The sequence below is a fragment of the Nesoenas mayeri genome (assembly GCF_963082525.1).
Source record: "Nesoenas mayeri genome assembly, chromosome: 4".
In the NCBI taxonomy this organism is placed as follows: Eukaryota; Metazoa; Chordata; class Aves; order Columbiformes; family Columbidae; genus Nesoenas; species Nesoenas mayeri.
Window position 1 is genome coordinate 40,555,328 of NC_137540.1, and position 144,179 is coordinate 40,699,506.

Consider the following 144,179-nt stretch of genomic DNA (forward strand, 5'->3'; position numbering starts at 1 on the left):
AAACGCCTCCTCCCCATCCCTCCCTTCTTCCCAGGATTAAATTTACTCCTATTTTCTCTACATCCTCCACCCCAGTGGCACATGGGAATGGGTGTTGTGGTCAGTTCTTCACATGTTGCTTCTGCTGCTCCTTCCTCCTCAGAGGGAGGACACCTCACAGTCCACAGAAGCCACCCCTGTAGCTCCCCTGCTACCAAAACCTTACCATCAAATGCAGTACAGACTCCAGGCTTATCTGGATGAACAATGACCTGAGAGAACATCTTCCCTCCTGCCCTAAAGACAGCATGAAAGAGAGCTTTACCTTGTAGGTCAGAAAAAGTCGGAAAAGGTTAGAATTGCCAGAAACTGAAGCGACCTTTGTGAGGAAATTAAAACAAACAAAAAGATTCTTTAGATAAATAAGAAGAGAACAAGATCTGTTTGAATGAGGTAACCTGCACTGGTCCCAAACAGGATTTTGTATTTTGATTCATCTTTAAATAGTGATGTAGAAAAAACTGCCAAAGCCAGATAGCTGATGGTTATGAACATGTGGCAATGGGAATCACATCCTTAAGGATGGTAACAAAGCTCAGAATGTAGCATACTCCAAACAGATTATGGGTGGGAATTAGATAAGTGTTTTCAAGAGTTTTGACATTTTGGGTCTGGAAGCAAGTAAATGGGGTGAGGAGTACAGGAAAATGAAAAAAAAAAAAGAAAAAAAAAAAAAAGAAGGGAAGTAGAAAAACAGCAGAAGGTACCATTTAAGTTCATCAAAGATATAATCTCCCTAAACTAACATAACCTTTGATAAGATAACTTCTAATTCTGGTAACATGATTAGGTATTTTCTGATCTTCCCAACTAATGCTGTTCAAGCATAAAGCATATGCCTCTTGAGCTGACTGTGGTCATTGTGGTTTGTGTTTTGTATTGAACACTTGAAACTTGCCTTGCAGTACTGGAGTGTTTTATGGCTTGTTTTACACTGGGGAGAGCAAAAATTGTTGTTCTGTGGACTCCTAAACTTACTTTTGCTGGGTCACTTTTATTCTGGGGATGAGACCTGATGCCCAGAGGAAGTTCCCCTCCAGGGAACATCCCTTACCTTTCATAGGGTGCTACATAAACACTTTGTCTCTAATCAAAGACATGATCTATGTAAAGATTTACAAATATCTGGCACTGTCTTTCCTACTGTCACCTAATGCCTCCTAAATGTGATTCTTGGACTACTAATGGAATGCAAAACAATAATAAACGGCTTCTTGCTTGCCTGCTGAACCGACCTGCCTTCCAGTGCTCTCATTTGTGGGACTGAATGCAGATCTCAGGTCCTGAAAATATAGGAGCTGCACTGCTGCTGCTCTTAAAGCAAGAACTAATTGTTGAGGCCCAGAGAGGTATTAAAGGCTGTATTATGAATGCATTATAAACACTGGTTATTAATGGAAGTCACTCCGCTGACTACAATGAGAAATTCTTTTTCTCCAAGGAGCTCAGAGAAAATCTGCTTTCCAAAGGCAGAATTTACCTCTTGTTTCAGGTGACATTGTGGAGAAAAGCCATCAGCTCTGAACTACTACTACTTTGACTGACAGTTCAAACAGAGGACAGAAGACTGGCCAACAAAAGCTTTCACAACATTTTAAATAAGGGCTGGGTTGTCTCCCATATATTTTTTCTTTTTCTTCTTGCTTGCTTAGGCTGATTCATGTGGTAAGTCTTCTAAAACACCTGCCTTCTCTGACAGTACCTTTTTACCATTTTCAGGTAGACTGAAGCAGGCCAGTCAGTAGCAAAACAATCCCTTGTTTGGTCTGTTTGCCTCGATGCTTTCGCAAGAAAATCTGTTGACTATGCTATCAGATAGTAATAAAATTACTTGCTCTGCATCATTAAACAGAAAATAGACGGATTTTAAATGACTAGAGCATATCATTCTGTAAATGTGGATACTTTCCTTACTTATAAATCTTTAAAGTGTATTGATGAAAGGCTTAAAAGCCTTATGGACATAATATTGTTAGTGTAAATGTCATACATCATCTTGATAAGTAGAAGAAACCATTGGATGATAATTTGGCCTATTTCCATTTTTAAAATGACTCTGTATTGACACCATAATCATGCTAAATGTGCTGGTAGACTTAGATTCTTCTTTGCAGATGTGGTCTGAATCACTGTTTTCACTGTGACACTGGCTATACCATAATCTTCTCTCAGAAAGATATTCTCTTAAAGCTTGTGGTAAATCTAATTGCCATTTTACATTTTTGGCTAGAAAGAGTTTTGAATTAAAAACATAATTGCTGTCAAGTTTTCAGTCCAGGAGTTTGATTTGTTTCCATTAAAAAAAAAATTGCACTGATTCCAGTGATTTCATACAGGGAAAGCCCTGGGGATGCAGGAGTTACTGCTCAGTCTGTCCTGAAATTATGGCAATCCAGAAATTATCTGCATGTCAATACGGAAGCGCCACATAGAGAAAGGGTGGTCACCTTCTGTATGCGATTAGCAGTCAGCTTCTTCCCAAATGTTACCCCGAATTATATCTTTTGCTATGGTAGAGAGAGATGTACTTTGTCTCCCTCCAGAAACTTGGACAGTAAATATCTTTGTGGAGAGATTAACCCTCCCTATTGCTGATGATTCGTACATGTCCTAATCCTAAGAACTCCTGTGTGTTCTACTGCACTCCCTGCCACAGCATTTCAGCTCTAGGAAAAGATCTCATACCTCTTCTAAACCACTTTGTGCTCTGCTGCTTAAGCCATCTTTTTGTTGTTTTCAAAATTCTGCAAGAGTCACTTCAGGAGGCTGCTTTGTGGATGGCACTGGGTGTAGAAGGAGTATCTCTGGCAAGACAGTTCAGGCGTGACTCTCCAGCGCTCTCCACCTGCAGCACCTTCACACACAGACACTAACTCATGACTTTTTAGTGGCTTTTTGTGGCACACACTTCCCAGTGCCTCTTACAGAGGAAGATTAGATTAGATCAGATTAGAAGTAGTTCAGCACAGCTCTGACTAGACAAACAAATAACACTGATGCATGGAGGAGAAGCAGTGGAAGAGCTGGTGGGACTTTTCAAGGAGGCTTTGCAAAGATTTGAAAATGTGTAAAGCATGTTTGCAACGTCCTGAATTCTAATCTGTGTGGTAGTTGCATAATGGATGGAAAGAGTTTTATCTTTTCTCTTTGATGTGAAATGCTCCAAAAATACATCTGATTTTATTAGCCTGGCAGATTCCAAAGTCAAGGCTAGTGGAGAGTACTGCAGTTTCAGGAAAGCATGCTTGAAAGTATGATGAACATTTACTTTAGAGGATATTTTACCATAGGCTTTGTCACATTTCTTTGTCACTCTTCTACTGATTGATCTGGAGAACACAATTTACAGATTTTTTTAACAATGATGTTTAAATGCAGGGATATCTTTATCTAGATAGTTCTCAACATCTGAGGACTTACATTAAAAATTGTTTTCTATTTAGGAGAAGGTATGGCTTAGATGGTAGTTTTGACCTTGAGGCAAAGCCTATTGGTTGGGTGGTATTGGTGTCTATTGTGCTCACACATAGATAAAATTATTTTAGTAGTCTTCTCGTAAATATGAATTAGCTTTTTTTCTGTGAATTCCTCTTTGCCATTGACAGATTCTTGAAAGGTGGTTAGAGCTTATTTTTGCTTTACAAAAATTTCAGTTTGATAGGGTGATATATTCAGAAACAAAAGATAAAATTGCATTGTACAAAGTATTTTCATTCCAAATGTAATTTTAATTTCAGAAGATAAAATTGTCTGGCACTTTTGCAAAACAAAATGATTACTAATATATGGAATATTTTCCATCTTCATATACTCCTTACAGGTTTAAGTAAATAGAATTTGTTCATGTTTGACATATCACGTGCATAATGCCATAGAGTTCGAAGTCCTATTTTACACTTCAGCACTGGGAATCAGGATTTCCCAGCACAACGCAGTCACAAAAAATGAATTAGCACTGACGCAGAGCTCGTGACCTCCTTGGCGCCAAGGGGCTACATTTAGCCAATTTCCTGCAAGGATGTAGTTCAAGGAAAGTTTCTCACCAATGCCTAATGTAATTTATATGATCACATTTTCTTTTAACTTTTATAGGAGTGCCTTTAAAAAAAAAATCCATTTTCAATAGTTACTTAACCACCATTCCCTTGTTGAAAATAAGATTTCATTCCATTGCCTTTGTATATGCCCTGTTTGACTGTTAAGTCCCACGTTTTGTTATTTCAGCAGACTTCAAACGTGTAATAAATAAATTTCCACTGGGTTGGCGCTTCCTTTTTGCTTCCTGATGTAGGGATTGATTGTTCTTTGCAAGTCTCTTGGGATTTTATGAGCTTTCTCAGAATGACTGATGACCACAAATGTAACCATCATAATTTTCAGAAACCATTCACACAGAAAAGCCAATAGAGTCAATTTTTAGAACAATAGGAACTGCTGCATATTGTATGAGATCAAATGCCTTCTCAGGTGTAACAGGAGATACAAACAATGATGGAATTGACTCAAAACATTGTTAGTCATGGGATTAGAGTCAGCTGTAGGGAAGGTTGTTAATATGAAAAACTGTATAAGGGAATATTCTTAGAATAGGTATTTCTCACAAGAGTTGTTTCTACATATGCATAAAAATAACATGGTTGCTTAGGTTACAATTTAGAAGATTGGCAAGTACTATAGAGATGAAACAATATTAAAACTACTTGCCAAAACCAGCTTAGGGTAAAAACACAGCAAGATTTTAGTAATAAATTTAAATTAGATAAACAATATTATTGAAAAATTTAATAGCTCAGACAGGGAGAGGAAAAAAAAAAAAAAAGAAAATAGAGCATTAAAAATGGTTAATTGAGAAAGCAAAAGTTCAGGGTGGCTAAAGAAATAAATAGAGATGTACAGCTGTCCGGTGCCATTTTAGATGTCCAAGTGAATCCACAGCTCCTGTAGTACGTCCTGAACTGACATGTCAGATATACTTGGGTGTCTAAAATGGTATGAAATACCTATGTTTAGTCTCAGAAATCACCTTAAATTCCACCAAGTATTCAATAATATTAGCGTATACATATATAACAGATTTGACTGGTAATAAAATAATGTCTCTTATTTAATAAAATGGGATTAATAAAATCAGTTCTTCTTGATAGTTCGACAGAATTGCTAATGATCTGAGATTTAATGTATTCTTCTTTCTTAAGTACATTTTGCTACAGCTGGGTATAATTTCTGTGCTATTCTGTAAAATATATGGGAAGGTGTTTGTGTCCAATGAAGAAACTTTGAAAGGAAAGAAGTGATAATCACTAAGCTAAATAGATTTTCTAACAAAAAAAGACAAACTTAAAGATATTCAGATTTCATATTCTGTTAAGCTATGGTTCATCATTTGTCTTTGCTAGTGAGATATTTTCTCCAAAAATATAGATGTGAGCTATGATTCTGGTACTTTATCTACAAACAGGTTTAAGTTTTACATGAGAAAATTCCTCAAGGTATCCATCAAAAACACAGCATATGTTGTTCTTTGAAAATGTAAATGAAGTGGGGATGAAGTGACTTTAAAAACATCTTGTTTGGAGAAGAGATATGACTTAATTAAAGGCTGATAATTACTGGGAAAAGAGGATAAAGAAATAGAAGAATAGAAGCTATAAATGAATAAAAGGGAGCAATATTAAGATGTTTAAGGTATAAATATTTCTTATGTGGCTCTTTAAAAGGCTCACACATTCAATATAGGATTATTTCTGATGTAAATCGTAGGAATAACTAGAGAAGGGAAGGTTTTTATAGTATAACACTGCTTTGAGTTTTGCTGAGATTTATGTACAAAATAGAACCTTCTACCCTGGAGGAACCCTAGATGGAGATAATGGGACAAAACTCCTGACTCTGGAGTAACCTCTCAGTTGAGCTAGCCACCTGAGTTTTCTTTCCTGGTTCAGCTACAAGGGTGCTATGAGACCCTGTGTCAAAAGTCTTGTTAAAATTAATGTAAATGACACTCGTTGCTCTCCCATTGTCCCCAGAGTCTGTCATGTGATGACAGAGAAAACTTAGTCAGGCACACTTTAGCTTTGATAAAGCCATTCAGGTCACCTAAGAAGCATAGACCGGTGTGTGGTTCATAATGAGTTTTTATTTTCAGATTACATGGAAAAAAGTTTTGTACTTAAGTCTGATAGATTGGCCTCTCTTCCTGTGGTCCCATTAAGACAATCTAGGTTAGGGGGAAATGTCATTATTCATAAAACATAAAAAAGACAACCTGACTTTTCCTGATAATACCAAAAATTGTCTGTAGAGTTGGTGGATTGAGTATTTTGGAGTGGAACAGTAATGTCACATAACTAAGTTTTTTGATATTTCCCATGGATTTTTTTTATATACTTCACCCAATTAGAAATCTTTTCTGGAGCCACTTGGCACTTATCTAGGTTGGACTGTTATTGCTCTATCAGATCTTATTGGCAGATTTTTTTAAGAAGCCAGAGTTTGCCAATACTATGAAGCAGAAAATGAGACCGCACAGTTACTTCTTATTCCAAATATAGGGTTAAACTGGATTAAATAATAAACACAGTAATTGTTGGAAAATACGTTGTTCTGTAATGGTGGTTGATGCATAATTATCATTCCTAGGCTTACTATTAATAAATATTTCTAGAAAGCATTTTAAGTGTTGCAGAAGTAAGTGTCAAATATGCAGTTAATTTATACTTAAAGAAAAAAAAAAGCTTTTGTATGACAAACACACAATATTTAATAGACTTGTTTTTAGTCTTAAATAAAAGGATTCTTAAAATTACTTTATATGTTCTATATGGATTAGAAACTAAGTGGTCATTCTACAGGTACAGGATGCATACTGTATTTTCCATGTCAAGCAGCGTAACTCCTGTTAGAAGGAGCAATATAATAAGTTTGTAATCTCTGCTTATTAATTCCTAATTTATATTTGAATCAGTTATTGTTGGAGTGGTGCATATAAGACCCTTGGTAGTCTTGGGTTTTAAGGTAAGTTCTCCTGTCCTTAACATAGCATGTGATCCGGTGGTGGCAGAAGCTGCATTTGAAAAATCAAGACATAGACTTCCTTTCTTAAAAAAAACGCTGTTGGCACAGTCATTCACTCGGGAATAAGTGGTTACTTGACTGCTGTGCAAATATTATACTAATCAACAGAGTAAAACATCACGTAGTTTTCCTACATTCCTACCACATAATAAAATGTTGAGGGCTTTGATCCAAAGTAATTGTGTTTCCTGTTTTCATCCTCCAGTTGTAGAGTGTTACCATGTTGTGTGGAAAGGGGGCTGGAATTACATATCCTGTATAAGCAGCTACTATATAAGTTTGTACTTGGGAAATAAATGAGCTCAGAAATATTTGTACAGACTGCCATTTGTTGAAAAGAACTGAAACTACTTATTAATTTGTCAGGGTATCTATGTCCTATACAATCAAGATAATTCAGACATTTCAATGAAAATTTTATGCCCAACAGTGTATCTTTGAGTCTTCAGTTGTAATTAATATGCAAGTAGTACCTAAAATGAAATTAGAAAGGTAAAACTACATTCAATAGAGCAACTTTTCTCATCCAGCTACATCAATTTAGAAATTCATAATTGAGAGAAAAGAACTGAGAGTTTGATGTCTGCTGCTCTATAATTCATTCAAAGTGAGAGAAGGCATATGTAGAGTAGCATGGAAGATTGGTATTTTCGTTATCACAACTTTCCAAAGAGAAGGTGAGCTGAAATAGACGAGATGCTAAATATCAGTCCTGGAATGCAAATACCTGAAGTTCTGAATCACTGAGCTCAATTTTGAGATGGTGCTGCTTTATTAGGAGAAAAACTATGGGATGCTACGTTCAGGTCTTCGTCATGACAACTTACTAGTATGAGAGACAGAAGGAGTAAACAAGAGGCTGTGTGCCATGACATTGACTGTGGTATGATCATGGGGCAAAGAGCAATCCGTGGCAGTTCGGGGAGTTTTGGGGAGAATATCTAGCACAGGGAATCAGCCAGTGACTAAAGAGACAATGGTGGGACATATAGTTCTCTTACTGGCAGGGAAATAAATAGGTGTCCCCTAGATCATTCATAATATGTACTGGGAGGAGATACTGGATCATGGGAAAAAAGGGGACACACTTGAAAAGTTTTGGGAATTGCTGCAATATCAGAGCAAGACCAATAATCTCAAAGACCTTTCTTTGCTCAGGGTAAAGTCTTGTCATCTTTATTGTAAGGAAATTATTATATTAATTATTATAGTTGAAGATACTTTCTATTTCTGGTAATCGTTTTTTTTTTTCTTCCTATCCGTAATTGTATTTTATCTAACATAATAGGAAGTGGTTCGAAACAACAGTTTTTCCTCAGATTTCCCTTCATTTTGAAACTCAAATCTCTGATATTTTTTAACCCTATTTATATGCACATACATATACATATACATGTGCGTATATACACATATATATTTTTACACTCCATTTATATATACATATACACACACATTTATACATATAACATAACAATAGAGGTATATTATACAAGCTTCCTGGTTATCTAAATACATATCTGGTCTCTTCCTTGGTTACCTAAATATGCACCTGTAAGAATTCATCTGGTATTGTTCAAGATACTTAGAAAACCTGTTATATTCCATACCTTAAGCAAAATATTAATTTTCCTTTTATTTATTTAAACAGTAAGAACAAAAAATATAGCCTACTTTTTGGAGACCACTCAAAATGATACAGTTTTTTAGCCATGGATAAAGAGAAGAAGTAAGCATCATTTTGTTTTACTTGAATGCTGGTACGTAAATTTCTCCTATGAGGCATTTCCCATTTAAAGCATATCAGAATTTAAGACCTACTTATGTGTGCAGGTTCACTGAAATAATTGATTTCAACCAAAACCAGTGGAGGGGGGGGAAAAAAAGCGCCTTCCTGAGCTACTATTCTGGCACTCCTGTGAGAAGAGGAAAAGATGGCTTTACTACTGGTCTGGGACAGTTACACATTATTCTTCTCACTGTCTTTCTGTTTGTCTTTCATTGACAACTACTCTCTCTTTCTCAAGAACTGGACTGTGATATGGATTTTGTTGGATGTGGGTATCTTCTTGCAACCAGTTGGAATTGTGTCTGGTGTTTGAGTTAGGCACTGAAGGTAAACTAGCTATAAAGTTCTGTAACGAAGGAAGAACTTTGTTTCTTAGTAATGTGTGTATAGATGTGGGGTTTTGAGATTCCATTTGGAAGGGTGCACGAACCTAATTAAGCCAGCAAGGAGATAGTTGCTCTGCTCCTGTGATGATATTGGTGTTCCTCACTGAAAGAATAACTGTGGGAAAAGAATAGAAATGGGTCAGAAATGTTGGCCAGAGGCTGTACTGTTAATATCGTAGGGGATCAGACTTAAGTAAATTGTGTACAATATATGCGCTATATATGATATACTTGTATCACTAGTGCTGGACACCAGATCTTGTTACCCAGTTGTGCATCAGTTCAGGCATTTTTAATCCCCATGAAGGTTTGCAGTGAAATTGAGGTTATGTTTTTTTCACTTTTTGCCATAGGAATTAGTCTGCTTATGGACTGTTTAGAAAACAGCATAATGCTGGTCTGAAAAGGCTTGTGCAAGAACAAAAAGCCACTTCTATTGTTTTTATTTTTTGATGCAACTGTCATTAAATGTTTCTATTTGTTTTCATTTGATGAAAAATTATGGATTATGTGAATAGCACTGGAACCATGATTTTACTGAGTAATATGAAAGCCTTGCAGTGTACTCTGTCTTAGTTGCAGTTAAGTATCTCTAGAGAATATGTTTAACATTGTTTTTCTATGTTTTATTTTGGCATGAGAAGGAGATTAGATTTCTAGTAGAGATGAATAATAACTGGCATAATCTAAAAGTAAACCGGGATTTATTAGAATTCTAACTAAAGAAAAAAATGGCATTTGCGGTATTATATTTTTTTAGTGCATTGAGGGCATATTTGATATTGTCACACACAGTGTGACTCAGTAGCTGGAAGGATCCAGCTGAATAACTTTTTCTGCTTATTAAAATGTTTTCTAAATGACAGTTTAAACTGATGATTGTTTTCTTTGGTGTAAAGTCAAAATAAAATATATACAGTGCAAGTAATAAATAAGCAAGATGTCACATCCTTGAAAGGGAAAAACATACTTTCAGGGCTTTAAAGGCAGGATGGATCAGCTCTCATCAATTCCAGACTATCAGTTTTAACTTCGAAAGACAATTATATTTCTCCTCATTTCAGCTAAGATAAATTTGGACATGTGCTAAGTATCAATGCACGTGTGAATTTTCAAGATAGGCAAGCAGAACATGTTATCCAATTGCTGCAATATTTTATTTATTTTTTTTTTTTAAACTGCAAAATAATATCAAATTAAATGGCTTTCTAATTTAGCTGATAGCTTCACCATAAACAATGCAAAGAAGAATTATAATAGATTCGTGGGCCGTGTGTAGAACTCTCATATCTTAACAAACTCAATTGAAGTATTTTTCAAGCCCACTAAGTGAATTGCTACCTCCTGTGACTCTCCCCACTTCCCTGAGAATCCTGTATTTTCTTTAGTATTCAAAGTGTGTGGTGGGAAGTAAAAAGATGAGAATGGATTTTCAACCTTTTTCTCACACTTAGAGGAACAAGTTAAACACTAAACACCTCAAAAAACCCCACCAGAATGACTGGTGTCAATGACATGGTATTGTTGATAAGCACCATGAATATGACTGTGTTTCACTCATATCAAACACTAAAATAAAATGTGCTCTTTGTTTGTATGAGCATGTATATATCCTTCTGAAATTTATTTCAAGAAAGCTTCTTTTATAATATTAGTGGTAGATACAGTGCTTACCATGCAAATTGGTCAAAATGTCCATGAAGTGACAGCTGTAGTTACCTATTTGGTAAATGTTAAGTGTTTTGAGGTAGAATGATACTATATTCATGAGTATATGTAGTTCTTCCCTCCTTGAGCAACCAACAATGGTAGAACCACATGTGAGGAACAGGAGTGCTGGATGACATTTACCAGGCCTTGTGACTGAAGACTGATCACAGTCTTACAGTGATGCCAGTAAAACGAATACTACCCTTTAAATCAGAAGAATCAGTGATGTCAGCAACAAGCTGTCTCCTGCAGATGTAATGGTTTTGACTTGCCTTTAGTTAACCTCTTCTTCATGTTCTTCTCAGAGGCCAAAAAATGGTTTATTTATTTAGTAATTTATTCATTTTTGCTTTCCTGAGTATCAATTTTTCTTCCTGGGAGTTTGAGATGCCCCCTAATACAGATGATCTTGAGTCTAAGCTAAAAGCAGGTCCAAAAAGCTGTCTTGTGTCTAAGTCACAGAAGAAGCCAGGACCTGGGCAGCACTGGTGGTTGCAGCTGCATCCCCAGCCTGAAAGCACTCAGAGAGATCATGTTGGTTTAGGAACCAGCACCCGCAGTGTTCTGCAGGACTCTGGCTCAGGAATAACTGAGCTGGGACTGTGGGCTGTAACAGGTGAAGTTTTATTAACCTGCTGGTTATTGCTGCTTTTTGTTATATCATTGTTAGAATTACTAAAATAAAAATAGTAACTTTGGAAGTATTTTTCAAAATAAACTACAGTTAAAGAATATATGATATACTTCCTATATGTTTTAAAGATCAATGACAAGTAACTAATAAAGCAAAATATTAATTGGTAGATCTTCAGTAGCTAAACACTTGTCTGTATTTTTTTCATAGTTTGGAAATGAAGGTAAATATTAGTACTACATCTTCCTCTAATGGATGTAACTGACTTGGTTTAGCCTCAGAAAAATATTTCAGTATTTGCTTTTTAAGCTTGCCTTAATTTTATTTGAGTTTCATTCCAGATAAGCTTCCAGGCAGTGTGGCTGCTCATATGCTTATGTAGTGTTCAGGGTGTAGAGATTTTTTTGGTTTGGCGGGGTTTTTTTTTTGGTTTTGTTTTTTTGTTTGGGTGTTTTTTTTTTTTTTGGGGGGGGGTTGGGGTGGAGGTGTGGGGGTGGGTGTTATTTGGGGTTTTTGTGTGTGTTTGTGAAAGAAATACAAATCCAAGTTATTTTAGTGCTTCAGTAACAGGTTATTTGCTGTATTTTAAAATAATTAGATCTTAAATGGTTTATTAAAAACTGACTGGAGTAGCTGAAACCAATGTAGTATCCACCTTGACGTTAAACCATGGACTAAGTGGAGCCTAAGTGTTCTGTGACTCAGTACTTCTCTGCATCCAAATTACTGGACAGAGTGCAGGCTGGTGAAAAGCACATTTATTTTATGAAGGCAACCTGAGCTTACAAATACTATCTGTCCTTAAAAATGGCTTTATCCTTCTGGGAAGGATCCTGTGACCACATTTCCTCTGTCATACCCACAGAGGTGGGTATGTCTGTGCTAAGCATAAGCACAGGCCTCAGATTTTTTTTGTGGTATGTTTGAAAAGTCTCCTTACCTGCCCTTGAGTCATGGCTTTTTTTCCACACAGTGTGAATGAGATGAACATAAACTCAATTGCAAGGCTTAATTTAGTTCCAAAATGCCACACTGGACTTCACTGAGGACTGCATGAGTACAGTGTTAGACTGAAGAGACAGCATCCAGCAGGATTAAAGCCTATGTCTTTTACAAGGGAGGGTGATATTATAAATTGTCTTTTATGTTTCGGGTGTAATTTTCTAGGATGATTTCTGCATCTGTTATTTTTATTTGCAAGTTTGTTTTGAGAGGCTCTGAACTGCTTGGGCAGATGGGTTTTGCACACCTGGAATGCAAAACTTCTTTTTAACACTTGTTCTTTCGTATACTTATAGTTAGGACTATCACTAGACAAGTAAAAACAGATTAATCCTCATGTTGGCATGATTATTTTACGTAGAGAGAGGAAAGATGTCTTAATGGTAATAGAGAGGAAAGCAATGCCATTTTTAGTGAGAGATTTGATCTAAAAGCGAAAGGAAAAGGTTAGAGGTAACAGTGATATGTGAGAAAGGCTGAAAGGGAAATATAGATATTCTTATGCAGAGACTGAGATACGGTCCAGAAATCTAAGAGAAGTTGTTTAAGTTGAGAGAAGGGGCAAAGGGGAAGAGTTCAATGACCACATACAACTGATTATAAAATGCAGAAAATGGATAAAGAGGTTGCTGATACTCAGTTGAAAGGTCAGTGTCTGTCAGGAAGGGATTCAATAACCTTACTCAGGAAAAACATCTGAATATACAAGATGTGGTTTTAATGACAATGTTTTGCTGAAAAAAAAAAAAGGAATAAATGGTAATATACAATTTTCAGAGATGTCCATAGTGGTTTGCCAACAAGTAGCAATGGTTACACAAAAGAGTAAAGCATTGTTTTTAAGATTTTTTGTTTTTTCCAGAATGTGCTGTTTTATAATTCAATATATTCTCAAGCTGAAGTAAGGACCATGCTTCATATCTTCTGACTATAGATGAAATACACATTTTTATAATGATAAACTACTGAAATTTTAGAAAGTGTGGTAAAGTTGGTGATCCTCTTAATGCTTGCTACTGTTCAGATTCTGTTACAACATTTGGACATAAAAATATAAATTAAATAAGTCCAGATATGTCTTTCTGTAAAAATATTTTGATCTGTCTAGACCTTTTAAGAACTCTAGTGTAATCTGGAGTCTTAAACCTGCATTAAACTGGCCTTATTTTATTAGTTCTTCACATTTACTACATTAAAAAAATGAAATACCTGGTCCATTTGATCTCAGTATTTCATCACTCAATCAGAAGTTTGTTTTGTGTTCTTTCCCAGAAGTTTTATCTGAAATGGGAAAAGAAAACAAAAGGATACTATCAAAGAAATTATCAACTATTATTTTCATTTTTACAATAAAAATCCTATAATATTAAAAATTATTACTATAGCATATTGGCTAAATTACAGAAGATCTGCAAATTCCAAGTTGATCACCTTTATACTTTTCTACTTGAGGACAACCTTTTATACCCCTAAATAATGCAAAATTAAATTAATAAAATTAAATAATATTTAAAGAATATATTATTTAAAATATTTTAAAAAATATACTCCTCAGGCAGGCTAATCTGTTGATCTGCTTACTTGGCTGCATAATTTTTTCCATTCCTACCTTTTAGCATAGATGTGATAGTTACCCTCCATAAAATCAGAGAGACACGGATGTTACAACTCAAGGACATCTGGAGTTGTCACTGAGATCAGAAGACTGAAAATTAGAATATTGAAAGCAGTCCTAATACTAAGCCTTTCAAGATGATATGGTACATATACAAAATTTCATGCTGATGTTTCAAATAGAACTAAGATAATTGATTTACTGTCTTGTTCAACATGAATTAAACAAACAAGTCAGCAGACTAACAACACATAGTATAAATAGTATGTCCTTCTGTTAATAAATTTAGAAAGGGGCTGTTCCGCATAATTTATAGTTTCCATACAGTACAATATTAAAAGTGTATAGAAACTGTTGTAAATTCCTGATAAAATGCAAGTATGTCTGTTTATTATTAAATGTGATTTACAGAAGTTACACACTCTCCCCCTCCCCTGTAATTTGTGGAAGGTATATGTTTTTTACACAAATAACCACATAAACTTTTTATTCAGCGTCAATGCAGAATGACTTATGTATTGCCTTATCAACTACATTTTAGGTCATCTTCTAAGCTGCACAGTCTCTCTGTTATATATTTTCAGAATTCTAAATTAAGATTCGAAAGGAAGATGAAAATTGCAAGGAAAATATAAACAAATAACATTTCAAAACTGAAAATGGTATAAGTCTAACAGCTATTTTATATAAGAGATGCAAAGAAGACCTGCTATGCAGATTATGCCACCACTCTGTATTTCTCCACCAATAAACACCTGCTTAAATATAGATGATTTTGTGACAGAACTGAGATAAATAGAATCACACTTTATCATGCAGAATGAGTAATCTGTAGCCTGTACTACTGATAATAATTGTGATATTTATTGTATTGTGTATAATGCATTGAAAAACAATAATAATAAAAAAAGCTATTTTAATGTAAAGCAGAATTGGAGAGCCTGATTACCAGAAAATGCTATCAAGTGCTTCCATATAACATTCTACTCATCTGCAAACCCTTGAGAATGGTTCACCAGTTACTTGCTCAGACAAAAATTTGATTTGTGGTAAGTTTTAGAAGTCAGGTCTTTGCTTTCTTTAAATCTTACTTTTACTTATTGATTGACATCCTTTGTGTCCAGAGCTCTCCATATTTGGAAAGTTAAGAAACTGAGAAAAAGTAATTCTTATTGAATGCTGGTGTTTGTAATAAAGTGGGAACTTCCTGTTCAGTGCTCTCATTTTCAAACTCCCTTTCACTTCTCTGATGGCTTTTATGATTTTGGATTGTAGCATTGCTCAGTAGAAATTCAAATATCTGCTTAGCCATAATGTTTTTATTAGCTCAGTTTTCATGAATTCCTTTCAAATAGTTCAGACATGTGAAGTGAGAGTTCCTCAGTTTAGCTGATTTTTATTTGAACAGTACTGTAACGTGCACTTTTTATAATCTACATAGAATTACTTGTTGGAATGCAGTTTTGCTCTGTCTTCACTTGTACTCTCCTCCTTTTTAACCACAAGCACATATTTTATCTGTTAGATACTGGCTCACTTGGACTCTCTTCCTGGTTTCAGATTTGGTTTGTCCTTCCCTTGCTTCTTCTCTTCTATAGAAATTAAAAAACTTATTTTGTGAGCTTCATCTACAGTTTGTTTTCTCAAGTCTTCATTAAAAAGTTTGCTCTTTAACTGATTTCTTAAGCTATTTTATGTTTCTTTCAAGCAGCTGGCACATAGAAGTGGATGCCTGCATCTTTAGTAATACTCAAGGAAGTTTTGACTATTAACCTCTTGATATTAGATTGACACTGCCAGTTTTGACACTCGATTTGCATAACTACCAATCCAACCCAGGGGAACTGTGTGGCTGTATTTCAATGTTATGTTGTCATCCAGATTTCTACTTGCATTTGATTGCTGAGGCGATATAGTAGTAAGGAGATTCCACAGTATTTATATGCCTAAACTTCATTCTGTTTTCCTATTTAGATAATGAATAGCTGGCCTCTTAGGAAGAGCGTTGAGGACACTAAACATACAGTGGAAAGTGTGAACTCTCGAACTGTCTCTCATCCTGCCTTACTTCTTAGACTGACCCAACCCACAATAAGGAACTGAGTAATTAAAAGCAACTTTCATTCAGTTTAGGAACTCTGATATCTAAATATGCAAGAATCTAGAAAAGCAACGCACCCCTCCCCCTAGAAAAACTTTCTAGGGAATAGTAGGAAAAAGCACTATTTCACGAATAACTCCTTTAAGACAGTTGCTTAGAAACCAGCACTTCAGACTAACAACCTCTAAAATTATTTTTTGCACATCTGCCCCCTCCTGTTGCAAAAATCTTGCTTTGCTGCTTTGCTTGTTTCACTTCTGCACACAATAAAGTTTCTATAATTTAACAACATCCTTCCAATTTCTGAAATATTTTAATTTTAATTAGATTGTTCTATGCACATTCCTCTTCCCATGCAAGCTAAAAATCTTACCTCTTTTTAGAGTTCGAGATGTTCCATTTTGCATTCTCTTTAGTAAAGAGAAGTCCTGACAAATTTTATGTAGAGATTATGTCAATCCACAACAGACTGGTGGAAGTCCTTTCATGTCCCCCTTGGTATACACATTGTATTTTTTTCCTTCAAATCATTTTTGCACATACATACATTGTTGATCAAGATACCTGATTGACTATATGAAAAAGCAAAGTGCATCAAAGCATTCCTAATTATTTAGTTGTAAATTTTACAATATAACCTGTAGTAGTAAATAAAAAGCATAGCTGGCATTTCCTCTTTCATAATAATAACCTTCAATAGACATTATTTTATATTATTCTTTAGGAATATTAGAAAGAAATGAAAAGGCAAATATATTGGAATGTAAGTAGTTGTTGCTGTCCTTTAAACTCAGTCCTTATCCTGGGACAACATACAGGATCTCCAACGTTTTCATTAGGTATTAATTGGTCTTGCTTTTCTAGTTTCATTCTAGAGAGAGAAATATCACTGGGTATCACAAAGTATAACTATTTCAAATGACATATAGAACAGGTATAAGGAAATGTCTGTAGTCTTCCTTTCATAAAAATGCTTCCTTTTAACCGCTTTCCCTCTTTTTAAGAACTGTGGTAATAAAGCTGCTGAATTGTAGTTCCTTTCTATAGGCAGATGATTAAACGTTCCCACAATTATATAATACAATTTCAAATTTATTTTAAACATACTTTGCATGATATAAAAATATTGATCACAGTGAGCTTTAACAATTGTTACTGCTATAAACAGAAAGGCTGCACAATGGTTTTAGTGGAAATAAATTATATAGTCATTATCTCTTAAAAAAAAATCACAAGAAGTAGAACCTAGGCTGTTTGGTCATTGGCAGAAAATAAGTCCTTATTGAGTTCTTTACAAAACATGAACCCCAGTTATTTTCTACATCTGCTTTCCACATCTTGAGAAAAGCAAAATGTGTCTGTCTCTGAAAGCCCCACAGGGTCTCTGGTGAACATTTAATTCCAAATATTAGCAAAGTTTCAGTTCTTTTGTTCTAATGGAAAAATGTACACCAAAATAGCCAGTAGTGCCCTCTTCACTAATTCATATGTGGTCTTTTCCAATATGTGGGTACACAGCGGCACACTTCTTCACTAAAATAAAATCCAGCATCACAGCGTTTTGTTCGGACTGTACATGGCGGTCTGTAACAGCTAAAGAAAGGAAAAAAAAGTTGGCATTAATATAACATGATCATTTATATTAACAAAGTGTAGAAATCTGTGTGCATTGAGACTGCCATTTCTCAATGGAATATTTAATTCCTACAATTATATATCTTTTAACTTCTGTTTATGTTGTTGCAACTACTTTTAATTGGACTATTCTTCACAAAAGACAATGAAAGAATAATGAATGCTATTGAAGAGAAATTATTCTACTGCAATTCTTGAATAGATGTAACATATTGCCTAGTTGTAATCACAGATTTGTCTTTAGTACTTTTTTATATTTGCTTTCGAAAATACAGTAATACTGTTCTCTATTTAAATCTGCTTGTTATGACCTGCTGCATGCTGACAGCTTGAGGTGGCAATTCAGAATTGGGTGATGATCAACTTCACTGTCTTCTAACCCAGGACTCTTTCTCACATTATTCACTAACGCAATAAACCTGAGAGAGGTTTGTTTATGTATGTTATATGGTGACTGATATTGAAAATGAGAACATACTTTGTTCAAGTTGCAAACCCCTCTAGCCACTCTCTGAGGGCAGTGGGGATACACCTACACTTGATAGTGCATCTATCTATGCAACAGATTACAGCCTGCATGTTTATGATAATTCTTAAAGGAAAAAGAACAGAAATAGTCCCTATTTGACTAAAACAAATTTAACAGAAATAGAGCATTAAACCACAAGCCACATCTACCTAAAAAGCAGGAGCATTTTTCTTCACAGATTTGTTGACTGAAAAATAGAAGTTATACAAAGATAGTATCTGTGGTTGTCCCTGAACTCTTCCTCTTTCTATTTAATTTTTCTATTAAAACAAGAACTTGACCTAAAATAACCTTACAATAACAATGCTAAATACTTTCTAGTGTATAATGGAAACAAAGTACAAGTCTGGGTGTTTTTTTTCAGATGCTGGCAATGAGTCAAAAAGCAAAAGTATATGTTTCAAATTTCAACACAGTTATACTTAAAACTCGTATTTAAATAGTGTGCCTGTTCGTGAAACACTGATATTATGATCTATTACTGTAATTCATACTTCAGTTCAAAGAAACTACTGTACACTATATTAAGGCTAGGTCACTATCGTTTTCTCTAGGCAATTCTTGCTTTAGGCTTGTGGCTACTTTTATTATTGTCGTAGATGAGTTAATATATTGTGTGCTTGTTTCAGATGCCAAGTTACCACTTCGCAATAATTTGTTTCTGATATGAGGTCTGGATTACAGTTACATTAATTCAAACCAGCTAGTTCAACCAACGAACCTGATTATGAGGAAAACAATAAGGAATGAGGAAGACTGCAAATATGACATTTATTAACCAGTCAGATCTTGTTCAATGTTTTCAATGTTGTTAATCATAGATTATTTCACTGATGTGGTCTCTGTAATTAAGAGAGTAACATTATTTTGTACCATTTAATATAGGAATTTGAGATCAGTATAAGAGCTCATGAGGAACTCTCAAAGCCCTGCTGATCTTTTGCCCAATAAAGTTTGGAAACAGTGGTAAAAGGCAATAAAAAAATCACAATGCCATTTAAGAAAGCAAGCAAGTGAACTTTACTGTCTTGCACATTTGCCAGAAAATCTAATACTCTCAGTAAACAGGCAACCAGCAGGTCTGTTCTGGGAAAAAGGCAGAGATGCAGTGGATGAATACCTGGACTCACTTGCTTTTTTGCTTGTCTCTGCCCTGAAAGTTAGACTGTTTCATGTACTGAATGACCATAAAATGAAATAAGAGAAAGGAGAAAAAAAAACAAAACCAAAATGCCAAACACCTTCACCTACCTATGACATGTTGCACAAAATGAAATGCAGTCATGTAATCATTAAATATGAGGAGTTCACTCTGCTTAGGATTTGTGCCTCCTATTGAACTTCAACTTAATTTGCAGGCCACAGCACTATAAAGCTTCTCTCCTATGTGAGTTTGTGTCTATCAGCAGTCAAGATCAGGTTACTGCAGTCTTATCATTATTTGGGTCATTTTCAAAGAGCAAGAAAGCCCCTCTCCTCCTCTAAAATGCTTTGCAGCTGAGGTGCATAGTTATCTGCCTCTGACAAAACTGACCAAAATAAATTCTTGAGGTAACAGCACTGGGTGAATAGCAGCAGAGTCATTGTAACTATATAAATGCAGTTTCCTAAGGAAACTCTGCTGAACAATAGACCAGGTCTTTCAAAAGATTTGGGCTGAAAGTTGTTTATGGAGTGCTTTCACATGAGAGGTATCTGTTCTAATGAGGCCAATCTGAGCATGCTGGAGCTAAGATAGATGTTCAGTCAATACACGTAGTGTTGGGTGAGTCAGTGGCAACTTTCTCTTGATGGGCAGTAATTGTGATTATTTTGCCACTGAATGCCCAGGTTTATCATTTTGGGCAGTCTAATAAACAACTCCACAGATGAAACTGAAGTGAAAATGCTACTTTTAGTGGTGGTATTAGTATGACTACCTTAAAAGGCAGTATGGTCTACAGTGTGGGGGTTTTGTACAGTGTCGGGTTTTTCGTGTGTGTTATTTGTTTTGGTTTGTGTTTTTGTTTGTTTTCTTGTTGTGCTGTTATGTGTTTTTTTTTCCCCGTTTTTTTTGTTGTTGTTGTTGTTTGTTTGTTTGGGTATAAGATGAGAGGCTGAGGCATTTTTGGTACAGTGCATAAAAATGTTGGTGCTTCAAAACCAGAATGTACAGGGACTACTTCTCTGCACAGGGAGCTGTCTAGGACTTGGCTACAAGATTCTACCCACGTCTCAGTCTCAGGCATCTTGCACAAAGTTATAGAACGGTACCTCCATTGATATGGTCTCATAACAGCAAGGGATTTTTCTTTCAAAGACAAATGGGATGTTGCAGGGCTTTTATTCCTTTCAAAAAAGCTTGTGGTGGACAAAGCCAAAACATGAGAAACCTTTGCTTCTCCCTTCTTAAGAAGGAGGATAGATTGCATCTTCTATTTTCCTTGACAGTGTTAACATCTGCAGAGCTATTGGCTGTAGAGTAATACCACATAAAATCTTCCTTTCTCTACACAAACTACTTAGAAAACAGCAACATCTAAAAGCATCCTAAATCAGATTGTCCTTGGAAGTGAGAAAGAGATTCAAACACTTTATTATGTTAAATCACAACAACACAGAGAAAAGCTGGGCTCTATTCCCTCCTTCAAATACGAAGTCTTTAAATCTGATATTTCTTATGGCATTTATTAGCTTTTTAAATGCCTGACTTTCCCAAATTGTGAATGTTCCTTTAAAATACATATGGCTTATATGTGTAGCACTACTAGAAGTGCACACTAGAGTAGTGCTAAGGCTTTGTAATATGCTAAAGCCCATGTCATCAGGTTGGTTTCTTTTCCTCTGCAAACATAAAATTGAAACAAAACCTGAATGACAGAGAAGAAATTATTTGTTACATTTCTAAATCAATTATTGTGTTCCACCTAGAAGGGCAAACGTAGGAAAACAGGTAATACCAGTTATTAATAATATTTTCCCCTATTTTAAAGACTTCAGCACAGGTCTCATTCCTATTAATTAGCCATTTTTAAAATTCAAGATGAACTAATGTATATGTACCTGACAATATATTTATGCCAACTAATTACATGTTATAATAAAAAAAAAAAAATCTAAGGTTTGCTTTTGATAAGCAACAAATCACAACAGACATTTAAGTGTTCCAATTTTCTCTTTTCCATTTTCAGTACCTGAACATTTCTGGAATTTTTATTTGTCATTACTACAACAGAAATAATTGCCATATATTAATAACTAATAGATCTTCCTGCTCAAATCGGTATTGTTTTTGTTTCACTGGAGGAAAACTTTCTTCACAAAATACACAAAGCAGAAATAATATTGTTTGTTTCTCAGAACCTGAAGTCATTCATATTTTTATATATAGACTTTGACTGCTATGGGTGTGTAGTAGTTGTAGAAGAAAAAGCTCCTGTGATATATATAGAAGTTACAGAGGTTTTTCGTGACCAAATCCCATTTTAAGTTATGAATGTGGGCGGTCTGTTTTACAGTTGTGTATGTCTATTTTTCACAGAAATCATCCAGAGCTATAAGACTTTTTATACACTCATAAATCTTTAGTATCAATCGAGTGGGATGAATTATTAGTAAAAGTTTAGGAAGCGAAAATGATTGATGATATCTCCCAAACTAATCCCTAAAATCTAATTAGGAACATTTGAGTTGTTTGAATTGCAATATTGAGTTTTTGGGAAAAAGGGCATGGGATTTTAAATAGCATTAAAAAACCAAAGAGCTTGAACTTACAGCTCATTTTCAGCTAAAGAAAAAAAAAATCACATGAAGTATTAGTACAAGAAACTAAACATGCTTTAAAATACTTATTCTGCCTAGCAGCTTTGACTTAGAGATGATAAAAGTCATAGAAGATACAACTGAATTGAAAAGAGGCTTACTGTTTACTTAAGACTACAAAGCAATTCAACAAGACAGATAATGACACAAATTCAAAATTTTATACCTTAAATACAATGAAAGGGCTAAAGATACTAGTTTTTACCTGCATGTCTGGTGATGGAACCTTTTTCCTTTTAAGAAGCATTTATTGGGAGATTCTATACATTCACAGACACATTTTGCAGGATTTAGTGGCTGATGTTTAGGACAGGTCTTTTTACATACACACTGGCACTTGTCTTCATCAAATTCCTTGTTGGGTCCACAGGAAGCGGGGAGAAGTTTGTTTTTGCACATGCACTGACATGATGATCTGTCTAATTCTTTGTGAGGACCACAGCTTGAAGGCCGCACACCTCCTCTGCAGACACATTGACACGTTTCTTCATCCAGCTCTTTGTTTGGTCCGCAAATATGGAATCCTTCAGATGTGTCTAGAAATACAGCAGAGATGTGGCACAACTATCTGAGTTTTGTGTCAACACATCCCATATTTTTAAGGGAAGAAATGGTACTGAATTCATACATTTTGAGGTGTTTTAAGAACAAACATATGGCAAAAGACACGCAACAACTAGCAATAAAAATTCAACTATTTACTTTTCACGTTTTTTAATTTCTCCTTTATGTAAATCAAAACATGGAACTACATTTAACCATTTAAGCAAGACTGCTTACCAGAATCCCCAAGGTGAGAAGAAAAACCAAAATCATGCTGTGCCAAGCATCTGCAAATTTGATTATTCCAGATATGGTTTTTTGGACAGGTCTTGTTTGCCACATGACACCTGTGGAATGCAATATACTGTTGATTTACTACCATAAGAACCCAAGGGAAAAAAAAAAATCAGGTGCTGATTGTGTTTGCTTCCCTCCAGTACCTTACAAAGAGCTTTAGCTCATTCATAATCTTATTTTTAACTCCTATCAAGTCTATTACTAATTAAGGTTCTGCCCACTACAGGAACCTTCAAACCATTTGTTGAAGACACCTTCTCACATTTCAAGATCTAGCTCTAACTTCTAAAAACTGATATTTTTACTTTCCTAATGCTGCTTGGAAACAGATCTAACCCTTGAATGTAAGCCTTATATAGAAAATAGACAGTTATGAAAAGTATTTCCGTGACAAACATCGCATAGATGGTAACAAGCATAATCTTCTATGGGTTTTTTTTTTTGCAATACAAAAATGTTTTCACACGTATAGACATCAAAAAACAGCTGCTAACAGTTTCTGAATTAATGCATAGACCAACCTCTAATTCCTAAAGCAAAATTAGATGATTAGATTCATTTCCCCTTTATGTGAAAGTTACGTGACATTAACTGACTTTTTCTCATCAGCCACTCAAATCCTGGACAGTTTTCTTGAATCTAAAGATTCGGTCTTCAGCAGCCATATCTCTTCACTTTAGATATGAAAGACAATAAACAATCATTTGGTGCTCTTTAGCAGCTAGTTTTGCCGTCAAGGCAGCGGTACCAGAGAAAGCAAAAAATCCTAACAGCAGCTCCTGTCTTTTTAAAGAATGACTGAACTTAGCTAGCAAGTGCACCACAGATAGATTATGTATGTGTTTTACCTCACCTTCCTTGCTTGTAATTTCTGTCACCACAGGTGGCATTATAACTTTTAACAAGTCATGCCTAACTTCATGCATCCAGGCTGTGTCATTTATGCATTGTTTCTGTAGTATTTCTAAAATCTTCTGATAAGGCAGCACATACATTACACATTTTAAACACTTTTCATTCCCCTGAGCACCATTACTCAGGCATTCAAAAATGCAGGTGCTAGGACATTTTTCTGTGATTAGCATTCAAGTATACCACTCCCCTTCACCACATTACATGACTCTTTGCTTGTAAAGACTGTTGTAGTCTAACATCACCCTGCATTGTCTCATGTTTTCTCAGGCTGGTGTTTCCTGTTTTCATTCAACTAATGATCTCACTCTTGCTCCCTCACTTGCACATATGTCCTCTTACCTGGCTCTTGATTCTGCTTGAGAAATGGTACAGGATAATTTACAGATATTATATTCTGTTAGAAACAAAACCAAGCAAAACCAACAACAATGAACTGCAAACAAACAAAAAAATAGAGGCACTCACACCTGGAGAAGCCTGGCTCTAGCTGAGAGTGTTTAAAACTAACTACAGATGGAAGTCAGGGTGACAACAAGAAGAAAACACCGCACGCACCCGTAAGACAATACAGGTACAAAATCCAAGTTATCAAAAACCAGCAAATGGAAGTGGAACTGCTTGTTTCCAAATTCTAGTCTGGTTGCAGGGACAGAAAATTATGGGGGAGTGTGGCTGAAATTTTGAAATGACTTATTGTAACATTTTAGGAAAGTTCAGGAAGGCTAGGAAAAATATCAGAGGCAAAATCACTTTGCAAAAAAAATTCACTACCTCTTTCTAAATCATTGTCAACTCAAATCAAAACTAGCATGTTAACTTATTACCTGTCAGTGTTAAGACAGATAATGCATAAAATGGGGCAACATTTAATGTGTTCAACATCAAAATCACATCTAAAATATGCTTATTGGGTCTGTAAATGCTTACCTACCAACCACAGGACAAATAAGGTCATCACAGAGACTTTGATCTGAATTATGCATATTGAAGGCCCCCTCTATTCCCCAACACCCCAACTGCTAAACTTCTAAAATAGAGTGACAATTTTCTAACTCAGTTGCACATCTTTATGACATTCTGTATAAACAGAGAAGAGTAAAACTTAAAATGCCATTAATCCAGGAGGTATTCTGAAAAACTGGTTAACGTGAACTGACATGCCTCAGCTCCACAAGTACGTAGAGGTAGCTACTACTTTTTAGAAGGAATAAAAGGAAAAATGTGTGAGAACAAGCAAAGGCCTAGACTTTAATTCTCAAGATAAAGTTGTGCAGAAAATATATTTTTATATAAAAAAAGATCAACTATTTGTATTCTATCTTACATGTCGTTTCTCTCTCTTAAGATGTGCCTGTGTATAGTGGCACCATCCAGCCTTGAATTCTTATTAGATCCTGAGTGTTACTACTGTAAAACCAGAGATTATGCTCCAAGGCTTTGCTTTTGAGTAATACATAAGAAAGTCGTTATTATATTTCTGTTAAAATTAACATGTACATATATACATGTACACTTGCAGATCTGCTGCTGTGACAGGAAAGTATATTTCCAAGTTTTTGGCTTCACAATACTTTCATTAGCATTCAAACCTATGAATAAAATGTTATGGAAAAATAAGTAGAAAAGAAAGTGAGAACTTTAGTACCAATTAAAAAACCCCAGTGGGATTCTGAAAAGCATTCAGGCACCCACCCAGAACATGCAAATAGCTTTACTTTCCTTTCTAGAACCTAGAAGCACTCAGCTTGTTTGGTGTTTCTGTTTTTTTCTGCTTTCTTGTCAAAAGCCATAGATTTAAAACTGAAAGACAGTACTTAACAGTAAAGAAGGCCTGTATATATTCTGATTTAGTACTAGTCTGTCTTGCCTTTGCTGAGGCACGACTCCTTTCTCAGAGGACAGCAGGACACTCCAGCTGGGAGTGCTGGTCAAAGCCTTTTCTCTGTACACTCACTTCCCTCTAACTGCAGGTACCTGCTTCCTGGCTAGAATAAAGTATTGCAATGGTAATTACAACTGCTCTTAATCTGGAAGCACTAAGAAAGTACCAACAGTCAGCATAATTTTACTTCATTATTGACTATTGGGTTCTGATTTTTTATGTTCTGTTAATTATTCAATTAAACTATTAATAGATTTATTTCCTAATATTTTTCTAATCTACTGTTCATGATCCATGTTTTGATAAGCAAATTCAATAATTTGAATTCAAATAGAATATATTCTGTGTTTAGCTAGAACATGTCAGAAAACATTGAGACTTTTTCTCTGTGCTTTCATTCAGTTAAAGACCTGGTTTGCATCTCTGGGTATTTTGCATTATTCACTTACCTCATTAAAAATGCTTACAATGAATTCTAGTTCAGCTTCTAGTAATTGCTTCTTCCATAAAGTAACTGTTAGTCTGTTAGATATTTTTGACCTACTGAATATTTTTACATCATGAAATCATCTCTCAGTTCTCTAAAATGAAGTGAAGGAGTTCTTCAAGTGGCTCCAGTGCCAGATTTCTTCTGTTACTTATTTCATTCAAAATCACCAAACAAACCAACATGCTAATTCTGTGGACTGTCAATTCACCTTTTATTTCCCCCTCCCATTCTGTTTTATTTTCACTTCTAGCATACAAAAATGTTCAAAAAGATGGAGATTCCCTAAAAACAGGCCTTTTAAAAAACAGCTTTTAAAATAGGAAAAAAAGAGTTTGAGAGAGAAATGTTGTCTACTCCTTACTTGCAAAAGTATTTTTATAACTTTTATGATTACCTTTAAAAAAATAAAAGTATTATTTTATTGATATTTTCTGTAAGTCTCAATTGCATTGTTGCTCTTTCCATGAAACAAACCCCACAAATAACATTATTCTTCATGTTTAAATGACCTAGCCCCAGTTTAGGCACTGTGTAAAAAGGTACTATATTAATTAGTTTAGTAACATATTTACCATGCAAAACATATTAGCTCCTTTGCAAAATGATTGTGAAAGCTTCCAGCAACATTTTAGATATAACTATATAGGCTTGCTCATAACGTGAAAGGAAAGAAAAGTCTCATACTCACTGAGTTTGTGTTGCTGGCAAAGAACGTCTTATGATAGAATGAACTTGTCTGTAGACATCCAGCTTTGACATGCATCGGCAGGACGTGTGATTGGCAAAACTGACAGTTACAGGCTTGGGGCCATGAGAGAGAGGCACCGTGATCTCAAACAACTGTAAAAAGGAAAGCAAAGCAAATAACTTTTTTTTGTAGATCAGTAACAGTACAACAAAAATAATGTAAGGACATACCAAAAAAAAGCCATAAGGAATTTAGGGTTTTGTTCTCTACCACCATTCAGTGTCATGTTCAATTATATCACTAGATATCATCATGTGCAAAATTAATACAATAGCTATGTCATGACAACACTTTTAGTTTTAAAACCTGTTACGTGCCTGTTTCCTTATTATAACATTTAAACTAATGTTCAAAAGGAAAATGTACAAAGAACACATTTTTTCTAGAGGAAATGACTTAAAATTGGCAGCCTTTTAAAAAAAATTAGAAGGTGCTTCAAAAAGTTGGAAAACAAGAATAATTTAAAAAAGAGGCAAGCTGCAACCTAGCACATCAGTTGCACAATTACAAAAGCTTGTGTAAAACAGCAATATATTGGATGTCGATCAAAAGATTTTTGGATGACCAAGTTTTGAGCTACAGCATACTGTATTTCTGGCTTTCCAGTATTTGTATCAATGTAAACTATATGGTTACCCTAATGGAATGCATCTTCAACTATTATATTTTTTCCAGGATATTAATAAACATTCACACAATGTATGTGAATGAATAAAATCCCAATTTTAGTGGGAAATGTAGTTCAACTGGTGGAAGAGGACAACTTCAGTGATAACTTGTGCAAAAGCTGAACATGTATAACAGACGATCAGGAAGACATCCTTCAGTGTTCAATTCAGGATACGTACTTTAACAAATTAATAAGGTTTCACTATAAGACTCAAATCCCAATAGTCTCCTGAAAAGGTAGGACAAATACTTGAGGTCAAAGTCTTAAAAACTATTTTTGGTAGTATTTTTAATAGGATAAGAGAGGGCTGTTGTCTTTTAGGTGTTTAGTTGCTTTTGCAAATAAATGTAAGAATATTTCTGCATCTTCTGGGGACTTTACTACCTCTAAAAACATGATCAATGGTTATTATTTCTGGTTTCAGTTGATGAGACTGCATAACCAGATTTGTAGCTGAAATCTATTTGCAATGCTTTTTTATAATGAATAACTTTACAGTATGACATACATGCAGCAAGCAAATGCAATGAAAGTACCGGTAATTTTAATTTATTCAAAATATGAAGCACATCTACAGGATGTCCTGAAAATGGGATCTTGCCCTGAAGCATGTGAATGAGCCTGGGCACTGAGAAGCAGGTGGGTGCAGCAGTTTGGGGTGTATTCACCAAGTACTCCTAAGATAAAAGGGCACTTGTGCAGCCAACAATAAAGCTCATACTATTGATATATCTAAATTACACAACTTAAATTTCAACTGTATAAAGCATCATCAACTCTGTTTTCTCAAAACAAAGTTTGACATCATTTAGTGACTAGAGCTTTAAAAATGTTTAACATTGAGATTGTCATCATTCCAGAGCTGAGACGGTAAAAGTGTTATATTTGCATTTTAATCTGTTATGAAAGATTACAATGTTATTATTTTTGCTGCAAAAAGTAGCACATCCTTTATATTAGTTTGTTCCTTCCCCTCATCACAGTGTAAAAATGTAAACTGGTGTATATTTACTTCTGTAGAAGGAAAAACGAAACAGAAAATAACTTCCTGCATCTTTCAAATACTGACAAAATACCTAGACATCCACGGAGCTATCATGGAAAGAGTTTCTGTTTTTAGAGAGACGTCTTGCCAAATCATATTAACATTTTGATTCTTGCTCCAACTGCGAAATAAATAACACTTCTTGAAATTTTGATCTTGAGTCATTAATAAGGGCATGAGTCCACATCGAGTTTCAAGTTTGGTACAAATAAAATGAATGTCTAATTATCACCAGACATGCCGCCAGGGTTTTTAACTAAGTTCAAAACCAACTTCTAGAAAGAAATTTTCTAATCAGCTTTTTATTACACTTATAATCCTTTTTGGCTTCCAAACCAGTATTGGCTCCTTTACCCTTATCTATTATAATAAGTTCCTTTAAATTAATCACAAAAGGCATTCTTACCAAGATGCTTCATCCAAAAAAGAGCAATAACTGTAACACAGAGCTATCATTTTCATACTGACATGTTATATGAATATAGTTTTATGTATTTACTAATTTCTTTTAAAAATACCCACCTAATTGAATGCCATCGTTTTGTTATAACACACAAACTAGGAAATTGGCAAGGAGGAAGGTGGTGGTGTAGATAAGGAGACAGAAAGGACTGTGTACAAAATAGCTTTCAGTTCTGTATCCAGTACAAATTTGAGAAAATATATGCTGAGTTCTTTGGTTATCTGTTTTTTAAATACTGATGTTTAAACAGATGGCGAAACTCACCTACATATGCAAGATTTGTATCTTTTTTAAACAAGTTGTGCTTTCAGAAGGAGAGCCCAGCTGCTGAGACCTCTGAAAATTCTAAGCCACCTAAAAGAGGACCCTGTCAGCCCAACTGTCCTCCTGTTTGCCTTCAGGACTACACTGAGAGAAATTTCACTAAAACATCTGAAACACCTGACATGTACCAATCGTGAGCAGAAACAATGGTGAACATGAGTTATCTTAATCTACATTTACCCTTCCATTTAAACTGCAAAACGTATCAGTTTAGAGGTGACTATTGCAAACAACTATTCCCATCAGCACTTCAGTGGTTCAATGCAAAAAAAAAAGCCTAGTTAAATAATGTAGACTAGCTTCCTTGACCTCATTGATTTACCTTCAGTTTGTTCAACTAAATTCACTTAACAGCAATATATTTTACATCACCCAATAGTACATACTGGTTATACGTAAAGTAAAAGAAAACCAAAGCAAACTATTTATGTTGGAGATCATATTATATTATGTTATATTATACTAAGTATTACATTTCTAGTCCTCACTTTTGGAAAGTGCTTAAAATGATTCATGAAGTAGCATGTTAAAAAAGAACATAAACCAAATCTATTTCCCTTAATGGAAATGATGGAAGTGAAATACTGGGGTTGGAATTATTGATTTATTCTTCCTACACTTTTTATTTGTCTGCACATGTGTTATGGTTTAACTCCAGCCAGTAACCAAGCACCACACAGCTGCTCGCTCTCCTCCCACAACGGAATGGGGGAGGGAATAGAAAAAAGAACTAATGGGTTGAGATAAAGACAGTTTAATAGGACAGAATAACAATAAAAGAATATACAGAATGAGTGATGCACAATGCAATTGCTGACCACCCACTTATTAATCCCCAGCCCATCCCTGAGCAGCAATCCCTGCTGGCCAGCCTCCCCCAGGTTTATATACTGAGTATAACATTATATGGTATGGACTATCCCTTTAGCCAGGTTGGGTCAGCTGTCACAGCTGTGTCCCCTTACAGCCTCTTGGTACTCTGCACATTCTTGTTGGAAGGCTGGTATGAGAAGCTGAAAAGTCCTTGACTGCTGAGCAACAACTAAAACGTCAGTGTGTTATCAACATTATTCTTATTCTAAATCCAAAACACTGCACCATACGAGCTACTAGGAAGAAAATTAACTCTATCCCAGCCAAAACCAGGACAACATGCTATTAGGATACCACGTTCTCATGCATACTGAAAAAGCAGATATTTATTCGTCTCTTCTGAGAATAAAATTATATCAAGAAGAGACTTAACAAGAAATAAATTATTGAAAAGTAGTCTGTTACAGAAAACGTATTTAATACTCAGAATATTCCTGGTTTAAATAATCTCTAGTATTTTGAAATAAATAAGTCTAAATAAGATCTACATTCTGCTCTCAGCTATGATAGCAGCATCTCTAAATCAAATTAAGCTATTTCGGTGTACGTGAATAAACTCTCAATATACACAAGCTGGGTTTGAATTTTCATCTTAATAAATCATTCCAGTTTAGGTAAGATATGACCTTCTGCAGTACTTTCTGGTTTTGTTACCATCTCTACTTAATTTCTTGCCTATCTTCTTCATCCAATAGAACAATAAGCTCAACATCTGTTGTCACTACAGGGCATGTTTGGCAAGATGGAAGAGACAAACGTCAATATCTACAAAGGATATTTCTATGAGAAATGCATCATAACATGCATGAGACTGGTTCTTGACACCCTTCTTTTCTGGCAACATTGCTGGTACCCATACTGCCCATGTGGGTACCTCTACTTAGAGATCAGATGGCTTACATTTCTGCCTGATCCCTCATTTAGGAAAGGATTGGTTTTACTGTATTGTTAGAGGCCCAGATATTTTCTCCCTCCCAACTTCAAAATATAGTAAAAATTGGACTAATTCATGCTACAGGCAATAGGGAAAAGATATTTCCTTCAGGTCTGTTCAAGGGCCAATGCATAAAGACAGACATTCAGGACCAAAGACTGCAAAGAATGAGCTTCAGTGCCCAGAAGAACATGAGATCCAACAGCAGTATGTATTAGGGTCATTTTTTCAGTGCAGAGCCTTTATCACTCACAGTTTTGAGAAAGATGTTAGTAATTATAGTAAATTAAATAGCAAATTAAAGTACATGAAATGAGCATTGCTAGAGTTTAAGACAAATACTCAAAAGTTAAAAGAAAAAAATAGACTCAATTTGTCCATGATGTCCTGTACATTTGTGCTACCAACACTGCCTTGAAGTCTGGAAACCAGCAGAAAGCAAAAGTCAATGCCGTATGCAATATCATAACTAAACAGTATTATATATAACTAAACAAAACAACAAAAAAAGACAACAAAATAACAGCTAAAGCTTTGTCCTAACCTCTTTCACATGATCTAATGTCATAAACATGTCAGTAACACACTATCAGTCTCAGTGTATAACACATACTAATGAGAGCTCTATGTAACTGAAGAGCAGCTGAAAAACAGATATAATGTATTTCACAAGAACTTAACATGTGCCATTCAACCAGTGTGAGGCTGTTCTGCCACAGAAACCCAGCTTGCAGGTCTTCCATTTTCACTATGTCTAGCATTTCTCTTCAAAGCATTGTGTTCAGCCATGTCTCTCATTCTGTTCTCAGAAAAAGCAGAACCACCACTATTAGGTAGGTTTTAAAGTAAAAAAACTGAAAAGTAAAAACAACACATCAAGCTGAACCAGGTATCTGGCAAAGAAAATTTCAACCCCTATTATTAAATAATCACAAAGGCAGAGAATGACCACAGAGTTTAAAATGGAGTATGTTGGGTAATCTTAATATTAGGCTCCTCAAACTAGAGTTGCTTACCAACAAGATTATGTGTGACTACAAATGTTTTTCCCCATTTTTCTGTGTCATGAAACAATTCAAGAATCTTGTACAGTAAATGGCTTAAATGGAAATTTTGTGCTAAACCCATGACAGTCATTGGCACTATATGGAATTCAAACAAACGAACAAAAAATGTTTTGCTTGCAGGACATTTTTTTTTAAATTATTTTTTAAGGATATGTATTTTCATTCTCACTGACCATTATAAAGATGACTTTGTATCTGACTTTCAACATACACAAACTTGAAACATTCATCTTCAAAAATGAAAGAAGGTGATTTTTCTTCATATATTTAGATTACACAATCTGTAATAAGGTGTACTTCAGGCTTAATACTTAACCTTTGTTCCACCGCACCAGACAGAGTTAAAAGGCAGCATATTCTCCAGACCGCAATGGCAGCTTCTTGTGCTTGTTTTTTCTGCCTCCCAGCACAGATAGCTATACAATTGAATAACTTTTCAGACTAATACAAAGGTAAGTGAATAATTAGTTCACTTTTACAATCATGTGTGCAACTACAAAAAATTTGTTTCCTGTATTTTCATTCTTTCACAGGTCAGTTTTTTATATGCTTGAAGATCAGTGCATATGCTCTGTACTGTACCTCTCAGGTGAGAAACACAATAAGAGGGCACTGGCCAAAGGTGTTCCTGAATTGCTCTACCCAACCAGACTTGGCCATTGGTACACCATAACCTGCAATTACCACAATGCCAAGTGCAACATTCTTTCTTCTTCCCAACCTTGTTATTTCTTTAGCCATCCTTGCAAAAGCTTCCAGGCCAGAGCTGCCTGGTCCTGCAGACCACCCTGCAGTCAGCTCTTTTCAGTTCCCACCCTGGCAGCACTCTTCCTTTGGCCATTTACGGAGCTGGACTGGACAACAGAAAAAAGGATGGGACCAGAGTCTGGTTCACAACCTAGAGCCTGGCATAATTTTAACATTAAAAAAAAAAAAAAAGAATAAAAATCTAACAGCAGACAGAAATCTCTGAATGCTTCATCAAAAGCACTCCCATAATTCCTGTAAAAGAAAAACATTCCCATATATTCCCCTTCACTGATCTTTAGGATGGCATGTATGTTTAATTTACTTCATTGATAGCTCCTTCTTTAGACTAGAAAGACTTCACACCATGCTTTCCAGAAAAACTGTTGATTTCTCTGCAAAGTATTTCTTTGCTTCAGTGGCTAAATTAATTTATTCACCAATATCATCATACACGCCAACATCCATTCTATAAGCACACATGAAATTATTATTATGGTCACTGACTGCTGAAATAGAAAATAATCAAACCTCTTATTTTCATATCAGGATGAGGGAAGACTGTCATTCTAGTTTTTACATGTAGGATTTATGTATGATTTTTTCCCAGATTTACATTAACTACACTATGTTCTTTTGATGGACTGCAGTTTATTTTGGCAAGTTTCCCTCAAATCAATTGACTCGGTTTCCACCATTTGTGATCTTTGCACTTCCTAAAGTGTCAGTAAGTCTGGCCAAATATAACCAGCATAACAGAGCATAATGTGCCTAGAGAGCTTTTAAAGTTAGAGATAAGACTGATCTCAAAACTCGAAACATCTCCATACTGGAAAGAATGAAAATAAACTATTTGAAAAGTGGTACATCAACATTATTCATTCTACTATCTAAGGTTTTTTTTAGAAACAGTATCTCAAGGCTTCTGTGTGACACAACAACAGGTAACTTATCTGTAACAGTACAGTTAATCTCTGTTTAACATGCTCAGGTTCCTTATTCTACCTTTTTATATTTGAATCGCTTCAACTTTTTTTTCTGAAATTTTAACAAACGACATTTGGAATTTATACTGATTTATCTCCCACTATTAATAGTACCTACTATATCATGACAATCATTAGACTAACATAGAAAAATGCATGAGAAAAGGCATAAATGGTAAAGTTCAAAACAACTGAAACTTCTTGTGACATATGCATCTCCAAATTGTGTCAAGGAATACCATGTACATCTCAAATATGGCAAACAATTTCAAGATGTTAGCTTGTTTCCTGTGAGAAAAGCTCCCCTAAATCTAATTTCGAACTGCTTGGAAAGATGTTTTCCCTTGAGGGACTATTACTGTAACCAAGAAACAAGAAAATATAGGATCTTTACATTAAATGATCTGAAAGAAGCCAAAAAACTGTCCATCCTGCCAGCCAAGAGGAGGAATGGAATGAGATGGCCCTTTAAGATCTGCTCACTGCTTCCCTTCTACCTATTAAGCAAGCACCTATAGGTGGGACGTGAAAACGTACAGCAGACGGACAAGATGTTTTTGCACCAGGTAGTTCCAATCTTTGTAACTGCTGTTGAACTACTCATGTCATGGAAACATGGAACAGCTATTTGATTAATAATAAATTAGAGAAAAAAACCCAACACAACGACACCACAAAACCAAAAATCAACCAACCACCTTCCCCTACAGACCTTTACCAGACAAGCCACCACTTACAAAGTTGGGCTATTGCAGGGTCACAAATGAAGAAGATCTGCTGCATCTTGTGAATTAGCCTAGGGGGTCTTCAAATATTTTCATAGATCTTGTACCACATCTTAATTAAGAAATTGTCTCATATCCCAATCATGATTGTATAAACACCCTTCTGCAACTACAGAAGCAGGTTTTGTGGGAAAAAAAAAATGTATTAACAGCAAAGAAAAATGTTTTTCTATTTTTCTCTCAAAAGGTTTAGTAGATTGAAAGGAAGAATACAGTCCAAACTAGAAAACTATTGACCTCTCTCTAGACCACTACAGTGTTCCACAAGACAACTTGGGAAGATCTGACATAGTCCATTCTCCTGGCAATCAATTATTTGCTTCCCATAAAAATAACTTGTATGTCTAGCCCCCTTATTTTTAATTAATTTTGATGAAAGCTGCTATCAACTTTCTTTAGATTTTAATGTCTGGAACCAGTGCTAGAACTTGCTCTTACAGTAAGATCTCCAGCTGAAAGGTTAATTTTCCATTAAGCACATTTTCTGCACAGCATGAAGCTTATTTTGATAGAGTTTATGCACCAAAAATAAAGCTACAAAAAATATGACTTATGTAGAAAAGTAAATATGTTTGCTTGCTAACCAGTTGTTCTCATTCCATTCAGGAAACAAAAAGGAAAATGGTAGTGAAAATAGGTGTGTAGGGTACCTCAATTTCACAGAAGGGTCCTGAATCCAATATTTTTTTCTTCCTAATTCTCATCTGATATAGAGTAAGCTGTGGTCATATAACTTTAAAAAGATTTGAGATGATGACAGATGAAGAGATATAGCTATAGCTCCCTTCCCTTATAAGGATTTTTAAAAACTGCATTCTGCCAAGCACTAGATAAAACTGGAGAGCAGAAGCAAGATAGAAAACTCAGATATTAAATTGCTTGCTTTGACAGAATAGGTAAGGAAACAAAACAATGCTACCTTCTTTCTGATAAGTCCTTCAACATTTTCCTATACCATATCATTGTCAATGACATCAATAATTTCAAAAAGAAACTCAGTACTAACCTGAACATTTTTTACCAGGCAAAAAAAGATGAGCACAAAGGGATTATTTACCCCAAACTGACATAGTGCTCAAAGACCAGGAAATCCATGCTAAATGCAAGCTCTCTCTGTAACTAGATCATCCTTTATTCCAGCAAGTTAAACTTTATAAATACATGTCCAAAAAACAAAACAAAACAAAACAAACTGATCATACTCCTTACTTTATAACATGAAAATGTATTTGCATCTTCTAAGCAATGGGAATTAGGACATCTATTTGTGGGAATAACTATGGACTCAAACTAAATCGGTGTTGTAGTTTTCCTTCAGTTATTTGAGTTACATTTTTCCTGTGCTGTGCGGCTGTATACCATTAGCTTAAATTCAGGATTGAAAATTCTTGGTAGAATATATCATTTAGGACAAACAGACTTGTTTGGAAATAAGGACAGAAAATGTATTTTTAAAAAAAAGAGATTGGTTTGTTTGTTTGTTTTTTCTGTTTCCTTTACAACCTCTTTTCCCATGAGAAGGCTCAAAGCACTATGAAATTTCATTACAAAGGAATGACATTTCCATGGGCTACGATTCATAGCTGGCTATACAGTCGTGTATCTTCCTTATAAATATGTACTGTATCTTCAACTAGATGAATCTAGTTGAACAAGGAAGCAATATTTACAGTAAAATTACTTTTCTTCAAAGTATCAAAAAGATGAAGTAAAAAAGAGAAGAAGCCCATAACCAACAAAAAAGCTACCAAATACTGTAACAAAAGCAAAATACCCTAGCAAACATGTCAAAGCATAACTATTTTTACATGATTTGAGGGAAAATATACTGTGATAAATGTTATAACTACTTAAAATAGAATAATACCTTTAATAATTCCTTTAAAGGCATCTCAAAGGCTCAACACAATCTCTGCACACTCCTACCAGATCACTAGCCCTGAACAAGAACAACAGAAAACGCACATACAGGTACATTATAGTAATATCGCTTAATGCAGTAAATTTCAGTTCCTAAAAGGCTTTATTTGCAAAAAGTATCCTGTCTGTGTATGTCTTAAAACAGTCTTCGCTAATAAAAGCCCATGGTAGTTTTGAGAGAGTGCTTGCTTCATATGGCAGGCAAATGACAGATGCAAAAAACCCCAAAAACAAACAAACAAAAAATCCACAGGATACAATTATGTTTCATGGATAATCTCAAAACTGAGAATAGGACATCATTTTTTAAAATTATTTTCCCCTTCCCTAAACAATTATATTTATATCTATACATAAATATATATATATGTACACACATTTGGGGGAACAGAGTGTTAAACATTTTCTTCCAGGCAGTAGTCTCTTCAGCTGTTTTTCCTGTGTATTCTGGAATGGACTTTTTTTTTCCTTTCTCAAAGTAGCAATAAAAAGGTTTAAAATATGCATGATCATAAATGGATTTGCAAGGAGCACTTGGACTGTAATAAGAGTGACAACTTACTGTCTTGCTGATGTAATTTGTGCTGATATTCATACACTGGAGTCCTTCACTATTGCAGCAACCTCCACATCTGTAGATGGATACACATGGGGGTTTAAAGAAGGTGTTTGTAGTTGCTCCAAACTCTTTTCCCACATCCACACACACTTCACGTGGCATGCACTGAGTTTTTCTCCATTCAGTATCAATACCTGCCAAGTTACAGGGAATTTCATATGTTATAAAGTAACTGTTTAAAAACAATACTCTCCTGAAGTAAATTAGTAAGAATTTTTTTTAAGTTTTGAACCAGAATATGTATTGCTAGGGTCCCGCCCTTTATTCAGTGAAATACGTATCTCTGTGTTAATTTCTTCTTCATAGGGGTTTGACATTGCCATGGAGCAAAAGAAAATTCACAGTGGAGCTAAGGAGAAACCTACCAAGGATGGATGTATCTTATGACGTTCACAGCTAAAGCTGTACATGCCCTTTCTCCTATGCCCAGGGTTAGTCTCACCTTAAGTGAAGCCTAAAGAAGTACTGCACAGCTTTGTAATTTTAACAAGTCCCACACAGTATTTCATTTGGATACTATATATTAAAAACATTACATTTGATGCCTACACACTTAACACAAAATTAATTTGAATACATGTTTACTTTGTTAACTACAAGTGTATAATTTAAAGGTTATTATTTAGCAATTATGTACACCATATGATTTAATCTGAAAGGTGGTACTTGTGTCCAGAATACCCACACAAATTTGGGCAAACATTTTACATACTGTTTCTTTTGCCAAATGCAATCTTACACTAAACAGCCATGAGACCTGCAGCTGTACAGGCCCTTTATTCTCTTTTGGAGTCAATTTTATAAGCTACTTGGCAAAAATGGAAATTTCACCTACTTTAAAGTCTCCATTAAGGTATATGACTTCCAATATCATGTCAAAAAATATGCCTCCCACTTTAAATCCCATGTTCCTCTGCCTCCAAGCACTTGCTTAAACTGTAAGCTAATGATATTCTTATCTGGGTCTTCTGAAACACTAAGGGGTATTGACATATTTGTTTCAAAGATGTTTTTTTCTCGTTTCAGCATAATATCATGACAGCTGGCCTCTTGCAACAAGGAAAAGCTACAAGTGGATTACTTGGCCTCCTAAAGCAATAACATTTAAGAGAAGAAAGCATCACCAGCTGTGACGTAACTGCAGAAAAAGAGCAGAAACAGTGAATGAATCTGTTAGAGCCCTCTTTGCTTTCTGTAAAATCATTACAGCCTCTACAAAGGAGGATTCCTTATACCCAAAGACAAACACTTAACTTGCTGTATCTACTGAGCCAAGAAAGTAGCCTGTAACTTTCTTACAATGGACGTACCAAAAATAACTCTGTGGAGCAATTTATTTAATTACGGAAGGTTGACTGCCAAGGATTTCATATTATACCCATGACATCAAATCAAACTGCTGAGAATGCTTAGCTTTTAAAATATTTTTGACACAACTGAGAAGCCTTCAGATCTTAATTTATTGCGCGTTAGAATGCATTTTGTGTCCTGTACTTACTTTTCAGGATCTCTGCGTTATAGTGTGCTGCAGCAAATTTCAGTGAATCATCTGATCTTGTGTCAAAGCTGGAGTGTTCCCTGTTGTGTTGCCAACCTCCTCTCCTCAACTGACATTTGAACATTTTCCAGTATTCTGGGTAAAGTACTGTCATGAGTTCATCCACACTGGACACAGACCGCAATTGCTCTTCCAGGTCTTTGCTTGCATGAGCCTGTCAAAGTAACATGCAAGATTAATTACTTTCTCCATTACACAAGGTTTGCTGGAAACTAGCCTGAAAAACAACCCATACATGGTAAAATAAAGTTGTGCTCAAAGGGGTCCTTATTACAAAAACTGCTTTTGTTAGTCAATGACAACAAGTATTATAGTGACAAATACAGAAATGTTTTGCTTGTACCACTAATTCTTTATCACACTTGTAGTTCAAAATATCTATGTGAGAAAGGAACTATAGAATTTAGCTTATACAAGTACAGATTGCAGATTTAAAAAAAAATCATTTTTATCCTGTATAGAAAAGTTTTCACGATAAGATTTTGAATGCTTAAACCTCAAAATTTTTAAATGATGTTCAGTTCATGTTATTTAATATCACATACTCTTAAAGTAACACCAAATTTTTGCTCATTTTCCCTTAGCCCAGGAAAACGGAAACACTCAGAAACACAAAAACAGTGAAATTAGAAAAAAGAAGAAAACTACTTGTGATTTTGTACCTTTTTAGGGAAAACCTTAATGAGCAAATTCTATTGGAAAGCAATAACCCTTGAATCAATAGGAGTCAAGGACTTTAGTACTTTTAAGAATCTGAACTGCACACTCCCTCACTGCTAAGAATTTCAACTGAAGCTCTTCAGGACTCAAGTACTACACTCCTCAACCTGTTGTTTCAAGAGTACTCAAATCCTGTAAATCACTCTTTCGTTTTTACTGTCTTTTACACAAACTCATTGCATTGCATTTTCTTAAAAGACTCAGATTACCTTATAATTTCTCACTTATCTGGAAGACTCCTCTGTCCTCTTAGATGAAACAACATATTGCATCCAAGGACTGCTGATATTCCCTGACCTCCCTCTCTGATCCATGAATTGCTGACTTTCCAAAGGGAAGAGCAATAAGGAAAAAGATAAATATTGAAGAACCTTTAGCCACCTTCTCAGCCTACGTGGCCCTTAGATGGCAGTATGAGACACAAAATATAGAGGTACACTTTGTAAAAAGTGTCTAGCAACTGGCTGCAGACTCTGTACAGGTTACTACAAAACCATTGCTCTCGTCTAATAAACACATAACATATCTCTAAAACCAGAAATACAAAACTATAAAAACTGAAATTTAAGATTCCTTATCAAACTCCACTACTAACAAAAAATAAATTATTTCATTTCAGCCATTTTGAACATTACATGAATAAAACAGCCCATTCTGAACTAGCTCACCTGAAACAAAACTGCTCTTTGTCTCACAAACAAATAAAAGGGTACAAAATGGCATGTGCTGTCTCATCCACTTCCTTAGCAGGTGTCAAGTACAAAAGAAATGCCCGAGGCTAAGGCAGATTCACAGAACTCATTTCCATAAACACAGTTAAACACAGAAGGCAAAGCCAATACAGATTTCAAAGTCATTTGAAAGTTAAAAAAATGTTTTCGCTACACCTTCACTAACCACAGTGTCATGACAGACTGTTTTGTCCTGGGAAATTTCGATAATCAAGGTATCAGTCTCAGAAACACGCTCATTCAGGACTTCATCTCTTTCCTTGCCTCCGTAGGAAGGGTCACCTCCGACCCAAGTCACTCAGCAAGCAGTACATTGGGGCCCTGCCTTCACCTCTGTTGGCAACACAGAGCGTCTCCCTCCCCTGCTCTCCTTGAAGGACACCACACAAGTTTTTAATCAGTGCATCACAAACAAAAACCCAAGCTGAATAAACAACTAATTCGGTCGCTGCCTGCTTCCTTTCGTCTCTCTCAAGAGGTGAAAAGCGCAGCGTCTGAGTAGCCTCATTCCTCATTTGGTCATCCCTAGGAGCTGGTCCTAGGAAGTACCAGCAGACCATGCGGGTGACATGGAAAGAGAATCCAACCAAAGGTTCACCAGCCTTTTATGAATCCCTCAAAAGCCTGTGCAGCCCACTGTAGACAAAACGCTGGCTACTGTTGCTTCAAATATTCAAAGTACAGGCCTAGATCATCAGAAAAATAAGTATCGAAACTCAAATTTACTTAGTTGATAAGAAGCCAGTGTACAGAGCAGGAAAGAGGTCATATTTGTTGGCAATAATCTGTGTTGATGAAATCCTCCTTGGTCAGGAAATCAAGTCATGTCTTTCCAGCTGGAAAGCAAATCTGATACACATATAAAATATGTATGAATAAAAGTCAAAGCATGAAGAAATTAGTTGTTTTAATAAAGTATTACATCTAATTTAATAAAGTATTACATCTAATTTAATAAAGTACTGCTTTCAAATGCATTTCTTCCTGGATATTGCATGGGTCAGAGTGCCACATGAAGGCCTACAATGTGAAGTGCTCACTTAGTATGAACAAAAGGAAAAGAATAATAGAAAATGTCTGTTTCTTTTTCAATGTTACCTTCACACACACATCAATTATTTGTTCCTAGTGTATTCATTATAAATCTAGGAAAGGCATGTATTTTTGAACTGCAGCAAATTACTCTCCTCTATCCAAACTGTTTAAAGGAACATAAATGTAAGGAGCTTGTAGAGTCATTTAACTTTGTGCAAGAATCAAACGTTATTGTTGACATGAACATTAAATTAAATCTTAAGACTTCAACATCTATTTACAATTGAAAAAAAAATCACAAAGTAAGTAATGCCAACAAAAATGTATTATAAATTAGAGGAGCTCTAATTTTTCATTATTCTTACGCAAGTCCAAATTAGTGAAGTTTGGAAATAAAAACTATTTGTAGATGCAACTACTATCACCAAGCTAGTTGCTCTGAATTGTAATCTTAAGTTTAAAAAACAGAATACTAAAGAACTGATGTATTGTCTGAAAGTAATATGATGTTAATGAATTTTTTGACAAGAGAAATTTTGCAACAGTTACGACAAAAGAAACCTTTTTGATAAACATAAACTGTCCACTGATTTTTCATATTAATCCGTTATAGTGCACTACACACAAAATCTTGGACCAACTGCTTAATGCTTCACTGGAAACGCAGTCTGGAATCTACATTCTACATTGAGAAGGAAGCAGGAATTCAGTGCCAACAGTGCTCACAGAGGAAGGAGTTTTCTCTGTCCTAGGTTTTCTGTTTTATTCACACTTTTAAGTCAGTTACAACATTGGGTTTGTGGTTGGTTGTTTTTTTTTTTTTTTTAAATAATGACAACAAAAACCAAAACAACAAAACCAATTAGTTCATAAGGATTTACTGCTTGTCCTTTGGTTGGCCATTCTGCTGTTTTTGTCATTTTTACACATTATCATCCATGATCACCTAAAAAATGCAAGAAGCTATACTTTGGAGAAAGAAATTGACTAAAACTTTGACTAGCCAGTCTTTACAAGATGACACGATACTGAGAAAAACAACAACTTAAAAACACAAGAATGAATGGAGAATACTGTAAGGACAAGTTTGCTTCATTTCACTTCTTCCACATGATTTCGCAAGGAACAGGGGAAATGACAAATACCCATATAAATAAAGTAGTAAAGAGTTGATGCCAAGCTCCCTTTCAGTATTATTTATTTAATTTAGGAACATTTTACTCTGTTGAAGTTGTTTTTCACAATATTCATTTCTACTATGTCGTATGTCCAGTTTCACATAAAATTGTAGCTTACAAAGGGAGAAGCAGGATACCAAACAGGCTCCATGTCCATTCACAAAATCAAATCTATAATAGATTTTCCATGCATTACATTATTTGTCTTTCACATGTCCCCAGTGTCTGCCTCTATTATTAATAACAAAGGTCAGAACACTTAATATTTGGCAGCACGCTTGACACATAATTGATGGTGCAATGTGCTATAACAGTACTTTACGCATCTGCTCCGATTACAGTTGTCAGCTCATTTAATTTTCAAGGATTTTGTTGACAATCCTTAATAGGAAAATGCTGTCCTTAAAACCCTCCATTTTTATACTGTACTTACTGACTGAAATGTATAAAAAATCAAGCAGGTAAATTCTAACATTGAAACAGTGTGCAAACAAACAGAAGTATTGCAAAAGAAAAATATGTATAAACATTTCACTTGCATATTTTATTGCAATTTTCATGTATTTCAGCACTAGTTTTTTTGGATGTTGATGCCACTAAAAAAAAAAAAATCCTATTTAATATAGTTAATTATTAAATTCAACTTTTTAATCTGCCTCTACAATCATTATAGCCCTGATTTTTATCTCTTATGCATCAGTTTGTCACTAGTAAAACTGAATGACTGTCCGCAATTGCAAACTTTTAAGTTACCATTCCAAACAGCAGCAAGGCAGTGCCTTACAAAAGTGAAACAGTAACAGTGAGCGTAATTTTTCATTTCACGTTACTTTAAATAAGTAGTAAGAACACTGGAGTTAATTTGAACTAAATCAAAACTTCATGAGAACAGCAGAGATTAGAATCAGTCTCTGTTCCAAAGAGCTTATAAAGCACATCAAACAAGTTAGAGTGGAAGTATAAAATAAATATAATGGTCTGAACTATATTATGCTTTAAGCAATCTCTACTCATTCTGACATTTTAAATACTAACACCAGGTAAAGAAAACAAGTAAATAAATGGTGGGGAGAAGGGAAGAATGTACAAAGTGGATAGACAAGGGGGAAAAAAACCCAACGGTTTGTGGAGAGGATTTGAAAGAGAATTTGTTAAAATGGAAGAAAAAGACATGGGCTATGAGGATAAGATTAAGACTATGGAAGTTTCACTAGTATAATATTAATGACATTTTTTTCTTTAGTTGGAACATTTTTGGTGAGGAAGATGCATAAACTGCTAGAAAATCATCCTAGGCTTATATTATTTAATATTGCTCTCCTGTTTATGAGTACAAGTATTTAAAATGAAGTAGGTAGTCTAAAATTTCCATGTTAAGTGAAATCTAATTTTTATGCAAATCAGTATTTTTCAGGTAATATTTTATTTAGATATTCTCAGAAAATCCTGAAAAAGCATAGCTAAGATTACAGATTTGCACAAGGGCACTTATGTTTGGTCCTTCAGTCAAACATTTAGCTGCTACAGAGGTTCTGAAATGTACTTCTCGGATGGTGGTTATTTCTCAAGTACCTGCATTCCTGAATAGCTCTCAACATTCACTAATAAAATGCCAGTACTTTCATATAGTCAATGGGAATTACTTATGAAAATACCCTTTTCTTTAATCCGAGTCTGATTTCCCTGGGAAGCAGTGAGAGAAAAAAAATCATTCCTCCCTTTCTAGATCAACTCCCTGCTCTGCTGACTGGTTTCTTTAGAAGTTCTTCTTAGGTGGCCAGTTCTCACAAGTTTCTATAAACCTGGGCAGTTCAGACATTGCTGTAGGTGACATGGTATCTGATACAATCAGAGATGGTAAGTGCCATGAGAGAATTCCTTATGATCTAGACACGCATACATGTGTGCACAGAAATGAGGAAAAGTGTCAATAAACACCACTCCTGACTATGATGGAAAGCAGTTTTTAGAATTTACCTTTTTGAAGCAATTTCACAACTAGATTATAGCAACAGAAAAGGGTTTGTTCTCATGCACTTGATCCCGATCTTTGAAATTTTACATTGCTCCACAGCAGCAGTCTTCAATTTGTAGTCATAAAAACCTGCAAACTGTTTCTAAGAATACAGCAAGTCATAATTGCAAAACAAATTATGAAAGTCAAGCCCCTTATCAAAAGACTCGATTCACTATTCAGGAGCTCACATTAGATGAGCTTACAAATTAAAGGTCAAAGGCTGCACAGCAGTCATGGAAATTTGCAGGATAAGCATTTGCTGTTTAAGTGCAGCTGCATCTGGATTCTTTAATTGATTCAAAGACTCATACTGAAGCTTCCAGCTAGCATTACAAATAGACTGGGAATCAGTAACGATTTGGATTATTGGTGACGAATGGCTTACATCTGATTAAATCCTGGAGACACCAAGCAGTGCAATCTGCACCAGATGAGATTTGTGTATTATTTTCTTGGTCATCCTCAGATGCACTGATGAGCGGTGACAAATGTGAGGATCGCTGTGACTGGGTGCATGACCAGAAGAAAAAGGTAACAATTTATAAGTAAAAATAAGGCCAACATTGTGCCGCCTGCAATACAACCACAGCAGCCTGCAAGGTTGTGGTGCCAATCGCATGTGCCCTGAGTATGAAGCATCTGGGCTGATGCCGCACGGTAGTTCTGTAGAATTTGACATGTCATAAAAACAATGTGTTTATTTTTAATACTTTCAAGCAACTTTTAACTAACACGCAATTCGGAAAACTTAAATACTTAGAAATTCAACTCCAATTTAAAAGTTCTGGTTATAAGATCTTACTCAGAAAATAATAAAACACCAGCTAGGAATATTTTTTTTAAAAGGTGTGAATATTGCTGGTTTTTAAAAATACCCTTCAACCTTTTGTTTTCCTTTCACAGTCAGATGTATCTCATTAAAATCAGCACAGAAGAATAAACTACCAGGCCTTTATAAGGAGATTGTTTATTTTCAGTCGTTACTGAGCTTTCACTGGTATTATCATTACTTCTGTTAGAAACAGCCATTAGCTATGTTGGTGAAATCAAACAAATATGGAGACAGTTTTTGAAAAAAATTATTAACATGGTAACACTGCAATTATCTGTCATCACTTCAGCAGATGTAACACAGGCAGTGAGAATTTAAAAAGCTTCTCAGTATCAACTAGAGATATACTAAGCAGAAAGGTAAGCGATAATCCCTGTATTTTAATTTGAATGCCAGCGCATTCTGAGATACTGCTTGAGCACATTATGTGTGCTATGCAAAGAGATCCTAGACATTAATTAGTGAGAAATAGTTCTCGCCATGTATCAAGTGATGGGCTTCAAAAAAGCGGTAGGAACAGCTTTAATGTAATGTTTTGTATCCTACAGATCAATAGTACATAACAAAAAGTTTTCACTAAGGGCTGGAATAAGAAATTGCACATTAAGAACATTGCTGAGTTATGCTGCAGCATGTGGTGCATTCTCACTGACAAGAGGTTTTAGTTTTCCATTTAATGCTCTTGTTTATTCTTGAATTTTTAACAATGTGGCCATTTATAGGACAGAAGGATTACATGAACAGGTCACCTCTTATTATTGTTGTATAATATCTCTCAATACTAAGTAACTTGCCTTTTCACCAAGTTTTTAAAATCAGTATTTAAAACCCTGAGTACATGTAATTAATCTGTGGTCTAAATATTTAGCAACAGGTCACAGAAATTTATTGAATTAATTATAATTTTAAAATGGTTCTTAAAATAAATAATTCACAGGCCATGAAACAAGATCACTTGCATTTCAAAGGAAAAGTTGAACTTCATTCCTAAACAAATGTCTTAATCTAATAGGACATGATTTCTGTATTGTTAAACAAGCCTTGCACAGTTTACAGATCTGTACAAAAATATTAATTAGAAGACCACCTACCTTGTCACATTGCCTATTTGAACAAATATTCCAGCTATAAACACAATACGCTACTTAAAACTCACAAGCTAAAGAATAATGAGGAAGTTATAACACAGCAATTCCAGTTGCAAAATCTTTGTTTTAAATTATTACAAACAAGTTTTGTATATATGAAAAAGGAAACAGATAAAGGCTCTTAGAAACCTGTATGTTTTATTAAATTTTAGAGTTTCTAATTGTATCCTATTAAAATTACATTATTATCTGATTATTGCATTTAGCATCACATTTCTTCAGTTCATTTTACACAAGTCATTAAAAAAAGTCTAATTGGTAACTCAAATGGACACGCCAGACTACTATATCACACAGCCTTTGGTAATTAAGCCATTAAATTGTGTGATATCATTAATAAACAAAATACCAGAACAACCTTTTATTTTCATTGTCAAAGTACTACCCAAATATTTTATGTAAAGGTCCTTTGTTCATGTAGGCAGAAGAAAGAGATCATCTGAATTTCGTTAGCCTGAGGTAGGTACACAATGCAAATGACCTGCAACTCACTGCCCACTTGTGCTCACCCTAATAACCTGGGTTGGAAAATTGTTCCATCCTTAATTCTGCATGGAACATCCTTCAGGTTGTCATTTGACATCTGTTACAGAGAAGTTATACAGAAACAAACCCATTTGTTTAGACACTGAGCCTATAATACTTTTTTCTTGCCTTTTGATGCTGCAGAAAAATATAGCCAGACAACAGAGAAAAGCAATCTTAATCCCAAAATTCCAAATGGATTAGAACAGTACAAAGAGAAGAAGATTTATTTTCAAGCCTTTAAGTATTACATTGAAAGCATTTTAAAACTGAAAGACAATAACAAAATCCTTCACCCTTATACACAGCCATAATGTTCCATTAAGTATAAATTATTTAAACTCAGGAAAATATAGTACTTTAACATATCAATATTTGAGACCTATGGAACAGGGTGGCATGGAAGAATACCATTTTATTCTTCCTATGTTTGACTATTCAGTACCAGCTGCCCACTGTCAGGTACTGCCATCACAAGCTGAGGTAATTCTCTCCACAGAAAGGGTAAGATGATGTACGGCACACCTTTGCCTTCCCTGATGGGCTAACTTCGTTGCAAACTACGATATGAAACAACAGTGGTTCTGTGGAGTTGTCACATCCCTTCCAAATTATGGGGAGGAAAATATTAAAAAACACAGTTTTTTTATCACAAAAAGAGAAGTAATGCTCGTGCATCACTGAAGGAGAAAGCTTATTGTACCATGTAAAACCTGACAGGTGTTAAGAGATTTGTCAGCAAAGCATGAGCGATGGGGAAAGGCAAAAGAATCCTTGAGAACTGCAAATTCAAGAACTAGACTGGGACTTGGTCACAATTCCCTTTCATGCATTTCAGGAGAAATATATGTTCCCCATTATTTTTGGCTTAAATTATTCTGAATAGTGTATTGTACTGCAATGTTACTTAAACAGGGTCAGGGAACATCAGCAGTATTATACTAGATCCTAATTTATACTGACAGGACACAGAGTAATCCAATGCTGGACACAGCATGTTATCAGAAGACTTTTTCAAGAAGGTTTGACTGCAGAATGAAGTTTTTGCAAGAACAGATTTACAAAGTATGCCCTGAGCTATCAACTGCCACTGGAATCCAAGAATGCATATAATCTCTGATGGAAAAAATAACATTGCATCTTGAAATCCATGATAGTTGCCATTAGTGGAAACTTGTCTTGTACCACCTTGCTGAGTTGCCTACATTCTTATCCAGACCCAGAAACTAATGAAAAAGAAAACGGATTTACAGGGATTATACATATTAAAAGGAGGCATACAGAGAGCAGAAGAAAGTGGAACAGAGGTTCCAGTTATTCAAAGTCTGTGGAAAGATGTAAGGAAGATGCTTAAAATTAAGCTAAGCATATGCATAAAACTTACTATTATATAGCACTATTTTCTCATGCTAAGCTTTTTATCTGCTCTTAGAAGTAAATAATTATTTTATGAAAACAAAAAATGGTTGTGTACCACTGCATTTTGTATTCACCTGGTCACAGATTCTTGAACAGAAGAACCCAGGTAATCAGGTTTGTGAGGTGAAAATGGGAGTGAGGGAAGAATGAGATAAGGGAGTAAAAGGCGGTTAGTACCAGTGCAACCCAGCACCCATCTCAGAGCATCCTGAGATTCTGTTCTCCAGATGCAAAGGTGCACACCTCAAAATGCCAGATTCTAATACAAAAGGAAGAAAGAATTAAATCAAAGGGCTCTAGGTTTTCTGAATAAAATACATTCTATCATATTAGTCAGTTTCCTCAAAATAAAAGGTTCCAGAGTTGAGTTTTTTTTAGATTTTTAGCAGAAGATAGTGTCAAAGCAAGAGAATTTATGGAGAAGAGAAATTACAAATTCTCTAGCACTACCAGTAACCCTTAAGGAAGCACTGTTTCAAGCATATGAAACCCCTTCCCAAAGTCAATCCGCAGTCATTATTTATAAGGATTTTCATATAAAACCTTGATGGAGTTGTGTGTACACAAAATTAATGTAGTAGAAGGATTCCTTTGACTTTTTTTTCCCCAGCAGCTTATTGTCAGTACAATGAAGTACACACGTCTTCGCAGGATTGCAGTCCTGGAAATTGGAATTTTGGACATACTCGTGTTAATACCAAGAGCCCACTGTAGTCAGTGAGGTTACCATTTACAGGATCAGACCATGAAACAATTTCTGTCTGTTCTTGCACACATTTCTAGCATTTCTTTTACTGAGAACTGCAATTTCCTCAACACTTTAAGTCAGCAGCTCTTTTCAAACAAAGTACATTTAGACACAGGGAACACATCTCTTATTAGAGTAATTGGCAGTGAAAATGACATTTCTGGTACGCTGACTTAAATTCTGTTTCAAAATAAAGTGTTTTGTTTTTATTTAATTTTATTTGAATTAGGATCACAAAAGAGGGAAAAAATGTAAATGAATGATCTTTAAAAACATTTTGTTTCACACTGAAATAGTTCTAAAAGAACTTAGAGGACAGCAATGGAGTTTTTCAAACATGCATGGCAGATGCTGGTATATATTTTTATTCTTTTACCTGGAGGTTATTTCTGACATCCTGCACAATAATCTCCCTTACCATCTCAGATTTCTGAGAAGTCACATAACTGTCACCCTATGCTACTACAGACAAAACAATCAAAAAAATTGTATCTATTCCTGTTTTCCTTTGAGAAGGAAAGGACTAAGAATGCAGAATTTTGGTGTTCGAAAAGATTTGGATTTTAAAATTGTAGCCTTAATACATCTCTGCAATTATTTGCATTTGTGATTTGGATCAATTAGAACTTTAACTATGGCTATTTTTTAGATGTCAGTAAAATTGACTGTGCCTTTAAACAAATGTGCCCAGATGCTATGGGTACAGCTAATCACAGGCACAAAGGCCCTGTCAAGGTCAGGCTGCAAGTTTGTCTCTAATTGCCCAGTTATACATTCCTTGTTCACCCAAATCTTCTACCAACTTCAATGGGATTTTTGTTTAGTGAGGATTACAGGATTTCAGCTCCTAGCTCAAGTATTGCATCTATACATCAGTGTGTGTACTATGTTTCAGTCCCTATGGTCCCAGTATCTGTAGTTTTACTAGCCCTAAATACCACATTGAGTTCACCCTCCCAGTCTTAAAACTCAGTTTTCCTTTTGTTACACTTAACTTCTTTTGCTTTTCTATGGTCTACATTGTTGGACTTTGAAAATTAGTTACCTGGCAGCCAATGTTTGTCCCACTGCTGCTATATTTTTCATTTCAAACATGCTAATTTGCTTTCAAAACCTATTGACCTAACTAATGTATTAGTCATTCTGCTAAAACACAAAGACAGTATTTTTCCTACCCCAAAGTCTTTTTCTTAGTTCTCGGTTACGTTTCAACTTCTTATTAAAGCAGTCTGGTGATTTTTAGATGATCTTGCCCATAATAGTTTTTGTTGACGTCTCTAAACATTTTTGCCTATCATAGCATGTTTATATGATTAATTCTCAATTCCATTTTTTTTTAGATGTTTACATCAGGTCGCCTGCTGTCCTTCCTTTGTTTACCCCACAACACGTGTTCATAAAACATTTTTCCATCATTATGCAAACATTACAATCTAGACAAAGTGCATGTATCATTTTTTATCAGACCAGCTGTACGACTCAAAGGCAAGGGTGTTTCTGTGTTGTCCGTTCAGGCCTTTTGGTCTCTTCCTCATCCAAACTGAACACTTGAGGAAACCCAGACACGGCTGACATGACAGTTCACTCAAGGGCCCACTTCTAACAGCACAAACACAAAATGCCACAACTCTGTCCCCAGCGTATCCCAACTGGTCTGGCACTGATGAATCCCTTTAGCCACCTCCCAGGGCACAGAATGGGCACCCGCAGCATTAAACTCTACAAACACCTTTCCAGGGGGCTGAAACACACTCTTTGACTATTTAAAAAACAAAACATACTCAAAAAAAAGTCACAACAAAAAATCCCTCTGAACTGAAGGACCCTTCAAACCAACAACAAAGTAAACATTCCTCAGAGGTGTTATATGGAAGCCAAGGGGACCCATATAAACTGCTATGCTAAATGCATGTGGTCAGCCTGCTCTGGGCAGCATCGACATGGGCCAAACCATGCCCAAGCAGCCTGGGGGCTGGAGTTTGCCCTCTATTACAGTCCACAAAGACCACCTAGACGTGGTCTTTGCTTCTTTAAGAAATACCATACGCATGAAATACATACAGTGCAACCTTTTTCAATATCTTGATCAACTCCTAATGCCTCCCAAAGTGATGCCTGGCACATGCACTCTCTGGAACATGAAAACAGACCCATGAAATTAGAAGACAACACATATAATTTACCACTCAGTAACTCCCCGTGCAGGTAGTGTCACAGGGAAGCCAAGCAGCTTCAGGGTGCTACAGTTTAGTCTAATAACTTTATTGTTTCATATTAATTTTCTGATGTTTCTCAAGATATTTACCAGATCATTTTTTAGGAAATGGGCTTTTGCTCAATACTCCCTCCCAAGAAGGGGCTTTGTGAAAATGTACTTAGCTGAAGCTCCCTGACCAGCTATAATTTAAACATCACCTCCATTCCTGGAAAGGTGATGGAACAACTTACCCTTGGCACCATCTGAAGGCATATCAAGGATAAGAGGGTCATTAGGGGCAGTCAGCACAGCTTCACCAAGGGTAAGTCATGCTTGACCAACCTCACAGCATTTTATGAGGACATAATCAGGTGGAGAGATGATGGTAGAGCAGTGGATGTGGTCTATCTTGATTTCAGTAAAGCCTTTGACACAGTCTCCCACAGCATCCTAGTTGCTAAGTTGAGGAGGTGTGGTCTAGACAATAGAGCAGTGAGGTGGGTTGCAAATTGGCTTAAGGAGAGAAGCCAGAGAGTGGTAGTCAATGGTGCGGAGTCTAGTTGGAGGCCAGTATCTAGTGGAGTGCCTCAGGGGTCAGTACTGGGGCCAGTATTATTCAATATATTCATTAACGATTTAGATGAGGGAATAGAGTGTACTATCAGCAAGTTTGCTGATGACACTAAGCTGGGAGGAGTGGCTGACACGCCAGAAGGCTGTGCTGCCATCCAGCAAGACCTGGACAGGCTGGAGAGTTGGGCGGGGAATAACCTAATGAAATTTAACAAGGAAAAGTGTAGAGTCGTGCATCTGGGCAGGAACAACCCCAGGTTCCAGTATAGGTTGGGAAATTACATATTAGAGAGCAGTGTAAGGGAAAGGGACCTGGGGGTCCTGGTGGAAAGCAGGATGACCATGAGCCAGCACTGTGCCCTTGTGGCCAGGAAGGCCAATGGCATCCTGGGGTGTATTAGAAGGGGGGTGGTTTGTAGATCGAGAGAGGTCCTCCTTCCCCTCTACTCTGCCCTGGTGAGACCGCATCTGGAATATTGTGTCCAGTTCTGGGCCCCTCAGTTCAAGAAGGACAGGGAACTGCTGGAGAGGGTCCAGTGTAGGGCAACAAAGATGATTAAGGGAGTGGAGCACCTCCCTTATGAGGAAAGGCTGAGGGAGCTGGGTCTCTTTAGTTTGGAGAAGAGGAGACTGAGGGGTGACCTTATTAATGTTTATAAATATATAAAGGGTGAGTGCCACGAGGATGGAGCCAGGCTCTTCTCGGTGGCAAACAATGATAGGACAAGGGGTAATGGGATCAAGCTGGAACACAAGAGGTTCCACTTAAATTTGAGAAAAAACTTCTTCTCAGTAAGGGTGACAGAACACTGGAACAGGCTGCCCAGGGGGGTTGTGGAGTCTCCTTCTCTGGAGACATTCAAAACCTGCCTGGACACATTCCTGTGTGACCTCACCTAGGTGTTCCTGCTCCAGCAGGGGGATTGGACTAGATGATCTTTTGAGGTCCCTTCCAATCCCCAACATTCTGTGATTCTGTGATTTCTCTTGGATTGAACAGAAAAGTGTTAATGCTGAAGGACTTCATACATCACAGACTCAGGCTCTGCTACTGCAAGCATTTAAAACAAAATACCAAAATAATCCAACCAGAGCTGTCCAGGTAGAAAGCCAAGCACTTAGTAGTCTTATCATTAGGAAAACATTACTTGTCTGTCTCGCACACTCTGAACTCCCTCATGCTTTTCATCCTGTCTCAGGCCCATATTCTCTATACTAAAGTAATGTTCTCAGTGATATATGCTCCACTGTTGTAGCAGAACACTTTGATATAAATGTAGAAAAATAAAAATAAAAATAAAATCTGTGTTAGAGACATACATGGATTCCACAATGTACTGTCAAGAAGAAACTTAACTATATGTTCTATCAATTATAAAGATGGTGAGCACTGAACATTTTGATTATGTTAAACATCTAGTTAAAATTTTTCTAATTCTTAAATGCTTTAAAAAAGTTATGCCTGGTGACTTCTCTTATAGACTTCATTTCTACCCAGGCCAGTGGTCTTCATCTTATGCTGGTCTTTGGCCAATATCAAATGTTTCTGTTGGCCTCAGTTTTAACTAGCTATTTCTGATTTGTGAGCAATACATTAATTGTGCACTACAGGCTGTGTGAGTTGACAGGCTGATATTTGTCTGTACAACTGTGAATTATAGCATTTTAAGATAGTAGAAAAAATACCGTATTCCCTTATCTATGTTTTTATGGTTAAACATATAACTATAGTTACTCTCCATCCTCTAGTGTACAATGAATTTCAGTATAATTTCATCATCATTGGAACAAGATTTTTGGAGCAGCAGATGAAAGATTAATTGGTTACATGAGAATCAGAAGCATTAACTAAAGTGACACACTGGGTAAAGTATATTTATTCCGTTAAAAAGTCACCAGTTAGTTGCAAGCAACAGAATACATATAATCAGAGCTCAAGTTTAGTAGTTTCTCTGGTATCACTATGTGAGTGATCAGAATACTATTTACTGGGGTCCACTTTCAAAGTTAAATTATGTTCCAATACAGTGTGAAACAGTCACTGCCAATCAGCATATGTACCAGCATTTTCCATGCTTGAAAAGCACATGCTAGTCAGGAGATTTTATCAGCTATTTGCTTTAAACACAAAAAAGCACTTAACTCAGTGCTTAGTGTGGGACGCTGCTACAAGGGTACTTGTCAGTCAACAGGCGCTGTCAGGTCTGGACCACATGCAGGAACAGTAGCAATTAACTTTTGGGGCCTCAAGCACCAGTCTGGCCTATGTACTCTTGTCCCCATTGGCATCTATGGCAGCAGCAGAGTACACAGCTAGATGATGCAGAGACCAGTAGATACTTGCTAGCATTGCATGAGAACTTCCAGTCCTCTTTCAGTATCATGATATTTGGTCACATCAAATAAGGGAATAACAAGAACTGGCAGATTAATTCAGTTCAAAGGTTATACTGATGTAATTTAAATGAAGGATGTATTCTCCTTTTATTTTGTCTGTAAGAAACACTGAGCACACACCTGGAGGGTACGAATCAGAATTGGACAATCCAATTTTTGGAAGGTAACTAGCCCTGCTAGTTACATTTTTAAACTGAACTTGAAACTGTGTATTTTCTGCAAATTGGAATTCTTGTGTGGCTTATTTTGACCTTCTTTCAGCAAAGCCTGCACTAAACCATGGTAGTTTGTAGCCTGCAGACAGAAGAAAAAACACTTTTCCTCTGAAATATCCAGATACATCTTTTTCCATCCTCAGACTTCTTCAAATTTTTAACAAACACTTCTCATTGAAGGACAGATCCCTGTTCTCTGCAACCGTAGGTGGTTGGCTTCCTGAGCTTAATTCCAGCATTTCCTCAGAGCATTCCTTACTTGAGATGCCTAAAACTTCTTTCAAGAGTCTTTAAGACCAAATGACATGTTTAATAAAATCTGTCTCAGCACTGAGTGTCTGCAGAATGATGCTATTTGCACCTGCTGAATCTGCCCACAGACAGACTCCAGTGCTGTCAAACTCAGCATCTTCCATAGGGCTAAACACACTTGGAGATGGTTTTGGAGGGCACATGGGCATTCCATATATGAACAGCAACAATTCATGATACTCTCCATCTACAAAATTAGTATTCAACTAGTAGCTGCAGGGGAATACATGGGAAAGGGAACAATGCTGTAAGTCTTCAGTTCCTACAGCTTTGTCCATTGACAAGAGACCACACTCGCTAAAGTCCCATCTCAATTCTTTGAGATAGCCATGTCATGCAAACATCACTGGCAGATGAATTATACCTATTTATTAAATACAGCCAAACTTCAAGGAACAGAATTTCTGGGGAGTGGGGGAGGAGGGAAGGCACCCCGCAACTAACTGTACTAATATTTCTGTTAAAAGCCTTTACATCTGCTAATAAAAGGTAGAAGTTACCATTGTTATCAAATGTTGCATCAGGTGGTATTACAAGATGTTGATTTGCTGTTACATTTAAAGAGATTGCCTCAGGATTTATACTTAACCTGGTCTTCATAGAGCATGAGCTATCCTAGCATCCTAAATAGCATCAGATGTCAGAAAGTGTACACCCAGACAGAAAATATGGCACATTATCTAAATAAATAGTTTCCTTTTTTGTTTTTCCAAAGGAATATTAAATAGACAATATGGTATAATCAAATCCAGCAATAGTATAAATGGCACAAATGAATATATGTATGTGCTCTTTCACAATTTCATATTTATCACAGATAGCTTACTGAGTCACATTATCATGATTTCAGATCTATTAGTCAGTCACATGGAAACATTTTTGATGTGTAAAGGACCAAAAATGTGTGGGAAGACTTAAAGAACTGGGAAAAATAATTGTCATTTAGATTGTCTCCCAAATGTATCTAAAATGGGTAAATGCAGCCTAAAACCTGAAATTGAGTGGCTATTGAATGCCTTACAAAAGGACATATTTTGTAAATACAAGAAAGAATTTAGCTCCTCTGAAAAAAAAGGCAGCATAAAGACATGGATTTAGAATCCAAACTTTCACAGCATTTCCAATGTTTGTAGCTTATACTAAAAGTCTGGATTCTGGCACTCATATAGTTACAAAAAATCATGTATTTAAAATACACTTAACACCTCATGATAGTGGGCAACAGTTTTAAAAAATAAACCTTAAAAGAACCACACGAAAAAATAGAAAATTCATCAAATTTCTGCATCTTCTGTGTTATACCTGACTCACAATTTCTAGTTATTTCAATACAGCAGTAATGCTCTAAGCATCTGGAATTCAAGACTCCAAATGCAAGTCTAGAGAACAGATGCCCCTTTACACAGGAGTAGTTGAACTGAATACTGAAAACTGTAATCTCTAAAATGAGAAATTTTTTATTATAATTTATTATTTTAAAGAATAAGAATTAGTAAAATTTATTACAGGAACACATTCTCCTGATATGCATATGTTTATAAATCATGAAGATACAGAATATAATGAAAGTTCTTAATCATATTAAATTGTTTGCATTTGAAAGACAGACGTTAAGAACAGATTGAGAAAAAAAGCTAATGCTTGGAAAATTTCATCCCATGAAGAAGTTACTTTATCTTGAAAGACAGGTGAACTTTAACACCGACAAAATATATACACACAAATTATAACTCTTCAACAAATGAAAAAAACACATTGATTTACATTTCATTTTTAAAGAAATGACAAAAACTGGACAAGCGTCCCATTCTGTCACTTGCATTGATTTTGACTGTGTGTTATAGGACTCCTTTCAAGAAATCCACCCTCTTAGTCCTCCCCATCCTTCCCCTGGATCCTCAATTTTAACATCCATTTCTCTGGTATTTCATCTTCTTTCCTTTAATATTGACTCAAGAGTAGTGTTTCACCTTCTGATCTCATCCCCTTCTTGCATATCATCAAGGAAATGAGAACTCCTACAACAACACTGAAAGGATTAATGGCAGTAGAAGTACTCTCCCTTATCAAGCCTAAGTACAAAATCTGGAAACTGAAGAACAATAACTCAATGTTACAGCAACATTAAAGGTTTTGACATTTTTTTTGACATTTTGACATCTGCACATTCCCCACTGGAATGTGAGGAATTAACTTGATGGTTCCTAAAACACTGGAATATGTGTTTCTATGTGCCTCCCATACTTCATTACCAAATAATAGCTTGCATAAACCGCTCACTTTAACAAAGCATTAAAGCTGTAAAAGCATAGTGCATTTGTATGCTATAAACATACAGCATATTCCACTAATTGATTATTTGAACTTGGCCAGGAGAGGCCCCTGAGAAAAGCTACTTGTAACTGGCCTCCACTGACTACACTCTGGAACCCAATCTTCCAAACAACCAGACCATAACAGAATACTGCAAGAAACAGCTTCAAAAACCTTGCTGAAGTCAAGGTAGATGAAATCCATTTCTCTACCTTCATTCACGGATCTAATTTCGTCACAGATGGTGATCAGATTAATCAAGCATGATTTACCCTTGGCATAACCATGCTGCTTCCAGAAGGATTCCATTTGCCAGTTCCCTGAATAAACCAAACTTTGCTTTAATGAAGTTTAGAATGTATATACTGCGCTATTTGCCTTCCTCACTCCCCTTGGGATGTTGAGCTCCAGTAATTCATGGTTGCTATAAGCCAAGGTTGCCATTGATTATTACTTCCTTGGCCAGTTCTTTATTTGTGAGGACAGTGTCACTCAGGAATATTGCATCTACACTAGAGTCCATTGACAGTCTCCAGAAACACCCTGGGTTGCTTATATGCATTGTCCTTTCAGCAGGTGTCAAGGAAGCTAAGGTCTCCCCTACAAACAAGAATGTTTGAGTTGCTTAAATATCACTTTGCCCTCTTCCTTCATACTAATCAAATTATCTGTAACATACACTTATCATGTGACCCACACAAACCCCTCCTCTGACCCTAATCCACACACAACCCATCCACTCAAACTACTTCTTCATGTAAAGGGAAACCTTCATCCCTTTGTTCCCTGCCTGTCTTCCTATATCCATCCATCACAGTTCCAAGGATGCCTTAGTGATGTGCCTGCAGAGCTCTGCCTCCTCCTGATTGACTCCTAGGTTGTGTGTATCTCTGTGCAGGCAATTCTTCCCTGACAGTCTATAAACCGGAAGATTTATGTTTTGCTTTGGTGTTCTTCCTCAGATCTGACCATCTGCTGATAGTACTTTTCTGTCTGTCATCCAAGTTTTGGATTATTTTCTCCCAACAAATTTTTTCCTTCTCTCTAAAATCTGTTTCTATCCCTATCCATTCCAGTAAGAAAACATTTTAATTAAAAAGTGTGTATAGACAATCTGACAAAGTAACAGTTTGCCTGTCAGCTATCCCACTTTCAAATTAGCATTGCTACTTCTGGGAAAGATGTACTGTGGTAAATTAAAATAATTAAAAAGCGGTAGAAGTCTATGCATTAGTATGTTCAACCAGTGTCATATATGCAGGCAGTGGAAGAAAAGGCTGTTAGCCAAACAAGACTAAAATCTCTTATAGCACAGTGATTTTAAAGACTGGAACTGCAAACTGAAAATAATATCCAGGATTGAGTAAACAGCTATATATGTGCAGCTATCCTGTACTGGTACTCCAACTACCTCATTTAAAAGCTACCCTAGAGAAGTCTACAGATTGCAGTACTGAGACTGCCCAACTTCATGGTTTTGCACTCTGGACTACAGACAAGATGCCTTGCAGAGGGATGTAGATAGATTGGGTAATGATTAACAAGATGAATTTTAACAAGAACAAAGGCCGGATTCTGCACCTGGGATGGAGTAACACCAGGCACAAGTACAAACAGGGAGAGGAGTGGCTGGAGAGAAAGGCTGCACAAGGGATCTGGGGATGCTGGTTGGTGGCAGTTCAGCCTGAACCAGCAGCATGTGCCCTGGTAGCCAAGAGGGCAACCCACATCCTGGGGTACACAAAACACAGCGTAGCCAGCTGCTCCAAGGAGGTAATTGTTCCACTGCATTTAGCCATGGTGTGGCCTCCCATCCAGCCAGCACTGTGAGCTCTGCAATTCAACAAGGACATTAAGGTCCTTGAATGCATCCAGAGGAGGGCAATAAAGCTGGTGACAGGGCTGGAAGACACATCCTGTGGTAAGTGGCTGAGGACTTCGGGCTTGTCTAGTTTGGAGAAAAGGAGGCTGAGGGGCAACCTCATTTCTCTGTACAGCTTCCTGAGGAGGGGACGTGGAGAGGGAGGTGCTGAGCTCTTCTCTCCGATATCCAGTGATAGGACACAGGCGAATGGTTCAAAGCTGCCCCAGGGAAGGGGCAGACTGGATGTTAGGAAGCATTTCTTTACAGAAAGGGTGGTCAAACACTAGAACAGGCTTCCTAGAGAGGCAGTCGGTGCCTCAAACCTATCAGTGTAAACACTTAAAAGAGGCATTTGGACAATGCCCTAATAATTTGCTTTAATTTGTGGTCAGTCCTGAAGCAGTCAGACAATTGGACTAGATGATTGCTGTATATCACTTCAACTGAAATATTCTATTATATTCTAGTAACTGGAAGTGATCTACGTTACCCCTTTCAAGCTGAACTGCATGCTGACAAGCAAGTGTAAAACCACGGTACAAGGAAGAATTTATCAGGAAAGGCAACTGCTGCACTGCCACAGAAAAGCAGAAAGGGTGGCTGCTGTAACTCTTAAAAAGCAGCACAGAATGGCTTACAACACTTGTTACCATGGTTCTGGGCATAGATATATACAATACAAAGCAACAGAGCCCAAAATGCATCCTAAACCAGAAAAATCAGCAGAGCCTCAGTTCTCCTGGGGATATTGCCCAGCAAGACATGGAAACATTGAGCAACATTGAGGACCACCAGCCTCACATCCTGAACTACAATTCCATTTCTTTGGCCAAGTCTGCAGAAAAGCTTTAGACAATGATAAGAAGAATGTCATTGTGGGCTACCATTTATAAGATATGTATGATGTTTCTCTTCCAGCAAGTCAATAGACTGATGGTAATTTAATATTTGCTTAGTGAGTGGAGGTCACTAAAAGCCCAAGATGTTATTGACCTCTATTACTTGGCTCAGAGAATTTTTGAGAGAAGGAACAGACACCCATCTCAGTGTGCTGAAAAGAAAAATTGTTAATATTAACTACTGAAAAGCATACCAAACAATTCTCTTTGGTGGGTTATTGCTACAATATTGTAAAAATTGTAAGCACTCATTGCTCCTCATAAACAAAATACTCTCAATCCAAATTTCCCATTGTGAAGGCACTTTCAACCAGACAATACTGACCACATTTTTTTTCCAACTAAACCAATGAGATAATCCCCAAGGTTAAAGTGATATACACATCTATAGGGCCAGAGTACAGGTTAGCCATTATTTTAAATTTATTTTTGAAGCAAAGCTGTTATGAAACACAAACATTGTCTAGTGACTACTATATTTACAGACTCTAAAGCAAGACCATATAACTGTTGAGGATAATTTCTTATATATTACTTGGTTAGAGAAAGTTTTTTAGAAGCTAGATCACAGTTCAGAGAAAGGCATAGAAAAAACAAAGATGCAGGACCAAAAGCCACGATGTTCCCTATCACTCCATGAAGACTTTATTTCAAAGTTCAAACCAAAGCAGGTTGTATAACATTATAACAGCTCTAAACTAAATCAGAATTATTCCTACAGATAAGTTCTGCTCGGTTTTAAACTCTAAAACAAAAAGGCAGCCCCATCCTTTTGCTAGAAGTGCCCACAAATTAATTTAAAACAAAACAAAACAAAAACACAGAAAAAAACCTCCCAGACAAAGTATACTTGAAGGAGCAATTCTGTCTTTACAGCTGTTGTGACCACATCTACACTGATTGTCGTGGAGTTCAGACTATTTACAGCGGTTGAAGATCTGGTCTTCCAATTTAAATTCTGTCTTGACTTTGAGTAATTCTGTTGAGGTCACTAGAACAGGGTTATTCAGGACATAAATTTACCCCAAGGGCTTTTGTTGCCTAAGCTATATTTATATTACATTAATGTATAAACAGAAAATGCCTAACAAGTTCCAGTAAAGCAATTCAAGTAATTAGTTTGTAACTTGTGCTTAGGTCTCTCAAGGGTTACTAAGGGTCAAATTAGGGAAACATACTTCTGAAAAGCACAAGCCCTGAAATAATAAAGTTTCATTTTACATTTTGAACTGATACCACCTCTGTCTTTTGACTCCTAACAATCATTTTATAAGTAAACAGATTACAATGACAGAATAAAATACAACTGAAATAATGGAATATCATATTAAAAGGCAAATGGTAGTTTTGTGTGTTTCTGCAAATAAAAATGCTTTAGTTAATTTCTGCTTAAACTTCAGAGCATGAGAAAGCCACAAGTAACAACAACACAAAAGTAATACCTTTTCTATATATTCTAAAATAGGAAAAACAATTCATATGAAACAAAAAGTATTGTCTATTTTGTACTATCAGTAAGCTATCCTAGTTTGGAGTTGAAAATTCAGTAAATATTGCATTATATAAAGCACATACAATTTAGCAGGATTAGGGCTTAGAAATTAAGCACCAGTGGAATGGAGTAAACTCTTTAAGGAAGCTGATGCCACTTGTCATACACATGAGTATCATAGCTGCCATGAGATTAATTTTAAAAGACAAAAATTATGTCACTTGAAAGTCAAGAAACAGTATAAGACATGCATTATCTATGAGAATGCCAGGAATGAGATTTTTTTTATTAACTAAACCTGTTTGAGAACTCTAAAGAGCCACTAAAATATCATTAAAATAAATTATCAAAGGTCGTCACGCACCAGTTGTTCATTTGGATAACTATAAAGACAGATACCAGCCATTGATAACTCTCATTTACTGAATTTATTAACAAGCTGCAGGAATGTTCTTGTTGCATTACATGACTATGCATATTGAACAAGTGTTTTATTTCAACTTTACTTTCTTCCATTTTACAAAGTCCACAACCATTTACACTATGAAAACATGTAACAATTTTTTTTTAGATCCTGTTACATCACACATGACATTTGTAAACACACCTATTAGTTACAGAAAACTGAAAATAAATAGTAAGGAAATGCAATCTCCTTAAGGCCTAAAGAGGATAGATAAATCATGATTTTAAGGTAATTACTTGTAGCATGTAGTTCAGTAGCTTTATATGTTAGTACATCAAACCTCTGGATTTTTTCATGCTACATATGTAAATCCCTTATTTAATAGTTGCTGACAAAGCAGAAACTTTGAAAGTGGAGATGAAAAGGAATAAAATACTAAAATCTGTTTGAGTCCAGTTAACAATACAAAAACATGATGGGGCCAGAAACATATAGGGCCAGAATACTCAGTGATGTGGGCAGCCACAAAAACATCAGCTTTAATGGAGTAAGACAGAAATACATATTTCTGAAATATGGGCAGAAATGGAAAAATGCTTTTGACATAGCTCATGAAAAATGGCAAACCCTGGTAACACACAGGTATTTGTGATGCTGCTTTCAGGTTGCATTATAGTCATATCAAAATGTTCTTAATTTGTTTGTGTGGAAATACTACTCATTTGTAACTCTAAACAAAAAGTCCTTTGATTTCAAAACAGAATTCAAGCAAGTCACATAGTTCACACTGAAATAAAAGGAAATATTATTGTTTCTGATTTATAGGGGAGGAACAGCTGGCACTTATTATGTCTATGTACTACATCAATCACCAGCAACACATAAACTCTGATAAATCTACCTTATGTCCCTATCAATACAAAGCTGTTTTTCCTTTCCTAGACCATATTGTTAGCTTACATGAAGTGGTGCAGCTCTAAATCCAGCCCTCTATTGTCTAACCAGTTCAAATGATTTACCAGGCACAAATTTATCTCGTTTAGTTTTCTTTTTTTTTCTCCTCTCTTTAAATAAAACCAAGTGATTGAGTTCTGCACAGAACACTCTTACAGGATAAACAAGAGAACATCAGCAAGTACTGCTGGTTTTGGTCAAAATTGTAATTACAAATGATTTGTGCATACCTACTACAGCACATGCTGTTTATAAACAGACAATATACTGCAGCAGGATAGTGACAAGAATGAAAAGAATAAGGTGGTGGTAAGGACATTAACCACAGAAAGATGAGTAGGACATGGCCTCTCACGATCTGACCACTGTACATGACATGACTGGGAAACAAACCATGCTTTAACTTTCCAATCTGCTGAGGAAAGAACAAAGCAAAACAGATTGACCAGCAAGCTTCTGTTACATGCTTATCACAATTTTCAGTACAAACGATACAGAAAACCACTGGAGAGCAAACATTTCTAAAATCAACTCAAACTACAAGGGAGGACTTACTCCAGAATGTGAAGAAGGAAACAGAGTTTTCAACTGAACAACAGTCCATTAACCTTCAAAATAAAGTTGACCTACCTAATGGAGAGGAGCAGCTTACTGAAAGATTACACTGAGAAGATAGATTTATTTTTGGGGGAGATTTATTTTTTTTAAAAAAGGTCAATTACAGTCAGGCAGCTGATGTGATCAAAAAAGTGGCAAAGAGCTTTGACTAAAATGGGGAAATTATTCTACTGCATGTTAATCTGGATGTTAATCAAATTACTTTGTCTAGTTTTCCCTAAAATACTTTCAATTTTGACAGAAGGAACAAGAGAGTTACTAGCTGTGGTCTTGGAGAGGATAACCAATCTGCAGGACTGATGGTTTCAGGAGACTGGAAAAGAATACTAGCGATCCTATCCCAGACTCAACTCCAATTGCACAAACACTAGAGCAAACAATAAACAAACAAGCTGTTTGCAAGTTCTTGAGGAGGGGCAAAGAAGAAGAATCCTCACCCCCCCCCAAGAGACTGCAAACATCTGATATGACTGTGCATAATGTACAAACCATGACAAATAAGTATCATTATCTTTTCCTGTTATGACAGGCAAAAGGTTCATTCTGATAAGGAAGCAGCAACAGGGATTAGATGAGTTAGGATAAACTCTCTGGATAGGAATAAGCAGCATTCCAACATTTTCACATGGGTAAGAACCATACTTTCTCCCTCCAAGCCCACAGCCCAGTCTCACTGGTCCCAGCACCCTTTTCCCAACCTTGTACCATTCCCTCATCCAAAACCAGACACTTGTCAGATCCAGCCTGTGCAGCTAGACAGATCATACATACTTGTAAACTCACTATTTCTGCCATGTAATAAAAGTTTGCAGCCAAAATGTGCTATAGCTGCACATCAACATTTGTATAACACAGCATTGCCCCCCTTGCTCCATGATCCTACCCCATGCATGATTTTGTGAGGTCCTGTGGCCAAAGGGACCCACTTAAAAGATACTGATAGGCAAACCTGGCCCCTTCTCCCATGTGTTGCACTGGTTAAAGACTACAAGAAACAGGAACAGTTGTCATGGAGCTGCACTTCCTCTTATAATTATTTTTAAGAAAAAATCTGTCATTTTTTCTGCCAGCTCAGATGCCTGACCCTTGTTTTCTTGAAAAGCTTGTGACCTCAGTTTGAATTACAAGCCTCATCTTGTCCACTCTGTAATTTATTTTGACTTTAGTAAGACATTTTCCTTGATATTCTAAGGTGCAGGAAATATGGTCTAGAGGAAGTTACTACAAAGAGGGAAGCAAAACTGCTGGAAAACTGTACCCTATGTTGTTTATCAATGGTTCGCCAAAGTGAGCACAGCTGTACTCTTGGTGCTGTGCTGTTTAACATACTCATTCTGGATTTGCATGGCAGAAGAGGGAGGTGCTTACAAAATATGCAGGTGAGTACTTTGTGATAGGCTGCAAAAGCTTTGGAGAACACAATCAGAATTCAAAAGGAACTTGGCTGATAAGAGAATTAATCAAAGATGAAGATATTTTGTTAGGACACTTCCACTTTTCAGGATCTTTTAAGTTCTGTCCTTCAAGTGGACAAACATATATTGAAGAAGTTCCAACTCTGTAGCAGCTCTCCAGAAAAGCCATCGATGAGTCACAAGCTGAATACAAGTTCAGATCTACAAAGAACAAACTGAAGGGACCATTGTTTAGTCTAGAGAAGAAGAGCTTGAGGGGAGTAAGGGGCTAAATACAAAGGCGGAAGAAGTAAGCCATTTTCTATATATATGTTATCCAGGACAAATAGTAACAGACTTACATTTACAGCACAGAATATTTACATTGAATGTTAGAAAATAAAGTTGTGTTGAATAATCTCCTCTTCTAGAAATCTAAGCAAAAAAGTATATAAGCAACGTTCCCTATTTGTCTCCGAACAGTCCCACACAAAGACCTATCATGGCTTTTTTGTTTGCTTTTAATCCAGCCAGTGTCTCGCTTTTCTGCCAGTCTTGTGGTAAACCTGCGCCACCACAGAAGAAGTTACAGAAAGCATTCAAGACAAATTTCTCTAATAGAAATAGATGAGCACATCTTATTAAAAATTGTTACAAATATATTAAAGTACATGTAACAAAAATAAGGATGTTGACTCAAAATTTCTTTTACTCTGAGGCTTCAGCTAGATTCAGTGGACCAAATAGTGCTTCAAAATTCATATGGACAGGTCTATATGAGAGTTTGGTTCCATGAAAATTGTCCTTGTGTGTAGTTAATGATTTACATTAGAAGGGAAGTACAGTTGCTTTAAAAATGCACAAGAAATAACCCAATAGACTGTTTTTTCATTAAATGTGGTAGATATAACCAGCCAACAAAATCTCTTTCTGAAAACATATTAAGTACTTGTAAACTATTATTTTGTGCTGCAGTTAAAAAATTGCATAACAGATGCTGTTTGGACATCTGTTCCAAAAGCAGGACTCTGTCCACCATATTGCCACCTGGTACCTTAAGAGGGCAGGGGAGAGGAACGAGAATAAAAGTGAAACAGATCTTTTGACTAATGATTCAATTCCAAATGCTTGTTTAAGGTGTAGTATGACTCTCACAAGGAATATAAATACAGTTTAAAATGTATTGGGTTTTTGTTGTTGTTTTAATTTTGAAATTAATTATGACTCAGACTACAAAATCCACTCTAACCATGTAACGCCACATATATAAGGATACGTAAAAGTGAAGAAAAGAAAAGCAGGTTTTATGAAGATAAAATACAAGGGGAGTCACAGCAGTGAAATGTAATCTTTCAGCCAGCAGAACACACGTTTCTGTCTATCTACTTTTTTCCATTCAAGAATCCAGACATAAGCCACCCATCTCTGCACTGGTTTCATATAATATTTAATCTATGGCTTAGCTACAAAATGATCCTCCATTCCAGCTTGCATCATTCAGCAGAAGACAGTTTTTTGTGTAACAAACACTTGTGTAGTTGCTTGATTAACTGACCCACTAGAAGAATCTTAAGTTCTTTAAAAGGAGAAGAAAATGTAGTCTTGAAATGATACATTCATAATATATGCACCTCAACACCCACATTTCTATCTAAATCTCATACACATAATACCAGGAATCATTCTTAAGTTAAAGCTTTGCATTTAGAATGATGACACCTTACTAAACAGCTAAAAAGAAATTATGACATGATTTTAAACTATTTTGCTGTTTTGCTTAATAAAATATTTTATGATAATAAGGTAGCTTTATACTGAATTACGAAAAACCTAGAATTTCATTTGTCTGGTGAAATACAAAATAAATTGTAAAATAAAGTAATATAAAGTAGTGTCTTGCTTTCACATAAAGTAAGGTAGCTCAGGACACAGAAAACCAGAAATCATACCTCCCTTTAAAAACAAACCCCCAAAAAGCTTGTATGTCACTCTAAACAAAACAGAAGTCTACAAACCGTACTTGGACAAGTAAAGCTTCTCTTTAAGAAGAGATCAGCTTTCCATGACAAAGAGATTGCTATGCAAATGCAAAATCTTGGTCTAACCCCCACTGAAATCACTAATAAAATATTCATCAGCTTTGGTTGATGAACCAAACATACACTTGGGGTGTCCAGATCTATAGAACTACATTGGAGGCAAGCTGAGCACAAGTACTCGCTTCATGACTTACCATCCTCCAAAAAATCTTCAGTCTGTTGATTATACAGAAAGTGATCTGAATTGGAAGATGTAAGAAGAGGAAATAACATGAGAGATATTAACCAAACTCATTCAGGTTTGCTGCCATTTACAATAATTCATATGGCCGAGTCCACAATTAGTCATCTCCTCAAGGGAGTTTACAGGAGCTCTTAATTAGCCTTTGCTACAGGCTTTCTTTGTTTAAATAAACCCATAACTTAGTGATAATTGGTATTTACATTTAGCATATGTGCATGGCTACAATTTATCTTTCTTACGTATCATCAAAGTAAAGAAAAAACATAAGCAAAACCAAACTAACCACCATAAGGAAGATGGATGAAAATTTTTTAAAAAATGAATTATTAGTAATTTGAAAACAGCCAGACAGCTAATTTTAGATTGCTAATAATCAGGAGGACATCAGTGGGAATTCTAAAGCTTTCTTTCACTTTAAAAACAATGCTTTAAAGCAGTTTAATATTTACCTACATTAGTTGTTTAAACCATAATATCAGAAAAACTCGTTGTATTTCAAAACATTTTTAAAACTATGACTTTCTACTCAGCAAAAGTGTTCTAAAAATGATATGGGTTTGAATTAATCCCATCAAAACACACTCAGTATCACATTTACAGCTTTAATCTAAAGGACAATTACTGAAATCAAATCATCAGTCTATTTGAGTTGCATGACAATTTAGATTAAGACTCTTTCATTGTAACTATGTCATAAAAAAATGCAAATGCAATATTTGGCTTTTCAGAAAGAATTCACCCCTATAAAGACACTAACACTGCAGCTCTGGCTCACGTTATGTTTATATAAATGAGCTGAAATGGTTTGCTGTTTTAAACTACATTTTTAAGGAGAATAAAAAAGAAAATTAGTGTTGGTCCCACTTTCAATACAATTCAAGTTTAGTTTAAAGCACTTGCTAAAAGTAAAAAAAAATAAATAATCAAAAGTCTTAAGCACAGCAGATCAAATGTTCTCTGAAACAGATCCATACTGAACCTAAATCTAGCTAATTTCTAAAGAAATTAAAACATAAAGCTCCAAAAACTAACTTCATTTTTTGCATGTGAGAAATTCCACTATAAAAAGTATCCCCTTATGGCTTTGGTCTACACAAAGAAAAAAAAACCCAAGTAAATAAATTTTAAACCTATATATCAAAGACCATGTTTTGTTCTTGTTTGGGTAAACAAGGTTACAGCAAAGTGGATGGGGATCCACACAGTACTGCTAAATGGACATATGAGAAACATTTCTGTCTCTCTTTTCTGTTTGGACTTAAAAGTCCTTTGATGCCAGGTTCTGCTCTTGCTACTACAAGATGTAGAACAACAAAAGATTAATCACATTAAAAGGCCTAAATAATACCTATGTTAACAAAGCTGAAATAATGCAAGAATTATTGCTAAGTGAGCAATGATATGTACAACAAAACCAGACACATATCATTATTTTTCAAAAGTCACTAACTTGCTCAGTTTTTCAGCCATGCCAGACATGATGTGAAGCACACAAACATAAATCTTCAAAGGTAAAAAGCTTTATGATTTGCCAGGACACCATGTTTATACATTCAAATTATTTTCCTTTCAAGCTCCCTACTCCAACAGCTGATCAATAAGTATTTTCCTTTCTATTTATTGCTCTCAGAGAAACCTAACTCAGTTTTGACCAAGTATAAAAGAAAGCTTTGTTAGTAAAAAACAATAAAATAAAGTTAACTATAATATGTGATCCATATCACCTGTTTGTGGTCATCTGCTTGGCATACATACCAATTTTTAAACATCTTCCTGATACTATCGTTTTAATTTTAGAATAGTTGGGAAATTGTTACTTAACTCATGATATGGTATTACTGAGACTGTAGTGGTGATCAGCTCTCAGAAACCTTAACCTTTTAAACACATTTTTTTAAAGCAATGTAGAAACATCAATTTTTTTTTTAAGAACAAAAAAATGCAGTTGGATCAGTCAGCTATCTACAAAAAAAATCTATAGCCAAAAATAATAGTGATCAAAAGTCACAAAAACAATTATATGAACAAAAATCTTACAATGTATATTAACTAAAAGTGGCTTCATGAAACACTAAGGCTAAACAAAAGATTGCATTAGATACAGTATGATAACTCCATATAGCTCTGTTGCATCCCAGTGTACCTAGTTCTCAGGATGCCATTTGCCATCTGTTTGGGCTACTGTTTGAATATAGAACAAATCACAAAGATCGCAAATCAAAAGAACTCATTTTCAGTGAGTTGGAAAACAGCTTGACTGCCTGCACCTGTAAAGTGGTGAGAAAAACAAAGGCACATGGCAAGATGTTTCAGGAGGGAAAGAAATCTGGAACAATAGAGAAGAGTTTCATAACATAATAGTATTTTGGACTACTACAACTTCAGCTGAGGAAGAAGGAACGTCCAACTCAGCAGCCATCTGAAAGCAGAGAAACCTTGGTTGTCCTCCAAAGCCCTCTAAATTTTAGCAGAGAACTGAAGCAGACAAGAGCATGGAGAAGCTCTATGAGTGTCTACAACTCCTTATGTTTTTTGGTAACCCGAAGGTCTTAGAAACGTTCATAAAACCCCAAGTTGCTCATTGACGCAACTGTCTCTGATCATTGAAGTGAAGAAACTGTACAGTTGGAGTTTGTGAAAGCAGATGTTTAAGCTACTGGATGGCTGGGGTGTCTGAAAGTCTTGCACTCTGAGACAAGAGGGACACCATGGCAAGATATAGTTTCAGCCTATCTTCATTAAGAGAAGCCTATGCAGATTCATCAGTGAGATCCAAGCATAGCAGACCCATGAGTACTGGATTCCTAAACAAACAACTCCAAACCCCCAAAAACCCAAACAAACAAAAAATTGATCCAACTCATGGACTAAAAAGGCCAATATTTTAAAAACTGCATTAAATAGAAACAATAAAGGAAATAAACTTGACCTTTATTAATGCAAAGGGGAAGATTTTGTGACAAGTTAAAAAACCAGAACAACCACACCATACATATGTGTTCCACTAAACTTTAGGCACCAAGTAATTTCAAGTTTCCCAATTCTTTAGTCAGTGCAAAGAATGTTCCAGCGGGTTATTTAGAATCTGCACAGGTTAAACTATCCTCTAATGCCGTTTCCTTTCCCTGATCCCTCTCAAGGCAGTTTTGAGTGACAAAGTTTCTAATACAGCACTCAGCTAAATGCATATAGAAGCTAGATCATGTTCAAAATGCAACTCAGTTAACAAGCACACTGAAGCCCTCAGATGGTAATAACTATTCCTTTGTTCCGAATCTTGTAAATCACTCATTTTCCAAATATTCCTGCGTTTCTTTGTATAAAAAAAATTGACATCAGTCACCTGAAGTTATTCTATACTGCCTTTTAAAATTAACAGGTATTAAAAGAAATCAAATAGCTTATTATATTTCCACATAGCAGAAAAAGCTTGAAATTACCAGTTTGTAGTTTATGTATCCAACACGTAAAACATAGAGACCAGAAGTATACTTCCACACGCAGCACGTTTATGCTTTTTTTTAGGAACTAGAATTCCAAGTGTATACCACAGCTGTTATTCAACGCTTGAATATTCGAAGTAGGCCTTCAAACCAGCAGTGAGACACCTGAATTAAGAAAGCCTGGCATTGTCTTCACCACACCTACATTACATGATACATTTAATCATGACATTTATTTCCAATCCAAACAAAAAATGTGGAGGTAGTTTGTGATGAGGCATGAGTTAACAGCAAATTAGCTACCCAGTCCACTAACACTGAAGTAGCTGTTGCAACACAGAACTAAGCACCGTTAAATCCTTCCAAGAAAGTTCATGCAGGCTTTCCCAGAGATCCATCCTGCCCCAGCTACAAGCCTAAAAATACCCCATTAGTTATCTCAAACAGGGCCTCAAGAACAGATGTCTTCTGACAAATTCAAGACCATAACTGCTTTCTAACCTTATCTTCCTGCTGTGACCCTTAACCAAACAGCTGGTTGTTGCAAATTACAAAAGCAAAATAATAATCATCTCTGTGGATCTTCACTTTCTGTAGTAATTAATACGGCTTCACATATACACATTGATAAATTCACACATTGAACAACTCACAATCAGTTTGGGGGTTTGCGCGGTTTGTTTGTTTTCTGTTGCTTTTGTTTGTTTTGTTTGGGTGTTGGGGTTTTTTGTTTGTCTTTTTATGTTTGTTTGTTTGTTTTTCCCCTTAACAAGAAGAGAATTACAGCTACTTGCACTACCATGCCCATGACTTCTCCTCCAAGACTAGCTTCTTATGTAGTTCAAATCCCTGGCTGATATCCACTTCTTCCCAAACAGGGAATTAGTCTGACCTGGTCTGCCCTCTGTACATGGCACTTCAACTGCATTCACAGGCTGAGAAGGGGACTCAAGGGCTGAAAGAGCATTTTCTTGAGCAGGTGTTTTATATGAAGTGCTACAGGTTTTCCAAGTAGAACATTTTAGTGAAGGAATGAAAGAAGGAGGAAGAATGCCCACAGCTGTTGTGGCCCCGAAACGTCAAAGCAGCTCTAATTTACTTGGCAGGCTGCTTCATTGCACTCACGTTACAGGTGCTAAAGGCTGACCATCACACCACACCCCCCTACACTCTTTGTACTTCTCAGAAGAAAAAAACAAAAATAGATTCTAATAGGTTTTTCCTGAGCTATAATGGGAAACATCTGATGTACACTGAAGATATATCTAACATACTTTTATCACATGCCACACAAAACAGCACTCAACCTGGCTACATTTACCTGGATGACAAAATAACCTGGAGTGACATGTTCTGTCTAATCGTGCTCAGTACCCTCAGCTACAATATTTCATCAGACTTAACACTGCTTGCTTATTAGTTTGAAAAAGTAGCACGTCCTAGCACCCATAGCACATGAACAGTTACCTGTGACTCACATAGGAAGGTCACCAAAGGGAGCTCCCCAGGAAGCAGATTATGTTGGCACCCTCCAAAGGCACTTCGCTCAGCCTGACCAGCTTGAGCTTTGTGCAAGGTATAATATAACAGCTGCTTCCATCTAAATAATACTTTGTGGAGAGGGGCAGTGACTACTTTTTATGGTTTAGTGTCCTGAATGCCTGGCTAGGAAATGGGGAGCCATTATTCAAGCACAGTTTCTACCAGAAGTTCAAGATCCAGCGAGTCTCACCAGGTGCCAAATTCAGGGCGCTGTCTTTTTTCGCACCAGCCTGCAACCCAGGGTATCAGTGCTGAGCTCTCAGGTACAGATATCCTACGTGCACATCTGGCCCCCAGCGGCTTGTTGCTATTTTTCCCCTTTTGTTGCTACTGAAAGATCAGACCCTTGATCTTTTACACAAAAGTATAACCAAGAATAAAGGCTTGAGATTTGTTCTGGGGATGCTGGCTACATATTCTGTTTCTTTTGACGTGTGGATTTGCATGTAAGTCTGCAGATTGGAACAAAAATATGGATAAAGTTCTGTTTTCAAATTACTGCAAGCCCAGAGCAACACTAACTTAAGACACTTACTTGGGATATACAACTGAGTAAATAAAAGAACCTAAGCCAAAATAAATCTTATATTTCTATATTTAACTTCTTTAGTTTATGATTTTTGAATTCCTTAACAAATCACAACAGTCATGTATTTTTGATATGCACAGCATATTCCAGGCTGTTTAGCATGCTTAATTTAGGAAAAGCGGTGCATTTATATGTAATTGTAAAATAAATTATCTTTATTGCATTAATACAGTGCTTGAAAGCTTGATTTTCTTTCTGTTAGCAATATTGCCAAATCTTATTTTAATCTTCAAACAGAGCTTTTACTGTTTTACTTAAAACTCCTGGAGGCAATCACAACTCAAACTTTCACATATGCTTCTATACAAAACACAGCAATGACAAAAAAAAAAAACCCTCTAAAAAATGTAATACTTCTTCCAAAGCTAAAAAGGTCATTTGGACTGAGGTGCCCAAAATTACTGACAGGATTTGGCTCACTAGAATAATTCCTTCTGCATGTAGCTACAGCTTCCTCCCTCCTGTCTTCTTTTTACAGCTACTTCTAGATTTAAATAAGGGCAAGCTGGGGCTGCATGAATTATTTGCACAGCTTGCTCCCTGTCATAATATTTATGGAAAGATCACAGCTCTTCTCTCTTCACTTAACTAGAAACAGGCACGCTATGATGATACCTGCTCTAGTTTACTGATGTATGATGGATGAATGTCTGCTCACATAAAAGCAGCATGTGTGCTTGTAAGAGGACAAGTGAGGACATGGAAGAGGCAGCACACAATCTCCGATCACGTGATGAGATATATAGCCATTACAATTAAGAGAGACACCCATATGTTACTCACTGATGAGCATGTCTCAGGATGAAGTCATGTTTGGATATATCACTCAAAAAAAATAGGCCATTATCTGCTGATTTGACAGGAAATAACTACTTTTTGGTCTTGTATGATTATACCTCATTAATTCCCCGTGTTCCCTCACATCATGCACTAATCAGATCACCCCACCTCAAAAGGAAAGAGGATCTGACAAGCAGACAGTCAAAGACAAGAAGAACAACCCATCATGCCAAATTGTTTCTGTATGAGAGCTGTAAAAGAAATGTAAAATTATGAATGGCAATACTCAAATTATTATACCCAATTTCTTACAAAACCTGAACTGGTTAAAATCTAAAGTAACAATCAAATAGCAAGTTTAAAATAAAGAAAATGGGGGGTGGGAGGGAAGGAGAGTTCCACCTCCCCACCAACAGTCAGTTACCTGGTGCAATTCAAACTCATTGCTGTGGAAGACTGTGGAGGCCAGAACTATAAACATCCATAGCAAAGGAATTTGGCAAACTTGGGGTGGGCGAGTATATAAGTGGATAATAAACCTAGTGAGCTAGGGTCACCCCGGCTCAGCTCTAATCTGCTTCCTGATGCAAGCGAAAGGATAAAACTGGAAAAAGCATCTCTCCACTTCAAAAGCAGTCCTCCAGAAGTCACAACACAATCAGATGAAATACTAAGCCAGATGGACTTCAGCATTTTGTAATTGTAGTCAGACTGAAGAGGACTTCGGCATGCCATACTATATCTGCCTGTACAAAATCGTGCTGTTGGAGAATCAGGCACACTAAAGGAAGATCATCTACTTCAACCTCCTGCATGCAATGGCCATTTTCACCTACGTGTCTCAGCACTGAATTGAACATCTGAGAAACATAGAGGCTCCTACCTGAAAGCATCCAGACTAGACGATCAGAATATATACTAAAGTCACCATTTCCCTTGACAGTTTATTCCAAACATTAGTCACTCGCACGGTTCAGAAAAAAAAAAAAAAACCACGAACAATGTGCCTGACTTCAGTTTTTAATTTCTGCTATGCCTTTTGTCACGTTACAGTTTCTCTTTTCCAAAGATTTTGACATGCTTTTCCAAGTCATCTTTTGATCTGCAACTTTTTAAGACTCTCAATAGAAGTTATTTCTCTCTCTTTATTGTTATGCTTATCTTTCCCCCAACATAATTTTTCTGTGCAGGTTCCTCGATAGACGTCAATATGAGAGACACTAGCTCAGGAGCTGTCCTACTAGTGCCACATGGAGAAGAGGGGAGGAGGATATGTCTCTGCTGCAACTCACTGTCATTCCTTTCTGTATGTGTGAGGTTCTTGTCTCAGGGACAACACTAATGAAGGATCACATAGAAATGTATTTACAATGACTCTTAAATCTTCTAATACTCCCTCCCATTATTTAGTCTTCTATCTATGTAACAACTATATTCAATGTTAACTACTAGCAGGCAAATCACAGGTTTTTTCAAGTATCATGTGTTTAAAGTCTACTTATTTTGCTTTGCTGGACTCATGATTTTTCACATTTGGGACTGACAGATTTTTACTACAGCAGAATAAAAGAGTCTTTGTATGTGATGCAGCAGATAAGAGTGACATCAGAAGTGCTTCTGCAACAGCAATACATGTTTGTTTATTGCTCTCCCTATCTTTATAGGTTGTCATTTTATAGGCCATATAAAACACTTGCAATTTATTACTAAGGCAGTCCAAACTTGCATGGTATGACAGCTGAACTGTTCTCAAAGTTTCCAGGCTTTCAAGAAGACATTTTCTCAAATGCTTTGCTTCTGTCAATTTTCATTGCCAATCACAGATATGAGGACTGATGGGGTCAGGATTATCATGCTGAAAAAAATCAAGGCACTCCACTAGATTTGAAGTAGGGATTTTAAGTGATTCATTTCCACTTTGCTTTCTAATGAAGTTAAACAACCTTTTTGCCATAAAAACATGAATGGGGAATACAGGGGACTGCATTCAGTATTCCTCATTTGTCATATTTTCTATGAAATTATCACTTGGAACACTGGGTCTTAGAACTGCACTTCAAGTACAAATCACCAGGGTTTTTTGTAATCATGGTCTACTAAAAGCAACTTTTTTCTATTTAAAGCCGAGAAATGCATTATGTTATAGTTCACAGTTTGAGGCAAATTTGAGACAAGAATAAGGTAACTGTGAAACACTTACGACTCACATGAAATGCGTACGTGTGGGACAGGTGATCTACGTCTCACTTCTCCACTCAGAATAAAACATTTATGAAAGAAGGATGAAGATGAAGCAAGCAAGTAGAAGCAGGACTGAAAGAGACTCCAACTTTGGCATCTGAGTTAGCAGAGAGTAGGCAATTGATTCATTGGCACCGCCACAAACATCTCCGAGTGTATCTAAAGGTACATTTGTGAGCAGTCACATTAGGTATGGAACAAGTTATAATCATGCAAGTACTTCAGTGTGTACAGATCAGGGAATAAAAACTACTTAAACATATCAGATTAATAAAAGGAAGGTTATTAAGTTGATTACTTCTGTCTTGTGCATATTTTTATCAACTTTTATACTCTGAAATGATATACAACACAATTCAATATTTTAATTGAGAAGAGCCAGATATAGTGTGTGTTGTGATTCGACCATGTGATGAGTCAGGCAGCTAACAATTAGAAAAGATTCTCTAAATGAAGACACAATTTCAGCTTGAAAATATAATTCTTCTAAATACAAATTTCTCGTCCTGATACCACACATTTGCTGTGCTCTACTGCAACTAGATTTCAATAGTAAACTTACATATGAGTGAGTATAAAAGACTTTGACATCTATAAAATATTAATAAACATAGGAAGTTAATATCCTGGAGTCTTAACATATACCGAGGTATGATATTTTCATCAAGACGGTTAACAAGCACTTATAACAAGCTCCTGAAAAACAGCTTATCAGCCTGCAGTTAGTCTCTCCTCCATATTTATCAAAGTTGGTAAGAAAGTTTTAGACATTGTGTAAAATAGGGAGTTAACAACAACAACAACAAAAAGTAAATAAATGCCTATTTTAAAGACCATTTTAAGACTATTTCCATTTTAAATTTTTCCCAATGATTCTGTATATTTTAAATTGTAACTGATATATTGGAAATGAAGCCATAAAATTAGAAGAGATTACTTAATGGAAAAAGAAAATTAGTACTTTTACTTCAGCTATAGCAGAATTGTTAGCTGACAGATTTAAGTACACACTAAATACCTTGAAAGTAATAATACGTATTTAAAAGGATTTATATTTATATATAAATAAAGACGCATTTTGTGTATTTGTGTGTCTATACGTATAAGGATGGAAATGGCACCATTATATTCTATTGTTAGACCTAAATAAAGCAACAGCATCCGGATACAGAACAATACATTAAAATAAAACTATAGGACCACAGGAAATTCCATACTAAAATTATCTCTACTTCAATTCCACTGTATTAGCACCAAATGGGAATCAAGACTGTGTTAGGCATCAGATGCGCTGATCTAATAAACAGTTTGGTTTAAAAAAAAAAAAAAATATATATATATATATATACACACACGTCAGACTCTTTCAGCATAGAATATGTTATATAGTGTTCCTATTAACCTTAGCTTCTGGCTACATGTTGCTGGAGCTGTAGGAATAATTGGACAGCATTTCCCATCTGTTCCCTGCTGCTGCTTTTCTTTATCCCTTTCACCTTCTCTTTCAGCCACTCGGCACCAATCAACAGGATTTAAACATTAAGCAAAACTTCAGTACTTTAGCAACCCTTCAAGCTTGGTCTGAGGAAAAAGCTTCATATATTTAAGACAAATCTCTCAGCAATGTCAGGGAAGAAGATATGGAAAACACTGAATGCAACCAAAAAGAGTTGCTTTTTTACACAATATAAGTGTGCACACACTTATTTCATTTAATCTCTGCCTCCCAATCAGTATACTCACTTAAAAGTGGTAATTTTTGAAACTTGAAATTTCTGAAGAAACCTTGAAACTGTGGCTGATGAAGTAATTTCAGGTATTCCTTGCACATGCCTGTGTCTGTCTTTTAGTTACAACAGGAGTCCAGACAGCATGACTCAGTTACTTAATCTTTAAGTGGATACAGTAAGATAAAGCCAAGCAATAATCAGATGTTTTCCAAACAACTACTACCTCCTTCAAGGTGTTTTCTGCTTTAAGGCTATCTATCCATAGGACATTGCAAAGTGAAAATCACTCCTTGCAGCTGGAGTTGACAGTACCACTGGGATCTGAAATTGTCAATCAACAAATGTCCTAGACTATCACCACAGAAAACCCATCCATCTCTACTTTTCCTGCTCTCAATTGCTTATTCCTGCCCTCCCACAAGTCCTCATCTCCTGTGTGGACACAAGCATGTGTGAAACCCAGTAGTAAATGAGACTGAAAAAGCGGTCCAACTGAGTACTCTTCAAACCCCTCACCTTTCCCCCCAGCAGGCTGTCCTTCAGATTCCATTCCTGACAGTTCCCCCTGCAGAGCCCACATGGCTCCTGCTGGCACTCGGGAAGGGACCATGCAGGGAACAAATAAGCAAGTGAGTGACGGGAAGGCTGTTTGGGACAACGATACCAAACTACACAGTTTTAAGCGGTTAACTTAGCTGGAAATGCTCCAACGCTTCCACTTATAAGACCTGGCTTCTAGCTGTTTATTCAAAGGTTTTGACAGACTTTAACCTGAAGCTTGATTTTTCCACTGGGGAACTGTCCTAATGCCTGTTTCTTGTCCACATTAAAATAGCACAGCCTCCTCAATGAAGATTTGTAGCATCTTAAACTGACAGGGAAGTATGATCTGGAGTGATAGAGAAGAGAAAGAAAAAAACGAAGGATGCCTCAGGGGCATGCTTTATCATCTTCAGCAAAATTTGCCCAACAAATAAGCATTACAGCTTGTGAATATCCAGTAAAAACTCTGGCAGATTGCTCTGCTAAACACAAAAAGCTTTAACAAACGATCAGTATGTGTTCCCTGAAGCTGCTGAACAACACTTGCTGTGCAGGTATAGCTCTGCTCTGCAGCAGGTCATGAAGTGACAACAGCAATGTCTTTCTCTTGTGTACTCTCAGTGATTCCAGAGCAGACAGCTGAAAAAGAGAAACTTGAATGTAAAGAAACAGAAAGAAAAGAAAGGCTCAGTCTGCCCTGAGAAGAACATGAGAGAAAAAGGAAGGACACTGCGAGAGGGAACAGCGCTAGAATCTGCAGCTGAAACTTGGATCTCAGGGAAATGAATGAGAGAAGTAGGAAAAGAAAGCTGTGATCCAAGGCTAGTGATGGAGATGAGGGGTAGAGGGGACACTGAATAGGCACCTGGCTTGGCACTGAATTTGCTATGCAGAGCCAAAGAGCCAAAGGAATCAAAGAGCTGTGACAGCCTGGTGCAGCTTCACTGCCATTTATTTGCACGCAAAACTGCAATTAAAGATTTTGATGATGGGTATGGAAAAGGGAAGGGAGAAATCAAGTCATTTCATGGTTTGCTGAAGCGTGCTGGAGCACCTATTGTGTCAAATTTATGCTGCAAATACAGCCTTATTTACCATAGCCCAGACGAAATGCAGTAACTCGTTGCTCATACACACTACCTTCTTCAACTACTATGCCTAGACCCAGAAGGGTCAGACCAACTACAACTTTATATCAGTGTTGCTCACAGCAGCATAATAGTACTACAAAAATTATAATTAATTTATTGCAGACAACCTATAAGTAAAAACACTTCAATCTCAGTAACCAAAAAACCCCACAAACCTGTCCTTCTCAGGTACAGCTTTGACAGCGTTTGGAATGGAATAAAGAAAGTGCCCTCAAATAGGGTGGTAGAAATTTCTCTTATTGTTGTGATCATCACTGAGTAGAACCAATGAGGTGGTAGGGTTTTCTTCTTTGTTTGCTTCCTTTCAGTTTCCTAGAAGAATCTGAAGACAATACTGCAGTCCAACTAAAGCTTTTCTATTTCAGAGTGTCAGGACGCTGGTTGCAAAATAATTCTGTTTTTATGAAAGAACATGGGAAAATCATTGGTAAGCAGTGGATTAAGAATAGTTCTGCCTCAAATTCAGCCACTTTAATGGTTACCAAAACAAATGTTTATTAATTCCATTTTTCTTTCAATATTACTACTCAGCTATCAATGCAAGTTTTATAAGATAACCAATTAATTCCACATCTTAGTAAGACTTTGCATTTACGTTAAATCCCTCAACACCTCACTAACTCACAAAGTGAAAGGGAAATTCCCGTTCTAATGAAACTGTTTAGCTAATGAACACACCCTTCTCTGGCTCAGAATAACCTTGCTTTTTAATACCTTCCTCATCAGGCAGCTGAAAAGTTAAAAATACAAAGTGATTACAAAAATGTAAGTCTTTATAAGAGCACATGTTAAACAGTGTGTAAGTTAGGAGTCACATGACACAATGCACGTAACAGGGACTTTGAGGAATTCATTGTGCGTGTTATTTATGGAAGAGAATAAAATCAAAGCTAAATACAGCTTTCACAGTTGTAATAAAGAAAATGCAAGATAATAATATAATTCAGTAGGTTGGCAAAAACATGTGACAAATATTTAGCAGAACTGATAATTATCCAGAAGAACTTCAATTTTACTAAATATATCGCTTATTAGATAATAATAACGATTTAAACTTATTTGCCTCAAGTGGGACCCTCAGCAAGACACACAAATTCCTCAGAGCAGCACATGGCACTTCTCTAGTGAGGCAGAAGAAAGACATCTCAACACCACAAAGAAGAACAAACAATGAATGCGGGGAGAGAAAAAAAAAATAAAATAATCCAAATGCTAGATGACTGAGTTTTCTTCATTAGAATACAGAATTTCCTAAATGGATAATGCTGGATGTCTGCTAAAGCTCACATTTAATAATCCTTATCTGAAGAGTTTCCCTTAATTCCCTTACCTTCTCCTTCCTCCTGGAAAAGAAGAAAAGGGAATTAAGGGAAATTTGTGACCCAACTGTTTAGGACCCAACTCCACCATCTTCCTCTAAACATTCCTGCAACTCTTATGTTTTTCTACTGAGTGGGGCATCCAGAAGCAAGACAGGATCTCCTGGTGTACCCCTATTCTCAGGGCACAGCACTTGTGTTCACCAAGTGGCATTTGGAAGATGGAATTTCCTACTAACGAATCCATAAGAGTTCCAGGCACCATAATGGGGCAGGTACACTTCCTTCCACCCTCTTCAGTAAGACCAGAAACTTACTGACTGGTGGACCACACATAGTGTCTATGGTCACATACACACCTCAGTTGGGTGCCAACCATGATGCACCCATCCTGGTTCAGTGACTATGGTCACATACACACCTCAGTCAACATACAGGGCCCTTAGACAACTAAACGCCTTTGTTGAGAGACGTTTCTAGACTACTGACCATATATGACCACAGATCAGATTTGACCAGAGTATAAATGGAGCCCCAGTGGAGACTCTATTTGAGCCAGTCCCCTCCTCAGAGCAGCGAGTCTGCAGTCAGGGACCCTCCCCTTAGGTTGGGATGCCACCTAAAGAAACTCCTCAAGGTTAAGAGCCCTCATCTTATAGGTGAGTAATTACACATTTTGAATCATCATTCCAAAGTCTGAGGATCCCACTTGGTACCTTGAACCTGCAGTTTACTAAGTGTTTGTCGGAGCGTGAAGTGACTTTGATTAAGAACGTATTTTATTCTTGGTTTATCACTGGTTAAACAATTTTGGTCAGAAAAAAAAAATAATTCCTCTTTCACTTTGCCATCTGCCTGGTTTGATTTTTGGTGTGATGTCATGACACATAAACATTCTGCAAAAGCTACAGATTTTGATTCTGACCTATAGGGAGAATACTGCCCAGAGCTGGCAAAATCACAGGCAGACAGCAACTGAAGAGAAACCATGCATGTAATAAAGGTCTAAAGATTAAAATAAAATCAGCCTCTTAAGAAAGGTGGTGGGGGAAATCTGACATTGAATCCAGTCCCTGTAACTGGCCAGATATAAAAATGCATTTGCATTTGACTGAAATGTGGTATGCAATAATTAAATGACACATTTATGTTTCTTCTTTAGTTTGGTCTTTGACAATTTCAGATCACATATCCCATATCCCCAAACAAACAGGATATTTTATTCTCTAAGTGCTGAAAATGACTTTTGTGCCTGTAAAACATACAAAGAAGAGAGAAGTAGAGAATATTTACTGCAGAATAAGTTTTGACAGGTATTGCAGGTTAACAAAATCAAAGAAGCTCCCCTGCACCCCAGCTGGCACTGTCCTGTTACGAAGCAGCTCATGGTGTCTTCAGTATAAAACTAGACAAATTCACGAACAAGATGCCCATAAACACATGCTGAAGGGAAGAGGCAGGGGCATGCCCTCTGATACCCTCAGCCCAATAACTCTGCATGCTCGGAGGCTACGAGGGCAACAAACTGCAGAAAGCACTAAATTTGAATGTTCTCCCCAAGCAGAACAGCATGTGCTGCTGAGACTAACAGAGGCAAAACATTCATCTAGGCAGACCATTAGTCTGTGCCAGTGGAGTATTTCTTACATTCTTATACTTCAGGCTAGGCTTGACATGTATCTAAAATTTGTAAGCACAGGTAGGTTCCTGATTAATTTTCTTTTAATCATATGTACCTAGTTAGTGCACACAACCAAGCTCTCACAAAGCTTACCTGACAGCAACGCCTTATTGTTAACATGTATAAATAGCCTTTACAAAGTTGCTGGCATATTTCATATTTACTCTGAGAACAGATCTCATTAAAAAAAATAATTAAAGACACTACATATATAGCTCATGGTTTACAACTCAGAACATAGCTAGTCCCATTAAATCTCTCACTGTGCGCATGTGGTAGGCAGAAAAACTCATTCAAGGCATAATGAACACATAGGTTAAATAATCATACATCATCTTGAAACAGGCCCCTAAAAACAGCTTTTAAGTTAATTTTGAGGAAATACTAATAACTATGAAATGCCTTCCTCCATCAAGTTCTTCAGTATAAACACAGGCAGTTCTTTAAAAAGGTATATTTTAATCATAATCATGTCTGACATGTTACAAAATACTCTCCAATCAAGATACACTTTTAAAATAAATGTATAAGTGGAATTTTTAGGAAAAAGAACAAGACAGCGTGTCCCTACACACATCTGTGGTGTCCCAGGTCCAGCATCTTGTGTGCACTCCTGGTTCTCCCCTCTCCTTGTTCTGCAGTCTTAAAAAGAATTAATAAAAATATGAAGTTGGGTGATCAAAGGTAAGGAACAGCTTCACTACAAAAAACAGGTTACATAAGTGAAGCCTGAAAAAGAAGAACAGAGAGAGGACCTCAATAAAACCACAAGTAGCTTGGACAGAATGATTCCCTGTCTTGTCCAGGATGACGACTGGGGAACTTTCATATATAATTAAAAGGTGTCAGGCTCAAGACAAACAAAAGGAATGGTTCTTTCATCTTTGTGGCTTGTTCATTTTTTTAAAATTTATTATTATATATATTAAACAGACAATCCACTTAAAAACAAACTTCAAGCACCCAGATAACACACAGAAGTAAACTGAAAGGTATTAATTAAAAGAAGAAAAGCAAAATAATCCCCCCTCATCATTTAAGGCAAGGAAGTTCACAAGCTGCCCTGCTGCCAACAGTCTGTAAGCATGAAGTGACACTTTCCATTTTTTTTGCTCAGAAGAAGTTGTCAAGTAGGTCCCGTAATTTGGCAGGGCCTGGGATGCTAAGGGCATAAATAAAAAAGAAAGAGAAAGTCCAGACAAAAAAAGCTAAGAGGCACTGGAAGAGCCAGAAGAGTGGCTGTAGCCAGGTGCATGTTGCTATGGTTGCACTCTCACTATGAAAAACATGATGAGCCTTGGGACTCTGAACACCCAATGCCTGCTGTTAGGTTTTCCAGCTGAAGTCCTCAGCTGACCAAGGAATGAGCAGCAGGCACACGCTCACACACCAGGGTTTTGGGGCTTCTCCCAAATGTGGTGTGTGCGATACAAAGGTGAAGAAACAAAGCAAGTATGACTATCTCAAGCCCTTTCCATGGGATGGCTGGGTGACAAATCAGCTGGGTGTCACACAACAGGCCCCTCCATGAGGGAATCAGGCAGGGCAGCTCACAGGACAGAGGTTAGAAAAATAAACTTTTGGGGGCCAGGACCCAGTGGGCACTGTCTTCTTGCAGGAAGAGGTATGTCCACAACCAAAGTAAAGCCTTCACCTGGAAGTAACTGGGGCGAAGGTGCAGTGAGGAGGAAGGTGTAACAGTGTGACAGACTGCTCCTCATACAATAACATCACTCTCCAAGCCATCCTCTGCCACATCAGTAGCGCACATCATGCATCATTTAGTGGCTGTCCATCAAGATTGTCCATGTTGGATACTGTTGAAAATAGTATATAGGGCTAACCAGGCATTGTGTCTGACCAGGTGCAGCCATTCATCTTCTCTTATGTTATTCCAGTAATCAAAATAAATACCCTAAGCCAACTAATTATGGAGTAAAGCAGCCACTTAAAGGCTCAAGGGAAAAATACAGACCATCCATCTGTCATAAGAGATGAGGATTTGAAAATTTCTTTAATCTTCTGAAACCGTTAGTTATGCTAAGATATTCAAAGAGTTTCGTTGCTACAAAGAGCCTTTTATGCTATTAATCCAGATTAGTAGTGACTGTTCAGTTTAGAGTTTGCCTAACTCTTTAGTTCTACCTGATGCAACAGAAAAGCCTAATTCTTCCTTCCTTTGAAGAATGGTCCTACCCTCTGAAAATCCTCCACTGCTCCTTCTCCTGTTCCAATATCATGGTTCAATGTGCCTTTACTGCCTTATCAGCCCATCCACAGGTATCTGGGAAAGGAAAGTACTCAGGACTCCTCCACAACTCTTTACTCTTTTAATTTGTCTTTAATAATTTGATCACATACTTGGCTAGTCACCTGGAGAAAGAAAAAACCAAGTTTCTCATTAATCTTAAGAACATTAATCATTTTCACAGTTGATGTTCAGGAAGAAGTAAGCAACTCTTCTCAGGTAAGAAAAATTAAAGCATTTTTTTCACACATCACTTTCCACACCTTTTAGTTGTACAGGCTGCATTTACTCTGACTTGAGCACCACAGTCTTGGAGAGAAGCATAACTGCAGAGACAGCCCTTTATCAACCCATTTACCACCCTAAGGCAGCCTGATCTCAGTCCGACTCCAAGCTTCATCAAACCTACCTCCATCAGCACAAGCACCGTAAATGTCCTAAATGGGTTCAGAAGCTCCTTATGTGCCCAGCAGTATTAATGTGCCATTCCTGACAGGCCAAAGAAATCGCACTGAGGCAGCCAGGAGCTGCCCTGCTGGGCTCTGCTGAGCCACAAGAGGAACCCAGGCCTTTTTGAACCATGTGTTCAAAAAAGCACATACTCATGTCTCAGGGTGCACGTGGGAACACAAGGCAGAAAGCACAAACTCAGCACTAACACTCTAGCAAGCAAGCAAGGAGACCCTTGGACAATTTGATTTTGAGCCTAACCTCACGGTTTCTGCTGCCTGGCAGTTCAGATGAAACCTCCCTGAAAGGCCATGAAACTTTACAAAGGAGACAGGCCAATACCCATGCTATTCTCTCATGCCAGTGGGATATTTAGCAGCTGTTAATGTCCTCCTTAAAGCTGTGTGCTGTGGCCTGCACAACAGGATTCTTGGTATTTTTAAACGAACCAACATTTTGCTCTCCTCTAGCCAGCCAGAAACACACCCAACTAGAAAGACAAAATAATTGTCCATCCTTATCTTCCTTCCTGGAAAAAGCCCTTCATGTTTACCAAATCTACTGTGATTCAACAGTGCAAGCCTGCTGATTATTAATACAATTATCTTGTTTCCTCCAAATCACAGAATATCTCAATATTAATGATATAGAGGAAATAAAATTTAAAAATTCCTTACAGCAAAGAGATATTGAAATCGTAACATGAGTACCCTGACATACATGAATAAAATGAAATTGAGTAAATGGTCATGTTTGTCCCACAGCAGCACTAGTTGCACAAGATTTCCTGGGAAGCGGGTGGGGTGGAGAGGAAGTTGTAGGCTCTGCTTTAATGGGGAAACATCTGTCCCTAGGCAAGGGACAAGCGTCAATAAGGCACTGCCTCACAAGTTTCTTAGTTTCCTTGGGCAGTTAATTACACTGCTAGTCTAACCATAAATAGTGATGCTATAAAAGGGATACTTACAGTCTCCATCAAGAGTCTTGGTACTGCTACGTTTATAGGCAAGGTATGTTTCTGTCAAGTGTATCTGCAGCCAGTTACAAATACATGTAACTAGAATGATTGAAGTGACATGATTTTCCTTTTCTGTGTTATTTCTAAGAAGAGCTAGCAGAAGTGTTCTCTAAGTAACAGTGAGCATGCAAACAAGCAGAGATTATACCCTCAGCAGTATGCCAAATAATGAATGATCCTTTAATAGGTACAAAATACAAACACTTTCTTTGACTTCCAGTGAAACCTGCTTTCATCGTATCCCCCTAGTCTCCAGTTCACAGCAGCCACAGTCTGTTGCAGAGTGCAATACTTAGCAGTTGTTAGTCAAGAAGAATGACAGGTCAAGGCTGTGGTGAATTCTCAGAACTCCAAAGACAACATTTTCAAAGAAAATAGATTTATTTTCTAAGAAATAATTCAAAATGACATCCAACACTTGTGGCAAGAAGTGGTCACCCTGTTTTTCTTAAGGAATGAACAAAAGAAAGCTGTTTAAGCAAGTCTTTCCATACAATTTTCTTTACTTCTCAGGCTTTCCTTATGTTTTAAACACTTCAGAAATTTTTTTTTTTTTAATTTCTCCATGATCATCCTAAGTGCCATCACAGAGCACATACAAGACAACCAACCAAGCCCAGTCAGCACGGGTTTATGAAAGGCTGGTCCTACCTGACCAACCTCATCTCCTTCTATGACAAGGTGACCCACTTAGTGGATGAGGGAAAGTCTGTGAATGTTGTTTACCTGGACTTTACTAAAGCCTTTGACATTATTTCCCACAACATACTCCTGGAGAACCTGGCAGCTCACGGTTTGGATGGGCATACTCTTCACTGGGTAGAGAACTGGCTGGAGGGCCAGGCCCAAGCAGTTGTGGTGAACAGAGTCAAATCCAGTTGGCAGCAAAAGGTGTTCCCCAGGGGTCAGTATTGGGGTGAGTTCTGTTTAATCGCTTTACCAATGATCTCGATTAAGGCATTGAGTGCATCCTTAGTAAGTTTGCAGACAACATCAAATTGGATGGGAGTGCTGATCTGCTGGAGGGTAGGAAGGCCATACAGAGGGATCTGGACTGGCTGGATCTTTGGGCTGAGGCCAATTGCATGAGATTTAACAAGGCCAAGTGCCGAGTTCAACTCTTGGAGCACAACAACCCCAGGCAGCGCCACAGGCTGGGGGAAGAGAGACTGGAAAGCTGCCTGGCAGAAAAGGATCTGGGGGTGTCAATTGACAGCCAGCTGAATATGAGCCAGCAGTGTGCTCAGGTGGCCAAAAAGGCCAACAGCATCCTGGCTTGTATCAGGAAAAGTGTGGCCAGCAGGACTAGAGAAGCAATTGTGGCACTGTACTCGGAACTGGTGAGGCATCACCTCAAATACTGTGTTCAGTTTTGGGGCCCTCATCATAAGAAGGACATTGAGGTGCTGGAGAGAGTGCAGAGGAGGTGATGAAGCTGGTGAGGGGCCTGGAGCACAAGTCTGATGTGGAGCAGCTGAGGGAACTGGAGCTGTTTAGCCTGGAGAAAAGAAGGCTGAAGGGAGACCTTATTGCTGTCTGCAACTACCTGAAAGGAAGTTGTAGCATGGAGGGTGTTGGTCTCTTCTCCCAAGTAGCAAGTGGTAGGACAAGAGGAAATGGCCTCAAGTTGAACCAGGGGAAGTTTAGATAGGATATTAGGAAAAAATTCTTCATGGAAAGGGTTGTCAGGCATTGGAACAGGCTGCCCAGGGAAGTGGTGGAGTCACCATCCCTGGAGGTGTTTAAAAGATGCATAGATGAGGTTCTTAGGGACATGGCTTAGTGCCAGAGTTAGGTTATGGTTGGACTCTATTATATTGAGGGTCTCTTCCAACCAAAATGACTCTATGATTCTATGTTAAGTTTCTTTAACGTGCATATAGTACAAAGTGCCACCACCTACATAGACAGTTCCTGGAGCTCAACTTTGTTCAAGCACGTCACGGTTTAACCTCAGCCAGCAACCAGGACCGTGTCACTGCTCACTCACCTCTCCATCCCCAGGTGTGATGGTGGAGAGAATTGAAAGGGGGCAAAGGAAAAAACACCTAATGTGTTGAGACAAGAACAGTTCAGCAGGACAGCAAAGAACAAAAATAATAGAATATACACAACAAGCAATTGCTCACTGCCCATGACACCGACACCTCATTGATTCCCAAGCAGTGGTATCTGCCTCCTAGCCAACTCCAGTTTATATACTGAGCATGACATCATATGTTAAGGAATACCTCTTTGGCCAGATTGGGTCAGCTGTCCTGGCTGCATTCCCTCCCAGCTTCTTGTGCACCTGCAGCCTTCTGGCCGAAAAGTCCTTGACTTGATATAAACATTGCTTGGCAACAACTAAAACATCAGTGTATTATCAACATTCTTCTCATACTAAACCCAAAACACAGCATTATACCAGCTGCTAGGAAGAAAATTAACTCTATTCCAGCCAAAACCAGGACAGAGCACTTTCAAGTGCAGCTAGGGGTGAATCCAAGTCCACAGATCCCAGACCTGGTGGACTGGAAGAGAACAGGTTCAGAGAAGTGTCCATTTTGTCTCACTCTGGGTCACAGGGGGCCAGAGAAGAGAACTTGTGCATGCCACCCTTGAACTGCTTCCTCAGCACGAATCCTATAGGATCAGGATTCCAGTTAGCAGAGCAGGAACATGTATCCCTCCATCTGCAGACAGCACACCTCAAACAACTGCCGGCTTTTCTTCACGATTGTGCATATGGATCCCATATCTGCAGGGTAATAAGTATTAGCCACCTATTTGGAAAGGGGCGAACGGCTCTTACTTGAATCAGAATTATAATACAGGCCTGCCAAAATAAGTGTTTGACCTAGAAGTATAATAATAAATACCTCAACCTTTACAATTGCTTCTCTTTGTTTCTCTAATGAGACTGTTCCTTGAGCAGACTGCAGAGGTTGCTTACCACCTGCATCTCTCTTGGCCAATTTGAAAACCAAAACACCCACAAAACAAGCAAACAAAGCCCAAACCTTTCATTGTCTACACAATCATAAGTAAATAGGTAGTAGCTAATGTGTGAAGTTTCACTTTGTCAGTTTTTCTCTTGGCTCTGAATATTGTGACTGATGCAGCAAGTACATTGTGGACAGCTGGCGCAGTCCACCACAACTACATTTAGTCTGCTGAATTCTGTAATCAAAGACAGTTGACGGACAGCTAGAGCAATTTTGCTTCTTCTGAATGTTCTTCAGTAGGATATGTTTCTGAAAATCTCTTCAAGTCCCAGAAATTTTCACACATGCAGGGGGTTGGGAAGATACTACAGTTCTTGTTTGGGGGAAAAAAAAAAAAAAAAAAAGAAAAAGGAAAAAAAAAGAGGAAATAGCTAAATGCCGTGGCTGTTCTCAGAAGAAATCCCTTCTGCTGAATTCCTCTCTTCTCTCTGCCAACAAAGGACAATTCTTGGGTAAGAAAAGTCAAAGAATTAAACCACTTTATGGTGCAAAGGATTTTGCTCAAAGGACATATGATTCCTGACATTTCTTATTTCACAAGACTGCCACAAGCAAGCAGGAATAACACAGGGGATCACGCACCTATGATGTCAGAGATAAACACCCATGTTCCCCATTTCCCAACAGCCTTCTGGTGTCTTCCAATAATTGTTTAGTTCTTTGCTAGTATTCTTCCTTGTCCAAGATAAGGAGTCCTCTGTCTTCAGTGAGGAACAGGATACAAAACACCTCCAACAGGTTTTAAGCTGCATCCTCAAGATCAGGCTATTTGAAAATTGCCACCAAGTTGTTGAAGCCATTATGTGAACAGTATGGAGTACTACAGGGTTCAGGGTGATGGCAGGGTCAGATAATTAATGTCATTAACTTCCTCAAGCAATCATTTTTCACTGAAGTGAGTCACGATGAAAATCCAAAAAATTTCCTGCAGAAGATGTATTGCCTCAGTAACTACATTTAGGAAGATAACATATTCACCTTAAAACAGAATTCACCCATCCTCAGCAAAGAATACAATATAGCCAAAATATACCAACTACTACTATTTTTTTTTTCTTTTCAGTTATCAGAAGGTGTTTTCCCTTCTCCTCCTCCTCCAAATAACATCATACCTCTTGGGTTACTGTGCTAAATAGGAGCATCATCCCAAAACATTCATTCACTTCACTGGAAATTGCAGTTTCTAAATATTTGTAAGGAGTTACAGCCATCCTAGACAAGTCAGGAAGTGTCAGAAGAAAAAACAAATTACTAAAGAGCTAGAGAGACTGATTTACAATTATTACAATGGAAGAGCAGAAGAATAAATGACTTATAGTTTAGCTATTTCCTAATTAAAATCTGAAATGCAACAAAGAGGGGGGGAAATACAGTAACACATAAATATGAAGTCATCAGAAAAACTTCTGGTGACAGATAAACACAAAAAAAGGATAACAAGTTGACAAATTCATATACAATAGGAATTCAAACAAACAATCCCCTATGGTCCCCCTCCCAGCTATCGATGTTTTACATTAAAGTTCTTTTGCTATTTATGCAGTCATTAGTGCGCCTTTGAAGGAAATATACATATACATGGAGAGGAACTTCATATTACATAACACTTAGGTTAGAAGCAAGATGAAATTAGGGAAAAAAAAGTATTGATTTTTTTATAACAGATAATGAAAACAATCATACTTATCCTACTTACTAAACAAAACTCAACACCTTGCCAAACCTAAAACTTTCAAAAAGCAACTCAGATTTCAAAAGAGCTGACATCTTTCAAGTAACAATCTTGCTTGGAATTTCTTATAATTCATTCTACAGACAACTGTAGCACATTTTTTACATTAAACAAGGATATTAAACTTGATAGGATACCAGTCTGGCTTCAGCTGGATTCCCTCAGTTCCAAGCATTTTGTTTTAATGAATCACTGACCACATTCAAGAAAGCAGCAGCTGAACATAAGGTTCTAAGACGTACTTCCTATCCTGGATGGAGGGTATCAATACACGAGAATTACCACCATCACTCTCAGCTACAACAGCCTAAAGATCAAATCCTGGTTTATTTTTACTAAAATAAGCAGACACAGACCCTTGAAGAACATGCAAGAGTTTAAACATACAACACACTGAACCTAAGTGAGCATACAAATAATATTTTTGAGAAGTTTCTGTAAGCCTCCAAACACTGCAATTAGTTAAGTGATTCCCAAAGTTTCCTTAGAACCTTCAGAATGTTTGCAGAATTGTTGCTTAGGCTTCATAATAGGTCCTATTATATTACTTATGTTCATCCTATTGTATCTGACACAAGTTGTGCTTCTATAAAAAGACAGCATCTTTGTGTGTGTGCGTGTGTCTGCGGAAAAAAAAAAAAAGAAAGAAAAAAGAAAAAAAAAGAAAAACAAAGTGGCTAGACACACATGAAAAAGAAAGTTGTGGCAGACAAAATAGTAACAGCAGAAAAAAATAACATTCTCCCTATTTGTGCAATTTAGCACTGCTTGAGTACTGACAGTGAGGTCTATGCTTGTTTTCAGAGCAGAAAACCTAGCCTCATCTCTCACCAGTGCACATTACATCACAAGGAGGAGTAAGGCACACTTCATAAACTCAGAGTTGGCCATAAAACTGATGGGTTTGAGATTATACCATCAAGATACAGTGACAGGAGGAAACCCCAGAAACTGACATACTGCTTTTCCTCCCACTCCCACACGAACAGTATTTAAACTCCAGTAGCCATCAACTAGCAGTATTTTATGATTAGGTCAGGTTTAAAATAATAACAAAAAGGTATCTCTGAGCTAAGGTAGCATCCAAGATAAATGGAGCTCAAGTAAGTGCACCTATTTCCATTGCAAAAAGCAAGTAGCAAAATCACAGCACAAAGACTGTTCTATACTTCATTGCTGTCTGCCTAAAAAAGCTCCAATGCCACTTTCAGGGATGCACTTTAGAACAAGCAAATACATTTTCATTTGTTATTTCCGTTCTAACACAAGACTAAGAATCCTTGCATAAATATAGTTTTAAACCTCTAAAAACTACATGGGACAGTTGATCAATATTGCTTTTGTGTAGTCATATAATCCTAAAGGTTTGACTACATAACAAAATAAAGGTGCAGCTATGGCAAACATTCCCAGATGTGTGTCTTCTTTCCAGTTATTGTTACCATAATAATCTATTCCTGCTATTGTTACTCCATTACCATTAATGCAGGCCAGATACATGCTACTGTCACACCTTAGTTTCAATAATCGAAGAAGTTTAATTCATGCCTAGAATGCCAGTGTAGTACCCCTAGTTCATTTTGAAACTTTCAGCAAACAAGCAATAAAGAATTATTTTATTTACTTTGCAGTGTATACTCACCACAGGTTCCCAGTTCAAAACTAGGTAAAGAACAAGAGGCAAAGACTAATCACACTATAAGAGTTATCAAAATATTCACAGACGGTACAAGAAGCTACATTTTCAAGCCACCAGTGTCACACAACTGCTCACCCTCTCCTTACTGCGGCTGTTCCCAGCATTTCTGCTGGGCAGTGGGGCAGAAGGGGCAGCAGGGCAGAGAGCCCTGCCAGACTGCAGCAACTTTAGGGGTTAGAGGGCTGATTCACCTGATGGCATCTTAAGCAGAGAGAGAACTGAAATACCAGGTTGTCTTCTCTGGCAGGCCACACAGACAGAGGGAGCCAGGGCCACCCTGCCTTCTGCCCTGCTGGGAGAGATGGGGTGCAGCCTCATTGGGGAAACTCCCTCGTGCTGCAGGAAATCTGAAAGAGGCGATTTATAGGTAGGATTGATTCCCATCCCACTGAGCAGACAGTTCAGCTGAAAAGTATTAATCTTGGCCCTGTAAGCTTGTTAAATAATGAACTTTACCCTCAGGCTGGAAAAAAAAAAAAGGGGGAAAGCAGTGTTGCACAAGCTTATCAGTGCCCACTTGCTGCAGAACATGCCCTTGCAAGAGCTGTGTATGAAGAACTACTACTATTTATATCTGTAACGCTTCCAATTGCTGCACATGCATACCACTTACCTGCATAAAAACACAGTACCCTTAATACCTGCTGAGCTTTTCCGTCTATGTTGGAGGACCCTCAACTTCATCTGCACTCTTTAAAATATTTCTAAAGCTGGAGTTCTTAAAATAGGAGTAAAAAGAAATAAATATATTGTGTAAAGCGTTGACCTAAAAGGTTGTATGGCCTGACTTAGGCATCAGTTTAATATGCAGCAGTATGGCACATGGATGAAGAGTAGAAACAGAAAAAGCATAATGTCTATGAACACAAACTCAAGTGATTACGCATTTTTGATTGAAGTTAAGGAAGTTCAAAGCAGATGACTTTTGCTGACAATATAATCAGATTTTCCCTGAAACAATTACTTAAGTTCACTTACTTAATCCTTTCACAATTACTTCAGACATTCATCTCAACGTTCTCTCATCACATGAACAAATATGCACAGCACTCACTCAAACATTTCCAGCAAAAGTAAACTCACAACTAAAGACTTCTAACATGACTAAGTCAGCTTGGATCCAGAGCCATTCTCCCTCTCTCTGTCTCTACTACTCACCAGAAGTCAGGCACAAAACCATTTTTTTCTGTTAACATCATCACTTGACACGTGCTATCCCACTCACTTCCCAGTCTCTTGACCTCTCTAGTTTCCTGGCAGTTCCCCTTCTTCCTGGGAGCACTTGCACTTCCACACAATGCACTACAGTAGCAGCTTCCAACGACTTTTGAGTTTTCTTCAAGAAACAGAGTGACTGTCCACAACACGTGTTTGGGGACATACAGCATCACTTAGGAAAATTTCTTCACTATCAGCTGTTCCACCTCAGCATTTCAAGTGTACAAATTGTGCACTGTCCTCCAGTTTGGATTCTTTCTACCTTTTCAGCAGAAGCTATGTATTCTGAGGATCAAATGCCAGTTTCACCTAGTAAATAGCTGACTTACAATCATGGGCTAGAAAAAGTTGAGGTATTTTTTACCTTTCACTAAGTTTTGCATTTTTTTTAATAGATAGTCTAAGTGATAAGAGTGACCAATTGAATTTATTTCATGTTTCTTCTTTTAAATACTTAAGTTTGAAAAATACTTGATAAATAACATGGTCACTGATAGCATACTAGCAGTCACAACAGTACAACATAAGCATTCATCTGTAATTAAAATCTTCAAAGAAAGACTACAGTACACTCAGTAACCTTTTCTGTGCAGAATATAATTTGAAAAGCATGAATTCTGTGCGAACTATGTATGGTCTATAACAGTTTGACATAAGTACCATCAATGTATACTACCAAAACTTGACTTCCCATGTAGTTACAGTAAAATCACCCAAACTTCTATTCAGTAAAAGAAATAGCATAGGAAAAAAAAAAAAAAAAAATCAGAATATCAGCTTAACTTTTAATCCCCACTTCCCCCTCACCCCATACTGAAATGAATAATGAATGAGCAGGGTCATGATTGCTTTCAGTAAGTATGTCAGAAATCTTCAAAACAATGAGATGAGGGTAAGAGTTGTCAGAAGTTCAGACAATCAAATGTCTTCCTAATAATGCCAGATGCTCGTACAACCACATAGTATGTATGCATCACTTCTATGCATCAGCATACCGGGAACTGCAAAACCACAAGTATCAAAGGTACTTGAATTCTGCATTACAAAACTTCCTATGCAAGCAAAAATTAACACCGAATTCTAACTATTTGTGACTGGACTCTGAGAATTTAAGCCTAACTTCCACTGTATGCCTAGGTAGAATAAAAATTTTCAGACTGGAGTGTCACTTTACACCTCCCGTCAATTCTGTTACGCAGCAGCAACTCATCCAAGGCGTCAATAACTCCAAGAGACTTTTCAACAAATGGAAAGTCTCTGGTTTTGTTGTCATCGTCTCCCCACGCCTCCTTCGCCGCTCCGTTCCTGTGCACAGCTGCTTCTCCGAGAGTTTTCCAGCCGTCCCTCCCGCGCTCCCCAGCTCGGCCCATCCCAGCTCGCCGCAGGACCCCCTGCATGTTAGCTCCGGGTACACCCGCGACCCGCCGGCTGGGAACGCTGCCGGGGCCGGGATCGGCTGAAGCCGCCGGGTCGCTGCCCTGTCCGAGCCCCGCTGTAAACGGCGGGGCCGCGGCCGGGATCGCTCCCTGCCGGGCAGCCCCAGCACCACGGCAGGAGCAGAGCCCTTCGGCTGCCTCTGCCGATCAGGTGTTTTGCGTTTCGTTGAAAATACACTGGTTCCCCGTGTAACCTTCCTTCCAGCAACCCTGAAAATCCAGACTTTTTTCCTCTCCTTCCCTCGCTTTTGAAGAGCCCCCCACTGAAAATCGCTTCTCCCAATTTTTTTCCTCGTTGGGATTTCCAAGCGATCCGTTCAAACGCACTCGGAGCCACAAGCCTAAAAGGAGTGAGCTGGCATCTGCAGCGGGGGCATGGGCTTACCTTTGCCTCCCCCACGTCGGGCTCCTCCTCATAGTACCCCTGGCCGGACTCGTAGGCGGCGGCGGCGGCCGGCTGCCGGGGTCCCAGGAGCACGGCGCCGGCAGCAAGGCAGCAACCTAGGGAGAGCACCTCCAGCAAGTGCATTGTGCAAAGATGGCAGGGCGGGCGCGGAGAGGGGCCGCGGGGCAGTTGAAGGAATGCAGCCGAAATTATGAGGCTTCTTCTCTTCCTCTCCCCCCTCCCTCTCTCCCCCTTGCAATATCCAAGGCAGTAAAATCCGTGGGATGGAGAAGATGCAGTAGCAGCAGCTCCTAGACGCCTGCAGGAGAGTTCCCAACTTTCCCAGCCGCTTTACAAATTCTCACCAAAGTTATCCGGAGTTTGCCAGGTAAAAAACCCACCAGGAAACCGGACATCCGAGGCTGCGCTCACTCGGGAGCAGGGGAGGTGGAAAGCGCAGAGAGGAGGAGGGAAGGGAAAGAGAGAGGGCGAGCGGCAGAGCGGGACCGAGCGGCCGCTCGCACCGGGGGAGTTCCCTTCGCCCTCCCGCGCGGGCCGGGCCGAGGGGCTTCGCTCCGCGCCTCTCCGCCCGCCGCGGAGGTCTCTCCGGACGCCTGTCAGCGCCAGCGCGGCCGGGGGGTGCGCGGCGCCTGGGGCTGCGCGGCGGTGGCGGGGGCTGCGCATGGCGAAAGCGCCCTCTGCCTGCGCCTCTGCGCGGCGAGGGGGGGCCGCCGGCGGCCTTCCTCCTCCTCCTCCTCCGCTGCTGCCGCGGCGCCGCCTGCTGCTGCCGCTGCGCTGGCGCCCCGGAGAGCCGGTGGCCCCGCATCGCGGGCAAAAGGCCGCCCAGGACGCGTCGCGGCTGTGCCGGGAAGGCGAGCAGGCCCCAGCCGCCCCTGCACAGCCCGGAGGGGCACGGGCGGTCCAGCTGCGCCGGGCTTCGCCCGGCCCGCCCCGAGCCTTGGCTCCGCGAAGATGAAGCCCGCTGTAGGTCCCAGCCCCGAGGGGAAAGCGAAGTGCCCGACTTGTTCCAGCCGGCTCTGAACCCAACAGATGAAGTTGGGTAAAACGCACACAAAGCCTGTCTGAAATAGTCCAAGAAAATTTATGTTAATCCTAAGCAGTTACTTGTTGAGCAGTGTTGGCAGCTTCACTTGAGACAGTATAGCAGCTTTTTTTGGCCAGAGAGAAAGAAGATTTTTCCATATTAGAAACAGAGTAACCCAAAGAGTACTGTATTTGTAACCTTCCTATCAATAACATCCTGGAGCCATCTGTGAACATAAGTTACACCCCATTCAGAGCCCTAAATAAACATAGCATAGATACTGTGTTCCAGTCACACTGTGGCTAAAACAAAACAAACCCAACAACAACAACAAAAAGTCAAACAGTGAAACCAAAACAGATTGCACAGTGCTAACAAAGTAACACACTACAGCCTGCTTAAATCTCAGCTGTGCAAAAAGTTGTATTCCCTGTACTCTTACTTTTGCTCCATGTGAACAGCATTATTGAACCTTGTATAAATATTTAGAAAGCTTTTCAAATTGCTCTGCATCACTTTTATACATCTTTCAGTAATAAGACTGTATGGGAACGAACTGTGCGGGCAGATCCTGACTGCCTTGGCTGGATGCTGGCTCATGTTACACGGCTCTTATTCTTCGGGAATCCCATTATGTAACTATTCAGGGAACGACATTCTGGGGGTTAGGCATAAAGGTGTCTCTAGGAGGCCCTTAGGTACCTCCTGTGCTTTAAAAATTTATTATTTTCAAGATGGTATTTCAGCTTGCTGCTACATAAATTATTTTGATGCTAGGAAGTAATCACTTCACTTGCAACTAGAATTAAATCTGAAGTTTAAATAGAGCTGCATTTTAAAAGTTTTTATATTTACTAGAACATTATTAAAGCACTAGCAATTTTTTAACATCTTCACAACACAGTAAAGCAATGAAGCAAAGACATTGGTAGAATTTAAACAACACAGCTATGAAGAGATAAAATAGTGTACATAAACCAAGAAGCCTATTGTTCTTCAGTAGACCATTACAGCACTGCAGATCAAAGCATAGGATTAAAGTCTAAAGGAGAGCATAGTCCAGGATGCAAAATCCATCTAAATAGAAATACAGCATTACTAATTTGAGTTTAGCATGTTAAAATCTCTCAGAAACATCACAGACTGGTGTAGAAAGCAAGATCTTTTGCTGCACATTAATTAAACCCTTCTGAGAAATGATACACAGATAATAGTATTTCAATAACTGAGTGCCATGCAAGGAGCCCCTCTCCATAACTAAACCACAAACCAGGATGGAACGTACCACTCCTGCTGTGCCATCATAATATCAGTTGGCTTCATTATTTATTTCCCCAGTTCCCCAGCACTTTCATTCTGTCCCTTCCCCCCACCTCAATTAATAGAATATCCATCATGAGATCAAAGGCTTTATTTTGCAACAGAGCATTTCCATCAACTGCTCTCTATAGCAACTTCAAAGTGTCATAACTGAAAGCTAGTAATCATAGTCACAGCACCTCATGTCACAGTCTAACCATAAAGTTTTAAAAATTAAATGGTTGAAATCTAAGATACTTGATATCTTCTGTTTATAAACAAATATTCCGTTGGCTCTGGGACACTTAAAGATTTTCCTCACTTCAGACTGTATTTCTTTCCATCCCATAAAAGATGACTAATTTAAAGGTTTACTGATTTTAAAATAATCTTTTCTCCTTTCCCAACCACCTAACGATTAATATTGCTCTTGTCTTCGACTTAAGCAGAAATTGGCCTACAGGACAATTAAAGTTGCAAGTGGCACTCAGTATACCGATAATGACCTGACATTATACTGACAAATAACTAAAGAGAGATCTTAATACCGTAGAGACACAGGTCTAGGTCTTTCCCTGTTATGTTTCAATGGCAACAGTAGCTGTTATTGACAAACAAAGGAAATTTTTGTGTGTCAGCTGTAAGATTCCTTCAAACAAATTCTCTTGATGTTGCATTAAAATTGTGTTAGAAAAATCCAGACCCCAATCTCTTGTTCAAGTTGGTGTAACATACATCTGTCAAGCACATTCCTCTCCTGTGTCAAGACATACCTGGTATGTTACTTTCTGATATATCCTGTTTTTGAAACATGAATGTGTTTTAATACCTGTTTCCTATCTCCATTCATTAACAGTATGAAAAGTCAGAGAGAAACCACTATATGAAACACGATCTGAGGCTGGGGAATAGAAAAGAGTCAATAGCAGCAAGAAAAATCTGTAGCATGCTATTGTAATTTGGCCTATTTTCTTATTGTAGAGTTAAATGCTAATTCTGTAATTCTTTGTTAAAAGTTTTCTTTTCATGATTTTCATTTCCATTCTCCTTATATTTTTATATTTGTATTTGATTCAAACCAATCTCCTTCGCATTATCCTCTTAAACAGACGTATGGAAGCACATCTAAAATCACAGACAGCATGGCTTTCTTTTTTTTCAACACTCATAGTATTCCCAGCGAGTTTCAGTGGAATTTATATTTAATGTAAATCTCAGAGGTAGAAAACACTGTTCCCCAAGTACAGCAACTCGAAAGACTGGGGCAGCACCATTCTGGAATCATTCCAAAAGATGAAGGCACTGTAAAAACTGTTAGTCCTTAGTTTCTTTACAGATAGGATTTCCACATATTTCCTCTAATGCTTAAAAGCATGGGGGAAAAAAAAAGTATATTGATCATTGTCTTAAATATCAAAGTCAATGTAAATACTGTAAATGAGCCTCAGATTCAGTGCTAGCCTACTGGAAAATGTGCTCACTAATGCATTTTCTGCCAATAGAATCCTTCAATCCCAAGATTTATTAAACATTTCTCACCATATTTCTTATCTAACGGGGTAACCGGTTCTATGGAAGAGAAGACTTAGCTACTGAAAAAGGATGGTGCAGTGGATTTCAGGCTGTAGTCCACCTCTCTTCTCAAACCCTCTTCTTTTATGTAAAACATGATTTAGTGGAAAGATTTAGGAGTAGTTTTACTGACTACTGCGGTTTCACCGATTATGTGCATAATGGCCTTCCTCATTCCTTACAAGCAGATTTTATTTATTAATTTATTTTTAAAACAGGCTCTTATTTAGTGTTTCCTTATACGATCCTAGGAAAGATCTAAGCATGATGGTTTGAAGATCATCAAAAGCAACAGAAGTCTTTTCCTTGACTTCTATCAGGCATCCCCACTGTAAAACTTAACCCATGGGAAAGTGTTGAACACCAATCCTCCTACTTTGAGCCAGATGCTGAATTGTAGCTTTATCCATTCTTTTTCTCTAAAAATATTGCCAGGATGAATAACTTTAATTCAATGAGAAAGACATCACTGCTGCACAATAATTTTCTACAACGCTTGACCTAGCAACCTGCACTTTATTATCTAGAAATTTGTCTTTCATTTGGCATAAAAGTTGGTCCCTCTTGTAAATTAATTAACATGACAAGAATCCTTAGTCTTCAGCCCTTTGACACTGGTTGATATTCAGGGATTATGGGATTATTGGGTTTTCTTTGTTCTCAGGGATTCTCTTTCTAAACTGTTAAAAATCAGGACTATTGGCATCTAACATTAGAATTTCTCTATGCTACAGACTGGACAACTGCAATAGCATAAAAACCATTGCAACACTAACGAGTTAGTATGATGCAAAAATGGACAGCACAAGGCAGCATCTCAAGAAAGGTGTTTGAACTATTACCCAAAGCAAATCACGTATTTTTAAAGCTGCCCTAAATTTAGAATGGAGAAAGCCCTAGCACATGTTTTATTCAGTTGTCTTACATTAGGATTTTTGTCTTTACCATAGTTTTTCTTGTCTTTTATGATGTAAGGTCTCACACAAGAATGGATATGTAGAGAATATCAATTTAACATCCTCTAAACGAATTATCTCCACATAGCGATGATGTTCATTGTTATAACCTCTGACTATAAACAATAAAGTGATGGACTGTAAATTTATGCTGCCTCTTAACTGAAAGCTGTGCAGAGTCTAAATTGCGTGTAACTGAAGCCATGTCACTATATAAACAAATTTAGATTCAACAAAACATACTAGAAACTTAACAGCACACGACCACTACACATACAAACTCTTACCATGTTACATAACTTCCTGCAGTGGTCTTCCAAGTGACAATCTACAAGGTAAAGAATGTATTCAGAATCTTTTTTCCCCAATTATACTTATAAACTTTTGGCATGTAACAGAATAAAACAGTTCTATATAAATTCATTAGACGTTTCTGTGTAATTGCTGAAACAATGACAGAAACAATTATTTCTATAGAGAGATGCGGTTTCTACTAACTTTGTTCCTGCGTACCTCTTCTCCACTCGTATGCATTCTGCTGCATTTCCCCCCAACACCCTTTTTCTCCAGTGCTTTAACCTCCTGTTCAATGTTCTGGCTGCCCTTGAAAATAAGAATAAGCTAAGCCCTTCAAATGCAAGTTACTGAAGTATTAACGCTTAAAAAAAATTTTCAAACAGTATTGAAACAAATTAATTTTCAAGCCCAGAACAGTGTAATGTATTATTGCTGTTTCTGATCCTCATTTTTCCTTATTATTTAACAGATTTTCCTTACCAAAGTCAATTCTTTTCTCCTATGTAAAAGAGCCTTTTACACATTTGAACACTTACCCTTCCTTAGTCATCTTGTTTTAAGCTAAATAACATCAGTTTTTCCAACATTTCTGTATAGACATTTATTTTCTTAAGTTCTGCTTATCCTTATAACTGTAATTTGAATAATCTTCAGTTAGTCCAGTGGTTCTTTGAATGATGATGCCCAACACTGAAAAAGAGTACTTCAAAACTGACCTGTCTTGTGCAGAACAAACAGGAGCAGAACACAAAACCCCAACCCATTCTTCTGCATGTACATTCCCCTATGGCATTTTCCTATTCAGCAAATTCATGTTCAGCTTGCAATCAGCTGTAACTCTTAGATATTTTTTGAGGATTTTCTGTCCAGCCATATGTTCCCTTTCTTGCAGTTGTAGATCTGATGCTTCCAACATAAGCAAGCACTCACATTTCCCAACAGAACAGTATCCACCATCTCCCTTTTTTCCCCCCTAGTGATTTATCAAAACTATTTCCAATTCTAAGCCTACCTGCTTGTGCTGTCCTTTCTAGTTAGATCTGTAAAGCTAACTAAGTAAAAGTGTGTTCCACCTATGCCACCCTTGATTCCTTGCAGTCAGCAAATGCATTGTTAGTGACCTATTGCAATGTTTGGGTGAAGGTCAAAACTTCCCTCCCGAGGTGCTGGTTCAGACTGGAGGGTTTGCTTCAGCCTGTCTTACTGATTCAGTAACAGAAAATGCCAAAATGTGGAGACATTCAGATCTGAGATTCTTGCTTGGGCTCATCTTCTTTTTTCACATAATTGAAGATTAGCTTAAAAATGATGCAACAGAGGTTTGTGGTTTGGGTTGGGATTTGATTTAAGTGTGTCAGGACTTTTTGGGGTATGGTTTTTGAGTTTTTTTTACATTGATACACCAGGTAGTGAACTTGTGGAACTTGTTGTTACAAGGAGTGGGAGGCAGTGAGCTGTGAGGTTTAAAAACAGATCAGACAAGTTAGTGGAGATCAGAACCATAAACTCACACAAAATAGAAAAAAAGGGAAAAGAAAAAAAAAAAAAGGAGTATGACATTGCATACCTAATTCAATGAATGCAGATGCTGGAAATGTGTGAAGGAAATGGACCACGGGAGCAGACAGTCTTGTGTGCTTCCCCTAAAAGGCATGTCCAATTGCAACTGCTGGAGACAGAAAACTAGATAGACAGTCTAGACAGATGGTTTGTGCGAGCCAATAGGACAGTTCTTATATTTTGGGGAAACTGAATCAATTTCTCATTGATTCAGGTCCAAACCACAAAGTAAATTTGTTCTTGTGTTTTAGTCTTGTGTTCAGATCGCGTATACTTAGTCATAACAAAAAAACCTTATTTTTACACATCATGATTGCATCAGAAGTTAGTCCAACAGATAGGGCTGGAAGGAAGTACACAGGAAATCCAATCTGTAAAATATTCTTTATAAACTACAATGAAATGAATAAAGAGTGCTATTGCCATCACCATCGAAACTAGATTTAATCATTCTGCCTTAAAAAGAAAAACAAACACACAGATACTAGTGTATCTGTTTTGGGGATATATATCACAGAAAAAGTTAAGCAGCAGATTTTTTAAATTATTTTTTTGAACAAATGATAAAACAAAGCAAAACAACAAACTTACATACCAATTTTTCGTCTGGAAGTTACCATTACTAGTAGTTTGAATTGGCACCATGCATTACTTGGTTACTAAGGTTTTGTACTTTGCTAAACAATTTCTTAATAAAAGCATAACATGTTCGCTTCATAAAGTTGTACATTTTCTCTTAAATCAAAAGTGGTATTGTTGCTATCAGACCTAAGGATACATCCTGGGCACAAAAAATCAGAAGGATAAGGAGCCACCGTCTGTATGAATTCAAAATTCAATTCCTAACCTTTTCATTTTCCAAAAGCTGCTAAAAAAAAAAAGGCAATAACAAAGAACTAAAGAACAAAGTTGCATTGATATGCAGATTGCATCAGAAGCCACAAATAATTCCTTGTTTCACCATCTGGCCAAGAAATTTCATTTTCCTTAGCACTCAACACTGGGTGACACAGATCCTAGTTCCCTGTGATACTGTGAATGCCGTACTAATTTCCCTCCTTTATCATTAATGAATTTATGTAATAAGAGATATTCTTAGACCAGTTCTTGACTGTTTCTTCCTTTCAGCACAACCTGTTAATCTCTCTCCTTTGGCCAGTCTCTTGACTTTCAACACTTCAGGCTAGACTAGGCAGCTGACGCACACAACATGGAACCAGACCATCGCTGGGCAAAGCAGCCTTCAGTACATCACGTCCATCGTCCTTCTGGTAGCTTATCTCTTTGGAACTTGAATTTAAGCAGCTACCACTGATCTAAAAAGCGGGTAGCATGCTGGGCCTAATCTATTTTTAAAATTCCTATCCCATCACAAACCTACAGCTATACTCCGCAGGGACACTTCAACTAATCTGTCCCAGCATAGAACTCTTAAGTGCAAAGGGTAAAGCAACAGACCATTTTCACTAGCAGGTTCCAGCTGGGTAACTCAACCTATTGATAATGAATATAAGCCCAAGTGCATTCAAAACTAAAACCAACCCTAGCTCCTTAGTAAGGCTCCCTGCAGCAATGGCATCTTCCCAGGGCAACTAGCTGACCCTGATAGAGAAGGAGGAGGTAGAGAGACAAGCATATAAAATAATAAAGGTAAAATTTGCAGATGTTTATTAAAAAGATACGCTCCAAAGTGCAGTATATTACATTAAAATAATTTTCAGAGATGCACAGAAGTCCCCTTTGCTTTTTCTGCTTTAAAATTTTGAGTGGTCAAAAAGCCAGGTTTGTCATCACTTTTTGGAGCCAGATTTTGTTTTTACTCCCAAACCCAGCAGGTTAGTCATAATTGTGTTCTAGTCCCTTTCTATAACTATAGGACCACTCACAGCTGACTCACCTAAATAAGTGAGTAAATAACTCACCTGGTCATATTTCCATCTTATTTTTCAGTTCCCTTGAGATGGGACCAGTTAGGAGCAGCCCCTGTACTGTGGAAGGACTGTGGGGTGGTGCTGGGTTCAGAGCTGCCCCAGCCATGGAGGTTACAGAGGAGGTCAGACTGTCAGAGAACCTGGTAAAGCTCAGTGAACCCAAACTACGTGGCACTGCTGCAGTCTGCTACAAAGACAGCCACAAAAGAGATGGTACAAACTATACTATAGTAAAAGGTGGGGTTTTTTTGGTTTCTTTTGGTTTTTTTTTTCCCTTCTTAAGAGGGATTGCAGGTAGAAGGCATCTGTATCACCCACTGTTTGCTCTTGCGTTACCCCTAGTAAGTCTTTAATTCTAATCTCTTACAATGAAAACAGATGTTTACTGCTGGATCTTTGGAGTTCTAATATTCTAGCTGGTAAAATAAAATTTAAAATAGTCTAAAGGAATACGTTTCCACACAGCTCTGAAATGAGTATTATATTCACCTGATAAACTAAAGTTTATAGTCCACAGTTTTGCACTGAAATCTTCAGAGCAGCCAGAGGGAATTAAGAGCAATTATTAATTGCAACTATATCCTTTTACATTTTAATAGGCTTCTTTCAAATAAAATCTGTTTTTCTATAAGTGATTTTTCCTTTTCTTGCACTTATTCACGTATATTGATGTTCTATCCAAAAAGGATAAGACTCTTTTTCAGCCAAATGCAAAAGAAATGTATTCGCGTAGTGACATTAATAGCAAGGCTGTTAGTATTCATAGGAGGTCTTCAAAAATTGTTTGGGTTTTAAAACTACACAGGAAAAGTGTATTCCTTTTTTTTTTTTTTTTCTTTCAAACAGAACTTCAAAGCCTAAACATTATAGTACAGTAGCTTGAAGGTTTTTTCTACATATTTATTGTGTGACCTATTGTTTAGTTAAACTATGTAACAGATGCCTTGTTAAAAAAATAATATTGAGTGCCAGTAGGAATAAAACAACTTTTTGAGTTCAATCTACTCTCAGTCAAGGTCAAAAAGAGCTGGGACTCAGTGAGTTTTCAAAAGCTTAGCCTAAATATACAATATCAAAGTTCATAATTAAGAAGGCTCACTTCATCAGTCAGCTTCATATTTGCACAGCAGTGGAGTAATTATAACACTACTCATTCTTTCAGGTTGGCTTGAACAATTGACCTTGTAAGCAAACTCCATTTCCCGCTCCCCCCACCCAATGCAAAGCCAAACCATTTGATTTTAACAAAACAGAGCTGTCAGTTTGACATTTCAAAGCACACTTAACTGCTTTATTTCATTAAAAATATAGTTTATCTTAAAATCAGAAATTTACAGGCTATTTCTACTGATTTCTACTATGCAAAGATTAAAAAAAAAAAAAATCCGCTTGTTTGACCTTTTCTTTAGTTCAGCAGTTGAACTGTATTTGTTCTAGCCTCCACAGTACACAGAAATCCCCAAATTCATGCAAATGCCAGGATGCCTCAAGGGCACCATTGCCTTGATATTCCTCTTACATCATACCAGTATTTACTGACTCACACGGGGCCAAAGAATGTGAAATCCAAAAGGAGAATCACAATTGTTTTCAAGAGTAGTCACGTGTGCGCAGATATTCAGCAAAACTAACCACACACAGAAAGAGTAAAACAAATGGAAGAGGATCTCACGTCCCTTTTGCTGTCCCAGAATTAAGGTTCTAGTCTAAAGCCAAATGTCTGGTTGCCCAGACATTTGTCTGTAAGACCATGAAGAATGCTAGGCCCCTTCCAAAGGGGAACTCATTCTCTCTTTTTTTGGTACTTACTTTAGGACATGTACTAAAATATGGTTTATCCCTGTTGGTAATAGGGGGAGACTATATGCTGTCTTTGAGATCCCTGAAGTTACAGAAGAGAAGCCTCATGCCGAGAATCTACATTGGAAAATTTCCCTATGCGATAAGGGGATGTCGAAGTAATACAGGAGGAAACTTGGCCAGGAATTTAAGTGAAGCAAGTAATTCAACCCATGAAATTAGTCTCCAACTTGGCAATTTGACTATCAAAATAGAGCAAAAGTAATAGTGGCATACTTGATAAGAGGAGTGTTTGATTGTTGACTGACTGACTGACTTCATGCTTTCTTTTTAGATTTATGTCTTGCTCATTCTTTTTAGTTCTTTACTGAACAAAAGAAGTATTTGAAAAATATGATAGATCTCAAAGTTTAGACATGTCAGTAGGTTTTACTGAAGAACTGTAAAATTAGTGAATAAAAAAAAAAAAAATCACATAGCAATTGGTTTAAGTCAGTCTAAAAAGTTAAAGTGAACAATGGTTAGTAAATTTCCATAGGATCCACTGGTAATTCTTATTAATATCTAAAAGTTTTGCAATTTTTTTAAGCTCTTCTAATACTTACAAACTGTATTTGAAACAGTTTGTTGTAACAGAGCTGTTTTTGCTAATTCTGAGAAATTCAGAAACTAATTCTGAGCACTTTTTATAATCAGCCACTATAGACACTGAAAAGTATTATTTACAGCAGTCAAGATTTATTATTTTTTGAAAAATTACTTTTCATTGAAGAAAGGTTTTCCTCTCCATAGGACACAGTCAAAAACTAATTTATCTATACAAACATTACATCAAGAGAGTAAAATTATGTTGACTATCAGATATACTATATAGTGCAAAGTCCTTTTCCATCTCTATCATCTGTAACAGATTGTGATTCCTCAAGTCAGTATAAAGAGTTACATAGCCTGTCCAACTGTATGAACATTTTCCTAGCAGTACAATATTCACACCCGACTAGCAACCAGAATACACTCAATCAGAAATTAAAATTATTACTACTCATTTTCTGAATTTTCTGCAGTTAGAGCTCTTATAGTCAGTGATAATATCCATACAGGGGTCCGAGTCATACACAAAAGGGATACTCAAAAGTTTATTTTTTCCTTATCTGTATCTGCAGTAATCTTTTTCTTCAAATTTCCCATTTTCTCATATTACCTTACTTTAGTTTTATTTACAGACTATCATCCAGTTAAAGGCAACCTCTCAAAGCCCATGAGATCAGCCACATGGAAAGTGAAGAAACCAAACAGAAACAGGATTTTTTTTTCTTTGTATTTATCCATTAGATAAGTGCAGTTCTTTGCTTCACTGCTGGAGGAGTTCTGTACAGCTGTCCATAAAGGAGAAGGCAGAGTCAAGTCATAGAATGATTGAGATTATTTTACAGAGCCAGGATTTTATGCATTCTTTCTGCACACCAAGCTGAGCAGTGCAGCAGGGGGAAAAGACATCAAAAGTCTATCTTGTCCCAGTATAACAAATGAATACCTAAAGTGAATACTTTGACATCATTTTGCCTAACAGAGCTACCAGCAGCAAGCAGTACTGCCACAGGTGCTTTGCCACAGCATTGTGTATATCTGATTTAGGAACTGGATGCTCAGATGTCCATTTTATATTCTCAGTGCTCTCATCTTTCCTCCCATGGAGTGATTTCTGTTAAAGTACATGGATTTCTACTCGAGTCAAGTTTCCCACCAAAGACTGTCAAAATCAAGCAGAATAGGACTATTAATTGTATATTGCTAGATGATCTGAAATTCTGACTGAATTGTAGGATAAAATTTTGCCATTATAAAACATGCCATAAAGAGCGTTAGATGCTTTACAAAGAGAGAAATTAGGCTACTGATCAAACGTAGGCAAGTATGTTTTAGACAAAAGCAGGGTTGGAAAAGCAGTTGCAATGGAGCAAGAAACAGATAAAAAACCAGATTCCAGGTCAGAAAAGAAAGAAACCCTACTTTTCATTTGATCAGTATGAAATCTTTTCAAAGCAAGACTAGCATAATTATTACTAATAGAGTAACAATTTGATCTTTAAATGCCTAATTTTCAAATTCTGAGATTACTTACTCAGGGCTTAGTAGTTCCTCACCAGGAAGTTCATCCTGTAGACTTCTACTAGTGTAAATATACCCACAAGAGTCTTCAAAACCTCATGATAGGGCCTCATGGTTTAAGTGGTTTTGTTTGGTTGGTTGGTTTTTTGTTTGTGGTTTTGTTTGTTTTGGAGGGGGACAGGAAGCAAGGTGTACTTTTGGTGGTGGTAGTTTTCCCTCAAAAGACTACATATCAAAAGGTTCTGATTTTATACCTCTATCCCCAAAAAACCCAGACATCTCCCCCAGCTTTTTTTACTGCTAATCTTGTAAATCCTAAAAACACCAATTTGGATCTTTCTATTTAAAGAACCTCTCTTGTAAAAATACTAGTTTCTGAGAGAAACTTGCTATCTTGCTAACAATTTTGGTGATGGGATTAACATGTTACACATGCATCTAGCTAACTCTCTCATGGCTCCTTTAGTATTTCAGAAATAATGCATTCAAAATATTCTGGTTAGCAAAGTGAGCAGATACTGCTCAATAACTTAAGGTTACAGTTTTAACGAAGAAGAAGAAAGCATTTTTATAGGTTCATTCTTTTTGCTACAAGAGAGAGCATACACTTTTTCTTTCCTTTTTCTTGCACCGTAAGCCTCTACAACATGTATTATTGATAATCATAACTTTATAAGGATTTTTGTCTAAAATGATAAACTGCCTTGCTGGACTCTCTATGATAACAAGGATCTTGATTTTTTTATTATTATTTTTTTTTAAATGATTTGGGAGAGATTTCTATAGAACTACTATGTTTCATAGAGTATGTTAATTCCTGAAATCAATGTCTTTATCATACAATATGCACAAAACATATCCCAAGCCCATCAGGTAAAGAAGTGGGCAGAAGGGTATTTTACAAATCTGATTTCATTGTAGTTAAAAAAATATTTAACTAAAACTCACACAGAACTTCTTAAATTATATAATGGATGAACAACACAGCTAATATTAAGGATTAAAATTTATCATCACTTCATTGTCTCTTTCAAACAAGATCCAGAATACTGTTCTGCTCCCCCAAAATGGGAGAAAAGGGAAAAAAAAAAAAAAAGCATCTGAGAAAAACCAAAAACAACCACTCGACTGCGAGTTGCTGAACTATAGTTTGCTCATTGAAATCACCACGGTACTGCTTGAGCAGGTGAGAAACAGGAAGCATTTTACCCATGGTTATAAAGTCTTATAAGCTGGAAATACTCATACTTGAGACAAAGTGCATTCCTGTATCTCTGTCTCATCACAAAGGAGCTCCTTTGATTCAAAACCACAGCTCTGATCATCACTGAGCCTGGTCCAGTTATACATGGCTGATTATTTGCCCAGATCAGCTTTTTGTGGAAGGGTTTTTTCAATAATAGTCTCAGAATTTCACAAACCAGTAGAGAAACATACAGTTTCCTTACTCACAGAGCACTATGGTAGTCCCTACACTCCACATGTATTATGGAATGTTTTTTCAGCAAACCAGATGTGAAAACTCCCCACAAGTTGACCCCTTCCTTCTGTTGGAAACAAATTTATGGTTGTAGTTTAAACACCACCACTTTTCCTTTGTGTATCTCACAAGAATGAAATAAACTGAAACAAGACAACTGTGTTCCAGGTATTCTTTCATTTATAGCTAAATATCAACTATTCCATATAACTGGTCTGATTTGCAGAAGTATCAGGTTTTATGAGAGCTACTAAGTTTAGTTTCTTTGAATGCAGCATTTAGTTTCTCTAGCATTTGAGACTCATCTAAAAAAATTCTGTTCAATACCTCTATACACATTCTCACTGCAAACAGTAAACATCTACCTGTGGATGAGGAGATTCTATACTTATCCACCATAACTTTCTTGTGCAGTAAATGCAACCTGCTCAACTGAATTTATAGCAGAGTAGAAAGAGCACCAAGTGAGAACAACTGCCACGTGAGAGATCTGTTCTTCAGAGGTACTGTACTTGTAATCTCTATTTAGAATGCTGATTGTCTCTCATGAGAGAAATAATAATTTTCCACTGAATTTTTTTTCTCCTGAATTTATGAATTTAGCTGGTTTACCCCACAATAAAATTCACAGCTGTGGTAGTATTTTTTTTTTTGGTGATACCATGTATGTGGCCTTTGTCATTACATAATTAAGTAAAAAGTAGCACATAACCTTCTTTTTGTGTTAACTACAGTGGCTTATGCTTGATTTTTATTAAAAAAAAAAAAAAAAGAAAGATACAGTTGTTATTTGCCTTTTTGCCACCTGCTTGAGGTGGTAATTCTAGGAAGCTGCAAAGACTACAATTACATTATGACATTCATTATGTATTCTTACTTCAAAGAAGAAAAAAAAAGCGAGAAGTAACATATCCTATTAATCACAGAGATTTGAATCCATCTAATCTTTCTCTATGATTTTGGCTGGAAATCTATTATAATGTCAAATACTATTAGTGAAGCCTTAGCTACTCAATATATGCAACACAAGTTCTTGCATGAGAATTGACTCAACAGAGCTATAAGACAATAAAAGGGCAGCAGGGCCTGTGGCCTCTGCTCTCCAGTTCAGTAACATGAAGAAAAAGCAAATTCACTAGGAGCTGTCAACTCTGAAACATCTCAGTTCAACATGATTTCAAAGATCAAATGGAGAAGGCTAATCTTGTTTTCTAGACACTTAAATCCCATTTTCCCAGGCAGATTTACCCCCTGGTTTGTCCAAACGTGTCTTAAATGGAATATCTTATTCTGAAGTGTCTCTTTTTTTTTTCCAGTACAACAGGCACAATAGCACTGAATACATCAGTGTCACAGTTATTGTTTCCAAAGATTAGGCAGAAGGCACAAAGACATCTATGGAAAGTAGAAAGCATGTTGCTAATACTCTTACAGTACATTTATACTTCATGAAACATATTTACTTATAAATGTATTTCAGAATTTTTCAGCATGTTGTCCTCCCGTTCTCGTAATCATCCTTCATTGGTAGAAAACAGCACAAACCTTTATTAGATCTGCTGGTGTCTATAAGTTCTTCTTGCTTTAAATAAAAGATTGACAGGAGTGCAGTTTTACTAATATTTGGTGAGTGGTTTTGTACATGAAAAACATCCTGCTGTTCAGTCATATGCATGGTACCAGAGTAATTAAAATAGAATGGATAAAACATGTAGCCAAAATGTTGCTAAACATGGGTTACCTACAGAAAAATCTGTAGTTTCAAAGATTCTACAAATATGTGATCTAAATCTCTATTTTCCCCTTTTGGCATCCAATATTTAACTCAAAGTATTGCTTTATTCTATTCTAAAAATTTGCTTTCTTTGTTTCCATGATTTTTCTCATTTCCCTTCAGCACGATCTTATTTTCAATTCAAAGACCAAAATGTTAAAATGAAGAATCTGTTGTACTTAATTAGCAGAAAAATTTACCAAGTTTTAATCTGTGAACCTGACTCAAGTCACAGTGTTATTAGAAGTTCTGCTTTAGGTACAATTTAGAGCCTTGTTTTCATTATTTGGTTAAAAAAAAAAACAACCCAAACCCTGATATTTCAATACTAGTAACCTCACGGAGAAAGTTTAACCCCTAGTGGTTTACTTTTTAGGCAGAAGAGTACATGATAAAGAAATCTACAGACATTTTGCTTTCCAAAATTGATAGCAACATAGCTCTAGCATTTTGTGTTACAAAAACAATCTCTTAATTCTCCATCAAGTTCCATCCTGTATTGAAAGCAAGGGAAGTGCTCTTTTTCCAACTTGGCATACTCAGCTACATATCTTCTCATTTCTTCATTCTATAAGAATGAAAATGTAATTTAAGGACAAGATGAGGCTTACAGTGAGTTGATTCTGTCATTACAAAAATGCTTTCTTTTCCATTTAAACTTATTTTGAATAGAACAAAGCAAGCCAAGAATCTAGGCAGATAATACTATTCTAACAAACAGCTCCCACAAAAATACTTCTTTTTAAACTGTGGGAGCTTACAGGTATGTGCATTCAGAAAGGGAGAACAAGGCTTAACTGATTCTTTTCCTTCTGTTCAAACAGGACTTTTTCTTTTTTCTTCCCCCTCTAATCAAAACTTCTGGAGCAGGGAGACAAACTCATTTACAGCTATATGCATCTGAAAATATTTATATTTATTTATGAAAACAAAATGCACTAAAAAAGCAAAACTATTCCTCCTTCCCCAAATAAAATATGTAGCTTAATGTTTTGTTCTATCTTGCAACACTGAAGAAGAGGATCAGTAATAACAAATTCTGTGTAACAGGGGAAATTGGCTATAAATGGAGGATTTTTCTCCCCAGATACCCAGTATTTACTAAGCTATGATTTTTTTTTCTTCAAAAGAAATATAATAATTCCTCTTTGAGCATAATATAACCACAACTTTTTAAAGAAGATTTAATAGGGTTTGCAAAGCCACAAAACTTCATGAGAAGCAGAGAATTCACAGCAGCCTCTGTAAAACTCACACAATACAGCTAGAGATGACTACCAGAAACCTGCAGCAAGCCACTACAGAGCACGGACCAGAAACCAAATGCACACATTACCAAGTTTCTTTTCCTTGGTAACACATAAAATGTCATCTTTACCTGAAATGACAGTTCATATATAATAGAGTCATAGATTTCAAGATTATGCAAAACACACCACTCATTTCTATCAGTAGGTAAGTATTGTTACATGACAAAGCACATAAGAAGCACAAATTGAGAAAGATGAAAATCAATTATTTTCAGGGGTAATGGACAGTGTACCACCTTAGCCCACAGACTTAAGGTCCAGGAGCTTGCAAGATTATACATTTAGTTATAAAATTTCATTTAAGTAATTTAAATGACATTGGTTTGACCAGACAGAGAAAAAAAAAGTGAAGTGTATGATTTAGGGTTGTCAAGAAAGTGTAACACTAGCCGAGAATTGGTTTGTGTGGATTCTGAAAAAAATTCCCTGAAAGGAATTTGGATTTGGGACAAAAATATTCTGGCCATTAAAAATAGGGAAAATGCAATGCAGAAACAAATAAAAGTATTAGGCAGAATAAAGAGAACTAAAACTAGTAAAAAAAACCTCAAAGAAACAAACAAATACAAAACAAACCCCAAACCAACCAACTATCAAAAAACAGAAAGTTATTTTGGTTAAGACAAAAGCAAAAGAAAAACGCCTCAAACCCCCAGCAGCTGACAGATGAAGAGATCTTTATCTTCCCTGTTGAAAAAAAAAAATTAAAAAAAAATGCATATCTATCTATCTATCTATCTATATATATATATCTCAACTATTTAATCTCTCTTATTGCCATAGTATTCTAACCTGAATTACTAAGGAATGAGAAGTAAGCAAGAGAGGAGACAGGAATAATAAAACCAGTCACTAAGGCAGCATATATCAAATGAGATGAGTTATTTTACACATATGTAAGAGATGCTACTAGAATTTTCATTGTTTTCTGTTTTTAAAAAGTAAATATGAAATACACATTGTCCAAACAGAATAAGTATGAAAACTTTGTAGAATGTCTATGAAGGGAACCAGTAGGGACCTGAAAGAATCCAAGCACATATATTTTAAAAATGCGAAAGTCTGTTTGATGCAATTTTAAAAACTCATTTAAAAAACAGCCTACCAGATCAACATATAATTGCCTTTGTAGATGATACAGCCTCTATAGGTTGAGAAATGTTTAAGAATTCTTGTATCATTTGTACCTCTAAATAAACTGTCACTGCATACAATCCCAACCTAACAGCCACCAGAATACACAATAGCCTGCACCACTCCCAAAGGGAAGATTTTTTGCAATAATAATCCACTTGACCCAGAAGTGATTGAGAAGCAATAAACACCAAACACATAAAGCCTTCTTCAGACAGCTGTATCCTCAACATAGTATGTCTTTTTCAAGGAGAAGTTTCTTTTCCAGAGGTAAACTCTGACATAATGTACCAAATGTTTTCCTACTTTCTGTTCTCCTGTTAGGTACCTTCAAATATTTCTGAAATAGATGTGACTTGTACATTGAGTGAAAATACTGGGGAAAGAGAGTTTGTCTAACTTGCTATCTGACCTTTCCAATGAGCAACAGCAGGTGCCTGGGAAAGATGAAGGCAAGCACATAGCTAAACTTCCATAGAACATTTTATAGATCTCAGCAAGATGCAGTTCAAAAACTTCTTGAGCAGAAATGTGTTGGTTTTTTTTTGTGTGTGTGTGGTTTGTTTGTTTTTTCTTGTTGTTGTTGTTGTTTGTTTTTTTACATAGTAGTTCTAAGCCAATTTTTCTTCCAGGAATCTGAACCATCACCCCTTGACTTGAGATCATGTGAACTTTCACTATGACACCATGTGACAGCTTAAAAATATATTGTGTGAAGAACCATCTTCCTTGGTTTCTTCTGAATACCACTGGTTTCATTTTATGCCTCTCATTCTTATAGTGGAACTGAAATCAATCCCTATCCACCTTCTCCTCTACACTTCTGATTTTGTAAACTTCCTTCCATATACCACTTAATTTTATCTTTTTCCCTGAAGGTTCCTATTCAGTGCAGTTTTCTTCATGCAGAAGATAGTTTTGTACTCTTGATTATCTTTTCCATCCTTCTCTAAACCTTTTTTTCATCTGTAACTGAAATGAAGAAAAAGGATTACATACAGTTCTTATATGTTTGTTGCAGCTTTAAGTAATCATAGTGGTGATTTCTATTTAATTTCTTTATTAGATTCCAAATAATTCTTAACAATAGTTTCTTTCTTTATTACTAATCATTGAGTCAAGGAATATTCCTTGTATGATTAAAAAAATTTACTCCTGAAGAGAAATCTAAAGAAACAAAATCTAAAAACAAGCAACAAAATGCTTTCATATTGCAATTCATACCGCCTTTTATGGTAAGCCTATGGCTCACTGTGAAGTTACAGAAGCTATACTTCAGAATTTAAAAGTAAAGATTAAGTGATGTTTTCAAAAAGTGCCTAATTTGCTAATATCAGAAAATCTGCCCTTGCTAAGAGGTAGTTTTAGTGTTTTCAGGATACCATTCAAATGCTGCAATGACTCATTCTTCTTAAAGTCTTATCTAACTGCTACTGACCATCCAGAAACTTCTTATGTGCAAAAGTCTCTTATGAAATAAAGACACACTAATGCTTCAGACCTCCACTCTGTGGATAAGAAAGATAAGAAACTCTGTTATAGCACCTAAAGGGGGTTATCAGTACTGCTGCTGCTAGAATAAGATTGGATGCTGCTGTTCCTGTTCTCTCTTTTCCCCACTGCCATACTGCATTGAAAGCATTTTGCCATGTAATAAACTTATATTAAACCCCTGAAAGAATCAGTTCAAGAAAAACACACTTTCAGTAGCATTCACCTTCTGTAAGGGCTGAAGGTGATGTACTAGTCAGCGTATCGGAGGCAGTTTTGCCTGATGAGCAACTGACAGTGATATCTGTCACAGTAATTCAACTGACAGTCATTTCTGGAAAATTAAATTCATAGCCAGAGATGTGTATATGTAAGATAAAATATTCAGTTAGGTTTGTGGTTAAGATGTCATTTGCTGCTGCCAGCTCTCAAAAGATTTATGGTTTTCAGTTTGAGTTCTCCGTTATACCATAAAAAGACAATTGCTACAAATCTTCTAGTCAGACCTAGACACTCTTTTTAAAGATGTTCCAGGTTACAAAACACAACATAGCAAATTATTCCATACTGTACTATGCTGGTCTGTTCAGATTTAAATTTGGGAAAACATAGTTTTTCCTTTTTTTATTCATTACTCATTAGTACTATGTGTATTTTTTAAATCAAATGACCTTGGTCTCATAGCTGATAAAATACAAAATGTGTGGCAAGGATTTGAAAGACATATTACCCTTCTTTTAGGAGTTAAAGGCATGTATATGTCATATTTACTAGTACTTCTTGGTATCAAAATACTCACCAAGAGAGGCTATAAAATAGAAAATGTTTGTTACTGTTTAAGCCCACAGCACTCAAACTTAGAAGTAATGTAGACTCTGAAATTTCAGTATGCTTTTAATCGCATCCATCTTACAAGTTCTGTGCACCCCAGATAAGAACTCTAACTATATTAATTACCAAGCAGCCAGTTGCTGCTTCCTGTGTTTGTCACTTTTCTGCTTCTCCTTTTCAGCTGCCCCACATGGAACATACATGCAAACACAGTTTAAATAACATTAACAGATCTGTATACACTGTTGAATTAGCAAACTGATTTGCTGAAGAAGTAACCAACAAGCAGGTAATAAGTCTCATTTTTACAACTCTTTACTTCTTGGTTAGTATTTCAGGTGGCTCTGAGGTTCTAATCAACAAGAATGGTTCTGAAGTAAATACTAAATCTGTAAAATTCTAGACGTGAAGTATAATAAAAGAAAATAAGTCAAGAGCTTCTATTACCATTTTGGAATCATACAGTATAAGGTACCAGTACATTTAAATATATGTCAAACTAAAAATTATGCAATACTGACCAGTATGTAAAGTGTTTTATGATGGCAATGTCTGTGGTCATTACTGAAATTTATGAAAGTTTTTCCACTCATTTACTCTATTATAACCATTTAAGAGTAACTAATAGTGACTACAGTTCTCAGAAGGAAAATGCTCAGGTGATGTCTTCTTCCAAAAATTAATTTCACAACCTATTCCCTTGGCTGAGATTACTGTATATTGTATCGCATTCTACTTGCTCTTCCATAAGTTGTGCTGTTCCAGAGGAAGGCAGATGTCGTAAACATGTGATTGCTGATGAGTCCTTTCTTACTTAGAAGGATATTGCTAGAGGGTTGAGTGCGGGAATTTTAATTTGTCAATAAGGCCTAAAATACTGTCGCAGAGGCAGCAGCATCTAGGATGGTGTATTTTTCCTTTGTGCTGCAGAGCTCCTAAACCAAACTGACAAGGAAGACTTTATTTTATTTTTTTTTTCCCTAAATCCAACCATGAGAGGACTGAAGGACTGAACCCTCCATGTCAAGGACCTAAACAGCAAAATTTTATGTATAGCTTGCTGAAGAGGGTAAACAGGTGCCCATGTCACAAGATACTGGAAAGGAAAAGTGATTCCTTCCAGTTAATTTTCTCTTTAGACTAAGATGAGAGGAAGCGGGGAAGGGAGAAGAAATGCTTTTAGCCATTCTGGATGCATCATGCTTTCCCTCTTTCCATAAAGCAAGGAAAAAAAAAAGTGCAGCATAGTTTGAAAGCATTACAGCATTTGAGAAAACAAGCATTTATTCGATAAACAGATTTGGATACTGATGATTTCTCTCTCCTATGTCTGAAAGAAATAAGAAAGAACTCATACACAGAAGCCAGAGGTGTAAGCAGGTGGTACATGGTCAAGAAGGCAATGGGCAGGTCTGCTAAGAAAAAAGAATTCACTCCTGCTAAAAGAAAACATCAGCCTAAATTCAGGGTATCATCTACCTAGAGGTTTATCTCTGCTGGTGCTTGATAGGAAATCATGGTACAGTTTTGTAATGGATGAAGTATTAGGCTACCAAAATAAAAAGACTTTTTAGCAATCCTAAATGAGTAAATGATTGACTCTGTTTTTATTTGATAACCACCATAACAGTGGGACAGTGTATGGTCTGTATAGAACAAAATGGAAGAGAGGACAAAAGAGGATAAGACTTTGAAGCTGCCTATCAGTAATACATGTGGGAACATACCATGCACCATATAGCAGGAATTCAAAGAATAAGGCACTTATTCAGATATCTTAAAGTGTTTGTAAGAGGGAAGTCCTAAAATTCACCTTAAAAATCCTCTCTTTCTGCAAATGCAGAAAATAATTCATTGGAATCTGTTTCTTCTGAGCTTCTGACCATATTTTCCCAATTCTAATGGAAACAAAAGTATAAACAGCTAGAAAGAAGTTATACTGTGAGTGCAAGAGGTGGTAAATGCAATGTAAACACACACACTAAGAGCATAATGAGAAAAATGCAATTGATTCAAGTACAGACTCTCCCTCACTCTATTCTGGTATTGTGTTTTCTAATTCTAAGAGTCTGAGATAACAGAACTGAAGATGTGAAGAAACTTTTTCAAATCACCACCATGAGATGATTTACTATATATAAACCATTCGTAAATATATAAAAACAAAATATGGTACAGCATTGAGTAGACAACTGGGAAAAGCAACAAAGTACAATACTGTTAGCTTATGAGTTAAAGAACTTCAGTGTACTGGGTATAGCCTCTAAAAGACAAAGAAAAAAAAATGTTGTTGGGGTCTGTTCCATAGTGCCTAACCCAAAGATTAGAATGATTTATTGCTTAAGCATCTATGATATATAGAGTAAAGGAGTTATCAGGGCATTCAATGTAGGTTATATATGCCAGAATCCTGTACACTAAATCATTAGAATTTCTACAAACTTTAGATAATTTTCTAATACAAACAAAATCAGGTCCAACATACAATCTTTCCAGGAGACTGCAGATTAAACACCAAGCCAGAAACTAGTTACCTAGGGACTAGTAAGTACGGCCTATTTCTATTATGGATGAGCAGAGGACACTTCCAAGCAACACTCACTCACTCACATATCACATACCCAGTACATCAAAAGAACTAAATGATCTTAGTATAATGAGCCAAAGTTGGTAATAGGTTAGTAGTACTATTCCCAAGACACATGAGTGTTTATTTGCTATGTGGGCCTTGGAATTCAGGTCATATTCCTCCTAGTCTTAAAATGACAAATAGTATTACAATTACGCGTATCTTCCAAAGGGCAAAACAGCCCACATGTTCAACAGACTACTCAACTTGTTTTAAAAGTAAATGGTAATTTAAAGTCAACACTGACCTGTAAGTGCCCATCCCTTCAAGGGAAATTAATAGTTGGACCTAATCTATGAAGGACTAAGAGCCATGTATAAAAGAGATAAAACATTGTCAGCTATAACAATTACAGTTAAGCTGTGACAATCAGTAAGTGCAGGCATGCCATCTGTCTCAGGATTACAATTAACCTGATTATCTTAAAGAACTTTTCATCTTTCATTTTCCAAGTAAGACTACTACTTACTTCCAAGTAAGTATCTACTACTAAAGCATGCTATGCAAATAAGATGTAGCTAGAAAAGTACATTATGTTCCTATTTACACCATTTTTCTGTATCAACGGCAACTTAATGATATCACTGAAACAAATAAAATAGCTATGTGCATAATTTACAAACTGCATATAGAACAAGTCCCTTCTGTGACTTGTAATCCTAGTTCTACTTTCCATCTAGGTTTGTCAGTTATCCTCCTACCTCTAGCCAGTTTCGATATAACAAAAGCTTCAAGGAGACAGAAACCTTTTAAAACATCATAAAAAAAGCATACATTCAACCCCACTGTTTGGAATTGCTGTTTAACCACATGAATGTCTGTTCAATTGTAGGGCTTTACATAAGAAGATATTTAGCTTAATGCCATTCATGAAAATACTTTTCTGAAGTTTACTTGAGATAACTGAAGCAAAAGTAAGAACTGAACAATCAATAAATAATGCACAACAAACTTCAACCATGAATTAAACATATTTGTTTTACACAGATTAGTGCTAATTATTTACAGTCATCTTCAGTAGTCATGCCTTTTCTTCCCATCCCTACCCCAGCCCTTGAGAAGAAAATAAAAACTTGAATAGGCAAAACATGCTTTTCCTTAGTTCCTCTCTCCATAAGAAAATATTGCAAAAAAGGGAAGCATGTGAAAATTCTGAGAAAGAAGTAACTCAGAGACTGGGCCCACATGGCTTATTTACTAAAAGAGCTAAATAAACATGTACGTTGAGCAATATGGACATTCCATTTCTGCAGAATATCCATTAAATATCAAGTGTGGATTACTTATTCCAGGATTGACACAAGGCCTCAGGTATGAACTGTTCTTCAAATCGCATTTTACCACAGCTTGCTTGCTGTTGGTCGTGCTGCTTTAGCTGTACATGGTGAAAGAGACAAATGTGGCTGCATAAGGGAAGCTTTTTGCTGTGGTAACGTCAGGGACAACTTTTCTGCTCAGAATTCAAAATAACTTTGAATTGTGAATGACTGAATGACAAAGAGCCTCAATTTTAACATTAACCCACGATTTTGTAATTCCACAACATTATCTGGTTTTAGATCTTAAGAGCCTATTTTGCTACCAGCCTCCATTCATCAGTAGTGAAAATAAACAAATCTGCAAATTGGAGACCTAAGGAGTTTTGAATCACCATCCTCAGAACTATTTTTCTCAACATAGATGTAGGCTGTATATTTCTAACAGGGTTTTTAGTAGCATAGCAGTACTCTACCAAAAAAAGGAATGTCATGAGAACCAATACAGAGCCTCAAGGCAAAGGAGAGATTCAGCTCCCCAGAAAAATCTCATTGCCCAGAACCCTCAGAGACCATCACACAGTGGTTAGCATACTTTAAATTTAAAAAAAAAAAAAAAAAAAAAAAAGTTTAAAATGTTGCTCAGATCACACTTGAGACTGGGAAGGAGACTGCACTAAAATCCCTGTTTGTGTTCAAATTTTTAGCATATTTTTGGATTAATTTCCCTTGTTGCCTGATCCAGCAGCTCCAGTGACAAATTCCAGACCATTTGGCAAAACCCTGTCTTGCATCTGAGAGATACCTGAAGTTAACCAAACTAAGTTATTTTCTCAGGTAACATGTAAGTTATTTATATATACTGCATTATTTTAAGCTGAGATCTTATGGAACACAGAAAAAACAGCAAAGCTAGTTACCATGCCCAAAGTTGCACAGGTCATTAAAACCATGAAGATAAGTACTATCTTTGAAATCACAGTTTAGGCTACTGCTTACACAGTAACCTAAAGCAACAAATTATTAGAGAAGTTTACCATTCATTCTCAAGAGCTTGATTGTGACAGTGAATGTATGTTTTATCCACATTCTGGGAAGCCAAGCAATCCCTGCAAGGTGCTATTTTTAAAGGAATTTTTTAAAAAAACTACTGTTGAGAGAATGGTCACATATAGCTGCAGGGGCAGAGCACAGGCACATTCAAAAGGTTTTGAAGTGGCCAAACTTTATGTACACAAAAAGGCTAAACATTTCTTGCTTCTGGGTCACAGGCGATCAAGACCTTTGACCTTCAAGCTATGGATCTCTTATGCAGGCAAATTACTTACACTGCAATACTTCATAAACAACAGAAGCCCTAAGTGTCCCACCAGGCATTACAAATACGGTGGGGTTACTCTTGTGATAGATTTGATTTGGATGGAAATGAGCCTCCCTGGGAAGTCTACTTAAGCCTTTTAAATAATGCTGGAGCAATGGCATGATGGTTTGGTTTTAGAATAGTAGATAAGGATGCTGCTTTGTTGTTTTAGGAACTTAGTTGGTATGAGTCACAATAAACATTCAATTTAGATTTCTTTTTATTAGAAATATTACACAGTCAACAAAAAGGAAAAAATATCATCTCTCCATCTCTAACTAGGAAGAGTGATTCTTGATTTAGCTGAATTCAGCATTTTCACTGCTTTCCCCTCATATCGTCATAAATAAACTTAAAATCTGATGTGGAAACAGAAGAAAAATGCAAATTAGAATAGCAGCTCATCTAGGTATGTCCAATTCACACTGTCACCGAGTTCTGGAGTACCTTAGTTTTATGTATTCAGTAGTCAAAAATAAGATAGCTTACATTTAAAGGGGCAAGTAGAAGCCCATGCTTTCAGCAGAAGAAAGAAGTAGTCGCTCTAATTATTTGACTTTTCTCCAGCTAATAGCATGCATATATAACCCCGTTATATTTCAACAGCTGACAATGAGAAATGGGTTGGTTCCTGTTGGAATCATTCCCTCTTCCCCTTTAAGTTGCATTATCCCTCATTTATTTCTGCTTCAATTCAGTGTCCTTAGGAACCATCTTAAATCATCAGTAATTAATAGTTATGTCAAGATCCAGTACTCTATAATATTCAGAGGGTTATTCAGAAAGAAGTCACAGGACAACTGCCTATGATTCAGCAGCACTGCACCCAACATAGAAAAAAAAAAAAACCAACAAACCTTTCTGTCTGCTATTTTAATGCTTAGTATGTGTTTTAGGCTGTTATAACACTACAAATAAACAAATGTTGAGTATGCTCCAGCCATATTAAGCACATCAACATATGTAGAGTCATGGTCATTTACCCCAGATGTAAAAGTCACAAGATTCACCCTTCCCTTCAGGAGAGTAATAAGTCACCAAATTCAGCCTATACTTCAAACTCTTTTTCTAGAGCTAAAAGAGATTTTGAAATAGTGACTAAAGGGTTATTTGGCTTAAAACAGAGAGCAGAATTAAAAAAAAATAAAATAAAAAAAATCTAGTGAATGGGGAACTCATTTGAGATGGGAGACTGACATCACACCCTTGTTTTCAAGGTTTAGGCAGCAGTAACTGTGCTTCCTCATTGGGTAGGTAATACAAAGTTAGACACTTTTTATTTGACTCAATTTTACTCAAAGTTTAGAACTGATATTTTGAAAATATTATCCTAAATATGCTTTTTTTTAGCATATCAGAGTTGTTTAATGAGATAACAGCACTTTAAGATTTAGAAACAAGGTTTTTCTTTATTGTATTTAACATCAAATTCATCCCTCCTTATTGCAAATGCAAATACATTTGGACCAACTGTTTTGGTGTCTTTTTTCTGGTTAGTTTTTTTGGCTGTACATAGACATTTTAGACTGTTAGGCTGTATAGTAATAATAATAGTACTAAGCCTGACAAAATAGGAGATTATATTTTTGCTTTGCTGTCATCTCTTTGTAATCAGGAATAGTTACTCATCAGAAACCTGGCTGCAGAGAAAAAAAAAAAACCAAACTAAAACAATATAAACTCACACATCAAAATAGCAAATCTATTTTAAAACCATGGCAGTGCTTGTTAATTAGATACTAATCTGTCAGATCTGCAGATGGGGGTAGGGAGGGAAATCAAACTACTACTTTCTGTGTATCCTTTCCCTATGTCTAAATATTAGTTGCTTGCCATGAAAGAGAATAAAGTCAAACTACAGATTACAAACTATTATTTTTTGCACATTTAAAATTGTCTTTTCATTGTATGCTTTGTATTAATTTATCCAAACCAACTAAGCAGGGAACAATACAGTAGTTTTGGATACAGTAGGTCCTGGATTTTTAATATGAAAACATGGTAACAAACCCCCCCAAATTATCAATGCTACAATCTCAAAGAGGAGGAACACCTTTCTGATGACTCTATTTCCACTCTGAGAAGAAAAAAAGGACACTTTTCGCAGGAAGATCTCATTTCATCTAATTTTTTCTCTTCACTTACTCCATTAGTTTTCCTCCAATTACTGATTGCCAACTGAAGCATAATTTCTTTCATTTGCCCACCTAACTCCTGTCACTTAAAAAAAAAAAACCAAAACAAAACACCACACACAAACTAACTGGGTCACTCAAATTTCATTAGAAAACATTCGCTACACCTAGTCAAAATTACTTTAAAGGAAAGTGTACCAAGATACTATGATTGCCTGTATTTTGACCCAGTCACCAAATCCCAAAGGATTAACATGACTTTCTACAGTTCTAGAAATTACCCTGGATCTCATTCTATCTGCTTCCTAATTCCAGAAATATACTCAGCAATTAGAAAGCTATCAGAAGGAAGGGAAAGTCTCCAGATAGCACCTATTTAAAATTGTTTTCCACTTGTAAAATCATATCTCTGTAAGAACAACCACCATTAGTAAATTATGTAGTGTTGGATATCCAAAAATAGGAAGACTCATTCACCGAGGTCAAGTGGTTTCAGTAACAGCTGTCTAGCTAGAACATTATTATGCAGAGCAAAGTAATAAGTGTCGTTGATTTCAGGGATTTAGAAAGAGAAAACCTAAGCCAAACTGTAAAATGGTGGATATGCCTTAACATCAGAGCTACAGTGATTTTGTTTGCAAATTGCCAGTATATAATTAATAATATGTTTATGCCTGTTGATCAAGTTTCACATTACAGAAACATTCATCTTTCAGAAATGCTTAATTACATTGCTTTTTCATATAAGCATTCTTTTTTACAATCTTAACATTATTTTTTTCACCCATTTTTCCATTTTATGCTATTCCCCTGCTCCCCCACTGAAAGATTCTAAGTAAAAAAAGCACTTAGATGAGAAAACAAATATTCTTCAAAATAAAATACCTCACAAGACTTACCCCAACTAAAATAAGAACTTTACCAATTAGTATAACAAAATCATGTCCTAAATGCATATATGTGTGATTAAGTACTTCCTCAAAAACCCAAGGACTAATTTATTTTAAGCTTTCCTAAACTTACTTCTTACTCAGTGCAAGAGAAATTTTGTCATCAGAAGAAATATTATAGACATTAGTTGATCACACTAAATAATATTACCTTCATAATTGAAACTCAGCTGTTTTAGAACAGTCTAAAACAAATTAAGTACCATCTGATACTCATCCAATGACTGGATCAAGTTCCTTTTAAGTGTTATTGTCCAAACTTCTATTTTTTCCAAAGTTGAATCCATATTTTCTAGTCACATTGTAACTGAGAAATGATGCAGACATAAGCCATTTCTAGCACAATAATTCCTCCTACAAAAACCATTTTACTCTCTGTTAATGTTAACATTCATCTAAGTCTTTTTCGGGAGTACTAAAACATTAAACCATTAAAACAATAACAAAAAAAGACTATAAAAAAAATGAGTGTACTAATACTGAAGCACCTTTAGAGTGAAACAACTATTAAAATTCACAAGCACTTCTTTATCTTACTCTTACCTACCCCTTCACCTTTTACATTATGTAGCTGGAACTTTAATATAAAAAGGAAGGAAATTTTAGCTAAGCACACTGACAAAAGGCCTTACTAAACTAGACTGTTTTTCAGAAAGTACAAAGACTTATCTAACTATAATGTTAAAAGTAAAACAACAATAGCTTTTATACAGAAATGTAAGTAATCCTTTAATCTAGTCCTAGATGGATATTATTCAATCCTTAGAGAGATATAACCTGTAAAAAACAAAAGAGCCCGCAACATACCTATCCAAGCTTCTGTAGAAAAGAAGTTGCATTAGCCAGGCTGTTAATCAGTTGATGTGAAGGTCAACTGGAAAACTGAGAAAACCAGTGGCTGAAGAAGTGTGCTGATCACAGCACATCTGGCCAGCAGCACTTTGTCAGCACACAGCAGTTAGGAGTAAGTGCCAACACCTGAATCTTCCTCTCCCTGCTGCTCAGGATAAATCACAATTGACTGGAACAGGAGACCAGATTAAGGACAGATTAAGAGTCCTACTGGAATGGAATAAAGTTCATGATTCTGCATTGAAATAAGAGGTTGGCTAATACTGATTATAAAAGCTACTACTTTCTTTCTATTAGTCTAAAGGAGTGTGATGACTTTTTATATTGTTTGTTTGAGAATGCTAGGGAGTTTCCTAGCAGAATTATCTGTGCAAAAATAACAAGAGAGAAGAGGATTAAGGTATTAGTCTTTATTGCTTTGATTTGTTCTATATATTTTTTTACTAATTTTTTCATAATACTGATATTGACTAGTTTTTTGTTTTGTTTTTATTTCAAACCTATGAACTCACTAGACAACTGTAAAAATAAAATGAGGAAGAATATTTACATGTGTATGAGGGTAGCTCTTTTTAATAGAGTCATCTCACAAACTGGTATGGGACTCAGAAATGAGCTCTCTTCATTTACTGAGGCCATGAAGAATCCAGACTCCACTGATATTAAATACCTTATATGGATGTTTATGTGGTTTCCTTGTGTCCCTTATTTTTCAAATTGTAGAAGTTGCTTTGTAAAGCAGACACCAAAAACTAATTATGTTATTTACAGCCTCCAGCTCCCCTATAGTTAGCTTTTCTGTTTGCTGAGAAGAGCAATTTCTTAATTGCCAATGTGATTTTTAATAGCACTTTCCAGCATTGCACTTAGCTGAAAAATAAAAATCAATTTGCATAACGTGTTCTCATAAAGTGCTTCTCATGCTGTGTTAGAATCTCTCTTAGATGCACTTCATTTCATGCTGATAGGAACTGTATCCCCCAGTGAGCCACTGGCATTATTGAACCAGGTTTTGCTCCTGAAGACGTTTAAGGATATACACAACTTTATCAGTTTTCTCATTTTATTTGCTTTAGGAGGTATGTTCTTGAGCTTAGAATTGCACTCATACCTAGGAACTTGGCTGGACTGGAGCCTGGCTGTTCCCAAATATGGTTGTCCAACAATGACACTTAAATATTTCCAGCTCAAAGCTACATGTTTTCACATGCTTCACCATCAGCTTTTCAAGGTTAAATAAAAACCTACTTTGTACTGCTTCTTTACTGCATCATCCTTCATTGTCAGAGACTTCTTGTATTAGCAATAAAACAAACAAAAACCAAGGATGCTTTTCTAAGTGATTAGTACATTTTAAAGACAGAAGAAGTCACTTGGTCATCTAGTTGGTTTGTTGAAGAGAGGGCTACAGAACTACATTTTGTCAGTCTTGCAATAAAGCCCAGTAGCTCCGATTTAAAGAAAGCCTATCTTTCAGAAAGTATTAAGATTTAATTTGAAAACATCAGAACATAAAGAATGCACATTTACCTTTTTTATTTCTTCCAGTTATTAACCACTGTTAATGTGAAACATTCAAAATAAAATGAACAAGATGTATCTGGCTAACTTTCAGTTTTATATCTTCCTCTATTAAGAAGGCTTTTAAATCCAAGTATTTTATCTCCTTAAAAACATTATTGAGTTGAAATCTGTTCACCTTGTGATATGTTTGATAAGCCTCATGTGCAACATTTGCCATGTGTGTCTTCTTTCTTTTGATGGTATAGAAGACAAAAAAAAGAAATATTTCATGCTTAAAACAAAACCAACTAAAGCACAATCCTGACCATCATCTCTGGCTACGTATTTACAGAAAAAATAGTAGCAAAAAGCCTTTCTAAATTAGTCATGTAAGCTTGTAAAGCTTTCAGGAAAGATTAATTCATTTTGAAATGTACTTTAGAGCTTTTCCTAGTCAAAGAGAGAAAGAGAATGGAGAAAATTCTATTTACCAGTGGTCACTGACACATTATTTTTAATTAGTTTCTCTTAGAGACACGTTTATCTATACAATGTATGTATATAGACATAAGTGCCATATAAAAAGGCTGTAAATCTCCTGCATTCAACAAGCTTATAGCAAGTGTAGATTTATTTATTTAAATAGATAATTACAGACATCAGTAACCTACTCCCCAAAAAATCAGAATGCCACCTACAAAGGAGGTATGCTCGACCTTCAGCCTTTCACATACAACTCATGGATGACAATGTTTTTTAATTATAAAGCCATATGTCCCAAACTGTGGCTGAGTCAAGAAAAGAGAGATGTATACATGTAACATCCAAGCAACTGGAGCCATCGTTTTACAGGTGTCTGCAGCCTGAGGAAGCTGATCAAGATTTATACTAAGCAACAATTCTAGATGCCCTATAGTTTTTCAGAATTTTGATTGTTATTATCTGCTTAGTGTTATAAAGGGGGTAGGAAATTACATTGTCTGATGACCTTAAATGTGTTAATTTGGAAAGTAAGAGCAAAGTTTTCAGACAGGAATATGCTTTAGTCATACAAATTTCTAAATGGCCCAGGAGCTCTACCGTAAGTCTTCAAGACAGAGTTAGAGTTTCACATTAACGTTTGTGAAACATCACCAAAAAAAGAAAAAAACACTTTGAGCTTCACATAGTGAATTCTCAGGCTAACTCTGTAGGAATCTACATGATGCAAATCAGACATGTGAAACTGAGTCCTGAAAGGAGCACCATCATTTTGCTTGCTCTAGTCCTTATGTCCCCTCGTCATGTTAATTAGCTTCTCAAGAGTTTCTGCACAGCTTTTCCTCTTGCAAAGTTAACAAAAGACAATATATGGAAAATTAAAATCTTCGTCAGCATCAGATATGTTTTGTTTTACAGTAGTCTTCTGCAAATCAGCTACCTATATTTTTACGTGACACAGCAGCAGAATTTTAATGGAATATATATTTCTGGGTTTCTTACTTTGGTTTTCCTACCTGTTCTTTTTTAATTGAAACTACTGTCCTTTTTAAGCACTGCTTTCTCTGATGGTTATTTTCTAGATTTCATTAGGGAAAAAAAATATTCAGAGTGTACCACCTTTCTTCTCTCATGGGAAGGCCTTCAGCCTTGGTTGCATGCATATGCTCTTGGGATATTTCACATGTGAGTCCCTGAGCAATTTGTACACAAGATTTTGTGCAATCAACAAGAAAACTGGAATCTCATTGTAGAGATGACAAAAAACAGCTGACCTAAACCCATCAGTAGCATCTAAATATTTTGAGGTATCTTTCTTGGGGTAGTGACCTTGTACTGTTATGTGCCTGTTAGTAATGAATAGATCATGTTGGTATTTTTCTCTTAACATTTTACATACCCAAGATATAAACATTGATAATTTTTCTTATCTCTTTTCTTATCTGTGCAAAGTAATTGCAGCTTAGTTTCTAAAAAGAAACATTTCTTTTTTTTGCCTTTATCTGTTAGAGACAGTTAGGAGGTGATAAAGAAGACATGTTGAATCATATTTCTATGGATGTATGTCCAAGTTATATTTAAGTAAAAAGCACTCAAAATTGTCCTTGCTGTACCATCCTGTATTCTCATACATTACTATATGAAAAACACAATGTCACCTCTTTTGCTGTTATTTCTTCTAGTAAAGTAATACCAGGGAATTAAGACCAATCTACAAAAGGTATATAAACATATTTATGTTGGCCTCAATAAAAACACCCATCGCTGCTTTTTAATTAATTGGACTATTCTGCTTGAGTGGATTTTTACGTTTAGCTTGGATAGCAAGCATCCGTGGTCTCTTTAGTGTCACTTTTTATTCAAGATCACAAAGGGTGTACTTTTTCAGTCCCTAAATAATATATTTGCATAATTTTTAATATATATCTCAATATATTCTTGAGATCTTTCAGTAAATCATATAATACAAATTGTCCCTCCTTCATTTGAGAAAGTAACTCTTTATCATCTCTTTATTTTTAAAGTCTTTGTCTCTTATGGTAGAGACTGTAACATTATATACTGCTAGCACTATAGAAATAATTTTAGGCTCCAAAAGAGAGAGTATGCTGGCAGTCACTGGTACAAACAGCCTTCCATGCTTTCTCTGTAGTTTCAATTTTTGCAATGGAGCTGAAAATCATGTTAGATTTGGAAAAGTGTTTTAGTGAGTAAAGTTTGAATATCACTGCATTTTCCTTAATTGCATGAGAGTAAGCATAAAATCACCAGTTACTCAACTGAGTGTTAAGTCTGCAAATTATCCTGTTGCAGTTAAAAGAAAATAAAATAAAGCAAACAGAAGAACAGAAATCTCACATAAGAATTTGCCACTTCCTTTCAGGAAACATGAATTTTACCTAAATTTCAGTTAGGTAAAGAGTGAATTCTCCTTTTTAATTTCATCATATAACTGTAACTGTACCAATATTCCTTGAGATCTGTGGAAAAGACCCCAAATATCTTTTAATAAAACCTCAGACATGTAGTTTCAACTACAGGTTTGGGCACCTAAGAAATCAATTTCTCTGTGGAAGTTCAAACAATTTTTGATATCTAGTCCTTGTTTGTTGGAGTAGGTACATTAGCAATAACATAGACCTTACAGTGATTTATCTTCTGTGCTGGCACACCTAGGAAAAGAGATATCTCAGTTGTACAGGGTTGATATTCATTCTCTCCTGTTTTCTCAGCATTGGGCCCAGGTATCATAGATCTTTCAAAAGCTATGCAGAGTATCACTTGTTAAACATTACTGTCTTCCACAAAATCAAATATCTGTGGTATTTTTATCTCTGTGAAGCACCTTACACGCTGAATGCAATCCAAATGACAGTGTGAGGAAAGAGTGCATCCAGAGGGGTGTTGAATGTGCATAACCACACACTCTTTTTTTCTCATAGCACCTGCCCAAATTCTGTTGCTGACACATCAAGAGGTGGAAAACATTTGACAATGTAAGTTTCCAGTGTTTCGCTTCTTAAGTAGTGGAAAAAGGTCTCTTTCTCTTCCTCTTCATAATTGCTTCTGGACCTATACAAGATAAATGTTTTTCATGCTGCCTCAAAGTGACCAGCAAGTTTATCTGTTCTTTAGGCTCTTCTACTTAATCTATAATTCAAAAGGCAATGAAATCATTTAGCCTTTGCCATAGGTCAAAACCAGCTTTTCTGTAGGCACAGACTCCTTTAGCTCTCTTCAGAACCTCATTATAAATGTTTTCTGCTTTCTATATGAGCAGCAAGTGCAACTCCTAACAAAGCCATGAAATGGACATGGTTTTAATGTAAAACTGGGTATGTGTGATCACTCTCTCTGCTCCCCCAACATAATAGAATTACTACTTTATCCAGATATTTGGTAATAACTTCTTCTAGAGAAAAACATATATTCTTCCCTATTTTCATTTTTGTTGTTTTAATAGTTGTTTGAAAATGCGATGACTCACATATTTTATTTTTATGTGAAATAATGCACAACACAGCTTTCTGTATATAACTCTTGCTGCAGCAGGAGTCTATCAGATCTCTTGGAAAAATGACTTGCAAGGACAGACTGCAAAAACCTGTGATTGTTTAGTCTGAAGAGTGGAAAAGCAATGGCATCCATGGAAACCGTATTCAGATATGTAAAAGAGGAAAGGAATAATATATTTTTCCATATATGCAGAAAAGAGGAAATAAACTAAAGAATTGCATTTGTCATTAGAAGATTCCAGTGGTAGGTTATAGTTAAACACTGAAATCGGTTGGAATATGGAGACATATGATGTATGGGAGACTGAGGATATTTAAGGCTAGACAACTACCTGTCAGGAATTACATAGGTTTAGCTGACCCTGTTTATGGACAGGGATTGAGGCTGGTAAGCTCAACAAGTCCATTGATTTTATGCTTACTACCTTCCTCTAACAGTTTTCAGTAAGTTGGATAAACTCCTTAAATTCTTCAGCTTAGTGATATACCACAAAAAAACCCCAAACCAAACCAAAACAAAAACCTAACAACAAATAAGGCAATATCTGAATATTCACTGTATTTCCAAAAAGTTTCGGCTTTTTACTCTTTATTGTTTCCATTCAGAGATTTTTCTTTAAGCTTGGTTTCCTCCTGTACCATAAGTTGTTCACATTATATGTGATTTGAAGTGAAAGCAGAAAGATGAACAGAAAGATAATTGTGTAAGATTCAGTGAGAATTTCTACTCAGTGAATGTCAGCTACCAAACCCAAACTATTAAAGTAGATTCATAGCATTGTATTGTTCTGTGTGCTCTAAGTTAGACACCTGCACTCTCTGCTTTTCATTCAGTGAAAGAGATTTGCTAAAGGAAACCAGTGCTGTTTCAATATGCCAACCACAATAAATGACTTTTCTTGTTAGCAACAAGTCAGAGTATGTATAATTTTCTTGGTGGAATAAGCATGCAAAACAAGACCTGCCTGATCTGTTGCTCAGTTGAGATAGAGTAACTCCCTGACATTCAAATTAAAAACAGTAAAATCAAACAGCATATAATCAGTCACAGCCCAGGAGAATGATGAAGAGCACGCATAAACCTTTGTATTGGAAACTGCCAACATAGAACATTACTGTCTGCAACAGACATGATAGAAGGAGTCACAGTATTCATATGAATGACAGAATTTTTCTCTCCTATTCTTCACCTGAAATTCAATTTTCTCATGCTATGAAGCTGTAAAATACTTCAATATTCAAGTTGATAACAAGAAGGTAGAAATCCTTATGTCTCAGTCATATCTGAGAAAGTAATAAATATATAGGTAATGTAAAACATTTTTGTGCAAGGTATATTAATTTAATCAGGTTAAAAGAATCCCCTTTTAACTGTAGGTTTTGATCAATGAAAAATACGCTTGGTAATGCTGATGAAAAGATTTTTTTCATTATGTATTAACACCACTTTTTACTAAGAGTGCTTGTTGTTGTTAAAATAAGAGTGAAAAATTACCCCTGAATCCCCTATGCTTACTTTAGTATGCCTTGGGCACTTTGTGAACTTTCATAATCCATTCCAAAGTTTTGTAATATTATCCACACCATTAATGAATCACATTTATAACAATATTATTTAGAACTATGAACTTAGTGGTGAAATATATTTTATAATTCTGCCAAGAATGCTGGCAACGTTAATCATAATTCCTTCTTCTATTTTCCCCATGGAAAGAGGCAGAAAATCTTGCTGAAGACTCACAAGAACCATCTGGGCAAGTTCTCATATTTTTCTCTTCTCACAGGAAATCTTCTCTCATTGTGAAGATGGATGTTGACTAGAAGTCCTGTAGAGCCTTTTGTATCATAAAATCAATGTTAACAGTGAGTTTATATTTTCAAAGAATACAATTTTTTATTACAGTGAGTCAGTTTTTGCCTAGAATATTTAATTCAAGTGTTGAGGTGCATATTTTTCTTTGTTGAAAATAATTGTACATTTACCTTCAAAATACAATTTCGTTTATCCTAAATGGAATTTTAATTGGAATAGCTGAATATTTTACACCTTAAAGAAACATTTTAGCATGGTATGATATTCCTTGTCATATCTGATATCTGAGGGACAAGAGAATTCGTCAGGGCCTTAGGAGTCTGGAGGAATGCTCTCTTCCTAGACAGTGCCTTACCTGTCAAAAGTAAAAAGCCATAAATTGATTTGGGAATTTTTCTCAATCTCTTCTGTTGAAATTCTTCCAGTCTGAGAAAATAACTAATCAAATTGTAACAATATGTCTCACACTAATGTCTTCAGAATAGGTTTTAGACCTGTAAATGAATGATTTAGCTCAGGAAATTCCTGTACCCGTTTTGCCTCCAGCATCTCATTCTCTCTTGCTCTGTTCACTCCCTCAAGTCATGTTGATGCACCTGTTTGGAGAGTCATGGTGTAAGTGGGATCACTGTAAAAGTTCTGAATAACAACAACAACGAAAGACTATGAAAAAGGATGTTAATTAGTGTATGCATATTTTGAGTTATAGTGCATTAACTTTGAAAAAAACAAAAAAGAAAAAAAAAACATTTTAAGCAGGCAAACACATTTTTCTATAATGAACAGATAGTTTAAAAAGGGCAGCCTAGCAGCTGGAATGGTAACAGCACCACATTTTTCCTCTCCAGGCTTCTCATAGGGCATGTAAGAGGAACCATTCAGTATCTGAGTCAGAAAGTATTTGGAGTCAAATAGTACGCAGATGTCTGTGTAAACCATGGATTATTTTTTCAGGCAGAAAACAGGTAGAGACACGATTCAATATCTGCTGTTGGATGATTTATAAAGCTAGAAAAATCCATGTCAGAGAAAACAATAGGAGCCACACATGCTGAGTTATCATCCTCTTCATTCTTGTGCTGTGGCTAGCTTTACAGTGATGAAGATCCTCAGAATGGCGCATTGCAACACAGGAGAGAAAGCACAGACTGATGACTTTTCTTCTTTGACTGTCTCACAGTTCTCAGTAGTGTTGCAGATTTATTTTAGGTCTGCTGTGGTACAGTGGTGTTTTTTCACGATCGCTTGAATAACTGCGGAGCTCGACTCCTTTTGGGACTGCATGGCTCAGAAGGTCATGGGTGTTTTGTGCTTGGCTAAATCTGAAATTGTTAATGTCAGTGAGGATGAAGGGAATAACTGCAGCTGGTATGCCTTCCTTGTACATGTTTTCAGACAGGATCCCTCTATACATTCCATAAATGCTTTCAAAATCGGTTCCCATTAAACAAACCAGCATGTGCTTAGGGATTTCAGTAGCTGGCTAAAAGTAATTTTCTTCCAATCAAGTCAGTTTTAAAAGGGTATGTGTTTCCTCTATTATAAACATGCTGTTATGCTTTGAAAGACAAAGCCCTCACTTTCCTCTCCCCACTGCTCCCTCCCCTCCTTGAGTATACCCCCTGCTCTGGAATGCAAGACTTTTTATTCATGTCTTCTTTCAGTTCAAAGTTTTCAGAGTCATGCCATATTGGTGGGAACACTGAAATCAGGCAGCGTGTCATAACTTTCACTTAACAACCACAGCTCAAAGGAGACAAAGATACTGACTCCAGAACTGTGTTTCCTGCAACCAGGGAGTGTTCAAAAATAAATACTTTCTCCCTTCTTGCTACATTAAGCTCATACTGTAAAATATAGGAAAAAAAAAAGTATGAGATAATGTGTAGAATAACTTGTAGCATAATTAGTAGAATAAAAAGATTTGTTACTTTTTACTGTCTAAGCAGTTAAATTTTATTTTGGTGCAAATGAAATTATTGCAATGTAATAAATTTTATTTTTTCTTCAACAAAAATTTACATGGACATGTTCCAGAACTGCCATTTCTAGAAGTACCTAAGTAAAAAAAATGTAAAGAGAATTTAGGAACTCGGGTGCGTTTGAGTTATAGCAGCCACAGAATTTGAAGAAAAATCCAGGAAGATTGAACTTTTACTTTTTTTTTTTTCATGACCCGATTTTATTCTTCACAGGCTTCTGATTTGGATGAGAACCATGACACTCCCTGAACACACATCTAATTTGGACTGTAGTGTATGCCATAATATGTCCCAGCAGGAAGATATAAATGCTGCCATAGAGTAAGAGAGGGAGCGTTGATCAGAGGAGATGAAGTAACACTGTTTATTTATGTTCCAGATCACAGTAACTTAAATACTCTTCACATTTAGTAGCATTAATGATACCTCTTACTAACATTAGTGTGGTGCACCGCCAACAGCTGGAGGGCAATGAATTATTGGAGAGTTCGAGGACAAACTACAGAGTATAGTGCATTTAGAACTGAAGCTTTAATGCCCATTAACTGGCTGTTAAGCCACATCAGAAGAGTAAAGATTTTTCATGTGTGTGTGCATTGCTTGAGGTTAAATTTCAGTTTAAAAAGGAACTTCTTTTCATTTCAGGTAGAATGTACATATTATATTTTTAATTGGAAAACCTATAGCTCATTTAATTGGATATAAAGTGTGGGAAAGATTTTCATACCTGTTCCAGGTTGATTATCTTATAGTACATTTTTTGCAAGACAAAATTTTATATTTTTATTTATGGCTCGGAGGCTGATAATTTTGAATTTAACAGATTGTTAATATTTTTATCTTCTTCAGAACTGAAACTTACCCAGGAAGAATCAGTGACAAAATGTCAGCAAAAAAAACATGTGTTGACATCTATAACTAAAAGTCCCACAGGCATATTTTAGAAAAAAAAATCCTATTCTGTTCCATATATTCCCTGCAGAATCCCTCCCTGAAGTGTCGAAATTGGTGTAGTTATGAAATAATATCACTTACCTGCTCTTTCTACCACACAGTTTCAACTGGTGCAGGATTCTTTACATCCTGTTCTAAACCACTTTGCTGCTATTAAGTTTAAGAGTCATTGGGGCCCTTTGGGGATAAAAGTAGCTATTCAAGTGCAAGGTCATTAGGAAAACCTGGAATTTCCAAGTCAGTTATTATGCCTCCTGTTAGGAAAGGTATCTTTAAAAACCTGTTTCAGGAGCCATGACATCTTATGTGCGGCAGCCCACATCCAATATTGGCTGTGTTACTACTGAGTTAATGGTACAAGGTACAATGGAATTTAGATTCCAGACATAAAAGAAATATGATAAGAGTACAAGGAACATGGAATCTTTAAATTTATGTTCATAAATTTCAGGTTCACCAATTCATGATGGACAGGGAGTATTTGATTTGGTTTTAATTCTGATAACCAACATTTGATCCAACTGGCAGAATGTTCCTTCTGATATTTTGCATGAAATCTGGTCCAGCCTTTGCATGTCTGCGAGATGCAGATTATAATGATTTATTTGACAACAGAAAGCAGACATAGTATCTATCTTGAAGATCTTATTACAGATAACTCAAAATACTGATCAATAAAGCAGTTCTCCTTTACCACAGAAACTTTTTACTGAAAGAGACCACCTGCAAAACCTGTTTAAAGCAACAGAATTATAATAAACTTATGTGAAGAGTAATCCTATTAATACTAAGAAGTGAATCTATAGGGAGAATAACCCTATTACTGTTAAGTGTTTGTATTTATAGGATTTGAAGGAGAAGAAGAAAATTTGAGAGTTCATATGAAACTGTACGGATAAGTCAGTCATTCCAAATATAGGAACAGGCTTCTGTGGGGCCCTAAGCAAAAAGTGGAGCATGCAAAAAAAGGATGGAAGAAGGAAAATTGTTTGATGGAATGAGGGTAACAAGAAAGCACTACTGTGAACAATAACAGTTACATATGGTTGAAACTTGAACAGACACTCAGAGATAATGACTAAGTGCTCAAATAAGAAAAGTCAATGCTGTAAGTTAATCAAGATGTGAATGCTAAATGTCGTTATTAATTCAATCTGTTGCTGCCTCAATAAGCTGGAGATGAAGAAGGTGGAAATAGGATAGGCTAGGTGACTAGTGACTAAGGGTCGCAGTCAATACATGTATAAAATACAACATGGTTTTAGCACCTATTCCTACATTATTATTTTAGAATGCTCCTTACAGTTGTCTCAATTAAAGGATCTACAGCTAACTTGTTCTTTGACAGTCCATGCTGCATCCCTGTTTACCACCAGATCACCTGTGGTGTAACTCTGGCTGAGAGGACCTCAAGGATGTTGGCTATGCAGTGCTATTAGCAGTCACTGGTGATTTTTATCCAGCATGTTGATATTTAACTCCAGCGTTGTCCTGTCGCAGAGGACTTGCCTGCCTTTGTTTGTCAGTATTTGCACTGACATTGTTCCTAGAGATATACTAATGAGCTATTACTACCACCTTAGACAGTGATGAAGAACAAATGCTGAATTTGGCTAAAGTTTATGTCTTTTGATGCTCTTGAAAGACACAATCAGTTTTTCTGGTACAAAACTACCCACCTTATAGTGTCTACTATGAAGTTACCCTCATTTCCCTTCTTCATTAAGATGGTTTTATATCATACTGGCATGATGTGTAGTACGTGTTTAGAATCTAAATATTCCACGAATCAAGTAGAAGAAAACTGAACAAATGCAATTATGACAAAGCTTACTTCCCTTTGACTTCCTTTTGGCTATCATGAATATACTTGTATCTTCAAGACTCCAGTCAGCTGTGTCCAGCTGTTTTGTCGGAATAGACCATGAGCAAATCCATTACATCAATTAAAAATGTCTCTGTTTTCTTTCATTTTTTAAAAAGTTTTGTGCATGAAAATAGGAAAAAACATGAATAAGTGTTAAAGAACTTTTTTTTTCATGTGGTACAAAATGTAAACATAAAAAATGTAAACATAAAATGTAAACATAAAAGTGTGCTATGGTACTTATAACAAATAGGAAAATGTTAAAAAAAAAACCAAACAAACAAAACAAAACAAAACAACCAAACCAAACCAAAACAAAAAACCACAACACATTTGGCATGTTCTTAGGTTCCTGCAAAAAGAACAGGTTTCATTTTTCTGATTTCTTCTCTGCATTCACACAAACTTAACAGGCATCTCCCTGAAAGTATTTTTGGCTAGATAAAAGAGTTTTACGGCTTTGGGGAAAATAACCTTACTATTGCTCTTAACTATCCCCTTGATACTTTCATAAAAATGTTAGACCAAACAGAATCTCTCCAGGAAATTCCTAAACTCTAACCTTTCAGGGTCAGAGAATGCAGCAGACAGTTTGTTGTCTTGAATAGTGACCTCAGAGCAGTCCTATTCCAAACAAACTTTTAGATGCTATCTGTGTGTTATCTCAGGGGAATTCAGTGTGAGCCCTTAAAGATCAACAGTAGCACTTTTTGTACCACTTTCTTCACTTTCTACAAAGAATGAGGAAATGACTCTTGAATCCATTAAGTTTCAAGTATGTTGTAATTATTGATTCTCTTAGAATAGCTCTAGTTATGCAAAAATTCTATATAGGAAACAATTTTTGAGAAACTAAAATGTGCAATATTTCAGCCTTTATGATGTGAATAATCCTGAAGCCAGTACAGTTTTTGTGCATATTTAGGCTGTTACAGGACTGAAAGAGATTTTCTGGGTAACCAAGAGTATTTCTGTTGTAATGCAGAACATGTTGTATATTTTTTTCATAAACATAGGAAATTCCTTCTTAAAAGTAGTTTTAAAAGAGTCCCTTTCTTGCTTCACATAAGCCATTATCAGATAGAATTTACCTCAGTATTATTAGAGGAAATGCAAAGTACAAAGCCTTGTAGGAATCACTGACTTTGTTCCTTTGCGGAAATTAACTTCTATGGAAAAATGCCTAGTTTGACATTTTTTGAGATTTCAAATTCTGCCCACCAAAATTTTGATATTATTTATTACTCAATTAACATACAAATTATGTAAAATAAAGTTTTGCCTTGTATTTATCATTCTAAATTTAAGAAAAAAAAGGTATATAGAGAGGAAATTATTCAATGGGTTTGTCAAATACACAAAGCCATCAAACTAATATCTATTATTTGGATGAAAACATATACTCAAACAATCATAAGTTTCCACAATCATAATGTATTCCTTTTGTTATAACTGAGTTTTCAGTCAACAAAAAAGGTTATTTTAGAGAGACTCCTGTGAATTCTTGGGGCTTCTCAGGACAGGACACATTCCAAACTTTGATCAATCTCTTCTAGAAAAATTACTCAATGACATTTCTTGCTATTTTACCCACTAGTTTCTCCCAGAAGGCCAAAACTTAAAGATCTCTGTGCTGTTCCAGCTGTAAAAGCACATCTGTCACTTTAAATTAGATAGACAGCTTCCTATAGTCAAGGGGCAGACTAATGCCATTAACCTTCAAGCTTTACAGGAACTTTTTGGTGTCCAGTTTTCAAATGCAATACATAGCAACTGCATGTGAAGATGATAAATGCCATGAAGAGTCAACAAAGGCTATAGTATTATTTGTGATGGACTTCAGATGAGAAGTGTTTTTTAGATTTTTCATAATAGTTTTAATGCTGATATAAAATTTTAAAAGTAGGCATTTACCAAGTAGGAGATTTTTAAGGACAAATATATTCTTTGCAGTTCATTATAATCTTACAATCCATAGACTAGATGGGAGCAGTACTTAGCTGGATATGAGAAACCTCTCTTGAATCTCTAAAACTTGCTGTGTTTGTTTGTAGTTGTAGAAAACGTATCTATGTCTTTGCAGCATTCTTACCTAGAGAGACAGATAGAAAGAAATGGGAATCAAAACGACCTTTTCCCCCCTCCCCATTTTAAGCTCTGTGCCTGAAACATCTGAACATGATAGGAACAGCCTGAATTATCTGGGTAGCAAGGAAATTTGCAAAGTGGTAACTGCTGCAGAGTACTAGATAAGATTATTTTGCTTTCCCGTGCCTTCAATAGTTTAATAAAGTTGCAGATCCTTTGTATCTGTCATTTATAGACCTGGTTATCCTCATTAACAGATCATGTCTTAAACAACAACCACATCAGGCAAGATGCTTATCACTGTCATATAGAGCATAGCTCTCATGACAAAGGCGGTTTGGGTTGTGTTTTTTCCTACAAAAAGGATACATGTGCAAGCTAATGCTAAGTGCAGATAGAAATCTACAAATTAACTGATTGGAGGAAGCAAAATATTTGCTTTGGAGCAAAGACGGAAGTGTATAACCATGAGCATAGGTAAGTTTAGTAAAAGTGGAGTTTATAATTGATGTTATCTTGTGAAAAAGTGTAGAGAAATAAAATGGAGAGGTTCAATAAATTGTTGCAGCGACCCTTCCTCCAAAACAATAACAGTACATGGAAGCTTCAAAATAAATAAATTTATTATATACATTCCTCCATATTGTATTTCAGTTTGCACTTAAGTTGGATGTAATAAATAATGAAAACAGTGAGCTCAGTTTTAAAAGATGCTGATGAAACCTTCTGTGAAGCGCAAAGAACACAATCACCATTCCCACTGACTCCTATGATATCTAAGGACATTCAATTGTTTGATTGGGACCTAAATGAAAAAAGTGCAGCAGACAGCTTAATGCAGAATGTCAGAAAAATGGTCTTCAGGAGAAAGCACCCAGATGTGCCAATGAATATAGTAATATAATTTTTGGTTTTATGAACCAGACATGTAGTTCAGGTTTGTGGAGTATCCTTCTTTACTCGAAGCTGCAATTTCAAATCAGGTCTCTGGTGGAAGAATTCAGATTCAATAAACAGTTGCTGAAGTTTTTTGGTACATACATTTAAGACTGTTCTCATGCTGATAATGAAGTATTATTAATCACGTTGTTTATCTGATAGATTAGCCCACTGTTGCCAACAGCAAAGCTATGCTCTACTGGAGATTATTAGTTACCAGCACAAGGTAAATGAGCATTAGTTTAATACTATTAGTAGTGGAAGGAGAAAAAACCCACAGCAGTATAAATACTGCTTTGTGCTAAAGACAGAATGAACGAAAACACTGTGATTTTGCACATTTTGCAAGACTTTAAGAAATATATAACAAAAAATACCAAATGTTTACAAATTAGAAACATTTTATTTTGAGTCAACAACAGATGAAGTTCCTATAATTTTTTATTTTAAAGACTGCTGTCTTTATAGAATGAACTTAAATCCATAACAATTTGATAAAGCATTGTCACTAGAGCCTAAAGAAACAGTTTGAATTCTCACTTCTTTTCAAGATGCAATATGAATCCATTTTCTATCTGTAGTTTCTACCCATATTCCATATGGGTACATATCACTGCAAAAATTAAATCCATTATACCCACTGTTATCTTGTACTGTGAACTGCTGTAGCCTCTACACTCCTATTATCCATAGTAGAATTTCCTGTCAAAAATGGTCAATTTAATGGAAATGGGGAAACTATTCCACAGACAACAGAACTAGAGATCAAGTTTTAGTACAATGGTTTCATTATCTCGCTGCCTTTAGCTGAACACCTTTACCGCTTGGCTACAGGGCCTGCTCACTTCTGTGACATTCTCTCTGACCTAGCTAACTTTTTTTCCCCCCAAAACTGAATAGTTTAAATAGGTGGGATGAAGACTGTACTTATCTTTTAATGACCTCTATGTTGGTCATCAGGACAGAGATTAAAAGGTTGAAAGAACTTAGTTTCAGTTTTCTCAGTCAAAATAGTGTATTGAATCTGGGTTTTCCTTATCTTAGGAGAGTGCTTTAACCAGTAAGGTACTGTATGAAAGCAAAAGTGAGAGGGCATCACTATCACCTCTTCTAGACAGGTTTTGAAAGAAAGGATACAGGCAGCTATCTGAAGAGTAGGATTTGGGCTGTGAAGTCTGAAAGGGAGGAGGCATCTCTCTGCAGCACTGAGAAAAACACCTAAATATAGAATAAGGATTTGAATTAAACCACATTCCTGTTTTGAAGATTATGTTGGGCTAGCAGGAAGTGGTTCTCTGCTCTGAGTGCTGTTATTATTTCCTATGCACTGCATAGGAACTGGGGGGCAATGAAGCGAGTTAGGCATAGAGCTGTGCAGCTCTGTAGCATCAAGCTTGTTTGGGGTTTTTTGGTTTGGTTTGGTTTGTCTTAATCTAGCTTTAAGTTCCATGCTAAATATTACACAGGAAAACTAGTACAACCAGAGACTGAACGTGTATCTGCCAAGTCAGTTCCCTGCTGTAACCACAAGACCAACTCTCCTAATGAGGACCTGAGTCACTGGTTGTGGTTCTGCAAAATAACATTTTACCTCCTAATTCAATAATCGTCACATTATACTTATGTTAATTTGTACTTTTGAATAAGGTTTTGTATTTGGCTTGTGATTTTTCCCTCATATTGTTTATTTCAGAGAGGTTGCTAGAAATCATGTTTCAAAAGAAAGCTATTTCTTATAAATTGTATATAGTACATCTAGAAATAAACAATGCAGTTTCTCATGCTTTTTATGTTAATATTTAAACTTCATCATTATGATATTTCAAACATATTACCAATATTACAAATAACACATACATGCAAGCAGTCTTTCACTAGAATAATATTTTTAAAATCTTTATAAAGTAGATGTTGAATACTCTCGGCATGCATAAAGTATGGCTAGATTAAATGTCTTCTAAAGTCTTCATCTTGCAAGTTAGACAAGGAGTTATCAGTAACCCAACATTAATACATGTTTTGGTCATTTACTGATGCTGACAACTATACTCTACAGTTTGTAATTTTTTCTTCCCACTTTAAAGATGGCAGGTTTTCCAAATAACAAAACTCTTAGAAAATTTTTCTGGGTGCTCATCTATTAGTACCACATAAATACCACTAAAAGTCCCCATTGAAATATGAAAACAGAGCTGAATATTTGGTCAGTTAAATATTTGGACAGCTCAGTTGAACACTAAAAGTCTACGTTTACCATGTCAGTACACAGTGGTATCTGAAATATTAGAAGGGTAAAAGGTATTATCTTAAACCTCTCAGTGTAGTAACTGTTGGGAAATGGGCTGTCTTTTTAAGTAAAGACAGCTGACCACTAGGCACTTTTAGCACAGTAGAAGCATGGCTGGATTTAGTCCATATTGAAAATATATTCTGAGTTAATTGAGTTCGTCTGTAAGCAAACATCTCTAATTCTCTTGCTAACCAAACCAGGAATTTTTATGTGTCTCTTACATATTATCAGTAAACTTTAGCAGAATGTCTTTACAGCTATGTAATCTACAAGAAGTGCCAGAGAAGCCTGTCCTTTTGCCCTCTTATTTATACCTGACTGCTTTAGAATCATTACCAACTAATGGTACTAAAAACTGTGGTAGGTCAAACTGATATGAGGGTATTCTGGAACCTCTTTAAAAACAATTTACAGATTACCTTCAAATCCCTCATAATTTATTCCAGTAAAGGCCACACTGAATCTCAGAAGAAATGAAAAATGGCAAAGGTGTTTAGCAAAATTTAAAAATCTACTAAAGGATTTGCTACTCAAATGATGTTTCAGGCTAAAAATACTTCTCACTTTTTCAGGGAGGAAATCCCAGAGTCCCTAAAGAGAGAACTAGTTTCTATACAGTTAGAGCCTACTCCCAGTAAAAAAATATTGTTTTCATTTCAAAAAGATTTTGCATTCCCAATTTGAATAGAGCTCTGATGGACTATGCAATCTGTAGAAATAAAGTGTACTTTCCAAACTTAGAATAATTTTACTACCCTGAGTGAAAGAGCAGACATTTCAGTAGTGACCTAATATGCAGAATAGAAACCAGAATGCTTCCATACTATACAAGCGGGTTTCCTGAATTTGTTCTCTGTGTTCAATACACTTTCCTATATCACTTGACTATGAAAGAGGTTATTTTTATACTAGAGTATAAAGTTTTATTTAGATAGTGTTATGCTTTGTTATGCTTCTATATATTGTACTAAAAATGAAAAAAAGTAGCCTCCTGCTAACTGAAACCTAAAATGTCACAGAATGCCACAAAGGCCAACACTGCACAAAAATGACTAACAAGTTCAAACCCTACACGTTCCAAGTGCTCTCAGATACTTTATTTTCTCTAGCAGGGGCACAAGCAAGCAATACACTTCACAGTTCCTTACATTAACTGTTGTTATATTCAATACATGCAGTAGTTAGGCTGAACTGTGGTAACAGAAGACTAAGTAACCAGTAGCGTGCTCCAAGTTGAATTTGAGCTTTGCCAAAAACAATGTACGTATTTCAGCATATTTTGGCTGTAGACCAAACATGAAACAATTTGTACTGGACTATTACTATTATTTGTTGAA

At 36.6% G+C, this 144,179-nt stretch overlaps 1 protein-coding gene across 1 annotated transcript; it reads right to left on the reverse strand.

Moving 5' to 3' along the window:
- Positions 1 to 17,825: 17,825 nt before the first annotated feature.
- VEGFC (vascular endothelial growth factor C) lies at positions 17,826 to 96,324 on the reverse strand (the record flags this gene model as incomplete). Its single annotated transcript, XM_080344229.1, is given in 10 exon segments — positions 17,826 to 17,940; positions 22,518 to 22,848; positions 23,093 to 23,202; positions 27,128 to 27,279; positions 37,564 to 37,754; positions 39,119 to 39,332; positions 95,641 to 95,963; positions 95,966 to 96,068; positions 96,072 to 96,111; positions 96,113 to 96,324. Coding segments are annotated over 10 exon segments (1,791 nt in total).
- Positions 96,325 to 144,179: the final 47,855 nt, after the last annotated feature.